The sequence below is a fragment of the Diuraphis noxia genome, unplaced genomic scaffold, assembly GCF_037042655.1.
Source record: "Diuraphis noxia isolate RWA-SAM2 unplaced genomic scaffold, SU_Dnox_SAM2 contig0003, whole genome shotgun sequence".
Classification (NCBI taxonomy): domain Eukaryota; kingdom Metazoa; phylum Arthropoda; class Insecta; order Hemiptera; family Aphididae; genus Diuraphis; species Diuraphis noxia.
The window spans coordinates 24,741,154-24,862,266 of NW_028301713.1; the positions used below are offsets into that span (position 1 = coordinate 24,741,154).

At 28.1% G+C, this 121,113-nt stretch overlaps 10 protein-coding genes and 1 long non-coding RNA gene across 20 annotated transcripts; 7 read left to right on the forward strand and 4 right to left on the reverse strand.

The window, feature by feature from the left end:
- Positions 1-1,949: 1,949 nt before the first annotated feature.
- On the forward strand, positions 1,950-41,092 carry Pgant2 (polypeptide N-acetylgalactosaminyltransferase 2). The gene is made up of 12 exons (XM_015518489.2): positions 1,950-2,595; positions 33,343-33,635; positions 35,370-35,468; positions 35,599-35,666; positions 35,800-35,865; positions 36,446-36,567; positions 36,680-36,855; positions 37,373-37,476; positions 37,696-37,915; positions 38,013-38,223; positions 38,350-38,466; positions 39,878-41,092. Exons 1-12 carry the CDS (start codon positions 2,488-2,490, stop codon positions 40,043-40,045), a joined length of 1,752 nt encoding a protein of 583 aa, XP_015373975.2. The 5' UTR covers positions 1,950-2,487; the 3' UTR covers positions 40,046-41,092.
- A 2,857-nt stretch (positions 41,093-43,949) lies between these two features.
- On the forward strand, positions 43,950-52,836 carry LOC107168929 (ATP-binding cassette sub-family C member 10). The gene is made up of 21 exons (XM_015518487.2): positions 43,950-44,322; positions 44,418-45,051; positions 45,405-45,924; positions 46,068-46,194; positions 46,260-46,353; positions 46,414-46,525; positions 46,609-46,734; positions 46,794-46,942; positions 47,016-47,135; positions 47,206-47,473; positions 47,554-47,647; positions 47,849-47,987; positions 49,110-49,550; positions 49,907-49,973; positions 50,215-50,393; positions 50,483-50,826; positions 50,917-51,086; positions 51,194-51,419; positions 51,479-51,670; positions 51,773-52,153; positions 52,232-52,836. Exons 1-21 carry the CDS (start codon positions 44,318-44,320, stop codon positions 52,338-52,340), a joined length of 4,497 nt encoding a protein of 1,498 aa, XP_015373973.2. The 5' UTR covers positions 43,950-44,317; the 3' UTR covers positions 52,341-52,836.
- A 1,376-nt stretch (positions 52,837-54,212) lies between these two features.
- LOC107168922 (putative ATP-dependent RNA helicase DDX43) lies at positions 54,213-56,664 on the forward strand. Its single transcript, XM_015518478.2, has 2 exons — positions 54,213-55,330; positions 55,406-56,664. Exons 1-2 carry the CDS (start codon positions 54,455-54,457, stop codon positions 56,396-56,398), a joined length of 1,869 nt encoding a protein of 622 aa, XP_015373964.1. The 5' UTR covers positions 54,213-54,454; the 3' UTR covers positions 56,399-56,664.
- Positions 56,665-57,754: 1,090 nt separating this feature from the next.
- On the reverse strand, positions 57,755-60,007 carry LOC107168923 (BTB/POZ domain-containing adapter for CUL3-mediated RhoA degradation protein 3). Of its 2 annotated transcripts, XM_015518480.2 has the most exons (6): positions 59,601-60,007; positions 59,360-59,542; positions 59,025-59,284; positions 58,914-58,966; positions 58,654-58,852; positions 57,755-58,030 (listed from the first exon to the last, which is right to left on the reverse strand). In XM_015518480.2, exons 2-6 carry the CDS (start codon positions 59,505-59,507, stop codon positions 57,839-57,841), a joined length of 852 nt encoding a protein of 283 aa, XP_015373966.2. In that variant the 5' UTR covers positions 59,508-59,542; positions 59,601-60,007; the 3' UTR covers positions 57,755-57,838. The 2 variants fall into 2 exon arrangements, with proteins under 2 accessions (XP_015373966.2, XP_089081198.1); XM_089225072.1 differs by having other exon boundaries at positions 59,360-60,007.
- A 228-nt stretch (positions 60,008-60,235) lies between these two features.
- On the forward strand, positions 60,236-69,816 carry LOC107168919 (transcription termination factor 2-like). Of its 2 annotated transcripts, none has more exons than XM_089225071.1 (16): positions 60,236-60,828; positions 63,488-63,653; positions 63,716-63,943; positions 64,003-64,596; positions 64,655-64,796; positions 64,875-64,991; positions 65,084-65,284; positions 65,363-65,488; positions 65,554-65,762; positions 65,826-66,032; positions 66,275-66,480; positions 66,539-66,633; positions 66,705-66,853; positions 66,931-67,092; positions 67,237-67,446; positions 69,251-69,816. In XM_089225071.1, exons 1-16 carry the CDS (start codon positions 60,569-60,571, stop codon positions 69,575-69,577), a joined length of 3,399 nt encoding a protein of 1,132 aa, XP_089081197.1. In that variant the 5' UTR covers positions 60,236-60,568; the 3' UTR covers positions 69,578-69,816. The 2 variants fall into 2 exon arrangements, with proteins under 2 accessions (XP_089081197.1, XP_089081196.1); XM_089225070.1 differs by having other exon boundaries at positions 60,237-60,828; positions 63,485-63,653.
- Positions 69,817-70,005: 189 nt separating this feature from the next.
- On the reverse strand, positions 70,006-73,196 carry amx (TM2 domain-containing protein 3 almondex). Its single transcript, XM_089225073.1, has 6 exons — positions 72,607-73,196; positions 72,405-72,493; positions 71,945-72,094; positions 71,765-71,883; positions 70,279-70,422; positions 70,006-70,205 (listed from the first exon to the last, which is right to left on the reverse strand). Exons 1-6 carry the CDS (start codon positions 72,680-72,682, stop codon positions 70,070-70,072), a joined length of 714 nt encoding a protein of 237 aa, XP_089081199.1. The 5' UTR covers positions 72,683-73,196; the 3' UTR covers positions 70,006-70,069.
- A 5,235-nt stretch (positions 73,197-78,431) lies between these two features.
- Positions 78,432-80,590, forward strand: ClpP (Caseinolytic protease proteolytic subunit). Its single transcript, XM_015518492.2, has 6 exons — positions 78,432-78,610; positions 78,897-79,055; positions 79,121-79,212; positions 79,288-79,480; positions 79,663-79,768; positions 80,231-80,590. The coding sequence occupies exons 1-6, from the start codon at positions 78,578-78,580 to the stop codon at positions 80,320-80,322; spliced, it is 675 nt and encodes a 224-aa protein (XP_015373978.1). The 5' UTR covers positions 78,432-78,577; the 3' UTR covers positions 80,323-80,590.
- LOC149057113 (uncharacterized) lies at positions 79,656-85,215 on the reverse strand. Its single transcript, XR_016191235.1, has 5 exons — positions 85,031-85,215; positions 82,977-83,466; positions 82,570-82,786; positions 80,581-82,437; positions 79,656-79,786 (listed from the first exon to the last, which is right to left on the reverse strand). It is a non-coding gene; the product is annotated as an uncharacterized LOC149057113 (long non-coding RNA).
- Positions 80,743-88,707, forward strand: Ca-Ma2d (Ca[2+] channel Muscle-specific alpha2/delta subunit). Of its 5 annotated transcripts, XM_089224835.1 has the most exons (29): positions 80,743-80,858; positions 80,951-80,990; positions 81,069-81,150; positions 81,250-81,363; positions 81,603-81,894; positions 81,951-82,082; positions 82,280-82,536; positions 82,611-82,730; positions 82,990-83,209; positions 83,332-83,468; positions 83,566-83,706; positions 83,977-84,069; positions 84,224-84,307; positions 85,054-85,128; positions 85,209-85,319; positions 85,386-85,460; positions 85,541-85,691; positions 85,766-85,817; positions 85,895-86,055; positions 86,122-86,163; positions 86,235-86,325; positions 86,406-86,507; positions 86,593-86,705; positions 86,770-86,918; positions 86,983-87,234; positions 87,662-87,761; positions 87,826-87,979; positions 88,159-88,369; positions 88,474-88,707. In XM_089224835.1, exons 1-29 carry the CDS (start codon positions 80,843-80,845, stop codon positions 88,564-88,566), a joined length of 3,660 nt encoding a protein of 1,219 aa, XP_089080961.1. In that variant the 5' UTR covers positions 80,743-80,842; the 3' UTR covers positions 88,567-88,707. The 5 variants fall into 5 exon arrangements, with proteins under 5 accessions (XP_089080961.1, XP_089080963.1, XP_015373977.2 ...); XM_015518491.2 differs by having other exon boundaries at positions 80,855-80,990; XM_089224836.1 differs by lacking the exon at positions 83,566-83,706 and having other exon boundaries at positions 80,855-80,990.
- LOC107168917 (E3 ubiquitin-protein ligase trul-1-like) lies at positions 87,306-93,581 on the reverse strand. Of its 3 annotated transcripts, XM_089224841.1 has the most exons (11): positions 93,308-93,581; positions 93,093-93,247; positions 91,817-91,873; positions 91,628-91,751; positions 91,079-91,294; positions 90,852-91,010; positions 90,671-90,781; positions 90,475-90,609; positions 89,404-89,584; positions 89,113-89,229; positions 87,306-89,026 (listed from the first exon to the last, which is right to left on the reverse strand). In XM_089224841.1, exons 4-11 carry the CDS (start codon positions 91,744-91,746, stop codon positions 88,736-88,738), a joined length of 1,329 nt encoding a protein of 442 aa, XP_089080967.1. In that variant the 5' UTR covers positions 91,747-91,751; positions 91,817-91,873; positions 93,093-93,247; positions 93,308-93,581; the 3' UTR covers positions 87,306-88,735. The 3 variants fall into 3 exon arrangements, with proteins under 3 accessions (XP_089080967.1, XP_089080966.1, XP_089080965.1); XM_089224840.1 differs by lacking the exon at positions 91,817-91,873 and having other exon boundaries at positions 93,308-93,580; XM_089224839.1 differs by lacking the exons at positions 91,817-91,873; positions 93,093-93,247.
- Positions 93,582-97,606: 4,025 nt separating this feature from the next.
- On the forward strand, positions 97,607-102,380 carry Pabp2 (poly(A) binding protein nuclear 1). Of its 2 annotated transcripts, none has more exons than XM_089224842.1 (7): positions 97,607-98,036; positions 98,747-98,909; positions 98,984-99,116; positions 100,943-101,010; positions 101,088-101,282; positions 101,344-101,495; positions 101,558-102,380. In XM_089224842.1, the coding sequence occupies exons 2-7, from the start codon at positions 98,757-98,759 to the stop codon at positions 101,595-101,597; spliced, it is 741 nt and encodes a 246-aa protein (XP_089080968.1). In that variant the 5' UTR covers positions 97,607-98,036; positions 98,747-98,756; the 3' UTR covers positions 101,598-102,380. The 2 variants fall into 2 exon arrangements, with proteins under 2 accessions (XP_089080968.1, XP_089080969.1); XM_089224843.1 differs by lacking the exon at positions 97,607-98,036 and adding an exon at positions 98,169-98,503.
- The last annotated feature ends 18,733 nt before the right edge of the window (positions 102,381-121,113 follow it).

The window sequence follows — 121,113 nt, forward strand, 5'->3', positions numbered from 1 at the left end:
GTATGATATTGATTATTTAAACACATTTTTTTGCATTTTTTGACGATTTTAATGCGTTTTCTTAGTTTAAGGTACAATTAATAAATTATATAGTACGACAAATTATCGTCGATATTATTATTTTATTTTATTTTGTTTTTTAATATTGACAATTTTATTATATTCCGTGATATTTTTGATTTATATTATTTAATTTTCGTAAGCTGCAGTAGATTTACCTATTTACATTTATACAATTATATTTATATATTAATTCAATCATTTTTCGTTTTTACATTTATTTATTTGCATTGTATATTATTATTGTCTACTTATTTTTTTTTGTTTGGGGGAAAATTGTCCTGTTCGGGGGGGACGTCCATTGTATCGGGGGGAAAAGGCACGGGGGTAAACGTCCTAGATACAAATTATATACATATTATATTTATTAAATAGTAAATAAATTGAGCGTCTTCAAAATCGTTCTAATTCATTAAAAATATAAACGCCGTTCTCGTTCACGTTCTATTTTTTTTAAATGAGCGACGTTCGCGTATCGTTCACTGATTATGAACGTGAACGTGTGAACATGCGTACATGAACGACGTTATTTCCAAACACTGATGTGTATTGCGGGACAAAAATGAAGAAAAAACCTTCTGTAGTTCTGTACCTAATATGGTTTCAAGATAACTTGTGAATGCTTGTGTACTATTTTCGTTGTTTAAATCGTCATCAATTTGCAATATATTGAATAAGTACTAAATAAAGTAGGTACCTATATGATGAGAAATATTTTCCAATAACATTTATGAAAAATATTTTTCTGTATTTAATTGTTACTGACTCAAATTTTCTCGAAAATTAATAGCTACTTATTTAATAAGCATTTACCGATTTCTATAGGGCAACTTTATCTCTGGTCGTGTCTCGGCGAACGGCGAAATAAATCGGAGCTCTAGACTAGAGTAAACCCCTTCGCAATCCACTGGCCGGACCACTGTAACCATGGTTAAAGATATACTAGGTAACCAACTGGCAACTCAGGTTACCCTCAGTACTCAATTCCAGAGAAAAAAGGGGATGCAAAAGTGTAAAAAAAATTTCAATACTTGGAACCTGGGTACTTATAACCTAGTTATAGTCTCCCCTGAGTGTATAGGTATAATAGGCCTGATACGAAAAATGACAAAAATAATCCCCTGATCGTATAATTATCCTCTTCATTGCGATGAAGTGTAGTTGTCACTGCATGCATGCAGTGGCACCGATTTGAATTAATTTATCTCTGACATGTGACATATGGACGAATAGTAGGTTTTTAAGATGAGGAGCCATGGGGGGTGAGGCACTGCAAGGATCCCGCTGTAGATCCTGAGACCTGAATTCAAGTTGAAATGTAAAAATAATTGATTAAACATTTCATTACATAGGATGACTTTGATTTGCATCTGATCGGAAAAACGGGGGTCGTTGGGGGGGAGGGGGAGCTTGATTTACGATATCATAGTATAGTGTTTTTAACACTTCGGCGCCACTGGACACCGCGGTTAAGGTATGTAAATAATATTCGTCACGGTCGGATGGCGAACAAAATAAACTCGTCGCGTTCGCCGTTCAGTCGAGTACACACACAAACACGTACCTATACATATTATTATATTATTATTATTCGATCGTTAAAACGGCTGCCGACCACAGTCTGGAGCCGTGATGGAGAACATTATTTATCGCGGCGGCATTGCTGGTGGGTACCTAATTCTATGCTAATACCCAAGTTATAACAGTAATATTATATAATATATTAAATAATATGCTTATTGCTTATGTTTACGCACGTATTCTGCAGCTCAACTCCGCTCGCGCGATCAGCTGCTGCTCAGTAGACGACCGCGGCGCGGCATGGCGGCGGGGCTCCCGGTAATAATAATATTATGATATTGCAATAGCTGCTGCCGCTGCAGTCCGGGCGTCCGGCAGTCGGCATTCGATCGCGGTCGGTTATCGTCGTCGTCTCCGCCAGTCCGCCCGGCACTACGGCACGGTGTCGTTCTCATCCGTGCTCCCGTTCCATGATAATAATATTATTATAGTTGAATTAAAATATTATTAGACAGACCGACGCACTTCGGAGAAAGAAATAAAAAAATTTCAAGAGCTTTCTGAAAGACAATTTTTTTTTTGTACTGCGCAGCGGATATTGTGTCGTCTTAAACGTTTCACCGTTGAAAATATTGTTATTATTACACGTTTTATGTTATAAATATCTCACCCGATCGTGCAGTGCGACTCGAGGAGACAATTTATTATAATTTAATATACGTAAAGTCTGAAAATAATACCTACTCTCAGATACGATCTGGCGATGATCTTGTAGCACGGTCGCCACCTTCGTCGACACGCGTGTGATCAACCACATTTACTTACGACATAATCATAAATTGTTTGATGGTGTGTTAGACGCGCGCGATTACGCGTTTCATACCGGTAAAAGGCCGCCCTCGCGCGATGGGGGCCGGAAAAATGCGTAGGAAAGGCAAGCTGCTATTGATTTTCCTGGCTTCGTGGATGTTTGTGGTCGTGTATTTGATACAGTCCGGTTCAAGGGACACAAAGGTACGTCGAACAGTCTTTATTACAATCAACAACCGAATAAACTATAGCTATTTAATAGAAATTAAGACAGTATAATATTATTATTAATTATAATTATTGTAATTATGTTATACGGACTTAATAAAATATAAAGCCACAGAGAGGCACGGTTATAGATAAATCCGAAGTGGCCGTATGTTTATTATATACATCGGTGTAGTTAAAAAAAAAAATATGAAAACTATATTTTTGTGTAAAGTTAACCAAAATTATATTTGTCCAATTATACCTTTACGTTGTAAACATGCTAGATATAATATAGTATTATAGTCAGCATAAGCGTGCGCACGGGGGAGGCAGGGGAGGCGGTTGCCTCCCCTGCGAGATTTTCCTCTACACCAAAATATAATATTATACCTACCAATTGGAGAAAATCGGGTGGGGGGATTGGAGTCTGGACCTCCTTAGCTAAAGTATTGCCTCCCCTGCCAAGAATACCTACGCACGCTTATGATAGTCAGTATAATAATAGCCAATAGGTATTGTAATTATTTCATTAAATACCTATTTATTCAAATATTCAATTATTGTTTATAACGTTTACATAGGAACAAATAGAGGGGATTTAGGGGCTAAGCCCCACCGAACATTTCCTAAATGTTGGGTTTAGTCCCCCCTCCAAAATCAATATTTGCGACCATGAACATTTACCTATTTTGCTTTTTTAATTTATATCTATTTTCCAATATTTGTATGAAAAAATAGTTAAGTAAGTATAATATATAATTCCGAATGAAATTCTTATTAATCGGCAGTTTGTAAATTTGTAATGTATATGTAAGCAACTTATATAAGTTGCTTCACACATTTCGGCGATGTTTACAATATTTAAAGTGTATTTATATGTGATGCATATAAAAATTAAATTAAATTTTTCAAAGTCCACATCATATTTGTACATATAATTGCAATTGGTTAAAATTACTTAACTTTAAAATGTGATTGTATTATCAAGTTCGGTACTACTGTGTTCTAGCACTCAGCTACCTCCAATAACATTATAACAATTATTATTTTAACGTGAATATACTTATGAACATAATAGAGTCTAAATTAGAAGAACTTCCCCTTAAAAAAAACTCCAATTTTTCCTTACTTACCTAATCTCGGAAGTATAATGAAAATTATGTGTTAAGTGTAACATATATATGGTTTACACGTGTTAATTGCTATTTCTTACCCCATTCTCACAAAAAAAAAAAAAAAATTTATAGTATTATTGACCGTTTATTGATTTAATTGAAGGTGTATTCATATACTGATAATATTAAAACTATTTTGATATTTGTATATTGTATAATAATATTGTTTTATAATTTTATTATAATCAGTCCCCTTCATTGGACGTAACATTAAATTACATTATTTATTTTCTATTTCAGCGTGAGTGATGTTTAAGAATATATAATATATAGATTACATAGTTAGTAATAGGAACATTGATCGAAATTAATATAGTATAGAGAATATAAAGTAAAATTAAATAACATTGTACGAATAATAATATAGTTTTTGTTTTGTGTTGATATAATACGTGTGTGTCGAGTTACTTTAGGTTCAGTGGTGGTCAAACAGGGGTTGATAGATTTCCCTTGTGACTTTTTCTAATATTTCAAATTACTTCAATATGGGTATAAAACGCTAATTATATTTTTAATGTTCTAAATAATATTGACTTTGGGTCCCAAATATACATTGCTGTTGCTCAGGGATTTTCTTTTTATAGCAATCGGCGTACTATTATTATGCCTTATGAGATAACTAAAAGGATAAAAGATAGTATATTTGCGCATGCGTAATAATATATTCCGCATATTATTATTAGGTATATAATTTGTACCACGTGAATTTGGTATAATGCCAAAAGTTTGCTTTATTCGCGTTACAATGGTACGAATAAATATTTAACCAAAATAGGGACCTACTAATTTGTCCACAAATTACACAAAACTTGTATTGGACGTGACCTCTTCATGTGTTGTCTCCGTCTTATAAGTGTGTAACATAGCAAACTTTACGATCAATAGATCACATTTAGCTCCGTTAGTTTAAAAATTGGAATGAATTGACCTTTTATAAAATTTAAAGGTAAGAATATTATTTATTTTAAGATGTGTAAAAAATATACAATTTTAAAATACTTATAACTCGCTTTAAAATTAAAATATAGTAAAAATCCCATGAGGACAACTAAATAATATTTTTACCTTAAAATTTTATACAAGGTTAATTCACTCTAATTTTTAAACTAACGGAGCTAAACGTGATCTGCTCAGCGCAAAACTTGCTATGTTGCACACTTGTAAGACGGAGACAACAGCATCCTCTTAATGAAATCGACGGAATTTTGAGGTTATAATTTGTTTGTTGGTAATTAGTATTTTAAGTATACAGATACTGAGATTTGGTGTTAAGTTTAAACAATTGCGTATTAAAAAAAAATTAGAGACAAGTTTATTGTAAATAACAAATAATATCTCACGTTTTTGGATAAGAAATATTCTTATATTATCAATATCTTTCAATTAATTAAAATTCAATTTATTAAAAGAAACAATCTATTTAGTTTAAAATTATATTCTTCTTGATTAGTTAGTAATTTCGTAGTCATAACATTCATAATTTCCAAAAATGTATCGATATATCTTTGACGTTTTAACTGGTTATATAATAATTAAATTTTTAGTTAACATTAGTTAACTAACGCGGGATATAATGTATATTTTATGTAAAACATTAATGTGCAGTGTACCTATAACATTTTTTCACTAATATCCCTGTAATCGTTACTTCATTGAAACTGATTTGTTAATACGTATTAATTTTAATATTATTGCAAGTAAGAAAGAAAAATGTAATTTATTTAAGTATATACCTACCTAGTTTCTACAAGGTATCTATTTGAGTGAGTGTGCCTTGGTATTAATTTATTGTTTTCGTATTTAATAAACTCAACAGGTTGAATGTAAATAAATAGTTTAAAATAAATAATAAATATTAAGGTACGAATTCCCTGCAGTGTCAAACGGTGGAACAGCATGGCCACCCGGGAGGGCGGTGGTAAACTCTACCGATTGTATGGTAAACTCTCCCGATTTTTAAAACTAGTAAACTCTCCCGGGTAAATATTATGTTTACCTGAAAGAAATGTGTAAACTCTCCCGATTTATTTTAAATGTTATTGCTACCCTATGAATTGGCTACACTGCAGAGATTGTGATTATAATTTTTATTATGAATTATATTACCGTATTTAATCTGTATTTATCTTGTGTTAACCTGTATTTTTCATTTAAATATTTAATTAATGTTAAAGTATTTTTAATTTAAATATTTAAAACGATATCGACTATAATGGATCAACCAATTCTAACTGTGTAAAACGAATAATACCCCATGCTCCCCAGCTAGCTTAGTAGTACTGAAGTAGACCCGGGAGAGTTTACATCTTCCTGTCAGGTAGTATTGGAGTAAACAGGTATTCAATATTTAAACAACCTTACGTAAAACAAAAAAAACTTTTTCAAATGATTTTTCCATTTTTTGTGTTTTTGATCTGGGGGTACTAAGTTAAAGGCTGGGGGTACTTCAGCACCCCCAAGCACCCCCCTAGTTGCGCCTATGATGTAAACGTAGACTAACCTAACGTTTGATTAAACTGAACTAATACGTATTATATAATAATTTTATTTTTCCGATATCGGAGCTACAAAAAAGTTATTCAAGTTTTTAAACACAAAAATAATGGATTTTGAAACAATAAGAAATTTTTTCGTGTAAGGGATGTAAAAAAATGTAAATGAAAAGAATCCGACGACTGGATTTTGATAGCTGCCGTCTGACGTCTGGGTTTTTTAAATACATAGAGTTAGTTCGTGGTAAACATACAGCGACGTTATTTGTCCAGTTCATCGGCTCTAAAATTTATATTGTGTTAAGAAGAACACGGTGACCGGTCAGCGAAATCCGATCATCTGATTGCACCCTTAAATTAGTGTCGAGTAAGCAATGGTTTGGGGTGCACTCCCGTGACGCTTTTTGATCGCAACGGCTAAGCCCATGATAATCCGTTACCGTTACGTTATCGTGTCTAAAGAAGTTTCATTTCAAAAAACCGAATTCCAGACCTGAGACCTCACATATAAATTAGGACAGTTGGGTATAAGTCAAAATTAGATAAAAAGCCACTTCATTGCCTAGACCCATACTTTTGTAATTCATATTATCCATGTCTGAAAATGTGTATGAACACAAATATTTCACACACTCATTGCATAATTTATTGATGAGAAAAATATTTTAGTTTAAATATTATCGGTGAAAAACTACTATTAATATATTAATGTTATATATTTAAATTTTATGATTTAGTTGGAGGTGTTCAATTTAACTTTTTTGGTTCGATATGAACCTTTTTTGACGCTTTTTCCCCCCCAGATATGAGCATCTACAATATCCCAGTCAATACATATTATAGTTCTATTAAATACTTCCACAACTAAGTTCAGAGAATTTAAAGTATTGTCCCATTGAACCTGAATTAAATGTATTACTATTTTAGTATTTTATAACTATATATCTCACGAAAGTTTTTATTAAAGTTTTAAATTACTAGTTTTACTGATAACATCATTGATACACATATATTAGCACTATTTATGTATTTTTCTAAATATTCCAATATAACTTTTCTCCAATTTGAATTGTACATCTGACCCAATACAGAATTCAAATTCTTAATAATTTAGATGTTGGATCATATACGTATTAAATAATTTGAGAACGAATTTATTAGGATATTACACATTTTATATACTATATTATACAAACATTATAATTTATTTTTCATTTTTCAACCTTTCTAATCATTTAAATGATAAATAATGAAATATTCATGAGTTCAAAAACTACTAACCATGAAAATGAAATCAGAAGTTTATACGATTTTAATATGTATACAATGATTTATTGGTAGTCTTTCAAAATGTATTTTTAGACTTCTGTAAATAAATATTAGAAAAAAATGAATTGATAATTATTCAACGATTTAAATAAATATTAAAAATACTTAAATGTTATATAGTAATATACTTTGCATGAATTACATGTTCATTGATAATTAATGTGGTATAGAATGTAAAACGTATTACCATTGAAGTAATTGTTACATTTCTTTGTATTATTAAGACTTAAGAGTAATGTCAATAGATGTAATTTCTGGAGGTCACGTCTGCATGTCACCCACCTCTGTTTCAAAATCGCATAGGTATGCTCTGTGTTTATATAATATTATCTTATATACATTGGGTTTGACGATTGATAATATTTGTTGAAGATATTTCATAGGAAATAATTTCAGAAATCTAGAATTTAAGATTTTATTATTTTTAGTTCGTATTACTAATTCACTTTTTCTACATTTTATAGAAGAGCGAATATAAAATTTAACTTATTGTACTTTAAATAAAAAATATTTTTTTGTGAAATCAATAATTTTTAGAACATTTAATCTGTTTTAATCATTTACTATTTGATGGTGATTTTTGCTCCCTAATTAATTTTGGTATAGATTGATCTAGTTTTTTATTTAAACAGCAAAAAACGGAAAGTTTTATGCAACACCAGTTTTCAATAAAATAATTTTCTTGACTGTCATTGTAATTCAGAAAGAAGTATTGGGTGTTGAGACTTAAAATGTTCATCAACTATTTAGATTTAAATTTCTTTATTTGATATATTAATTATTAATACAACTATGAACTAGGAAACAAGGTTTCTTGTAAGTTTTATATTTGGTTACTGTTTGCTTATACAAATTACAGTAAACGAGTACATTAGAATCAGTAGTCACTGTATAAGTAATCAGAGCGTGTCCTCATTCTTGAATGTTGTATTGCTGTAGTATAGTGTTTGCCAGAAATTAGACGTTTGAATAAAAGAAAAATCAATTTTGTCTACTGTGATATATTAATGTATAATTTGATGGTTTAGATATTATTATGTTATTAGTATGTAGTGGACGTTTGGCGGGCGGAACAATAACGCACATTTCGATAAAATAATCTATTATATTTTTGAAAATCGTAAAGATAAAATAGAGAAACTATTGGTCAGCATATGTATTTATTATTATTACTATTATTATTATTCATTATTTTTTTTCGACGGAAATTCAATGTAACGTAACACGTACACCAGTATGTGCGAAAGGGTGAAAGTGAATTGGACGTTAACTTGTTTTTATGTAGAAAAAAAATAGTTAAAAAATAACCCGTCTACCTTGTGCCCCCGCCTACAACGATAATTTCTCACGCAAACCATTACCATATCCGATTATACTCATGACCACCAGCTGCAGATTAAATATCGTAGGAGTGAAATTTGATTGAAAACTATCAAACAGACAGTAAATAATTGATTGATGATCGTTATTCAATTATTTATACCTAATATGTTATTTCTAACAAATTAATATATGATGATAGAGTGGTTTGTATAAAAATGATTTTGAAAAATCAATTAGGAGCGTATTATACAATACTTGTGCATCAGTGATAGATATTATTTATATTAATTATAAAATATATAACGCATTAAGAATCAATAAATCTCAAAACGTGAGAACGATTAAAAATTATGATATGAAGATGTTGATTGAAGATTATAATTAATAATTACCGATATCAGAAACTTAATATTATAGTTGATACAGAACTTATTACTTGGGTACAAAATATAAACTATACGTAAAAGGTAATATAAATGCAAATATGCAGTTTTGATTTAAAAAAAAAAAAACATTTATCTGTTTCTCACCAATGCTATTCATTTAACATTAGTCTGTAATAACTGTCGAAACTCTATACTTCAGTGGTATTCAATCGTCCAGCGTGTCATGTATTACTCACATCGATGTGTGTCGTTAAAAATAAGTATTTATACTGTTCAAAGACTCAAAAGTACAAAATATAAGTAAATGAAATTAATATGACATTATGGCGTGATATATACTATGGTATACATATGTGTATTTCCGAAGTTGTAGAATTTGCATCAGTTATCTCTTATATTATATCCTTTAAATTTACTCTAGACAGAGTGAAAAGTTCGCTTTATACAACGCATTAAAAACGAAATATAATTTATATATTTCATTGACTATTAGTTCAATATTTTTTTAATTTTAGATTCTTTGCAGTGAGCGGATCCACTCAAGCGATGACTGTATTTACTTTACAATGTGTGTTTTTTTTAAATTAATTTTTGTCTTAGTGATCATCTTTTGAAGTAATAATATGGTTCAATTATCAACCTCAATTAGTTTTCTGGTTGGAAAAGTGAACTGAGTACTTTTCTTAATGAAAAACAAAAACATAAAATAACGGTAATTTCTATGGTAAACCGGCAGTTTTTTATAAAGCCGATTTTCTTATTCTATTGAATAATTCAATAACGAATAATAGGTAACTGCATAAATTTGAAATTTTTACTATATTAGATTTACGTTACACTAGCTAGTACAGCGTTTCCCAACCTTTTTGCAATGGCGACCCATACATTTAATTTTTATTAGGTACGCGACCCCCCCTTAAAAAAAAATATGCCTTAAATAAATAAGATTTTTACTATAATCCATTTTATCATTGAGTTTTTTTATAAAATACAATACGAATACAATATACTGAATAATAACTTAATTAATAAATAAATAAAATAAATAATAAAAAAATACAAAAAATTAGTATAATAGAAAATTTAGTGTGAATATCGACTAGTCACTATTCATTAGCACATTTACCGATAAGATAAAAAAAATTCCATAATCATAATAACTTTACGTCATTTATTCTACAATACTAGTTATTTATACTATTCATCAATTTACGACTAAAATAACTGTAATCGTAACCGCGAGTCGCGACCCATCAAAAAAGTTTCGCGACCCATGGTTTGGGAAACGCGACACTAGTTATACTAATTATTATATTACACAGTGGCTATGTGATATATTGTACTTATATATATTATAATATTCCATAAACTAATATCCTAATATATTCTGATCCGTCTAATCCGTCTAATCCTTCGTTAAAATCGTTTTTCGTATGCAGTGATTTATTTTTAAATCAAATTATATGGAATTCTGTCAAGGAACAGTATAATCTTCTCATACACGAAGCATTAATAATTTGTTTTAAAACATTTCTCTCATAACGTACTAACATATATTTTATTGTTTGTAATTTAATTTTTAATTTTTTTATAACAAAAAATAAAAATTCAAACTTAACATCCTTTACGATGAACTATTACCCAGTAGTTATGAGTTACACAAATTTTTCATTAAAGACCTATATAGCAGAGGCGAGTTTACTGTTTTTTTTTTTTTTTTTAATTATTTCTAAATTATCATTGTTTTAAATTTATAATCAAACACCACTGTCCGCTGTAGTTGGCAAAGGTAGATGATAATAATAATTAATAAACTACACTCGTATTGTAGTATTCAATTTTTTTTTTTTAAACTTTGATGTAATGGTAGAACAAATAAAATATTTTAAGAATTTCATTCATAGTAAATGATAATAACATATTAGAGAAAAGTGTTTATGCGTGCGTTATTATATTTAGATAATAGATATATACACCTATATTTTGTAATCTGTTAATTAATAATACACAAGAAATATATTATATATTATACTCGCGTATAATATGTTAAGATATATTATTAGGTTCTCGTATTATTATATCAGAGATCAGTCATTACTCATTTTTTACTCATAAGTCATAAACTCATTTGTGTGTTCTTTCTTACAATGGCCAGTGGACGATTTATTATAGCACATTCGGGCACGGAAGTATCGGGTTTTCTTAATTATTATAGTGATTTAAACTATTGTTAATGGTCTACTTATTGCGTTAAATTAACTACGTGAACATATATAATATATATATCCCGATACACATATTAGAGACTGTGGCGACGATGTACATTCGAATCATATAACGCAGCTATATAGGTGTAATGTATTATATATATATAGCAGATGAAATAGTTTGAAATAAAATGACTTATAACAATGAAATAAAATAAAACTGTTTTTATTGCAAGGAAATTGTCACCGACCCAACCCCGTTATTCTATTCAATTATAATAATATTCATTAACACTTTAAAACGTGTATACGCCCCGGCAATCAAATTGTAATAATCCTTGCGTCCGCGTGTGCTCGCTCGTTCCATTGTACACAATAACTATAGGAACAAATCGATGGGTGTCACTTGAACCTCAAATGACCGAACGGTTTATTTTGATTTGTTTTTACAGGATATTTTATTTTTTTTTACTCATTCCCGACACGTATACACTACACAGGAACTGCGTTCATTATAACAACAGCTATTTTGTCTGACAGTTTTTTGTTTTTTTTTTGGAACGAATCCATATCGCCACCGGTTGTACGGTAAAAAAAAGTTGTCTGTATCCCAACTTTATTTACGTTCCCACTACATATAGTCACGTAGGTAACCTAACCTTTATTCTGCGTACGAAGTATATTTTAACTTTTCTATGGTAGTAATATACGATCTGGAAAAATTTTTAGATTCTGAACGAAGTGATGAATGTATTGATTTTACAATGATGTGTGTTTTTTTTTTTTTTGTGTCTGTGTACAGCATAACTAGTCGAAATAATAGTTCGATTTCAAACTTTGGGGGTGGTTTCCGATGTAAAAGTGAATATCCTTGGTGCATTATAAAGGTCAAAAGTAAACATTTTCCAATAGTTTTCAAAAAAGTCGAGAAAAACAAAAAAAAAAAATGACAGAAAAACGGGAATTTTTACGCAAAACCAGTTTTCGACCAAATCGATTTTTTTATGTGGTTGTAATTCAAAAATTAATCACTGTAAATACTTGAAATTTTCACCAAATGTTTATGTTAGTGATATCTATATACAGTTTAATTTTCAAAAATGTTTGACTTTTTTTGAGTTATTTATAGATCACTGAAATTTTCAATTTTTTTGGGAATTTTTTTTTTAAGTGCCGGCAAAAAAATGTTGGACGACCAAAAAAACTTGAAAATTTAATAAAAGGTTCTTTATGAATTGTTCTTATAGTATCTAAAAAAAATTAAAAATCGTTAGTCACAATTTTTTTATATGTATAAGCGTTTATAGTTAAAATTTTTACGAAATCTGTCGAAAACGAGAAAATTTGCAAGTAATTTTGAAGTTTAAAATTCATAAAATTTTTTGCGTTTATAACTAAGGATTAAAAATACAAAACTAAGTTTTCAATAAGTTTTCCTTCAAGTAGCTATAGAGAAAACTCGAAGCATCATTATAGGAAAAATTTTAAGTGCGTTTGAATTTTAAATTTTTCCGAAATATCGTAACGATAACGATTTATCCTCAAACGATTTTAAACATTTGTTAATATTAAAAAAGTGTAAGTCGTATATACTTGAAAATTTTACCAGTTATTTAGATTGGCATTTTATTTACATGATTTAATTTTCAAAATATTTTGACTTTTTTTGTGGTATTTATAGACAACTGAAATTTTCAATTTTTCTGAAAACTTTTTTTTGAAGTGTCGATAAAATTTTTATGGCCCTATCAAAATACTTTAAAATTTAATACAAAGTTCCTCATAAGTTATTCTTATAGTGATTAAAAAATTATAAAAATACATAGGCACGATTTTTTTTTTATTAGCATTTGAAGTTCAAATATTGACTTAATACGTAAAAATTACGGAATTTTTCAAATTATCTTAGATCGAAATTCATAGAAATTTTTCTTTTTAATTCTAAGATTTGAGAATTTAATACAAGGCTCCTAACACATTGTAACAATAGCAGTTGAAAAATATTAAAAATACATAGGTACGTTTTTTTTTTATAAGCATTTAAAATTCGAACTTTAACTAAATACGTAAAAATTACAGCAATGCTCAAATTATCTTAGATATAAATTCATAAAAATTATTCTTTTTAAATCTAAGATTTTAAAATTTATTACAAGGCTCCTATCATATTTTTACAATAGCAGTTGAAAAATAAAAGAAATATATAGTCACAAATTTTTTTTATAAGGATTTACAGTTCAAATTTTGATTAAATACATAAAAATTACGGCAATGTTCAAATTATCTTAGATCGAAATTCATAAAAGTTTTTGTTTTCATACCTAAGATTTGAAAATTTAATACAAGATTCCTTACAAATTTGTCAATCTTTATCACAAAAAAAATGTCCACCGGAAATTCAAATTAAATTTTTATTAGCATTTGAATTTCAAATATTGACAAAAATTCGTCAAAACCATGAATATTTGCAAATTATTTTGTAGTTCAAAATTCATAATATTGTTTGTATTTATATCTAAGGTTATAAAATTTAACACCAAGTTTTCCATAAGTTTTGCTTCAAATAGCTATAGAGAAAATTTGAAGCGTCATTATAGGAAAAATGTTTTGAGCGTTTGAGTTTTAAATTTTTATGAAATCGCGTAATGATAACGATAACCTGATAACCAGGTATTCGTATATCTATGATAATATAAGGTATTATGAATTATAATAACTACATGATAACTACACTAATTGATTAACCATGCCTTATGCAAAATGCGTCTTAATTGAAAAATACAATATTTGTTTCAAAATAGAATATATGACAATATTTAAATATAATATATCCTAGACTGACAAATCATCTCCGTTCAGAATCGTTTTTCGTATACAATGATACCTATCATTGCATTCAAATTGAATCCCATCTATTACAGTAACCTAGCTACTGTACAGCAGAGCGACATTTACGACTTACCCGCTTTTTTTTTCTTGCTTAGATACGTGGTTTTTACTCAGAAAAGTTAAAATATATTTCGTACGCAGAATAAAGGTTAGGTTAAAACCACGTATCTAAGCAAAAAAAAAAAAAAATGTTCCAGATCGTATATTATTACTATTATAGATTATAGTACTATATATTATTACATATTATTAACCCGTTTATTTTTTCAAACCATATAAACTTTATGAGTGTAAACTATAGATTTATGACTTTAGCTCGGGTTTATGAGTTAGGTTCCGATAAGTATTTAAAATCCATAATAGCAATAAGTACGCCCTGCAGTTAACTAAATATATACATATAAAGCCATATAGATTATTGGTACAATATACATATAGTATGATGGTATCTATTACTTAAATATAATAATTATATATATATATATTTTAAAACGTTTCAGCACATCCGGTGCTATAATTACAGTCTTAATATACGTATAAGTTTGAATTACCTATACAATAAAAGGAAATATTGTGGTTACAATGGACATTTCACATATAGATTTTTAAATATTATTCATCATTTAGAAAAACGGAGTGCAACAGGATAAACCCAATATAATGTATCGGTACAATAACATACGATAGGTTCTCAGTTCAATTGGTTCTTAGAATATGACATTAAAAATACGAGTCATTATTAAAAAAAAAAATAAAAACCAAAAGAAATAATACCAATAAAAAGAAATAGCACATACCTAAAAATCAGGAATTTTTACAAGCAACTCTCGTATCTATATTGCAATTTTAGGCACAATTTCGAGTTATTTAGACACCAGACAGTATTAACTAATAAATGTGGATATGTTAATAAGCGGATCCATAAGAGCTGCAATGAAGGCACCGCTTGTATAATTCAATTAATTACGTATATGGTATACCGCATATTAACTATTAGGTATCAAACTGTTAAAAATATACTAAAAACTTAATTTTTTTATATCAGTTTCGGAAGAAAAAGTTTCATTCAAAATATAGGTACTACAATCATAAAAATATGGCCATGGTATAATAGATAGCCATTCTCAATGTTATTATTACAAATTCTAATCTTCTGTTATAAGTAAATGTTATATATGTGTGAAAATTATGTACCTAATATATAGTTATGTGTTCTTGTTGTGTCAAAAATTGTGTCTATTGTATTTAACGCTCATGACGAGTATTTTGTTTTGATCGTTATTGTATTGTAATTTATATTATGTACTCGTATACATTCTCGTCACTCATGTGAGATTATAATATGCATTAATACGATACTATTTGGAATTCATTAAAAACTAAAAACACTGATATAAATAATGATGTTAAAGCATTGATAATTTTAACTATTATAATAGATAGTACCTACATAGATTATACATGATACATGCAATGAATTAACCAATTACAGATTTGTATCGTATTACATTTTTTTAGATAGTGTTTTGTTTGAAGTTTATATAGAGTTTTGATATATTATATACGTTTGTTGACCAACAAACAAGATCCACGAGAACTCTGCAGTGATAATGTTCTATAATTTTAGTTCCTCCAAAATTTAGGTATTTACTTTAATTTATTGCGCCAATGTTTAGAACCGAATAATTTTTGTACTTTAATTTCCTCTCAAGGTTAGGTTAGGTTAGTTTATTAACTACTTACAGGGTAAATAGTATATAGTTATAATAGTTATATAGTACTATGGTGTTAGTTAGGCATTATGTAATTGTAATCGACTATTATTATAATGGATGCTGAAAAAATTTAGGGACAAAACAAATTAATAGACACTAGTACCTAATACTAATACTAATACAATACTAGCTTGGTAAACAAAATTATTAAAAAAGACATGAAGAGGTTTTTCAATTCTTTTTTATCTTCCTTTGTATTCATTAAGCTGATACACATACAATTTGAATAACTACTGTGTAATGTGTAATATAATATTCATTGATATATGTATATTACATCAGAGTCGGTCATCAAACGGTGTCGAAGCGGTATATCCGATATATTACATTACTATTTTTCAATATTTATAATAATATTATATGTTATTGATTTTTTTTATACAGAAAATAATGTGAATAATATTTTTTTAACCATCTGATAATATATGAATATTAATTCACAATCTTTGATAAAACATTTCTTTATTTTCTGATTTAGAAACCGGATATAATTCTGGTGGAGGCAAATACATGATGCTTATAAAATAAGAAGATGAAATAATTTTATTTCTTCTCAACTTTTATTTGAAATATATAATCTATTAACTTTTTTACAATAATTATATTTGATGTGGTTTTTTCTTTTATAAATTACTTTTTACCACACTATATTTACTTATTGTACGTACATGTATAATGTACAGATTGTAAATTTTCAATAAACGCTATTAAAAAAAAAAGTTATTTACTTAAATGTGATAACATGAATGATATAACAAAAGCAGTGGCGCGTAGACAGGTTAGACTTAACAAGTAATGCTATATAGTATGCAACTGCATTTGTTCTCGAAGGGGAAGAGACGTATGTATTATAACTGCAGGTATCACAGGGAAGCTTATACATTTATAACATAAGCTATAATCTATGATAATTAATTTCCTTGAACTGCAGTGATAAATAAATAAAAACATAAAAAATTGGGTGCACTGCACTGAGATGACTCTGGAATAGCATAATAATTATATAGGTAGCTACACAATTTATAAATAATGAAGTTTTAAATTAACATTGTTATAATATTTTTGATTTAACTACCTACCTATAAAAATAATATCACTTCAGGTAGATACCTAATTCCTTTTGTCCAGTGGCACACAGAGGTATTTTAAGAGCACATGCAGTTTAATAAATTGGCCACCGTTTGGCTATTATATCGTTGTTCATGGTGTTGTAAATATATTCTTTCTCATGACAAAATTATTGACTTCCACGAATGCCACTGATACATGTTTAACAGTAAAAAAATTATGTATATTGTATAGAGAAGCCAGAGAAGGTACCTTTAAGTATTTAACTAATAAATAATTATATTTATTTTTATCGATAGGTATTATGTATAGGTAAAACATGCTTAAAATCGTGTCATGGTTAAACTATAGCTCAATAAATTTATTCATAATATGTTAAAACACCCATATTATATTAGCTATATATTATTGACTATAAAGCATAATGTTATGTTTTTTATTTTAATAATATGTATGTTTAATAAAAATTGCTGTCCCGTATAATCTCATTTCCCAATATATCATGTTTATTATTGCAGATGGTTATCTAATGAAGATTCCTCTTAATCTTAAACAAACTCGATACGCAACTATAACCCGTTTACTATATTACGTGATCAAAATGTCCAGACGGCAATACGCTCTGACCTGAAAGGTCGCGAACGCGTTGCGACTTTAAAAGATAGCAGTAATTTCTAAGTCAAAATCCGTGTTGAGCCTACTCTTCTCTAGATTGACCTCAGACCTTTCTTATTCTAGTTAAGTATACCTACTATAATTCAATTGCACTCCAGTGTCTGCAGGCGTCGACGTTCCGCCATTCTCTGTCCCTAGGACATTTTCGATGGCGTTTGAGTATGATTGTGTATACTGCAGTGTATACTAGCTGTATATATAGTATGATGTTTATATATTATTATCATTCACCGATTATAATATCTTTGGGAAAAATGCACGCACAGGGTGATTTAGAAAGTCGACACAATATTAATGACACGGTCTGCATGCGCTCTTGACGTACGTGTATAGAAATCGCCATTAAAATATATATTGGCGCCAACAACGTAACGTCGTATTACATACAAAACTCATTTGTTTTGGTGCAAAACGTTTTTGCCTACTTTTTAAACGTCCCACCAATCATACTTTTATTACATATTTATATACCTACTACTCAATCGAAATTACATTAGACGTACACGCATAAATTGGCTACCAAGAATTCCTCAAATTGTTGGTGTTGAGGCTATTTTTCGTCAGTAGGTACGGTGAATTGTATAAGCTATACGCGCCTATATACAAATATAATATTATAATAACATGTATAGTTCTTATTTAACCATTAATAGAGTAAAAACAAGTCTTGAATCGCCAATTTCGGTGGGGCGCGTGAGATATTAGGTATAACTTTGATTTGAATAATTGAATCAATATTTCACAATGTTGTAATTTAAACTCTTTGCTCATTTAAGTTGATATACTTCGATATAAATTAATGTTTTATAATTATAATCATTTTCTTTCAACTTAAACGCACTGTACCAATATAAAATCTGTATAGTAAACAGTAGGACAGTAGATAGTGAATATCGAATCAATAATCGTTATTAAGCAATTTTATACTTGATATATTATTAAAAAAATAACAATTAATGATATTATGTTAATTTATTACTGGATGCTATTACAGAAAAATTAAACAAAAGGAAGTAGAATGATAATTTTGTATTTCTTTATTTTACCATAGATATAGATAAGAAAGATTATTTCAGTACAATTATATGCGTAAAAAAGACGAGAATGAATGCCTTTCCCTCGATAATAATAACCGGATCCAGACGCATAAATATATATATAATGCTGTATCCGATTGGTAGTGGATATTGCAGGTGAAAACGTTGTAATTATATTGATGTTGCTCGTAGAACTGTAACAATCCGCTACTTTTTTAATACTCTACAGATGATCAAACTTAAAATATTCATTTAAAATCGGAAAAAAATTGTTTCATTATGCTTATTAATTATTGATTTATTGTATAAACTGTATTAGATTTAAATTACAAAATTACGAGTAGTTGGTACTAAAATATTACATAACAATAGAGTTTTACAAAATTACGAATATAGTATTAAATATTATAGGTAATATCTACTTACAATTTACAATCCAACGATAAATTTATAAACTTGATCGTTGTTACAAGTACCTACCTAGATATCAAATATTATATTAATAAATCCTAAATATTCGATTTCAATTGATTATTATATTGTTAAGATTGCTACTTACAACATTTATAATATTACAACATACAATCTTTATACGTATTGAATAATTTAAGTTATAATTTATTCATGTATAATACTGCAGTGTGTTATATGCATGTAATTTTTTTTACAAGTTTATTTGAGGTTGATTTAATATTTACAACATCTTAATGATATGAGCAACACCTGGTTTAAAACTTAATACCTAATGATTATTATTATTATTGTTATTTTATTTCAATTATTTAGGTCATTCCAAAAAAAAAAAAAAAGAGTGTACACTGTCTCAGTGCAGATGTCGTGGTGACTGACGAATGACGAATAGTTGAAAAGTAATATACAACAATATAATAATACATAGGTTACAAGGTATTCGCATGTAATTTTTCAATAAAGTCAATAACATCTCATTACTTTAATAGGTTCAGTAAAATTATGATAGTCATCACAGTTCTCGTATTTTAAAATAATAAAGCACATAATGTATAAAATAATGAATTGAAATAAATGTATGTAGTATCTCTTGGTTTGATTAATTATACTATGTACCGGTCCTACCTACAATATTATGGTTAATATTAAGTAGGTAGATATTAAAATGATTAATTGATTATGGTTTTTATATCAGAAAATATAACCAGAAATAATACACATTTTAATAGTAAAATTATATAGGTAATATGTAAAACGATATTCTTCATATTGTTTAATTGCAGAGTTTGTGATCTAAATTTATATCTAAAAATTTTTCTGTAAATATATTGTCACTATAAAGAATTTCGACTATAAAATAAATACGTTGGACGTTACTACAGTAGTGTCTTTATTAAGTATCTTCCAACGCAATATTATTTAAGTGTTTCGGTTTGAATGGTGATTTATAATATTTTTTTTTTGTTTTATATTACAGATGTGCATATTATATATTATTATTTAATAGGTTAGGTAGGCACTATAATATGTTAAGGTCGTGTTAATGCCACGCCACTATTATTAAAACATTTTATTTATCCGCTGGAAAAATATGGGTGCATACATAACCTATAATTGCACTTACACATATTATTCTGAATAAATACCTATTATACAACTAATATAAGTTATATTTAAAAAAGTAGCTAAATATTTCGAGATATTAAAATGTAAAATATAGTTTTTGTCATCGAATAAGTATCGAATTTTAAGGTCCTTAAAAAATAATGATTTCAAATTAATTTTAGAACAATAATAACTATTTAATTTGTACTAATTACATATTATTAACATTCCTAACATAATATTATTTAGTACACAGTATAGGTAGGAGGTTACATTATGTTTACGTTCCATAATTTATGTGCAAGTGTACGAAATATTTGGATAAAATGTAAAGTAAAAAGAAAAAACTTAACAAATAATAGATCGTTTGAAAATGCCAAGTGAAAGTGTAGCAAACTTCAGTAACACGATTTGAATTTTTTAACGGTAATCGACAATCACCCTAGTATGAATAGAAATTAACGTTGTTATTTATGTGACAAGACTCATGTGTTACTATTTTAAACAAACAGTCTCACTCAGGAATATTCTTGAAAAGACAATTTAATATCAACAATTTTTTTTTCCCAAATGTACTTTCCGTATTTTAGAATTGTAGGTACTTAGTACTTACGTAAGTACCATTGTTAATTGGTAGTAATAAATGGTCGACGATGTGATAACAAATAAGATGTGTTATTTTCTTAATTTTTAGAATTTCTACAATTATTTTAGTAATTTCTTCTTGTTATTGTCTGTGAACAATTTATACAAAAAACTTTTTTATATTTAATTGTTATTTTCTTATCGCCCTAGTACCCATATATTCCAAACCAATTACCATACACCTATTATTTTTGTAAGGCAAAAGTAAATATATCATAAGCTAATACTAGTTTTAATTTTGATTTCGACACATAAAAATGCTCAGTAAAATTATAGCTACGCTAAGTAATTTACAGTAGAAAAGAAGTTTCTGTTTTGAAAAACAAAATTATACATCTCAACAGCAAAGTCCTTTAGTAGTACAAAAAAACTTAAAAATTGAAATTATGGATTGTAAATATATTAAAAGCTCTAAAAACAGAATTTGATAAACTTCATTATTAAAGAAAAAAGGGTGTGAATCACACCGTGTTATTTAACAAAGCAACTTTATTGTAGTTTTTATTTTCGTATGAATACGTTTGGTATAAAATATCTTTGTTATTTTTATAGTCAGCCGTATTTTTGACTAAATAATTTACGCTGATTAACTCAAACAACATTTTAAAACATTTCACTCATAATTGTTAATTACTATGGACTGAGATAGGTAGCTATATTATATCTACCTAATTTTGGGTAACATTCAGAGAACCGTGGCCCGTGTGAATTATTCTTGAAAGCGAAAACAAAATGTATTATAGTCATATAATGGGTTTTTGAACAAATTACATTATTTTCTCTTACGCAAAAGTAATTAATTTAAGTTTTTCAAAATAATTTCCACTTCCTTTACAAAAACTACCTAATTAATTTCAATGATTATGTTCAAATATTATATTATATTCCCATAATATTTGTTATATAATTTGTAAGATATAAATTTAACAGGTATACTCGTATAAATCAAATATTAATATAATTATAGATATAGTATACCTATTCAATAAATGGTTATAACTAGTGTTTGGATTTGAAGGCAATATAGATAATCAATAAAAAAATCATTTAAAATGTAGAAAAAGGCATTTAATTTATATAAAAAGCAATTCATAAATAATAACTACAAAATAAAATAGTGAAAAATTTTTAAACACTTTCAAATGCACACATTTTGAGAAAAATACAAATTAAAAATGAGCATGAATACTAAACTACATTAAGTTTATGCTAGACCTCTTTTAACTAAAAATAAGTACTCCACTCTAAATACCAAACTTACAATCTACAAAGCGCTTCTTAAACCAATCTGGACGTATGGACTACAACTATGGGGTTCAGCAAAAATATCTAACACTAATAGAATTCAAACGTTCCAAAATATATCACTTCGACGATTATCCAATGCTCCACCCTATATTTCTAACTATACTCTGCATAACGATCTCCATGTGAGAACAATAGTTGAGGAAGCACGCATTTTTTACACTCGTTTCCACAAACGACTCCATTCACACCCCAACCTTCTCATAAACGATCTTTCTATCCTTACATTACCTGGAAATCCAAACCGCAGACTAAAAAGAAAGTGGTGCCGCGACCTATTACAAAACTTTAATGTCTAACGTCTGTCAAAAAAAAAAAAAATATATATATATATATAAATAATTTAATTATAGTAAAAATTAATTAAAATAATTAATCAATTAGTCAAGAGTCACTAATGGGTGGCTGCTTAAATCACGCCTGTCACGTATCATGTACTATTATCATATAAGCTTATTGTGCAAACTGTACAGATTGTTTATTTCAAATAAAAAAAAAAAAAAAAAAAGTTTATGCTATTTTGTATAAATAGATTACCTTTTTTAAACCAGGTTTGTCCCAAGAATTAGTTAAAAACAATTTTAAAAATTAACTTACTTGAGTTATACCAGTTAATTTAATGCAAAATAAACTAGTCGGTATTAAAAAAAATTATTGGCTACCATTTATTTTGATAAGCTATCTTCAGAAAAACGGTGACGGTTTGGGCTCAAAATATTTTTATACATTGAAAATGATCCTTCTACGTCCACCGAAGTTATCAGGGTGTATTTCATACATAAATAATTATCTAAATATTAAGATTGCTACTTGATAAATCGAAGAATAAAACCCATTTGTAGCGATAATACGTAAGCTGTGTATAAAATTATAAAATCATCAACTGAAAATTAAACACAAAAAAGACATTTATAAGTACCTACAAAAAGCAGAAAAAAGGCAAAAAGGCAAAAAAATGCGTTCATCGTTTAAGAAATTAAATGAAACACATTTTTGTATAAAAATTATTTTTCTATTATGATTAATAAAAGAAAGGCATTTGCCTTCAAATCCGAACCTGAGTTATAACAAATAAATTAAATAACCAATGGACAATAAAAATGAAAAGTTTGGTATTTTACACATGTTTTGATAATTGATAGTTATGATGTATTATCTATTCTATGCAACCTAATATTAAACTCAAGTCTGCAATGGTATTGTCATATAGAACAGTATTATACTTTATACATACCTAAATATACTTATAATCGGTTTTGATCTCCTACCAAGTACCAGTTGTCATCTTAGATACTCATCTTTACTGTCCCATATAACAATAATTTTAATTATCATTTTAGATATTATGAATGTACAATGTTATATTTTTTTTTAAACTTAATATTTATTCTGTATTACTATCCTCGACATTAGCATTGGTTTCAAAAGATAAATCATAAAATTATTTATAAACTCAATTTGTAAATGTTTTTATTTGATAAACAAAAAAAAAAACTAAATGTCGGTTAAAATAAAATATTTAACAAATATTTACCTATATATAGGTAATCTAGCCCTAAAATTTTGTCATGTTGGGTTATAAATTATAATAGTAGGTAATAACTAATTAGCAAATAAAATAAATTAAAGAAATTCTAATTGTATAATTAAATTATTTAAGCAAAGCGAAATAAAAAAAATAAATTCAAACATAGAATTCAAATACCTTTTTTTCGTATTATTATTGCTATTTTTTTATTAGATTATTATTATCTCCTTTATATAGTGTGCCTGCAGCATAAGACATGTGTCTTATTAGTTATTAACATTAAACAAATCGGCTAATCTAAAAACGCTCACACATTTTAAATTATGGTCGTATTAACCAAAATATTAGAAAATAAAGTGTATGTATTACTTTACCCCATGATATATTAATGTAGGTAGGTAATTGCCAATTGGACAGACTAGTGGTTCGTCGTGCGTTTTTTAATTTGGTTCTGCAGGAGCTAATTTAATGGATTTAAATAATAATATAACTTCATTCGCTATTTTAAAGGTCAATAGTTATTTAATTAATTGTAATTTAAATATGTATCATCACGATTAATCAATTTTAAGTCTTTTAGAAAACAGGTTTGAATTAGTACAACACTAGCTGTCGCCGTTATCCGTAGAAACCGTGTGGTATGATATTATACCTACCTAATACCAAATAGTTGAAAATATTCATCTACTTCATCGTGTACGGTGAACCGTGTGGTTAGGTGGTTATTAAATGTGGTTTTAATGACTAGTGAAATCGCTTTAACAATATTATTTAATTCGGTGAACAATATGAAAATTATTAACCCAGACCACACGCACGTTCCCTATACGGTGCACGTTGTATAAGTACATACACGGTGATAATGTTATATACCTATTGCGCATCTCCTGAAAATTGTCAAAAGTATCAACCTATATTTTATCCAATTTTCAATTGTTTTTTAATAATTGTTTAAAAAGTATATTCAATTTTACATTTATCATACTTATATATAATGGCTGAAAATAAACATTAAAAAAAAAACTGCAATGATCCAAAAAGATGTTCAATTTGGTCGATTCAGTTAATCATATACAATTTTTGTTTTAAAATCACTAAACATTTTTTTAGGATCAAAATTTAAAAGTAATAATTTACTGTTCACTAATTATCTATAATTTTTGGTAGACAAATATTTTTAATGTATGATATTTATAAAAATTAAAATATTAAATCATTATTTGAATATGTAAATAATAAAAGGCAATCAAATAGTGGTTTTGTTTTTTAGTATTATTTATTGACGGTATAGTCTAGTATGCATTCCTAACTTTTAGGTAAGTCTTAATCTTATATAAATTTAATAATAGGTACTTATTAATTAGTAACAGTTGGCCGATAGGTCATTCAGTAATCAAGTGTTATTTAATTTTAATTTGATTTGTAGGTAAAGTTTAAATAGATATTTAAAATATATGCAATATATTATGTAATAATAATATAATATACATATACTTAAGTACATAACCTAATTTTCATGTTTTGTTCTAGTGTAACATTATAGTTAAAAACATCAGATCATCATAAAAATAAAAATGTTAAATTATTAACAATTATACAACGAAAAAATAAAATAAAAACATATTTTAAAATGTCGTTGTGTCGTTTCTTGTAAGATATATTAGTGCAATATGGTTACCAAAGTGGTGTGCGTCGCGGTGCCAGCTGGGGAGATATGAGATGTTTTTAGACGGGATTGTTGTGTAACACTATATCTGGTCCAATAATGAAAGAATTTAAAAGTGAAACCTCAAAAGACGGGAGTGACTTTTTCAAGCTTTAACTTTTAGATATGGGAGTCTTAGTAAAATCTTTGTTCAAAAACGGCGTAGCGTATAAAAAGCCTTTGAGAACCACTGAATTCAAGTATAAATAATTTACTTATATAATATATAGTAGCTAGGATCCGCATTAAAATGTAATAAATGTGTTAGCTATAGGAGAAATAATAAAATACATCAAGTATAATACCTAATAATTCAGTGGCGTAAATTGGGCTGAATTGTTAGGGTTGCAATCAGTTTCCCGGTTAGACAGACTTTTGGGGGGGCTAAGCCCCTCATACCCCCCTACAAAGTTTTATATTGTTCTAAATATAATATTATAAGTAAAAAGTACACAATCTCGACAAAATTATTTTAACCTTAAACATATATAGTATTTATTGGTGACTGGTATGTATTATGAATATACAATATATGTAAATAGGGTATAATTAATTACCGTCAATAGAATATGTATAATTTTCTTAAACAATATATGAATACATAAAATACTACAGTTCTTTAAATCTAGACTCTAATAAAAAACTGTATCAAACTTGTTCAATAATCATATTATATCACCTGCTATAAATTAATTTACAGATCAAATGTAAATTGTGTTTTATTTGTCAAAATTGTAGTTTTTATATAATGTAAATCAGTAATATAGTTTAACCACTACTTTAAACTTAATGCATACAAATCAAAAGTTATATATGAATTTATAGTAAAAATAGATGCTTACTTTCGACTTCAATATTTTTACAAGAAATTTGTCTATTTTAGCAAGCTGTTGAAATACTTTTAATTTTGCATCGTTCGCGGAATAAGAAATTAATACAAGTGTCAAAAAATAAATGAATATGTAAAACAAATAATAATAATTTTAATCTATAAACATAAAATAGTGAAACACGTTTTCACTATTAATATTCAGCTACCATTGAGATTCGACTCTGCCGATCACAATAAATATATATTGGTAGGTATATTAATAGAAAATGTGGAAAGTATATAATATAATAATAATTCCAGTGATTCAAAACAAAATAAAAAATTTGTTCTCAAAATATAAATTAGTCAATTAATTAAATAATTATTGATATTTTAATTGTTTGAAAACTGAAATTGTGATTTTCGGGGACACTCTTGCAACTCTATAATATTTTCAGAGGTCGCAAATGCAACCCCGTGCGACCCCCAGTTTACGCCACTGCCTAATATAATTATTGTTCTGTAATATAAGATTCAATAAAGCGACCAAACGACATCAACAACATTTTATTAAACAGTCCACATGACCACATACCTAATTCAGTAATTCATATTAGTTGTGCACAAGTTATCAAAATAAATACTGTGTTATATAATACATAAATATTGTTAAAATGTTAACAAATAATGTTTTTAAAATATGACCATGGAATGATCATTTTATATAACTCGAAAAAAAGAAAAATGTACTAGTCATCTCCTACATAATAGTTTTTGTGTCATACATATTTATTTCGTTATATAGGTACATTTGATATAAACAACTAGGTGCCTACTACTACCTGCAGTACACCTATACCTACTACACTCTTGTCGTCAGTTCACTTTGCTCTCTTCTTGCATATTTCTTTCACGCAGACATAGTTTGATTTACACCATACTATATGTACATTAAATTTGTATCGTCTTAGTATGGCCGGTATTGGAGGGGATTGGAGTCACGCGTATTGAACGAAAGAAAGTCTGTTTGCAGTTTATCTTTCAGATATTCTCTTTAAACGTGTTAACTTTGGGTCACGATACTCGGCCTTGTTACAAATATTATGAAATAACGACGATAAATAACGTTGTTTTTTATAAGGTCACGAAGATTTATCAGCGAGCAAGAAGTAAAAATGTACGACTGAAGCTATACATAATATGATAATACGCCGTGGTGTACTCGACCTTTACAATCTCAAGTCAAAGTTTAGAAATATTAGAGAGCATTTTGGAATTAGAATTAGTTGAGCCACAGCTCATAATGAAACGCAAAAAGTCGTCTATAATTTAAATTCACTGGTATTTTGTTTTATTTTTAGTTTTTATATTTGTATTTTAGACTCTGGGCGAAGCGATAGTTTTATATACAATAATTTCGTTTTTTATATTTTGTTCTGCATGGACACACTTTTTATAACAAAAATAATGTTTTGATTTGTATTTTATATTGAAATGGCTTGTATTAGCGAATTAGATCTAGTTTGTACATTAGAATGGGACAAAAGTAAAAATTATTTGTTGGTTCTCGAAACAATCGGAATAAAAAACAAAAATAAATTACTCAAAAACAAAAATATTTACGCAACACTATACTTACTCCAACAAAGTATTGCTTTTTTGTTGTAATTTAAAATATATATAACAAACTAGAAACTTGACATTTTTACTCTCATACTATGTACAATAAATAAGTTTCAATTTAAACTTAGTCGACCAATTTACTGATATTTTAATAGTTTCCGAATTTTTAAAATTTTTTTTCAATTTGTTAATTATTTCTGAAACCATGAACATAAAAATTTTATTAAAAACTTCTTATAAGTTAACTTAAGATATAATAACAAAAAAAATACAGTCACAATCCTTTATCAACGTTTAAGTTCTAATTTTGATGATGAAATTCATAAAAATCGCGAAATCATATTGTAATTCAAAATTTATAAAAAAAAAAATTAATTATTTTATTCCTTAAATACATTCATTTGTATATTTCAATATAAGTAATTTAATGTACTCATTAATAATTTGTAATAATATTATTATTGTTCAAGCTAATAAAGTAATAACCTTTTAGTTGTTGATGCTGCAATAACAAATAAAAATTGTTTAAATGACTAATAAAAGGCTTAAAAAATGTTTTCACTGGAATTTTTTTAGGATGTATTTAGATACAGTTTAAAATTATTGCACTTATTCAAATAATTTATTGATATATTTAATGATATACGTTTTATTATAGGATATAGTCCTTATTGTCGTAGTTGGAAATTTAAATGTGGTAATGTATTATAAATTATAATAATGTTATTAATAGTGATACTTATATACAACTTTAAAACGATTAAAAAATTGAAAAGTTTTTGGGCATGGGCCAATTGCGAATAAAACAAAATTTGTATTTTAGGATCAATTTCGCCTCTTATATTTTATTATGGTTTGTGTACCTATTGCCCTCTTTATATTTTACGGTCATTATACCAATTGCGCTTGTATTCAAATTGGGATGTAGATTTCATTTATCACAAGCTTGGTGGAGGAATATTCAAAGTTGTGGACTACAAATAGAGTATAAACCCTAATTCTGAAGTAGCAAAATGGCTGCATTTAATTTTTGGTTTATCACTTTTTCCACAAGTAGAAGTGGAGGAGTTGTTTGTAGAAGAAATAATGACGATTCAACCAATTAATTCAAATCTAACCAAATTCACTAATTATATCGTTGAAAACTAATCTATCTAATTCATCTAATTCTACATTTCCTCCGATTTGTGGGCGTCTAATTCAATAAAAAAACTTTTATTCTCTCCACCCAAATATTTTTGTCTTTTTAAAAGTAATTATTGAAACGTAAACCAGCACATATATTGCAATAAATAGTACTGAAAAAGATAAATATATTTCAAATAGAGCATATTTAATAAAAAAATTAACAATCAATTCTTATATCGAGGAATACAAATCTGGCGAAATTAGCAGAAAAGAATTTTTTTAAATTGTGTGTTATTATTATCGTAAAAATGTTTAAATGTGAATTATAATATTATTATGCAGGTACCTATTATACTCTCTGAAAATTATTTATGTGTTTATATATATTTTTATTATACATTTATAATTACAATTTAATTTTGAATAATTGACGATCAAACTTGTGACCTGTTAGTGTACCTAATAATTTATTTGTATTATATTATTTTTATAATCAGCATATTATTTTATTTTAGTTTTCATTAACTAAACTGTATAAAGTCAATAAGTTTCACCGACTTGGCCTTAGGGTCAACAAGCGGCTTGTAGATCACGATTCACGAGTTAAGTGCTCCACTTGATTCACGAGTAGTAAGTAGTGCAAAGGTAAATGCTAGAAATCTCACAATACATATTATGAATTGATATTCGCAAAAAAATCGTTTAGTTACTAACTAATAAGTTTTCCTTGGGTAATGAAATATATAATATATAGAGCACAATTGGTCTATTGACTTTAAAGCGTAATTGGTAAACTCCAAAATTCTTTTATAATTTTTCAGAAAACTGTAGCTTGCAGGGAATAATATATGTACCTATTTAAAATTTTATCGTAATTATAATTTTAACTATATAATTGCATTGCTTTTAAACGTATGTACCTAGGTTTCATGATAATATTTAAGTATAAGTTGACATTTCATTTAAAACGTCGCTTATTTCAATAACCTAACCTAACCTAAGTACTATTACATATTTTCTAATTATGGTTATGGTCCTTTGTGTGGAATATTATAAAAGTGTATTTTACAGAAAAGAGAAAGTAGGTTGTACGAGAATTAGGATTATGATTGATTAATGATTAACAATCTTTTGTTTTAAAGTACATGGTATAATTTGACATAATCAGAAAAATACATTAACAATATTGTTGTTACTTAAATGTTACATAAAGCATGGTACCAGTCATTCGCAATGACTAATCTACTGCGATAAAGTAATACAAGTTTGAGATGTTATTATTTTTATAGTTTTCTATAAACATAATAATATATATTAATACATGCACATATTTTACTTTACACATTTATATTTCATATCAATAGAATACTATTATTATGAATTTAGTTATTTATGAACAGACATTCGCAAAAGGAAATCTGTAAGTTGGAACTAAAAAATGTTATAACTGTAATTTTATCATCTTGCACTTAGGTACTTATGCACCACTTTAGCTTAGATAAAATCAATCTTTACCTATCTCAATTAAGAAGATGTAAGCGTAAAATCTGTTATATTTGTCGAATTTCTCCAAACCATAAACAAGCGCTCATCGCATATCTCAATTTGTAACAATTTATTCAAATTCAAAGTGGCTAATCTAACCTTAACAATAAAAACAGTAGGTATCTCAATATATAAGAAAGTTTACAAAGCGAAAACCCTGTATTAAATATTAATAATCTATAGGTCTTTCAACATTGTAGGCTTCTTGATGTAACACATCATAATATAAATATTATATTTTATAATTTATTGTCCAAGATTTTTTAAATGTTATCACTGTATAAATGGTTTTAATGGTTTAAAAAAATAAAAAAATAATAGGCAGTTGACAATAAACACCTAATTAGATATTTAATCACATACTCAATTGTTTCTTAAATAATTTTAATGTTAAAATAAGCCATAATTATATGTAGTGCATTATAAATTAACATTTCTTTAGGTAATGTTTACTTAATTCGCGTGGTTTAGTACTTTAGTACCAAAATAGTAATATGATAAATTAGAAGTGCGGTTTGCTATATGGATATAATTAACAATAGAACGATACGTATAATGAATACGGTATATATACACACAATTTATGCTGACAATTGGCATCCATAAAAAATAGTCAATGGTGAAACCACTTTACCACTAGATAATAATATGTTGGTTCTGTACAATATATTATGTTATAGTTAGAATACGTCCTAATTCAACTTGCCTTTCTATTTTTAATTATCTTAATTCGAGTAATTTAATTTATCTCCTTATGATCACTGATATGAACTTTGTCGTATAATAAATAATAATATAATAACTTCTGACTCCTAAATAATTATAGGTATTTCTTTTTATGTCTTTGTGTTCGTGTATGTATATTTCTTGGTATTTCGAATTTAATTATTTTTCATAATATATACGATTAAATGTAATGTATAAACAATATAAAAATATAAGTCATTGCCAGTAAGTAGCCGAAATCTCATTAAAAATAGTTCCAACAATAGGTACCTACTTAATAGTTCAAAACTTTCAGTATCCGGTAAACACAGTTTTTCGCTGTGTTTGTCTTCGTTCGTCAACTGTATATTGTTTTATTTGTTTTTATAATATATTACATTTTTTCACTAACCTCTTGTAGGCTTGTCAAAACTTTTATGCTTGAGATAATTATTTTAACGGTGCACAAATATATAATTTAATAACACAATTTAATAGGTACCTATACTTACTTATATTGTATATTTATATACTCGGGTGGCTGAGTGGCTCCATCTAAATTGTCAATCTTAAACTTTTATAAGTACTTTTAACACGAAAACAGAAAATAATATCCTTTATCTTGAATATTTATATTGAGCAGTTATTTTATTTTGTTAGATGTAGAGGTTGAATGTATATAAAATGAGTCCTCTGGAGGTATTGTGTTGAAATATTTCGACTAAGATGTTTGGATGCGATTAATATTTGAGGATTTGAATCTGAGACCCCATAAGATACACATCGTAATTTATTACCAATTGTTTATTCAATTTATTTATATTGGTCTGAAACATTTATGCCGGGTCACAAAAACAATTGTTACACTTAATGATTCGTAAAATTTTAGCGGTTGTTATGTGTATACAACTTATTTTACTATAGTGTCCGTAAGCTGAGATTAATCTAAAAAAGTGTTAAAAAACGTATGAACTTTCTTGCAGGATTCACTCAAAATGTAATTAATATTTAGATTTATGTACGGTCAACGGGCTGAATGTAAAAAAACTCGGGCTTATTGTTATAGTTGCGCGTCTTGCACAGTACCTATAACAATTAATATTATAAATATATATAATATATATAACCGCGCATATTGCAATAGGTATATATATATATATATTGCAGTCATACAGAAAGACCTGACAAGAAAAAACATTAATGCTAATTAAACGTATGACAAAAATTGTTAATATTATATGATAAGAAAATACTCGTATCAGCAAATCCTCACAAATCATATTTAAAAAAAAAAAATTATTGCGTTTGTGTTAATTTAACAAAAAAAAAAATATTTATATATTTACTGAATTTTTAAATATATAACAATAATAACTGCTTGACTTAAATAAATCTTTTTGGTATAAAAATTGTTCTTTTAATCAAATTCACATATAGGTTATTTTGAATTTATCCAAAAAAAAACTTAATTAAATTTAAATATTTATATTTTCAGTACTTAAAATAAACAAAAAAATTAATTATACATGTAGCGCTAGGGTCTCTTAATGAAATAAAATATATATTAATTTGAACAAAAATTATTCCAAAAGTCAGTTCTGTCTGTTACACCTTATATATAATTATTATATAAATAGATACTACAATTAATGATAATCTATAATATAATATTATATTTATGACTTAATTGACTTATGTATTATGTTCTAACGAACTAATACAAATCATATATACGCACTATTTATTGATAATAATTTGTATTTTTCCTTTTAACATGGTCGTTTCTTTAATTGTTTTGTTCTCGGTTACGAGCAGCCAGAAGAGAATAGAGCGTTACGGCTGAAAAGCGACCGATACGGTTTAATGTCTGTCGACGATCCGTCAACGAACAGCAGGCACGTAGATACCTCGCCAAGTTCTCTGACCGATGGCCAGGCAGAACTCTTTACGCCTTTTTCGACATTAAGCAGTTACCTGGACGAGGTTGCGTACGTGGCCGCTGGTGGTCTCAGACACGGCGACGATGCGTATTCGCGTAACAAATTCAATCAATTGGCGAGCGATAGCCTGCGTAGCAATCGGCCAGTGCCCGACACCAGAAACGCAAAGTGAGATCGACTTTCAATCTTCCTAAAACCTAATGCATAACATAATTGCTATTTAAAATTCTAAGAATGCTTATATTATGTTATATTATATATGTTTTTTTTTTTTTTTTTAACGAGAGAATTGTACAATCTGTAATTTAAGATTTACAATAAGCACAATAAGTGATAATAGAATAGAATAATATAGAAAAGACGAAATAATAAGATAATAAGACAACGACGGGTTGATGATTACAATTATTTACAACAATTCAGACAGGGGGCATGAGAGAAGAGACCATCCATTGATGGGACAGTCCTGAGTCCTGACATATTATACAAAAATGTGTAATCTCCATTATATAGGTATTACCGTACGTGTGTTCACCAATTTAGGGAACACTGAATTTCTCGGCCTGATTATGTTGGAGTAAATCGAATTTTTTTATAAGCAAGCGTGGTATATAAATATACATTTTCAGACAAATTTAAAATTTTTAACCCTCTCGATACGCACATGCGCAATGCAACTTATTATTTTTTTAATAGCAACCGGTATTTTTGATACCAAATTTGGATAGACTGAATTTTTTTAAGTCATTTTAACCATCAGTTAACCATGGATCTAAAATCAAAATCGACCGAATTATTTATTATTGGTTACTTTTTGAATATTTTTACGTATACAGTTCTAATCAATTTTAATTAAATAATTTTATATCCATATTATGTTAATATTATATTTATAACAGGTATAAAAAAAAATACGTAAAAATATTCAAAAATTAACCGATAATAAATAATTGTAAATGGTTTTATGCATTTCATAATAAAATGTAAAAATGTATTATTTATTAAAATTTGAATGGCTCTCATTCAGTAAATTTTGTTTTTAGATCCATGGTTAACTGGTTAAAATGATAAATAATAATAAATAAACAATTGTAGGTACCTGTGGTGTCCTGCGTGTATGAATGTATGATATATTTCTGTTTCAAATTTCTAGCGAGTAATTTTTCAGTGCTTAAAAGTATATACATAGGTACTAAAAATTATTTCATATAAATATAAAGTAGAGGTAGAAAACGGGGATTCTCGTTTGATATACAGAAATTCGTATTTTCACAGGAGTAGAGAACACTCATCAAATAGTAAAAATATCATTATACATTTTAAAGTATAATGGTATTTAAGTATATTTAAAAATTTGAAAAATCTGATTTTGAATAGTTGCATCATTGAAAAAGGGAAATGGGGATGAGTATAATATATATATATACTTAATTTCATTTATTACGTACTACGTATACCTACTAAATTGTATGCAACAGGTGGAAACGTTAAATATGCAATAGTGCAGCGTCAATCAGAAATTAAAATTGAATAATTTTAAATATTCAAGTTAACCTGTATCATGATAATTTCATTAAATAATTAATAATATCCAAGAAAACACTATATTTGTGTAAAAATGATTTCCATTCATATACGAAATTTGTGACGCCATATTAAAGCGAAGACAAGCAATTATATATTTGAGTTTATTATAATATATATTGTTAGCAATTAAAAGTTTTGTTAATATATTCATTTTGTATAGTTGCAAAGCATTAAGGAAGTTAATATATTTTATACTATATTCTATTATATTGTTTTCACTAAATTTTCTAGGTGGATAAAAATAATTTTATTTATTTATGTTAAATTCAAATTTACATTAAAATGATTATTTATTTGTTTTTTTTTTTTATCAAGATGTTTAACTAAGAAATATCGCAGTGATCTGCCTCAGACAAGTGTCATCATCACCTTTCATAACGAAGCCAGGTCTACTCTTTTGAGAACAGTTGTCAGGTATTATTTGAAAATATGTTTTTTTTTCATACCATATCACTATATCAGTAATCAGTTGTATATAATGTCTTGTACTTTCAGTCCATTATAACTCACTGAATAATTATTTTATTGCTATCTTAAATTTTAGCGTTTTAAATAGAAGTCCTGAACATTTAATCAAAGAAATAATTCTAGTGGATGATTTCAGCGATGACAGTAAGTATTTTATGAGAAATATTAAATCTTAGTTTTATATTAAAAACAAATATCATAATAGCCATAAATCGATCTCATATTCTCATCTTAATTAATAAATTATATACTAATAGATTTTTGTTTTTACTTTAAGTTACTGATGGACAAGAATTATCAAAAATACAAAAAGTGAAGCTTATTAGAAATGAACAAAGAGAAGGTATACATATTAATGTTATGTAATAATTGAGTTTAATTCGTTAATTTAAATTAATATTTTTGAAATATATTCCTATTTTCTTTTAATTCAATTAATTAAATTTAATAAATTTCATCTTTCTAAAAATCTAATGTTTAACATTTTCACGTAATATTTTCCAACCGGTTTTATCTATTTATTACGTATTTATGTAAACGACCACGAAGGCTCAGGTATGATAATATTACAATCTTAAGTTTAATAGAAAACAAAATAGACGTATTAAAGATTACCAGATATCTATAATAAATAATCATTAAACTATAAAGCTAATAAAATAGATTAATTTAATAAAAGTTTATTAAAATATAAACTAATTTATACTGTATATATTTTGAATTTTTTGTATTGTAAGTGTTGTATATGTAATTGTTAATTGTTAATTATATTTGTTGAATTTGTTCTATGAATCATGTGGCTATATAGGTGCTATTTGAATTTTATACGCATATATGGATCCAAAATAAAATAATAAGAGCGTAATAGTTATACTAACTATTTTATAGTAATATTTTAAAACAAAATAATATATTTCCTATAGGGCTAATGAGATCTAGAGTTCGTGGCTCAGAAATTGCGACAGCACCCGTGCTTACATTTTTGGACAGTCATGTAGAGTGTAACGTGAATTGGCTTGAACCACTTTTAGATCGTGTAGCAGAAGTATGTAATTTTGTTGTAATTATTATTGTCTATAACTCGTGTCTTACCAAAATATAACATTATAAGTATTCAATGTCAAGAGAAGACTTAATTGGTAATTTTATTTTTATAGGACCCGACTAGGGTGGTGTGCCCAATTATCGACGTCATCAATATGGATAACTTCCAGTACATAGGAGCTTCGTCAGAACTCAGAGGTGGATTTGATTGGAATTTAGTGTTTAAATGGGAGTATTTATCAAAAGAAGTCAGATTGGAACGTCAAAAAGATCCAACTTTACCAATCAGGTAAATTACTTTCAAATTTTAAATGGCCACTCTACAACAGTAAAAAAAATAATCATTAACGGTTACTATATATATTGTTTACCACTTACGCCATTTAAGATGTTCAGCGAATACAATGTTGCAACAAATAATAATTGTAGGTATGACATACATTTGTCACCCTTTAACTCGAGTGATGGTATACTCGTGAACCCAACTGTAACGTATAGGTTGTGGAACAACTACTGTGGACCTTACTAGTTGAAGTTATTAATAGGATTTAATTTACATAACCTATCTATTCAATTATAATACCAATGAAAAGTTTGTATTTCATAAAATAAATACCTATAATAAATAAAAATTGCGGTATTTATTCAATATAAATATTCACACTGCAGATTATAGTGATTGTATCAGTTTGGAATAATATATGCAAATTTAAAACAAATATTAAAATATATATGTCAATATAGATAGTCGCATACCTATACATCATGCATGTATAATATAAATAATGTTTTGTTTAATTTCACAGAACACCTATGATTGCTGGTGGTTTATTCGTGATGAACAAAGATTATTTCGTAAAACTTGGAACATATGACAAGGAAATGAACATTTGGGGTGGTGAAAATTTAGGTAAAGAGTGATTTCAAAACTACTATTTATATAATTATTAATTATATGCGTTAAACTCTATGTATTTAATAAACTTTTGAACTATATCTAAAAATAAAATGTAATATAATGCACAAAAAAACAAAAAATGTCAATCGTTTCCATCATCGAGCGCATATTTGAAGACATCGCGGTTGTATATTTTATTATTATACTTACGTTTTTTTTTTCCATTTACAGAAATATCGTTTAGGGTGTGGCAATGTGGTGGTAGCTTAGAAATCATCCCTTGTTCGAGAGTGGGGCATGTGTTCCGAAAGAGACATCCTTATACGTTTCCGGGTGGCAGTGGCAATGTTTTCGCCCACAACACTCGTCGAGCAGCTGAAGTATGGATGGACCAGTATAAACGATACTATTACAATGCCGTGCCATTATCTAGAATCGTCCCATTTGGAAAGTATGCTATTCGCCATTGTATAAAAGTGTTCTATACATAGGAAGTAGAAAAAAAGCGATGACGATTTCAATGTGATGTACTGTTGTTGTTATTTCAGCATAGCAGATCGATTGGAATTGAAAAAAAATCTCGGCTGTAAACCGTTTAAATGGTATTTGGAGAACGTTTATCCGGAACTTAAATTACCAGCGAATGTAGACGAGTTCGTGGGTAGTTTTAGACAGGGTTACATGTGCTTGGATACATTAGAAAACCAAGTAGGAAAAACGGCGGGCATCTTTCCTTGTCACGATTACGGTGGCAATCAGGTATGTATATTCTAATATTACAGTTTAAAAAAAAATACTTTTGAGATAACCGTATAGAGTAATATAATATTTAAAATTATTATAAACATAATAATAATAATAATAATAATAATATTTTTTTTTAAGGAGTGGACATTTACAGTTGGTGGATCGATTAAACACGACACAATGTGTTTATCTCCAACAGATTATTCATCCATGAGTTTAATTATTATGAAACCCTGTGACTCTACAACCGACGAAGTTAGTATATTATACAAATTATTAATTCGCACTGACAGCATCGTGGGTTCTGTGGGGCTGTTCGAATTGAAATATTAAAACATTATTATCTGTGATTTTCGGAGTTTCTAGTTATATTTCATGTTATGAGTGAATTAATATAGAATGTAATAATTATTTGTACTTACCAATTACCAACATATTTTAAATATATTTTAAAATATATACCCACCTCCAAAGCTACTCCTAATTTAAAGATTTTAAATTAATACATAATATTGACTCATACGACTCCTACATCACAGAGAACAAAATCCTATGATAAACAGATTAATGATTAGATAGTAAACCGTTTTTTAAGACAAGAATCAGTAGTATAATTTTAAGAGGACGTTATACAATTATAACATTGCACATTTTATGCTCAGCAGAACACGTGTAGCTCTGTTAGTTTAAAATTTAGTTTAAAATTTGACCTTCTGTAAGAATAAAAGATAACATTATTATCGAGGGCTTTTACGCTTTTCATTATATTTTGATTTTAAAGCAAATTATGAGCATTTTAAAATTGTGAATTTGTGAAATATCTTAAAATACTCATAACTCGCTAATCGCTTTAAAATTAAAATGTAATAAAAAACGTATGAAAAGCCCTCGATAATAATGTTATTTCAAATTTTTACATGAGGATAATTCACTCTAAATTTTAAGCTAACAGAGCTACAAGTGTTCTGCTGAGCGTAAAAATTGCAATGTAACGCACTTGTATGCCAGAGACAACACATGCAGGTATAACGTCCTCTTAACATTTTTCTAGAAAATTACGAGGGTAAAACACTTAGTAATTAGTATGGATTAATAATAATTTATTAAACATTTATGCATTTATGTCAGGACTTTGCACTCGAATTAGTCGAATTAGCCCGATATCTGATAATATTAAAGTACTTATCTAAACTAATGACAATGCCCGATATCTTGCAATAAACCGAAAATAAGTAGATATCGAGATTAAAGATAGTAGTTAAAAATCTAATACAAAATATTATTTACGCAATTGTGTAAAATTGTATTATTAATTATTATTTTAATAAAACTATGAACAATATGTTACTATATTTATCTCAGGTATATCTATTAACATTTAATTAATATATTAATATTACATTGTTCATAATATTATAATATGTGTTCATATCGATATTTGGTGCAAAAATGTTAGACAGATAGAAAAAAAAGTGTTAAAGATATTTTAAATATTACTTAGAAAACAGTAAAACTATTAAATTTAATAATATAATTTGGTGTATTGAAAGCACCTCTGGGGATTCATTATTTCAGGATTTATATTTAATAGTTAAGTATTTGTGTAACTTACTCAACACCTAATACATGCCCTACTTACTCGATAACGTATATTAATATGTTTTAGTGGAAATACGACGAAAACACTAAACAGTTAAGGCTTAAAGCCGTTAACCTATGTTTGGACACGCTTGGAGTACACGACATGATAAGTATAAATGTGTGCGATAGTCTAAATTCAAATCAGAAATGGAAATACTTGGTTGCAGCAGGAATCGATGATAATAATGTTTAAATCCTACAAAATGGTAATCAATAGACAAAAATACAGAATAATATAATAATATTTGTTTATTGATATCCGAAATCAAAAACAAAAACTACTTAGATGAGAATCCATAGATCAACTTTTTATATTGTTTTATTATATACATTACACAGGGAATACATCAAATAAATACCTAAAATGATGTTTAAAATATTATAATGTATCTACACAGCACAATTGCTATTATATATTGTACTGTGATACATTTTAAAACAAACAGCTTTGAGTAGTCTTATTAACTATAACTAAGATTATTTACTTATAGCTGTATAATATAATTATATAGGTACAATTAGCATACGTATATATGTGTATATAGCCGATATTTTTAGTTATAAAATAATTTTACATTTACGAAAACCTTAGTATTATTACTTTAATATATTATAATAAAACTTAAAGTAGGTGTATACTTATACAATATTACAATCCTTTATATTTATGAACATTTGCTATCATTATTATGAATATTATGTGTAATTTATTCTTAATTTTAACATAGACAACGTCTAAGATAAAAATAGTTTTATTTGAAATGTAAATATATAATACATACTATGGTTATTTTTATTTTTTGACATTTTTATACAATTTTGTTGGTGTTATTTTATTTTTAAGTATTGTCATTATTATTTTATATGTATCCTTGTAAAATACTTTATAATTGATAAGGCTGTGATTTAAATCTTACCATGATTATTAAATGATATGTGTACTTATACATACACTATTGTAAATATCTATATTATTTTTATTTTTTCATTCAATATCCTATTTTGAGTGTCAACTGTCAAGTCCATAATATAATAGGTATATCTTATTATTATTGTATACATTAGCTAATTGTAAGTATATATAGGTTAATAGCATATACGTAGGTATAATCAAAGACTGCGGTTAACTCAGAACGTAAACAATTTTATAAAATGTACACGAATGTTATTTTTATTTTTTATTTATGATTAAACATTTTAAGTTGATAAATGATGTAATATTATACAAGAGTACATATAATGTGGCATTGCAATTTTTACTTACGATGATATAATAGCATCGAACCTAACCCTTTAAGTTCCTCGCCGATGTCAATAATATGAGCTATTGGCGTAATTCCATTAAATTTCAGCAGGTGCAAAATGTTTATCGGTCCAATAATCGTAATGACAAATTAAGTCATATTACTCATATTTAAAGCTAATTGCATGACTTAAGTGTGCTATAGGTATCTTTTTTTATATTTGATAAAATGATAACAATATAACATAAACTGCAAATATCAAAATCTGTAAGTACCTATATTTTAAATACTATATGTACCTGCTACATAGTACCAGGGGGTGCAAGTACACCGTCGTGCATCACCGTAATTACGCCACTGACATGAGCAATTTATTTTGCAAAGATTAAGATGTATATTAAGTATATTTAAAGTATATGCATCAAATATTATTATACCAAACAAATGATGATGTGAACGAATCGTCTGTATAATTTGTGTGATGCAAAACCAATTATTATATAGGTATTAGGCAATGGCGTACTTATTGAGGTGAGTTTTATGTGTGTTTTTATGACAACGTTATAGGTCTTCAGTGAATTAACTATTAAAGATTAAAGTCAGATCGTCAGAAGTCTCATTGCACTTATCATAATTCATAGCCAATGTGATTCTAACAAGGCCCTGCACATCAAATTATCAAATCCGTTCTCCTGTTTCGAAGATCAGCGTTGCTAAAGAACTAAAAGAGACTTTTTTTTAACAGCGTTAAAAAGTTAATATTTTTTTTTTAATTCTAAAATTTCACAATTTGTAACTATTTGATTGATATTGACAAGCTCTTTGTTATGATATGTTAACCAACTTTCAACAAGTGTAAGGGAAAATAGTTAAAAAATATATTAGTTTTCAGGGCTGAACATGTCGACGATTTTTGCAATTCAAATCATTAAACCTCTTGTGCATGATCTCAAATCTATCTAATTTTATAATATATTTTATTAGAGCTAACACAATTACTCGCCTAATCACTCATTATTACTGAATTACATGTTTGTTATTTTCCTATTTATACCACAATAAACTCTTGAACTTCGAACTAGGTACATACTAGTAATTTTTATTCCAATAACCATACTTATTTGACTAAAAATTAAGAAATTAGAAAGCAATAACAAAATAAATAAAACGATAGGTATCCGGAAATTCGTAGGTCCAGACCGGTGTTAAATTATCCCACAATGTCCCGCATTGGGAATTAGCATAGCGTCAGTAAGGAGCAAAATGTAATTATCTCAGTAATTTTTTTTACCCACCTGTTTGAACAAGCGAAATTCTAGTATTACGCAACTATAACTACGGTATTTGTGTACATTATTACTTATAACCTATACTTATTCTCAAACATAACTAATTACTAAATACCTAAATTATAGTATTTAACTAAATTGATTATAATATAGAAACGTAGAAACCAATCAATTTTCATAATTATTAATTATTAACTAATCGTATTGGGTTTAATACTTATATAGGCAGAGGTTAAAGTGGGGAAAAATTCCAGAGGGGACTAATGTCTCCATAAAGTTTTAAGCGTTCCATATATAATTTTAGGTATAATGTCTGATGTATAAAATCCTAATTTGTAAAAGGAGACGCTTTTTAACCGCCGTCAGAGGTAAGGGGGACTGAGTCCTCCTGCGCCCCCCCCCCACTTTAACCCCTATTTATAGGATTTAATTAATAATAGGGATAATGAATTTAAAAAAAAAAAACAACAAATTTGTAGAATTGTTATAGAATTGTTCACTAACCTATTCACTAACCTGTTCACTAACATCATGAATTTTAAAATGGTATAATTTATATCAAATTCACTTCTATTAATCGTCCTTGTAAAGACTATTAATATTTTACTTTATCCTCTCATGTTTTTCACCAACAAACTATGCAACTGACCATGGTACTATTATGGTAGCCGTTAATCTGTTAATCAGAATAATATTAGTATTATATGTATTTTTATGCAGTAAATATTACTGTAAAATAGCCCGTCAGTTGTTGCTACGTCGTCTGTCATGTTCAAGAGTTGAGATCTATTCTGCCCACGATTTAACTAGTGAATGATTCAACACATAATTACAACGGCCATGACGAAATAGGCACATTTATTTCGTTATGAAAACGGCCAAACAGAACCTACGATAAGTCACACGCCTCACGTGTACCTACACGGCTACACGAGTACACGACACGACAGACTGTTTAACATAATATTATTAACCAATAACCATGGATATCCACGGTAGTTGATATTAACCATGTTATTAACTTAACTGTGTCACTCACCACCGAACCACAATACCACATAGATGTTAAAGATCTTTAACATCTACCAAGGGCGTATTTATGGGGGTGGTTGAGAGTGCTTCAGCCCCCCCCCCCTCCCGAAATCCAGGAATTGTTTATGAAGTCTGCTTATTATGTCCTATCAGATGTAAATTTTCTAACTCATATAGGCTGAATTGGGAATTTCAGTTGGAGAAAATACCACAGCCCCCCTCCCCCAAAAAAAAATCAAAAAAAATCTAAATACGCCCCTGACATTTACAATAATACATTCGCCAGACCACTGACTGGCACAAAATATTTTTAATAGGTCCGTAAGACCGTGATGTACGAACGCGTAGTTGGTGTTGAGTGATCGTTACGATATCTGATAACAACCATGATAAACAGAAAACAGTGATAAAATACAATATGTTATCATCACAGATTATATAAATAATATTATAATAAATATTATATTATATAAATTATATAATCTGTGTTATTATGCGATTTTCGAAAACCCAATCCTTATCAGTTTTCTTTGATAGCGTAAAGCAACTATCTTTTACTTGAGTAGCTGAATTTCTGTATCTAACTCTTAATTTTCAATTTGCATTTGAAGTTTGAACCGTTATTTCTACCCACGATGGTTTCGTGTTATACTTTACTTCGAACTTTCACAGTCCGCAATACTGTGTAAATAATAAATACTAAATAGTAGTTGCGATGACTTTACGAGTTACGTGAAGTCTGCTGTCCGATTTGTTAAAAGTATGAACGTAATGTAGGTAGTGCCTAGGTATTTTACGTAAATGGTTTCCTGTTAATATGTCGACTGTTACACGCCTATTGCACTATTGACATCTGAATAATGATCATTTGATAATATTGACTGTACCCACTAAATTATTATGGTGTATGTTAAAAGATTCAAACTATAATAATATCTGTTGTGTATGTACGCACACATCAAGTATTTGATATTAAAACATTTTTATTTTTTTTTTTTAGTTTTAACATGAAAGTTACTTGGAACTGGACCGAACTCTGTGGTCCCGACGATTTTGTTCCAATATTTCGGCCAGGATATGTGTTGAGTATTTGTGGAGAAATGGCAGTCATTCGCCTGCCCATTCTGTTTATATTCTTGTTGACATCAACATATTACTGTGCTCATCTGTCTGATTGGATAATACGCACAAGACGCGAAACCAATATTCTTCGTTGCCGTATAATTATTGCTAGTATGCTGTCAATGTTACCAGCAGTTCAACTTATTTTAGAAGTGTACGAATTTACTGAAAGTCAACTATATCCTATCGAAAATTTAGTCCTAGTAATCCAATGTTTTACGTGGTTGGTACATGCATTATACATTGTATGTATACGCCATCATTTGGGAACAAGTTTAAGAGGTTCAAAAGTTGTGATAGTTGCTTGGTTTTTATGTTTTTTATCGTCTATTATATCTTTACGCAGTACTTTCGTAGTATTTATTGAAAGTGCTTATGTACCAATTTTACAAGCGAGATTATGGTTCACATTATTCAATTGGATGCTTCAGGCATTTTATTTCATTACTATGATCTTCAAAGAAGACTCTATAAGAATAAGACATGTAGACAGACTTCGTTTTCTTGCCCAGGTAAAACTTTTGTGATCACATAAATTTAATAAATTATTGTATTAGGTATATGTTTATATTTTATTTGCTTAAAATCATTTTTATTTTTAAAATGTGCTTACATTTTTATTATTATTAATTTCTAATTTCTTACAAATATCACTATTTTAAACTATAAAAAATTATTTTGAGATCTAAACATCTGAATTTATTTATTTTAAAAATAAAACAATATTGATTTCAAACATTCAGACACACAGTTCAAGTTATCTTAACTTTACACTAATAATCTATTTTTATGAAAATATTTAGGTATGTTTATGAAGTAAATAATTGGATGTATCTAATCTGTATATTAATGTTTATAATTTTAGCAATCACTTGAAAGACGTTCTTTAATGACATCATCATACAGTCGTTTCAATGATGAATTTGATCCATACTATTTGGGTATGGCGTGTGATAATGAACACTATGGTTTTATGTCCTGGCTTACATTTGGTTGGGTTGGTAGTTTAATTACCAAAGGAGACAACAAAAGATTGCATCATACAAATGATTTGTTTGATTTACCCGAATGGCTGACCCCGGTAAATGTATCAGCTAAGGTGGAAGAAGTATTTAGACATCAGCCCTCTGTGACAGCTTCATCACCAATTCATTTGCCAGCTGACCATCAACCTAGAGTACAAAAAATATCGTTACTACAAGCTCTACACAAATGTTATGGAAAACAATTTTATGGGATTGGTTTACTAAAATTATTTGCAGACATTTTTGGATTTGCAGCCCCTATTTTTTTAAGTAAACTGATTAAATTTGTATCGCATCATGAAGAACCGATAAGTCATGGATATATATACATGGCAGGGCTTGTTTTAATGTCACTTATAAGTAAGAATATACTTGAAATTATTTTAATTTTATCTTTAAATTCAATTTTCAGTGACTAAATGATATTACACTTACAAATTGTATTAGAGAATTGAAGCACCTCCCGAGAATTTGAACTATTTCTTACAGTGTTTTATTTTTAGCTACATTATTTGGTGTACATTATGACTATCAAATACACATGATGGGAATAAAAATCAGAGGTGCCTTAGTGACAATGATTTATAAAAAGACATTAGAATTAAATACTGTAATGCTGAACAACTTTAGGTGATTAAAATAGTGTCATTTTTTTTTTTTAATATGTTATTCATTTAATCATTTTTTTATTTTAGTATTGGAGAAATAGTTAATTTTATTAGTACTGATACAACTAATTTAGTAAATGCTTGCAATAGTTTCCATTCAATGTGGAGTGTTCCTTTTCAAGTAAAATTATATATTATATGTATTTTAACTGTACTTGCTTATTTTACTTTCATGTTTTAGTTAGTTGTTGTTTTATACTTACTTTATCAACAATTGGGAATCGCTTTCCTGTCCGGAGTTTTAGTATCCATTTTACTGATACCGGTAAACAAGATTATTACTTCAAATATTGGTATGCGTTATGCATGTGTATTTAAATATAATGGATACTATTAAAAATAAAATTTGATTTTTATTTAATTACTTTTTTTGCAGGTAAATTAACTGGAAGACTGATGACTGAAAAAGATAAACGTGTTAAATTAATGTCTGAAATTATAAAAGGCATTCGAGTAATTAAATTTCATGTTTGGGAAAAATATTTTATTGATAAAGTTAGCGGTATGTTATGTTATTTTTTACTATTTTAATGTATTCTAGTTAAAATTTATAATTTATAGATTACCGAAAACTTGAAGTATTAAACCTGAAAAAAAGGAAATATTTGGATGCTTTGTGTGTGTATTTTTGGGCTACAACTCCAGTTACAATATCAATGTTGACTTTCTCAACTTATATTTTTTTGGGAGGTCAATTAACAGCATCAAAAGTAAGTGTATATCAGATTCTAACCATTAGTATTAATGTATAATATCAAAAACTACATTTTTAAATATGTTAAGGTTTTTACCAGTATGGCTCTACTTCATATGTTAATAACACCATTGAATGCTTTTCCTTGGATACTGAATGGTGTCACTGAAGCTTGGGTGTCTCTTAAAAGAATTCAACGTTTAATTGAAGTAATTGATTAATATTTTTACATTAAAAACTATTAATCATATTTATGTTTATGATAAATTTATTCTTCAGGTAGATGACCTACAAACACAATCTTATTATAGTCTAATGCCAGTCCAGTATGGAAAAACATTTGATAATGCTGTGTCGTTGACAAAGTGTTCTTTTAACTGGGGCCTTAGATCATTCCAACTTACTAACATAAATTTTTCTGTTGCTAAAGGATCTTTTGTTGGTATTGTTGGACCTGTAGGCAGTGGAAAATCTACTCTATTGGCTGGAATTTTAGCTGAAGTTTATAAAGACGATGGAATGATTGCATCATCAAATATGAGAGATGGTTAAATCTAAATGTTATTTTAAATTATGTTTTTAATTTTCTTTGTATACTAAAATATATGTATTAACTTATTTTTATAGGATTTGCTTTTGTTGCACAGACACCATGGATTCAAAAAGGAACAATTAAAGATAATATTTTATTTGGTCAGAATTTCAGTTTAGAAAAATACAAGTAATATTTGATTATTCTTGATTAGAAACACACCTTTATAGATTTTCTATAATTTTTTGAAAATTAGCATGAAATATGAAAAAAAATGAACAACCCAAATTTAATAAATTTTTAATGCTCAATTTATTTTATACTTATGTACAAGTTCTTTGACATTATTTGTGTATTATTAGTTATTGAAATGTTTTATTTTGTTTGTAGAACAGTCATAAAAAGTTGTTGTTTGGTTAAGGATTTCCAAGAATTTCCTAGAGGAGATTTAACTCTTATTGGTGAAGCTGGAGTAACCTTAAGTGGTGGTCAAAAAGCTCGTTTAGCTCTTGCCCGTGCTGTATATCAGGTATTAATTAATAAAATTTGACTAACGACTAATAAGTATACATTAAAATTAATTTACTATTTTTATACCTGTAAATTTTAATTTAATTGTTTGGAAATCATAAAATGTGAAGAATACTGTTCAATAATTGTTTTGATTGAAATGTATTAACTTACTCGGTAAATTTTAAATTACTACTATGTGATATATATTACTCTCAATTTTATAATTGCTAAAGTGTTTGTTATTTAGTTAATATACTCTGTTTTTTGAGAAAAGTTACACATTTTGTACATTAGAGTTATACTGGTAATAGCATGGAGCATCTAAATTGCTCTTATTTCTTAACACCCAACAGCTAGTGAATCATTGCCAATTAACTGCCAATTTGTGACCGAACAGGTGAAAGTGATGGGAGATACGTATCAACCAACACAAAATTGTGTACTTTTATCTTGAAACAGAGTATAGTATAATAATTTTATAAGATAATTATATCTTTACTGGTCTAAGGTTTTAAGTAACCAGTATTTAAATTTGGGTGAACACTGTAAAAAACAGACTTTCTTGCTTGAATCGATTTTCTCTCAACATTGAAACTCCTTAATAAAGGAATATCCCCATAGGGTATACTATATAATATACACCGTAGCTTTTCCTAAAATATCATGGTTATGCTACATTTACTCTCAAACAAACCATGAAAAAGAAAAAATACATGATTTTTAGCTTATTTTTGACTATATATTCTAAATTTTAAAAATACCAATGTTAAATAAAGTTTATCTTAATGCACTTATAATAGTATAGTTGGTTTTTACTAGACCATTGATCAATGCCCAATAACAAGTCACAGATAGTGAGCAACACTTATACAGTCTTACTACCAACACTCGATAGAAATGTAAAAATAATAAATATTACACAAAATTGAATCTCGCAACAATGTAGTCGTCGCCTCATCAGTCTTTTATTTTTCTACTTACTCTCCAATACTTTTATCATAAAAAAATTAAATACCAATGTTTTGGGGGTTCTGCAACATAGTATACTCCCATAAAAAATGATGGTAACATATATATCTAATAACATTTAAAAATTAATAATTACTTCAATATATTATATTGTACTGATTTTTTTCAGAACAAATTTATGTATTTAATGGATGACATTTTTGCTTCAGTAGATGCTAATGTTGCTCAACATCTATATACTCATTGTATTAATGGTTTACTTAAAGATAAAACACGTATTATTTGTACCCACAATAGTCAATTTTTACTCTCTGCTGATTGGGTAATAGTAATGAACAATGGTACAATTGTAAATCAAGGTCGACCTTTTGAAGTACTTAATGATTATGATGTAAAAGCTTTGGATGTTAAGTTTGATGAAGCCAATAGTAACTCATCTTTGACTATGGATGATTGGACACCAACTAAGGAATCCGAAATTAAAAATGATTTAAATGACATAGAAAACCAAGAAGAAGGAATGGTTGATTTATCTGTTTATAAACAATATTGGAAATCTGTTGGAAATTTTATTATATTGACACTACTTTTTGCTATTATTATAATGCAGGTACTTATAAATAGTGTTCTTGTCAAATTTTAAATAATACATGATTGCGTTTTATATTTTACATTAAATATACTTTGTTCAACAGAGAGCACATTGCTACTGAGCTCACACCAGTACCATAATATCCCCCTCCCAGGTTGTACTATGTTGGTCAACCCGATAATGTTAAATCCCCTCTCCGCGATATACTCACATAGTGTTAGGTGGGATAAGGAACACGCAGCTTTTACTGCTGAGTGCTGACCAGTTTTGGTCAAAGTGATGTGTGCTATCTTGTTGAACACAGTTTAGTCTTATAGGTACACACTTAAAAGTAATTGTTTTGTCATAGTTGTACTAACTTTTATATGTTCTAGGGTTCACGAAATATATCAGATTTATGGTTATCTCACTGGGTAAATGAAATAACAAATAAACATAGTGGTTAGTAAAAAAACAATTTAATTTTTGATTCATTGCTTTATTTATAATATACAAACACTTAATTGTTAATTTAAATACATATTTTATATTTATACAATCAAAATGTATCATATTAAAAATTGAATTTATAATATTCAACGTTATTATTTTAATAATTTCATAAAAATTTATTTTAGTACTCAGAATAATCAGAATTGAATCAAACTAACTATCATTAATTTTTTATTTTATTTTGTTTCAGATAATGTTGTTAATGATTTCAAAAGTTTACAAGATGAAAACAATGAATATTTGTATACTTATACATTAATTGGTATAGTAAACTCTGTAGCTACATTTTTTAGAGCCTTTATATTTGCTTATGGTGGAATTAAGGCTTGTAAAAAGATTCATGACTGCTTGTTAACATCTATTATGAATGTGTGTATTTGTTAATGTTTAATTTTTATAAACTTATACCTACTTTTTAATTTTCATGTATTAATAATATATTTTTATTTTTTATACAGGTAAAAACTACATTTTTTGATGTAAACCCACTTGGTAGAATATTAAATCGATTTTCATCAGATACAAATGTCATTGATGATTCATTACCATTTATTTTAAATATTTTTCTAGCCCAATTTTTTCATGCAATTGGTACTCTTTGCTCCATTATATTTGGTGTTCCTTGGGCTATAATTGTGACTGTGATACTTACTCCTATATATTATAAATTGCAAAAACGATACAGAAATTCATCTCGTGAACTTAGACGTATATCAACTGTTGCACTATCACCACTTTATAACCATATAAATGAATCATTACAAGGGTTAGCAACAATACGTGCTTTTAGAGCTGTTTCCAGGTACATGTTAACCATAGTAAAATTAGTTTTTTACTATGAAACATAGTTAGTTGCTTAATTTTAATTTGATGGTGTTTTTTAAATGTTTAGATTTGAACGGGAAAATGAAGACAAACTAGAAAACTATTTGAAAGCTGAATTTTCTTCTCACTTAGCATCTTTATGGTTTAATTTCAGATTAAGAATCATTGGATTAACTATATTATTGTTTATTAGCTTAATTTCTGTATTTATTCATCAATGGAATCTCACAAATGCAGGTTTGTATTGATTTGCAAATGATATAGATTAATAAAGTGTTAAAAATCAAAATATTAATAGATATGGCTTTTGCATAAAAGGTATAACTTAAAATTATTATTAATAGGATATCTTGGGTTGTCTTTGACCTACGCATTAACATTGACAAATATACTTGGAGGATTAGTGAGTGCCATCGCAGCAACAGAATGTGATATGATTAGTTTAGAACGTGTTCTTGGCTATGCTGAAAATATAGAAAACGAGACTGATGTTGAAGACTCTGTTTCACCACCATTTGCATGGCCAACGAATGGAATCATACAATTTTCCAATGTTTTTCTTAAATATAAGTAAATTATTAAAATTTAAATATGCTTTGGAATATATTTTTATATATTCTGATTTTTAGGCATGATGGTCCCATGTCTTTGAATGGAGTTTCATTTGAAACTACTTCTTCAGAAAAGATTGGTGTCATTGGTCGAACAGGAGCTGGAAAAAGTTCATTATTAGCTGCTTTGTGTAAAATGTGTGACATTAGCAGTGGTGCTATTTTTATAGATGCTGTAAACCTTTCTAAAATTTCTTCACGACAAATAAGGTATACTTACCTTAATATTAAATACTAGTGTTTTATCCTGGTTTGAAATATTATAATATCTCAACTTTTAAACTAACACAGTGTGCTCTCCTCATTTTTCAGAAACCGTTTATGTGTAATACCTCAAGATCCGTTTTTGTTCAATGGCACTATTCGTGAAAACATTGACCCGTTTAAAGAGTATATGGATTCAAATATTTGGTCTGCACTACAACGCTGTCATTTAGTAGCAACCGTTAAACGTTTAGGCGGTTTGGGGTGTTATTTAGGAGACAATATTAACTTATCTGTGGGTGAAAAACAGTTGTTATGCTTAGTGAGAGCAATACTGAAGAACGCAAAAGTAGTATGTGTGGATGAAGCGACTGCAAATGTAGATGAAATTACTGATCGCAAAATACAAGAAACAATAAAAACTGCATTCAAACATAGTACTGTTATCACCATTGCTCATAGAATTTGCACTGTTATGGATAGTGATCGGTATGTCTATAATTTATTAAATTAAAAAAAACTATTTAACATCTATTTCATCATATGTGCATATTATATTTTTTGTAGAATATTAGTGATGGACAATGGAAAGGTAGTAGAATTTGAGGCTCCCAATCTGCTCTTGGAGGATAAAAATTCTTATTTTTATAATTTGGTTCAACAAGAGTTCAAGTAACAACTTATGATCTCAGTTTCACAATGGTGCGAGTTGAAATAAATAATTTAAGTATTTTTAATTACATATTTGTCAATATATTATCAAATTAATTATTTACTCTGTATATTTGTTATGAACTATATTTTATAACATATAACTATTCGTTTAATAAGATACTAAGACAACAATATTAGTGAATTTTTAAATGTATTTAACATTTTCTGTGTGGACATCTGTATTAATATATAAAATGTAATATCATTATCATTATGTATATATACTATATATTTGTTTATTAACTAATCAACTTGTCGTTTGACAAAATTAAATGTATTAAATTGTTATTGTAGATAAATTTTACTATATGTTACCTATAGGTTTAAAAATTATTTTTGTTACAAAAATCCATTTATTTTTAACTATGAAAACTATTATTTTTTTTTTTTAATATCATCACCAAATGTCTAAATTGTATTCAAAAAATTATAAATAAATTGTGGATCAATTAATCCTATGTATTGAAATTAAACTTTTTAGACCTCAAGTACCTTGAAATCCGTATGATGAGGATTCCATGTCAATAGATGGTGAACAAAAATCGCGCGACGACAATACTGATAGTGTCATAAGTAGGTTTCTGGACTTCTTGCATTTGCATGTTTTTTGGTAGCGGTCGTAGTCTATTCTAAGTGAGTTATAAATTTATTTTATGAAATGACGAAATTAAATACTAAGTTTGAATTTGCATATTTCGTCATATTTTAAGAAATGCGTATATTTGGGAATATTTCACATTTTTATAGTTCTATAAACGTAAAATTGTCGGAAAAAATGGATGGTCGTAGTCTGTCATTTCCAACACGTACGTCTGTTTATCGATTAATAATCAACCTTTTTATCGGCAATTATTTCAATTAATTCAAAATCTCCCTAGTAATGCAGTAATTAGCCGGGTATGAATATTGTACCGTACAATAGGTACAACGTGTACGATGAAATGAAAAGCAGTACGTATCATCACGCTTACATCATTTCTGACGACACGAACATGAAGACGATAGGGATGAGTTAAAATTATTTTTATTATATCAAGTAGGTACCTACCTAATTTTTAGATTTTTATTTTTATAATAGTAATTAATAAATAATAATATAATTCATGTGTTTTTTAAAAACAAAATAAAAAACTAGCTGCATATTTTGACGATTTTTACTGCATATTTCGATAATGTTAAGTGCAAAAAGTCCCGAACCCTAGTCATAAGATACACATTGTATGATATAATATTATTGATGTGCAACAGGTCAGGCGCGGATTCAGGGGGGGGGCTATGCGTTCTCGGGCACCCCCTGTCATCTAGCCACCAACAAAATAAATTTATATTATACAATTATATAATTTGTTATTTTTCAATATAATAATAATATCGGAGTTTTTTCTGTTTTCGTTATCGCCGTCACATATGAGTATACGACAATAATAAATAATAACTATTGTTAATTGTTTTCGAAGTATACGCGTATGTAACGACACGCGGAAACCACCGATAACAATTATTATAAAAAAAGTTAGCACTAGCCACTAATAAATCAAAAAGAAAATGGTGATATTTAAATAAATAGTAGGGTGTAACAATTTTATTTTTTTGGGCACCATGTGTTAAATTATTCTGGATCCGCGCCAGCAAGGCAGCAACGGATTGACTGATTGAATACAATCGGCTACTCGATCTGCCGAGATGCGAATTTAAATTTTGTTCGAATACCTACGATTTATTTTGTTTTGCGGTACAACCGAAGATTTCTGAAATTCACGAATAGGTTGCTAGCACTGTCCGAGCCACAAGTGACTTATTTCCAGTATTACGGAGTGTTACGTAATTATAATACTGACTATTGTTCTGTGCTATATTTAAATAGTGCCGGCGTGCGTACGGCATTGGCGTTATCTGGTTATCATAACAGACAATAGAACTCCACAGGGTAGTTGTTGTTCATGAGTGCCGAGTGGTCAGTCCGTTATCGTTACGTTTGAATTGTGGAATTTCTGTGTATTTTCAATTCGCGATTAGCGGCGAGCCGCATATTATTCTTACCACGTGCTTTTTTCTTTTCCGTAAACCGTTTTCAAAATGGATCAAGACGAGGACTGGGATTCGCCTAACGACATCCAATATCAACCCCAGAAACAGTACGTGCCCAAACAACAGTACAATAAGATGACGGCCCACAATCCCGACGATTTGCTCATGGACATCAATTCCCAGTTCGCGGGCTTGGTCATCGGAAAAGGCGGCGCGATAATCAAAGGCTTGAGGAAGGACAGCGGTGCGTTCATCTCGGTCTTGGACAGCGACACCTACGGGTTGAAGACTGTGAAGATATCGGGAAATCAGAAAGCCAAAGAACACGCTCAAAAGCTCATCAGCGACATCATCGATGCGAACGACCCGGATAAAATAAAACAAAGGTTACTTAAAGAATCAGAACAGAGTGCACCGGTTCAATCTACTTTCAATTGGGACGAGTTGATGAAAGAAGAAGCGGAAAACCTTAAAAAAAGATTAGCGGCCTTGCCTCCGATTATTAAGGATTTCTACAAGGAACACCCCGAAGTGACCGCGATGACCGATCAGGAAGTTGAAGAATTCAGAATGTCCAAGAACAACATTATGATCAAATATATCGATGAAAATAACATGAAACCAATTCCTAAGCCAGTGTTGAAATTTTCACATGCATTTGGAGATTATCCGGAAATATTGGAAGAGATACAAAAGCAAAAATTTGAAACCCCGTCCCCCGTACAGTGTCAGGCGTGGCCTGTCATCATGAGTGGCCACGACTTGATAGCTATTGCACAGACCGGCACAGGCAAGACGTTGGCCTTTCTGCTCCCTGCTTTTATTCATATTGATTTTCAACAGACTCCACGTAGTGAACGAAAAGGACCATCTATATTGGTATTGGCGCCAACTAGGGAATTGGTGTTACAAATTGAAAGCGAAGTATGATTATAATATTAATTTTCTATGTGTGTACAAGTCTGATCATAATGATTTTAATGTTTTTCTCTTGTTTAGGTTAAAAAATATAGTTACAAAGGCATTAAAGCCATGAGTATTTATGGTGGTGCAAGTTCTGGAAAGCAAAAAGAAGTTCTGCGGCAAGGAGTGGAAATCGTCATTGCTACTCCTGGTCGACTAAATGATTTTGTTGGTAGCGGTGCTATCGACTTATCTGATGTGACATTTTTGATACTTGATGAAGCTGATCGTATGTTAGATTTGGGTTTTGAACCTCAAATACGTGTTTCATTACTTAGGGTTAGGCCGGATAGACAAACCATAATGACAAGTGCAACCTGGCCACCTGGAGTTAAACGACTTGCTAAAAGCTATACGACTAACCCTATTCAAGTTATGGTCGGATCATTAGACTTGACAACGGTAAATACTGTAAAACAAGATATTCTAATAATGGATGAAGAAGAAAAAGAATCATGGCTCGACGATTTTCTTAAAAGCTGTAGTGCCGATGATAAAATCATAATATTTGTGAACAGAAAAGTGACTGTGGATCAGCTTTCGTCAGATTTATGTATGAAGGGATTAATTGTTGAATCCATTCATGGTGGTCGTGAACAAAGTGATCGTGAAATGGCTTTGGAAAGCTTACGTAATGGTGAAGTTAATATTTTGATAGCTACAGATGTGGCATCTCGTGGTATTGATATCAATGATATTACAGTGGTAATAAATTACGATTTTACTAAGGATATTGAAGAGTATGTGCATAGGGTAGGACGAACAGGGCGAGCTGGTAAAACTGGTCTGGCAATAACTTTAATGACTAGAAAGGATTGGGGCAAGGCCAAAGAATTAGTAGAAGTGATGGAAAAATCTGGACAAGATGTACCTCCAGAGTTGCAAGAAATGGCATCGAGGTTTGAAGCAAAGAAAGAACGAGATAGAGCTGAAGGAGGTGACAGGCCATTTAGGGGTGGTAGAGGAGGTGGAAGAGGGTTTTCGAGAGGTGATGGAGGGTTTTCAGGAAATAGAAGAAATAATTATTAAGTTTGAATAATTTTTGTAATGTTTTTCAAAGTTTATATTTCTTATTATTTGTTATCTAAATTTCAAAAATGTTCAAGTACAAGATGTATATTGTTTTTTATTTAATTTTTATATTCATCTATACTATGTAATACTATATAACGTTAAATCATATTATTCTTTATGAATGATTTAACGAGAATGTTTAATATAATTTATATGTATGTAAAAAATTTGTTTTACTTTAATAGTAAAATATGTATATACGTACATAATTCATTGAGAAATTGTCTTTAAAATGTAAATATTCATTAGTGTTTAAGCTAAATGAGTACGCCGTTGACCATTATCCTGATAGATCATTCACACTTGTACTTGTGTTACCAATAGTCATATTACAATATTATTGGTCTAAATCTACTAAAAAATGTTATGTTCTTAAAGCGTACATGAAAACGGCTATTTAAATGTGTAATGTACATGAATTATTAAGTTATAGCTAAATACTTGAATGATTTTAACTAGTCAAATTTATTAAGAGATGATTTATATTCATTGATACACAAAATATTTTGGTATAATTTTTGAAATTTAAAGCAAAGTAGTAAATAATAAACAAGTACTTTTTATTTTACCGATCAATTTCATGGTTTGTTTGATAACACATTATTTTTCCACCGCAAGTGTTTATAATTATTTATGGCGAATAGGTATTAAAAAGTATTAAGGTGTAAAAACTATTCCTTAAGTATTATCAACTTGATCATATTAGTTACTATGTACAGTTTTATAGGTGACTACTGAAACTTGTGTTTTTATATAAGCCTAGTCAGTTATTTTTCTTATAACTATTTACATATCGTACAAATGTATAAGTTGTAAACAAATTTTATTGTTGCAAATTGCAATTCAAAATAGTATATCATGACATATAAATTGTTATTTTTGTTTTACTATATTAAGTATTATGCTATTTAAAATATATTCATATCATACATTAATTACAACAATTATGTTTTTGTTTATTTATTAATTTGTAGCATATAGAAATATTTTAATCAAATAAAACCAAAGTGTTATAAAATGTACAACTAATCATTATTAATACACAAAGATAACAATTAAATAGTCATTAGATTACTCAATATGATGACAGGTGACAAAAATAATTCAATTTATAGTTTTGTGTTACATTTCCTGCTCAGAATGCATTATAAATGATTAAATTGATAATGATGATAATAAAATATGAACATATAATTGTAACGTTAAAATTTTTAAGGAATAAATTGTTAACTTCGTGTCTAACATAAGTCTTCTATGACTCAACCTCCCACAATAGCAATAACAAATACAGCTTCAAAAAAAAGCAATGTGTAAGGGCAATACAAATATAGCTTAAGTATATTAATTACCGTTACATGTTATTTAAAACTTTTTCAAAAAGCTGGTTATGGCTCACTATACCATTCTTATCCTAAGCCCTAAACGAGTTCGTTCTTCTTCATCATCGCTTCCATAAGCTGATGACATACCTGATACAGCACCACGCCAAGATGTAGCTTGCATAAGCTCTTGATCAGGTTCAGTGCGATTTTCATAGAGCATTAGATTAAGGCATTCTTCATAAATTCTTGCTTCTGGAAAATCAACCTAAATAAAAATATGTAAAATTAGGTTTGTTAATAATTTTATCCTTCTAGTTTACCTGAATAAGTATTGTACAATCGAAAGTTTTCAAGGACTAATATTATAAATTAAAAAATAAACACGATATTTTAAGAGGATGTCAGCGCACCATTTGTTTTATCTCTGACCCTCGTGGCCACACTCAACATTGAACAGAAACAAAACACATTTACGCAGAATCATTTATGACTGTGATTTCAACTTTCAAGTAATCTTAGAGTAAAATCATCCATTACACAAAAACATAGAGAATAAAATTTTTGAGGGAATGACATATCAATTTGTCAAAATATTGTCTCAAAACAATTTCAACAACATCATTTCAATTAATTTACAACATTTTTTTGTTTATTTTGAAATTTGAATACAAAATCAAAATAAAATATAATATAATATCAATATGCCATTCTCCACTTTTTTTTTGTAATGGATGGTTTTACTCTAAGATTATTTAAAAACATAGAAAAAACGATTCTACGTAAATGCATTTTGTCTATGTTACTCGTGGGCCAGAGAGAGAAAGAAAACAAATAGTGCGCTGACATCCTCTTAAAACCAAATATAGCAATAACAAAAAATATTAATACTTTTGTATGTTTCTTATCCGTAGCATATACAATAGATGTACAACAAACTTCAGCAACTTTAGTTGCCAATCCAAAATAACTCCAGCAACATATTTCACTCGAACCACTAACATCTTTGATAAACAGAAATCTTGAACCAAAACGCAATGAAAGTTTATCAAATAATTCAACATTTTTTAGTAAATTATCATCTGAAGCACTGAAAATAAAAATGTATTGACAATTTATTACATGGGATAAATAATTATAAATGTCTTTACCTTGTATATGAATACTTGTTATTATGTCTATTTATAAGAAGCTTAACAGTTGGCTAAAATAAAAGACAAACAAATTAAAAAAATATTTTATAAAATGTGATATTTACTTACTTTTGTACTCATTGTAATAAGTTGACTTAAGTCTGCACTAGAAGACGTAAGAGGTATACGACATTGTGGTTCGATTTTACACTGTCTTGACCGTAAAGCTTGTTGACAAGATTCAACAAGTGGTGATATTAAATAGAATTTGGCTTCAGCTAACAGCTCAGCGATTTCATGGGTCTTATCTGGAAGAGCTACATGTTCATCGCGCAAAAAGTTCAACACAGAATTAAAGTGCTTGCCACAACGATCAATTAGGACCCAACCTGAAGATTTTTTTAATGTGATAAGACTTTATTAACACATGACTTAGGTACGATATAAAATATGTCATACAGTACCTTCAGTATCAGTAAGTACTTTCATCCGACCACTAAACATGGCTTTTAGCATTGTATCATGCTTGGTCAAGGTACCAATTGTAGTATAAAATAATGAACCACCTACGTTTAATTTTGCATATTTAGGTTGAATTTCTTGAGGCTGCATTTTAGTATGATTACATTTGTTGTGATCAGCAGAATCTAAATGATTTTACCTTATTTATTAGTTATTGAACTGTTATATACATTAAACAATTACTTTTTATATAACTCCACCAAATATTTAAGACATGTCATTAATTTTTTATTATAAAAACTAAACATTATACTCTTGTTTAAGATAAATTCTACAAAAAGAAAAATGGATACGATGTTTATAAATAAAATGTTGAGATTACTCCCATTAGTTTATGTTCATTTAGCAAACAATTACGATTTAAGTATTGAAAATTGAACTATACAACTGAAGTTAACAAAAATTGAATAATTTATATTTAACGATGTGCCCAGTCCTAACTCAGTAACTAGGACTAACTCCTAGTCCTAAGTTAACTTTATAAACTTAGACCATAGAACAATAATACAAATAAATAATAATATAGTTAAGACCCAAAGACCCAAGACTCAAATTCCTAAGTCCTAACAGCCTAACACGGTTTTAAAGGTAATTTAATGATAATAAACTAGATTGTATAATGTGTAGTGTGATAATGTGATAACAGTGATATAATTTTTCGGGATGAGTACAGTTCTGCCCAGTGATAAAGAGTTCGGCTCCGCAGACGGAGCCATTTTCCGATATCTAGAAGCGTAAGTTGTTCACCAGGTAGCGGTGGTCGATTTATAAAATTGTTTTATCGTTGATTGGTCAAATTTAAAATTATGCGACAACGGCCAACCGTAAACTTCGAACAGTCAAACAATCATAAGAAATTATACCGAGTTTAGCACGGCTAATCATAGCAAAACATTGAGTTCTTCAGTCGTGCTTAGTGCTTACTATATAGTTTCTTACATCGTGGTCTTTCGGTTCCTTGTTGGAAAAGAGTTGTGAGCCGTGTTCCTGACAAGGCAAATGGATACTCACAGTGGGAAATATCACTCGTCATTGGGATTTCACATACGTATGTCGGTTAGCGGATCGTTCTGAATCTGTGCCAAAACATACCATATCATAACGTGAACAAATTATTACCGTTTTTTTACCATTTGATGTTTTAAATAAATATGAAATCTTCACGTTCCACATCTTCTAAAATCACCAGCAGATTTGCTAGAAGGTTAATGTCCGATTCGTCGGACGATAGCGATGATGCAGATTCATCAAATGCCCAGATGGATAGTGCTCGGGCGGAGAAAGCGTTTTCTCGCCGCCGACGACAGACACCTACTTCAAACAGTTCGAATGTTACTGATGATTCTGTTAGTATTAAACCTGACAGAACATTATTCAGATTGTCCGATACTGATTCAGAAGTGTCATGTGGGTAAGTTTTTTTATTCAATTTCTAATCGAACTTGAAATATTAAACATGCTATTACCTGTTTTGCTCTCATACAATAAATTAATGTTTTGACATTTTAACAATGCGGACCTTTCCATACCTAATTCCGCATATCAAAAAATAAATAACAAATTCCCGATGGTCTTGTGGTGTACTGGGGTCTGACCCTTTTGAAATTAAAAAAGTCTCAAATTAAATTTTTGGTAGGTAGTTGCGATTGTTATATTTCTTTGTGTACCTATTTAAATAAAATTTGAGTCTCAATAACTCAATATTTTTCTTGTGCCTTTAAGTGTTTTTAAATTATATTTGGAGTACATAACTCAAATTTATTTTATTATCTTTGAGCTCATCTTTGAATTTCAAGTTGTCGATACTCAACTGTACAAATAAATATTTGATTGATTCTTATTTTTATTTAAATTATATAAGTATGTAAATATATTGTTTTATAATAAATACATTTTTTTAAAGACAGGTAGTTAGTAAGTAAAAATAAGATAACTAAGAACTGTCTTATTTGTGATTAAAAGCTACACAGGAGTTAGATCTCACACGTCTTAAATCTGTTATTTCTGCTGGACCCATGTGCAACTAATCAAGAATTAATATAAAAATTAACAATTTATCAAAGATGAACTATTCTATAATTTAAGCATCTATATTGCCTAATATTTTGTATATAATATGTAAACACTAAGTTCCAAATTAAATCAAATTCCACCATACAAATGGTGGGAATCAATATGATGTTTTTACACAATCTCTACTATTTATGTCTCAGAATATTTCATAAAAATATACAAACATCAGAATTTTGAATAGCATAACTGGTATATTATACTAGTATTTACTTTATGTGTCCTATAAAACCATCAATAGGAAAAACCGAAAAATGTTATAGGTACCTATTGCATTTGAAACTTATACATTAATATGTAGTTCGTATTTTAAGACATTTAAAGATCTATATATATCTACGGGGAGTCCCACGAGGATTTACCCATTGTGATATCTCACAAAATAATGGAGATATCAAAATTCTGACTTTGTAATAAGACTCACAGGGATAAGAACTACAATTATTTCATTTTTTAATTTATTTTAATGTTTTGGAAAAAATTTAAAAAATATATTTTTTATTTAATTGTTTCCTAAACAAAAAAAAAATAAATAAAAAATATTAATTAAATAGCCATTTTGTTAAAATTTATTTTTCTAAAAATATTGACTTTTCAACAGTTTATTTTCATTAATTTCCTGATTTTTAATATATTTTATAGTTTTGAAGAAATTAAATATTATTATACCTAGACATACTGAAATGTTTGGCCAGATGTACGAGAACGCGCAGGGCCCGGCGTTTTTCACGTATTTAAATGTAAATTGTCCTACCTTTATAATGCAGAATTTCTTCTTTGGTAATATTGGTAATAAACCGCGTATACTTAAAAAATGTTCGCACATCTCTTCATTTTGAATTATGTGTCGATATAAATAACTCATAGTTGACAAACTCATAATAATAATAATTAAATAATATTTATTAATAAATAAATCGCAGTAAAACCACGTACTCACAAACACACACTAAACAGGTATAATATACCTAAAAGTATACCTACTAACCTACCTAACTTACTAAGGTATAAAATATAATTAAATATAATATGATTTGGGGTTTTATTAAAAGATTAATCTTAAATCGTGATTGCAAAATGATAAAATATGTATAATATATTAATATACAGCATACGGGCATACGGTAGATATCATAGGTAAACTATAGTAACTATAGTAAAATTACTGCAGTGGATAAAATATTTACTGTAGATAGCATATTGAACTAGTACCACATCAATATTTTCAGATAAATAAACTCTACAAAATGGCTATAGTGAATTTTTTTGGAAATTATTAAATATAAAAATATATTTTTTAACTTTTTTACCAAAACATTAAAATAAATTAAAATATGAAATAATTGTAGTTTCTATCCCTGTGAGTCTTATAACAGAACCAGAATTTTGATATACCTATATATTTAAATAAATGATAATGAATAATTAATATAAATAAAATTCTAACATTGCTTTTGTGTATAATTAATAATATTTAAAGGACTTAAACTTTGTTAATTTTGTTCTATCTTTTGCTAAATACTAAATTTATTGCTACAGTCAGCTGAGATAAGTAAAATAATAATAAATAAAATATCTAAAAAAAATTGATATGTATCATTAAATGTTGGTACTTACACATCTTATTTTCTTGAATTTGCATTATTATGATATTAATACAATCAGAATTCTATCTCTAAAATCGAGTATATTTTCATATTTTACATTATCTTGTTTATAATACAATATTTCATTTTATATTTAATAACTTGTATTTTTTTTTTTGTTCACCGTGTATGGTTTTAATTTTTCTGTTATTTTATAATTTATTAAAATGCCTGATGTGGTTCTTGTTTTTTAAAAGCATCATTGTATTTTGTTGTTTTGTATATTTTAATTTGGATTTCTTTACGTTCTGCAATATGTTACATACATTTTAAACACCTATAAAAAGTTCAATATTTATGTACAATTTTCTAATTTATTATTAGTAATTTAACTTTGTATTTTTGTTTTAGAAGTAATAGAATTGATAAAAAGAAATCTTATGAATACAATGATAAAACAACTTCTCCTAATAGCTCAGTAAATGAATCGATTTTCAAACCTACAAAAAGAGATTTGGCTAAGTATAGAAATATATTACAATCGAGCGATGACGAACAATCAAAATATAGTAGTTGTGATGTAAGTTTTTTTTCTTGTTTATTGTTATACTTGGATGTTTATATTATGTACTTATTATTTAGGAATCAGGTGATAACTCTTTGCCTAAAAAAAGTACATCTGTAATGGAGTCTGATGAAAGTGGTGAAGAATGTTTACTTGAAGAATATATGGATGATAAACCTGATAAAATAATAAATATTGTAGCTAATGAATCTTTTAAACCTCCTGGAAAGTATAAAACCAAACAAGCTTTAATTTTAAATTCTAGTAATGAAAGTCAAACTGTGACAAAGAGTGATATTTTTGATGTAAGATTTTTATTGTTTTAAATATTTTTGTAAAAGTTAATTTTTCAAAATATTTTTAGGCAACCAATTTGAATTTGGAATCAGATCCAGATATTATAAATTCTCCACAATACCAAAATTTCAAAATACCTGAAAAAAAAAATCAAGATGAATCTCTAATAGAAACAAAATTGGATGATTTATCTTTGATTGAACCTAGCGATTCTGATAATGATGTTTCTGTCCACCATAAATCAACTGTTACATCTTCTAAACAAATCCGGCCATTTATTGATGACTTGAAATTTTCAAACACTATCTATTCCTTAAATGATCCAATATCTCAAAGTAGTATTTTAGAATATCCAAATCCTGAAAATGTAACCTCAGAGCAATCATCAAAAATTAAGAAAAATGAGAAAATTATTGAAACAATTGATTTGGTTGGCGATAGCCCAAAAAAACCCTCTAAATTATGGTTACCAAAAGAACATAATCTAACAATTGATTTAACTGAAGAAAAATCAAATGAAAAATCTTCAGTATCTTCAAAAGATATTTCAACAGGTGATACAAAAAAACCAAATGATAGAGATTTTCAATCCCTAAAAATGGAAAAACTAAGATTAGAAGAAGTTCTAAGCCGATATACAAAAAATATTGCTAACATGAAAGTTAGTTTATGATAAATATATTTTTCTTAGATTTTACTGATTTTATTTTAACTTTTAGAACACTATGAAAATAACAAATTTAAACTTATTACCTGACGGAGGTTATAAATTAAAAAGAGCTATTTCAAAAGAAGAAAGTGCATCTATTGATACAAGAAAACAATTAAATAATGTACTTAGAAAAATGGAAGATTACCCAGGTTTAACTGTCTATACATACTAACTTAATTTAATTGATTTTAATGCTTTATTTATATTCATTATTTAAATATTTGCAGAAGAATTAAAAAAATCTCTAAAACCTCAGTCATATCAATTGCAAACATTAGATATTAATAATGCATTGACTAAAAAGGCAGCCGGTAATATTGACATTAATGCCATGGGAGACAAAGGTATTTTTAAATATATATTACTTAATGTAAAACAATTTATTTTTATTTATAAAATAAAACTTAAAACCATTTTATTGATTGATTTTTTTTAGCTTTAAGTACTTATCGCACACAGCAAACTATGACTTTAGATGTACTTAATAGCTTGCACAAATCATTAGGAACCTGCCCATCTTCAGATATTTTAGCTGATGACCCACAAAAACTTAAAGTGGAACTTATGCCCCACCAAAAACATGCTATTGCGTGGCTGATGTGGAGAGAGAGTCAAAAACCTCATGGGGGTATTTTAGGTATATAAATAACATATTATATTATGCAAACAGAACAATTTCTCAAACGCCAATATTATTTTATATTCAATTTTTCAGCTGATGATATGGGTTTAGGAAAGACTTTGTCAATGATTTCTCTAGTTCTTAAAGCTTATGAAGCTCAGAAAGACCAAGACGAAGATTCTGAAACAGATGATTCTTTTGAAGACTCAAATCTGAATTGTATACTTGAATAATTTACTCTAAACTAAGTATTAAATAATCTCATAATGCTTGATTTTTTTCAGATCATAAAGGTGGAACTCTTATTGTTTGTCCATCATCATTACTCGACCAATGGGATAATGAAGTCAGATCAAAAGTAAAGCCAAGAGTTTTAGATGTAGTTAAATATTATGGGCCAAATAGAGATTCTTCTGCTAGACGATTGGCCAAAAAACATATAGTTTTAACCACATATCATACGGTCATGTGGGACCAAAAAAATAAGAACTCGGTTCGTATAAATTCTATCAAAAAATGTAAAATCTGATGTTTTAATTAGTTCATTTTAAAATAGAGCCCCCTCTATAATATTAAATGGTGCAGAATAATTCTCGACGAAGCCCATACAATTAGAAATCACAAAAGTCAAACTTCTGTAGCAGTAAGTTCACTTTCTGGTGTTAATCGATGGGCATTAACTGGCACTCCAATCCATAATAAAGAAGCTGATTTTTTTTCATTGTTAAAATTCATTAAGTGTCGTCCCTTTGATGAATGGGCAGTAAGTATGAGTTATTTATTTTAAAATTTTTTTTTTAAGCATTTAAAGTTAAAATTTTAACTAAATTCATCAGATTAAAAGCTTGCAAATTATTTTGTAGTTAAAAATTGTTAAAATGTTCAATTATAATCAACAAACAATTTTCTCCAGTAACTTAATGTTTTAATAAAAATGCATTCAGATTAATTCTGTACTAAATGTCCTGTTACTCAGAATCTTTTTATATTATTAATTTTATATAGGTTTGGAAACGTTGGGTAGGTAATAATGATGATGCAGGTAAAAACAGACTTTCTTTATTAACTAAAGCACTAATGTTGAGACGAACAAAAGATCAGTTACAAAAAACTACAAAATTCAATTTACCCCATAAAACATTTCATACCATCAAAGTCGAATTATTTAAAGAAGAAAAAGAAGCATATGAAAAAGTGTTGCATTTCTCGAGGTTTGTTAGTCTCCTTTCAAGTATATTTCATTTAAACTTATTTTATTTGATGTCTTAGTTCACTGTTTGCAACATATCTCTATGAAAAAGCTGACAAAGAAAATGCTATTGATCGTGGTTTTCCAGTTAAACACAAGGCTAAATATTTAAGTCGTAAGCTACACTGAAAAGAAGTTTATCATTTAATATTAATAAATTGATACTATTTTTTAAATATTTTTTAGAAAATAGTGACAATATTTTTAAAGATCATCCTGAACTGGACAAATTATTCAAACAATTAGTGAATAACAAAAACATTCAAACTCATCATATCTTAGTTTTAATATTACGACTTAGACAACTATGTTGTCATCCTTGTTTATTGAAAAATGTATGTGTATTATTATTATTATTATTTGATTATTAGATAATTTATTTATGAAACAAAATATATTAATATTATTATAGATGTTGGAAGATGAATGTCTAAAGACTGATGGCATACAAGATAATAAAGATTTGGATATTGTAGACAAATTGAGTCGAATGTCTATTGGAATTCCAAATATTGAAAACGATACTGTTAAAAGCAATAATGTAATTTTTAATGAAAAATGGATTAGTTCAAAGGTATGAAAACGATTATGCTTTAAAATATTGTTTTGTTTCTTGGACTAAAACGATTGACAGTGATTCCATAACATTTTTCCAATTTTTAATACAAATTTCAGATCAGCCTTTATATTTTATTTTACTATGGTTTATTCATTTTAGATTAAAGCTGTCTGCGATATGGTGAATGAAAAAGTATTGCATACTGATGATAAGGCTGTAATTGTGTCTCAATGGCCAAGTGTGTTAAACCTTGTTAACAAACAATTATCTCAATATGGTGTTAAAACTGAGATATTCAGTGGAGCTGTTCCCGTTCCACAAAGAAACAAAATAATAAGTGAATTTGACCAACCCAAAGGTGGACCAAAAGTAAATAACAATTTTATATTATATTATGGCTATCTTCCTGTATGCGCTCTACCGGCAGCATTGCGACTGCAGAATGCGCTCTACCGTGTTTTTCCACCCTACAACTATATTTCATTTATAGACAATATATTCAAGTAATAAGTGGGATGATATAAAGTGGTTTTAATAACGAACAAAAATTGTTATGAATAAAGTAATAAAAATGATTATATTATAATATCAACGCACATCATCGTTTTGTCGCCGTCTCGTTATTTGTTTCAATAATAATTATAAATAATAAATATAAAATTAAATAAAAAAAAAAAAAATATTTTAAATAAATATTAAAATACTTGTGCCATGACCCTCAGAAAAGCGTTAAATGTGTCACTTTTATTAATTCCTCTCCACCACGTTTCAATGAGATACCTGTAATTATTATTATATTTATATTTACCTTTGTATTTTTATTATTATATGAAAGTATAAAACCGTGTATGAACTCAAGTATTGTCACCCAACGACAAAAAATATTATACAATATTATACAATCAAAAAATATGATATGATGTAGAAAAAGAGAGTTCTAATCTTTATTACCATTAATTTTAAGTCACGACAATAAAGATATAAATTTTATAGTAGAGCGCATACAACAATCGTCCAATAATCGCAGGTAGACTGCAATCTGGGGTAGAGCGCATACAGGAAGATAGCCATTCTTTTTAAATTCAATGTTTATATCATATATTATTTGTTTTGTTTAGCTTTAAACTTCTGAGTTATTAAGACTTCTTTATTTTTTAAGAATGTTTATACCCTTTATGCATGGTTTGATTATTGAGTGTTTCTTTTCCATTGAACACATATTATTTAAAAAAGTATAAAACATACATTTGAAAAAAGATTACTTTGTTTCTTATCTTAAAAATGTATTTTTTATCCTTAATATTTTTAAATTTTTTTAAATGACAACAGTTTTAATTTCATATTTCAATACAGAATATTTTTCTAACTATTTTGATACATAAAAATCTAGGTAATCGAGTTGTTATAAGATTTTTAACACGTTCATATAAAATATAGGTCTAAAATTATATGCAACCTTTCAAATTAAATGAGAGTTAAATTGATTGGAAGTTAAGATTTAAAGGCATAACATGGAATCTAGGGCAATTAAATAATTGTTGAGTGCCAAATTTTAGATAAAATTTAAGGCATCAATAATGGCATAGCACTCAGCTATGGAGGAGAGAGGGTATTGGTAAAGGAGACATGACGTAACTCTAGATTGTAAAAAGCATAGCCATTGAAAAGAAGAGAAACAGATCCATGTGTATAAATTACTGTGAAATTAAAAAAAAAAATTGAGAAAATTTGAAACAGCAACATTAGCCAAGACTTTAATTTTAAAATCCATTGAGGACAGATCTGAAAATTGATTATTAGGATGAACTTAAGGAGAAAAGAGATGTTCATGAAGAAAAAGTTAGGCTGAATTAATAATATTAAAATTTAACATTAAGTAATAAATATCAAACATTTTGTCATTTTTTGCTTTATGTTGGTGAAACAGTTTTTAAAATTAATAGATTATTCTAATAGCAACCATATGATAAACAAAAATATATTATTATTTATATAAAAAAAAATTAAAGAACCTACTTAATCAGACAACTTTTAGCCTATAGATTCTTACAATAGCATAGCTCTCTGGTGGTAAATATTTTAAAATCAGTTAGTAGTTCCAGCAATTACCCCAGGCAAACTAAAATTTTTTATTATTATGTTTATTGATATATTGTAATTAATTTTCTTTCAGATTTTATTATTGTCATTAACTGCTGGCGGTGTTGGTCTCAATTTAGTTGTTGCCAACCACTTGTTTCTAGTGGATATCCACTGGAATCCACAGCTTGAAGCTCAAGCGTGTGATCGCATTTATAGAGTAGGACAACAAAAACCAGTCAATGTGTACAAGTTTATTTGTGATAATACTATTGAAACATCAATTCAAAAAATTCAAACACAGAAACTTGAAATTGCTAGTACTGTTTTTGGTGGCTCTAGAAATGTAGAAGGTTCTAAGATAACTTTGGATGACCTCAAACAAATATTCAATATGAACCCTAATAAAGTTAATCCTTAAATTTGTTAAATTTGTTCATACTCTTATACTTTGTTCTATAATTACGACTTAAATTATTTTAAACTGTAAAAGTATTTCATAATTTATGATTTATTTTAATAATTATTACTTTGCTAAACAAATGTTCAAATATTTTGCAATATGTATTTAGTATTTATAAGTTTTTTTTTAATTAAAATGTTTAGAAATAAAAAAAAAATGCTAAAATAAAATATATAATTTTGTTAATTACTTATTAAGTTTTATGGCTCATTGTTTTTCTATGGAATTGATACTAGAGGTTTTTCAGTTCTAAAATGAAATCTTATTTTTTATACTTATTGTAGTAAATCAGTGACTTGTAAATAATTCAAATACCTATTTAAAATAAACACATAAACTACATAAAGACAGTATTAATGATTATAAATGTTCAATTTTAATGCAAATTTAAAACAACTAAAATTTAGTATTTTATTTGGAAATTTAAACAACAAATATTTTAAAATGTTTTTACAAATATAGAGAACCATCTGCTGGACCAAGGTATCTGATAGATATTAATAATACGTCAATAAGGGTCCAAACACCAAGGCCACCAAAACTGAATAGTTTGCCTATGCCTTCTTGCCAATGTCCCAAGTAAAACCTGATACAAAAAATATTATACATTTTAAATTGACATTTTAGTTAAATCACACTAAAGAATATGTTTGACATACCTATCTATACCGAATCCCCCTAGAGTAATACTTAAGATTAAAGCAGTAGACCATCGATGTCCACCAGTCCAATTGCAGCGCAATCTTTTTAAAAATGTTCTTCTTCCCAAACATAAAACATCTCTGTTCACTGTACAATTAGTGCTATAATAAACATTTATGATTAAAAATACATCATACAATTTCAGTTAATCGGACGACGCTACACAACCATTTGTTGTCTCCCTCTTATAAGTGCATAACATAACAAATTTATGTTGTCATATAATATAGACAGTCGTCATAATATTATTATTATATATAATAAATATATAAATATATATATATGATTTGAATTGTAAATTATTAACATAGGTCAGTGAAGCTAGACATCCAGAGGCGACATAAATATTTTCTATATAACGACGCCAGAAAAACAGGCGCGGGCTGTCCTGTTGTCGCTGAGTGAGTCCGCTATAATGTAGGTACAACGATTGTGCGTGTGAAATGGCAATCGTAATACGGGTTAGGCAATCTGGATTTGCTAAGTGTTTTAATTTAATAAAAGTGCTTCCAAACCGAGTTGAATATTATTATATCAAGACTCAAGTCTTTTTCGTTCATACCTTTATATTGGAACAGTGCACAGACCTATAGTCAATGAAGTTTATTTTAAACTGAATAACGTTACCGGACATGAGTCCTAATAGTAATTTCCGATTTTAGGAAACGAATGTAGAAAAGATAAATGCACACCATCGCGCCTAAATAAGTTACAAAAGCCTTTTTTGAATTTGTTCTAGAAAGAGTCACTAGCTTTAAGCGTACGAAGATGAGGCGTATATAGTTGGTTTATTATTAGATAATACGGGTGATACCACAATGCTCAGCAGGACGCATTTAGTTTTGTTAGTTTAAAAATTTGAGTAAGTCGACCCTATTATGAAACTTGATGTTAAGAGCACTATCTGTTATGTGGTTTTTTTACAATAGTTCAATTTTGTAGCAAGTTCGGCATATATAAAAAAGCATAAATAAAAAATGCTCATAATTCACTTAAAAACTAAGTTATCGTAAAAACCAACATACAAACACAGATAATGTCCTTACCATCAAGTTTCATAGTTGGTCAATTTACTCAAATTTTTAAACTAACAGAGTTAATTGTAATATGCTAAGTGTAAATTTGTTACGTTACGCACTTGTAAGACGGAGATATCAATTATGTGTGTAGTGTCCTCTTAAGAATGTTTAGAAAATTATTATTTCAAATTTATCTGCCATAGTTTCTATGTGTTATCTAAATCTAATTATAAACGACAATATTAGTTTAAATTTTAATTGCAAAATGTATATATAAAGTTAGTAACCATTTACATATTGTAAAAATCAAAAGAATTATTAATTTTATGAAAGTTTATTATTTTTATATTATCAAGTATTTAGTAACTAAAATAAATGAATAATTGTTAGTAGGTACAAAAGTATTTATCTATTCAATTATAACCGGTAATAAGTTGGTGGAGAAGCAGCAGAATTACAGATTTTTTTCACACATTCATATTCCCAGAACTCTGTCTGATAACAAAACCGACAAGTCAAGTTTTTAGCAAATGTATTTTCTCCCTAAAAAAAAAAATTATGCATCTTAATTAAATGAAAATAAAAATTTTAAATTACTACATACCAGACAATCTACATTTGATTTGCATATAGCAATTGTTTGATTTCCATACACACATGTCGAATTCATATGACAACTGATACTTGAATATGGCATACTTGAACAAGCCTTGTGTTCAGAGACTATGCGTTCCAAATCGTCTTCATGACGTATCTTTAATCAGAAAATAACTATTACAGAATATTTGTTGGTATTGAACTACAAACAATGAAGAGTTAATTCCTATTTTAAACTGCGGTGTCTCACAAATTAAATTTATAAGATAAACACAAAACATAAAGATATTACTAATAAATCAGTGTTGTTAACTGATCACATTTTTTTTTAAATATTCCTTTGATATAATATCTTATTAATTCGAAGAAAATGAAATATTTTGTTAATTATATAATAGTTAGATAATTTTTATAAAAACTACAGAACATTCATAAAGTCAGAACACTGCTGCCAATTAATAACCTACCATCCTGGGATGTGTCGAATTATTCATATTTGTAGTTTGAATTGATTTTTGTTTCTGTTTAGAGAGCGATAAATCAATATGGTCATCGTCTGTGAAAAAAATATGTTTAGTTTATTAACAATGATTGATCACAATCATAATTATGAATGATTTGATTTTATCAATAACAATTACTGTTAAAAATAAATAACTTTTAATTTACCGTTTTGAGATGCTATGCCGCTTACTGTGAGTTGAAATAAGAATATAATTGCACATTGATAATATTTAGACTTCATATCTCATTTCAATATTTCATAACAGTTATTACAATGAAATAATTGACTTAAATAGAATAAACAAATTTTGAATTTATAAAATAAGTTGTAGTCAAATTTTTCAATGAGTAAGTTTATTTTTATTATTTTGCCTTATTTTTAATGACGTATACACCAATTATAATATTACTTAATAATATTATTTAAGAGTTTTTACAGAGCACAAAGCAACAGACTTCTGCAAGTAACCACAGTTTATAAAAAAGGAAATGTTGAAAGTTGAAATAATTGAAATGATAAAAATGACGTTTCGTTTAACCCGTGATAAAATATTTGATCATGATTTAACCCGTGACAACACTACTCGTACTCACTGATCTCACTGAGTATAAGCAACTTATCTTTATCCTAAGCTGACGACATGTGACACCGGTTCAAGTTAAACGGATTATTAAACAAAAATTATGACTATACAGAACAAACCACAAAAGTTGTAATGGGTTCGTCCGAATGGGTTGTTGTCACAGAACAAAACATAACAAATAATAGTTCTGAGATAACGCCGACAACTGATAAGAATGGTGAGCAGCAAGTGGAAGTATAAATACATTATTAGCTATATAGCAGCAGCAACGTTGAGCAAAAATTTTCTCGAAGGTATCAGCAAATGCGTTTTCAAGATAATCGGAATAAGGTTCAGATAAATAAACTATAAACATTAAACCGTATAAATGTATAATTAAATTATAATATAATTTTTAATTAGTATTTTTAATTGAATATTTTCAAAATCTTTGCAATAAATTCAAATTTGAATATTAAAAATTCAACCAACTAAAAATATAAAAAAATATTACTTTAAGTTATAATATTAACATTCTCATAAATTCTAATGGATTTCAATTAAAAATATTATAAAAATAACTATATCAAAACATTAACATAATATTTTCAATTTAATATATAAACTTAATAACATTAAATTAATTAAACATTATTAAAATATTATTGTTAGGAATTTGCTGTCAGGGCAGTTTTTACCACAAAGACATTAAGTCGTTCATCACGGAAGACAATGAAAATATAATTCTTGATTAAACCACAGATTATATTTATTTAGATTTATATTATTTATTTTTATATAATCTGTGATTATAAGCTGGCTGTAGAACCTCGACTATGTCCGAGAAAAAAAATTAGCAAACATAAATTAATTTATCTCTATTTACTATTTAGGTGTATCTATGCAGTCTGCAGCCTTCGTGTACTTACCACAGTCAATGTACGTAAAATATTTCGAATAATGTTATGCACTATAGAAAAAAGATGAACCATAGTTGGTGGTTTTGTAAATCATTTTATTTTATATCGCTCATGCCAATTTTAGATTGTTATCTACTTTGTTCGTAATATATTAATTATTATATATTATATAATTAATAAATTAATATAACTCATAATAGTATAGTGTATACATTGTTAGCTAATTAATGTTAGCCTTTTAGGTAATACCCATCGTTTTTGAGTGTAAAATATTAAATTGTATTAATAAATTAAATCTTAACAAAACATAAATAATATTCAAATAGCTTTAAAAAGGTAAGTTTTGTTCACATTATTTATACTTAATATTGACGGTCATTAAAACAATATTATTATCATTATTTTTTTTTTGTTTTATTGTAGAATGTTCAGCAATAGCAGCAATAGAACATAGTATAACACTAATCGTATAAGCAATCGCTTTTTAATTTGATTATTTCCATTATTTTAAGTCAAGAAGAGTTAAGAACACACTGCACACTGCAGTAAAGTCACAGACCACAGTCAGCACAATCTTGACAAATTATCTTGTCAATATTTATCTCAATAAAAGAAATAATTTTGATAAACTTTTTACAAATAGATGGAATAATGCTCTGGGAATCTTGTTAAACTTTATATCCTATATTTTTATAGATTAGATTATTAGATTTTGTTATAATTTGTCCCGAATGAATGAATGAATTAACACCATTAATATAAAATAATTCACAAATGCTTTGTTATGAACTGTATAACAAGAATATAATTAATGCATGCAATATAAATATAAAATAATAAATGACTGTTAGTAATTTGAAAAAAAAACAACTGCAAATGCAATGAATAGAAATAATTCATATCTTCGTAAACATATTGAAAGTGTATGAACAATGTTGATTTATGTAATGCATGTCGGAAATGAATGGTAGTACAGTAATAAAATGTATTGTATACCTTGTTACTTATTGTTATACTTGTACACCAAGTAAACTAAAACACAGAAAATGTCTGATGTTGTTGCTGCCTTTGGAAACAAAATCGTTTTCCAAAACAATACGGCAGCAATGAATGTCGGTTTCATGAAGGAATTTTTAAAATGTCTCATGAAGAATGGTCCACTCCACGTCCACACAGGGGCGTATTTAGGTAGGGGCTATGGGTCCCGTTGTCCAGAGCGGCAAATTTTTAAAGATTTAGAGGGGCGGCAAATTTCTATTTCGTACTTCATAGTTTACACACTGATTTCAATTAATTAAAATTTTTTCAGTAAATATTTACACATCCCCCTCCCTGCTCCCATCACATTATTTTTATCTGATAATATCAGTACAACTTGCCTATTTTACAGTTTCACCATGGCGCGGGGTCACCGCCCACCGGTGACCAATTGATTCATAATAATATTGTATACGGCGATAAATATTAAAAATAGATGTTAATAATAATAACCCAATATGACATAATAGCATTATACCGATTAAAATAGACGTCTAGAGTTCTAGACCATGTAGGCATATCCGTATCTCACGCACACAACGATAGTTACTAACAGAGAACTTATTAATATCAAGCTACGCCCGCATAATATGTTGTCTTCGTCTTACAAGTGCGTAACATAGCAAATTTTATGCTAAGCAGATCACGTTTAGCTCCGTTAATTAAAAATTTAGAGTAAATTGACCTCTCACAAAAATTAAAGGTAACATTATTACCGAGGGCATGACGTAGGCTTTTTATTATTATATATTAATTTTAAAGTGTGTTATGTGTATTCTAAGATATACAAACAATTTAAAATTTTAAAATACAAATACGGAGCTAAACGTGATCTGCTGAGCATAAAATTTGCTATGTTACGCACTTGTAAGACGGAGACAACGTATGCGGGTGTAGCGTCCTCTTAATAGTGTTGTCTGTTACCGACACAACTGAGAGCTGTAAACAATAAACAGTATAAACCGGATTGCCTCGAATAGTCGAATCTCGGAGTGCCTTTGGTAGTTTGATACTTTGGTCTCATATAGATCGTATACGGTCTATTGCAGGCAATTTATTACCCACTAAAAATATTTCTTTGAAGTCATGAGTCCTATCCGATCAAGACTTAGCGGGTCAGGATATAAGAGGAAGGCCGCAGTAAAGGCTGAAAAGTATGCTTCTGTCATAAAAAAACAGCCAAAATAAATACATTTTTTTCGCAAAGTGCGCAATCCAACGCTATCACAGGTTACTAGGTTAGTACTTAGTAGTTAGTACTTACTATATACTTAGTATTTAGTACTTTATAACTAGAAACTAATATCTATAAATATTTTTAATAGCAAACAGGCTGCCAAATATTTTTAATTCATTTTTAATTTTGTTCTTCTAATATTCGTACATGCAACTATGCAAGTATTGAAGTATGTATAACACATTAATGTATTCATTTTAAAAAGATCCACTTAAAAAAAAAAAAAAAATGTTTTTAGTCTATTCAAACAGGTAAATGAATTATTAATTATCAAATATCAATACAAATTATTATTTAAACACATAATAATAAATTATACTTATTATTAGGACCCGGATTTAAATGCACTTAAAACCATACAAATAATATGCTCTAAAATATAGCCAAAAATGCCCAAAAAAAAATGCATTTTACCACAAAAATTACCTTAAAAATGCCATAGACTTTTTTTTAAACAAATTGTAATTTATAAATGAGATATCATTATTATTTATTTAAAAGAAAATTAAAAATTAAAATATTGACTAGGTACTATGATGTTGACACTCATATGTTTTGGCTGTTTTGGGGAAATATTATTCATCCTAAACATACCAAAATATATATTAAAATGTATGCAAAATATTAACATCAAAAAAATAATTTATCTTTAGATAATATTTTGAATTGGCAGAATTTTATATCTATATTGAACAAATATGCATTAAAAACCAACAAAATAACCCAATAATGCTAAAAATGAAAAAAACGTCGAAATATCCAAAAAATGCAAAATAAAATTTGTAGCTTTCAAACCCTCGTTACATGAAACGAATTATGTACTTATGATCAACAAAAAAAATATGCACTTTGCATTGCAATCCGGACCCTACTTATTATCTATATTTTATTGGTACACGAAATATTTTAGTTAAAATATTGCTAAATATTGCAAAATACCTATATTATATATTTATATATTAGCCACAGTGAAACCACTTCATTAGACTATGAAAAAATAATTAATGATTTTGCTACATCTGAATCAAGGAAGAAAATGTTTTGAATTTTATATTTATAATGTATACCTAGTAGTTAATAGATGTTTTAATAAATAATAATAGTTAGTAGCAATTTTTTTTATTTTTTGACTGTGGGGGGGGGCAAAATATGTGTTGCCCCTACCCTGGAATTCCTAAATACGCCACTGCGTCCACATGTTGTATTATACACATGTCAACGGTAAAGAACTTTTGGAAAAGACTAAATATAGGTATCCTATAATATGTCTAGAAACCGCATACGTATTGTTAACAATACATGCATTAGCATTTTAAAGTAATAAGGGTCAGAAACGTAAGAACATGTTGTCAGGTGAATAAAGTCAGCAAATAGAGCACCGAATAAATTATAATGACACTAATTATAAATACACAAGCAATGTCGCAAATCTAGGGGTGCGGATGGGAACTGCCCCCTTCATAAACATTCGACATTTAGCATTAAAATATTTTATACTTTTTCAATAATTAAATGAAAATATGACAATAGAAAATTCAATTTGATGGAAAATGAGATATCAGTTTCATTCATTATTACTCCTTTTTTGAAAATGCATTTAAGCATTTTAGATTGGGTAGTGATTCTTTAAAAAAAAATTTGGTGGATATTGTTATCTCACAAGTCACAATGTATCTCAAATTATATTTTCTATTTTTATTTGATACGTTGATTCATTAATTATTATAATTGATATTTACTATTCCAATTTAATATTTATATGTCTTTATTTTTAGAGTAAGGTTGATATTATAGCAAGTATATGTTATGTAATCACAGCGAACATTTTTTTTTTAAATAGGTGGCACGTTTTAAGATACTATCTTAAATCGTGATAGGTGGGTATTGAATACTTTTGTTTTTTTCAAGGGATAAATCTTCTATAAATGGATATTAATATTATAGAATTAAAAACTACTGGACTGTTTTCAATAAAAGTTATATAAATATAAATTCCTCGAGACTTCATGTATTCGAATTTGAGTTTTCAACCTCTGTAGGTCTACTAGGTGTCTAGGTCAGGTCTGCAGGACAGGACACAGGACAGGACACAGGACGTGGCACTAAGTAATTTTATATTCAGCTGTGCTGATACTTGATACTGTGATATCCATTATCACTTATCAGAGACAGCCGAGATAATCGAGATCAAAATAAACGGTTATCATGATATTACTACAAAATACTTAAAAAAAAAAAATTGGAATTTCGTGAGAACCGAGAACTGATCTAGTGATATTATATTATTATTGTCAATTTAAAATTATTTATTTCATTTAATCATTTTTGTTTTTCTGTCATTTAATATTTGAGTATATTTGACTTGATTGAAATTTAAAATGAGTTTGTCACACACTCGCAGTATATTGCAGGTAAACTATTATACGACATTATATTTTATAGTATTCACATTTCTATGAACACAACAGCTATTTTGATGAAAACACTAGGTTTTATTAAAGAAAATAAATAATTCATTCTTGGTCAAAGTGTAAATAAATAAATAACTTTATGTAAATGTTCATAATAATATTTGTACACCTATAAGAATAATTTGTTTACACAAGATTTTAAAATAAAAATAAATCTAATATTTTTAATTAATCACCTGAAAAATATTCAGTATATTGTTGTAATTTTAAATTATTTCATTTTCAGCACTCGAGCAAAATATTGCAATTCAGTAATAGTCAGATTTCTAATAGTATTCGTGGATTGACTATACCAATTGTAGTAGAACAAACTGGTCGTGGGGAACGTTCTTACGATATATTTTCTAGACTTCTTAAAGAACGTATAGTTTGTGTTATGGGAGAAGTAAGTAAATTAAGTTCCTAATAATCTATTTCATTTTACGTGAACAAATATTTTACATTTCTTAGATCAATGATCATGTTGCGTCATTGGTAATAGCTCAGTTATTGTTTTTACAATTTGAAAATCAAAAAGCCACAATCAATATGTATATTAACAGGTAAAATATTTATTATTTAATAGATTTTATGCATAATTATACAACATGAATAATAAATTTATGATTTTTGTTTAGCCCTGGTGGTAGTGTTACAGCAGGTTTAGGCATTTATGACACTATGATGTACATTAAGCCAGATGTATCAACTTGGTGCATAGGACAAGCTTGTAGTATGGGAAGTGTTTTATTAGCAGCAGGAACAAAAGGTAAAAGGCATGCGTTACCTCATTCAAGGATAATGATTCACCAGCCATCTGGTGGAATGCAGGTACTTATTACTGAATTATATTTCTATATAAATATAATTTCTTATGTATGAACAAAATATTTTTATGTACATTAAGTATATTTTTTATTTATTAGAAAAATATAAGTAAAACATTACATTATACAAATATTGATAAATGAAGAATAAAAATCAATATAATTAGTTTATTAAAAATATTGCAGGGAAAAGCATCAGATATGAAAATTGTAACTGATGAAATTCTAAGGCTTAAATCATCGTTAATTGACATTTATGGCAAACACACAGGAATGCCTGCAGATAAAATCGGTAAGCTCATTCCATTACCTATCACAAAAATATTTTATATTAGAAGTTAAGAAAATTAATTCAATATTTATTTTTTTCTTTTCTATAATTACCTGTTAACTTCTTAAATATTTTATAAATTTAAGTAGTTATAGTTATAGGTTTATATACTAAATAAATACTCAGTCAATACTGTCAAAAATGATTTAGAATGTTTTAATTGAAGCATTCAAGGAAGATTTGGACTTCAGATTGAACCAAATGTAGGGTGACTTAGTCACTATCAATAATATATCATAAATTCATATTTGTTAATTTCTCATTGTAATTAATTCCATGTAACATAATGTAGTGTGTCTTGTACCAAACTAATTAAAATAGTAAAACTAGGAAATCAACCTGTAAAATTACTTTTAAATTTTTTAATTTTAGTATCTAATATGAATTTAAAATAGTAGAAATAAAATTTATAATTTTTTTTAGATGCTAGTATGGAATCGGATCATTTCATGAGTGCAGACGAAGCTGTCACTTTTGGATTGATTGACAAAGTTGAACAACCGTCAATAAATTGATTTTATGTACTATTGTATTTTTCCTGTATATTTTATTCTTGTTAATATTGTATACCAATTTACTAAATTGAAATATTAATATTAAAATTTTGTGGTTGTCCTTTAAATTTGTTTGACTTTTCATATAAAAAATTTTTTGTAGATTATCAAGAAGTATCATAATTTATTGAGAGTAATTTTTCAAAAAGCTACTGGCTGTCTTAAATATTTGTATATATAATGTTAGAAATTATAAAGTAAACATCAAAATAAACTTACTTTTTTTCAATTATTAGTTTTATAGTTTTTGTGATTTTTTGTTTTAAGGTGAAGGTGCTTTACTTAAGGTTACAGAATAATTAAAATATCTAAACATCTAATTTTGTCTATAATATCTAAATTAATAAAAGTGGAGTTGATTCTGAAGTTAATTGGCTACCATCCAAGAGTGGGAATACATGTGTCTATATTTAGATTACAGATATGCTAAAGAGTGTATCCCTAAAGGTTATAAAATCTACTGAAACCAAAACTATTATGAATGTGTAGTTGCATTGGTTAGTGAAAAAAGTAAAAATTCTAAATATGAATATTTGTGTAAGTGTATGTACATTCCTTATAGCAGTTTTATTTTTTATATATGCTATAGAAGTTCAAGATGATAAAAAGAGTAGTCTGGAAGAACTTTTGTAAGTATTACTTACAGTTATTTTAATTCCTGCTTAATGCAAATATTTAAGGTTTATGCTTTTATAAATTTAATTTAGGGTGGAGAATTGGGCTGAGACATTTGGAAAAGAATTATGGTATCTGGGACAAAATATAACTAAATCTGATGAGATTAGATTGGTATATACTAGATTATACTATAATAGTATTAATCGTATTTTTTATGACATACATATAACATTTATAAATTATAGTCTAAATACTCTAAATTGTGTTTAGCGTTACAAAAAATTGAATGAGACACATGTGTTTAGAACAAATGCCAGTCAACTTCTACAAAACATTTCAACAGCAATGAATCGTATGATAAGATTGAAAATGACAGCTGTATCTGTAAATTAATCTAATTCTATGTGACTACAGTGCCGTAACTAGGCATTGGCAAGGTGGGCGGTGGCCAAGGGCGCAGTTTAAAATGATCGCACTAGGGGCGCAATTTTTATTTCATATAAATACTAAAAATGCATTATTAATTTATAACATTGGTTGCCAAGGGCGCACATAAAGCTAGTTACGGCACTGTGTGACTATGTTGCAACTGAACTATATTTAATGATAAAATAATTTTGTAGTGTCTTATGGATGCAGCCGAACGCTTATCTGAAGAATTTGAATGGAAATTCTATGGAGAAAATGGAATTTCGAACTATACTTATTTTAATGCAAAGTATTCACCAGTTGAGGGTATTGATGATAGTGATGATACAGACAGAACTTCTCCAAATATATCTTTGGATCTAGGAAAAACTATAGTTCAATTAGAATTTAAAACAATGAACCTGACAAAAAATGATCACTTTTATGGATTATCTGTTAATACTGATTACAGCGCAGTTTATTTACCCACAATATTATATGAAAAACGTAAGAGTACTTTCTATTTTTCTATGTTCTTTTATTTAAAGTAATAATATTTTCAGTTAATCATGTTCAAATACCTTTGCAATGGTCTGAAAAATTGGATGAAGTGTTTTTACAAAATTATCGCAGTGATCCATCACTTTCTTGGCAATATTTTGGAAGTACAGCAGGATTTATGCGTCATTATCCAGGTAAAATGATGATAAAGTTCTAATAATTACTATACCAATAAATCATACTGATACATAAGTATGAGAATTTATTATATTATTCTATAAAACCAATAGTTTGAGTCATATTCATTAAACGTGAGAACATTTTATCCACATGATCATCATACATCATATATTCACTGCTGAAACATTGATTAATATTATTTTATTTTTAGCAATAAGATGGTCAGCTAAACCTAGTGTATTTGACACCCGTTTGCGACCGTGGTACATACAAGCTGCAACTTGTTCAAAGGATGTAGTAATTTTATTAGATATTTCCGGTTCCATGAATGGCATGCATCAATCAATTTCTCAGCTTGTGATCAAATCTCTATTGAAAACATTCAATAATGATGATTCGATAAATATTATTTTTTTTAATACCGGTTTTACTTACTTAGTAACTTGCTTTAAAGAATTATTAGTTCAGGTAATAATAATTATAAATTATAATATACTCAACTTTAATCAGTTCTATGATGTTAAATAGTTTTTATATTGTAGGCTACTCCTGAAAATCTTTACACATTTCATAAAGCTATAATTGAAGATCCAAGATTATTACCATCCAGTACAGCCAACTACAGCAAGGCATTTATTGAAGCTTTTCAACTTTTGTCTAATGTAGGTAGTATTCAAACCACATTAATACCTATTAAATACTTAAAAGGCAATGCAAGCTGGAACACAGAAAATTATTTTTATTTTTTTTTAAACCGGGTATATAACAAAATGATACAACATTTTTAAAGTTCTAAGGACTAAAACATGAAATAGTATCAGATGTAAGGTGATATTGCTTTTTAAAAGGAATGTATTGGGATTTTATTGTTAACTTCTTTATCTAATATGTACAATTTTAGTAAGTACCCTTTTATTTTAGAACAGAAACAATCACAGGTGTTCTGAGGAAACTTGTAATCAAATGATTATGTTGATCACGGATGACGATCCCAATGAAGAACTTTTCGATGTTGTAAAAAAATACAATCGTGTTGATGATAATAAAATCATAAATATACCAGTCCGAATATTCACCTACATGATAGGTCGTGATATTACTACAACACCTGAACTTGAGCGACTTGCTTGTGAAAACAGAGGTTTTGTGTTAACATTATATTATTAACTTAATCTTAATTATACTTAATAATAGAGTAGTATTTATATAAAATGGATATAAATATATAATACTTGAACAATATTTATTATTTTATGTTTGTAGGTAGCTTCGCACACGTACATTCAAAAGATGAAGTACTTGAAAGTGTATTAAAATACATTGCTGTCTTAGCTAGGCCTTTAGTATTACAAGCTGAAAAACATCCTGTTACATGGTCCCATACATTTATGGACATATCTGTAAGTAAAAACATTTATGTATCTAGCATAAATTATTAACTGTATTACTTAAGTTCCAGTTCATAGCTATATAATAATGTTAAGAGCATTTTGTTAGGATCCATATGTTACAAGTGCATTAAAAAAATCAATGGATTTTGATAAGCAGATGAGTGATCTTGCTGCTAATTTGAATGAACAAAAACAATTCCCTAACCAACATAAAATGGATTCTAAGTATTTAAAATTGAACTCTGAGGTAACTCGTGTGTACCAGACCAGCGTCTATCCGACCCAAAATCCTAACTATTAGACCTGTTAGTTCCAATCCTCTAAAAGAAAACACAACAATAACTAATTATAACAACAACCTTTAATGTTGGTATATTATATATTTTGATATTTGTTATGTATATAAATACACTTTCAGAATTTGTACCTAGCGTGAAAACCCAAATTTAAACTACCTAATTATAATATTGACTTATATTTAAGTATTGAATAAAAATATTAGAACATTGTTGTATAGAGTTTAGATGAAAATGGAAATTATCAAGAATACAGGCCAATGACTGCTATTTCCATACCAATATTTAATAAAAAAAGGGATGAATATAATAAGGTAGGTTTCATTTATTTGTTTTGAGCTGTACTATAGTAATAACTACATTTTAATTTCCAACAGTCATATTAATAACTACTTCTTAAGTAGGTATTAATACTTATAATAAACTTGTTGTTTATTTTCAAAAAAAAAAAAATATTTTTTATTTAAGACTAAAGTTAAAGGAGATTTGCTCGGTGTTGCTGGAACTGATGTACCAATTGCTGAATTTGAAAAATTAACACTTCCTTACAAAGTAAGCATAATTGTATGAATTTTATAAATAAAATCTTGACTTTAGCTTTGTTAGTTTATTTACTGTCATACTGTTATATAGTTAATTTTATTTAGAATTGTAATATTATCATATTACATTATAACCCAGTGGCGTGGCGAGGTAAAAGTTACATGTGGGCGAAGTAGACTTAAAGAGGCCCTTTTAAAAAATTTTTTAACTTCTGTCATATTTCTCTATGGTTAATTATAAAGCTCTATGGAACGCGAGGCCCTTTGAGGTGTGAGGCCGTGGGCAATGGCCCACACCGCCCACGCCTAGCGCCGCCACTGTTATAACCTATCTTATACACTCTAGTAAATGCTGGTTGGCTTAATTCTGATTAATAAATTGAAAAATAAAAAGGATTAATAGAACACTCCTTTTAAAGCCACTCTAATTCAAAATAACTTTTAAGTAGTTCTACATTATTACCATTATTAGTACTTGTTAGTTGCAAAATTATAAAATAATAATACAGCAACAATAGATTGCGAGGTTTAGAACCAAAAATGCTGCAGATTACAGATTTATGGATAAAAAACATAATATTTGTCACAAAAAGAATTATTTTGACTATGCGGTAGCCTCTTATTTAATTAGTATTTTTTTAAACTTAATTGTTTGATGTTTTGGCATTTTTGGTCGTTTAGGCATTAATTCATATTTAATATCAAAGTAATTATAAATTGATGATAAATATACTCAATTTGTTTTTGAATTTTTAGATTGGTGTAAATGGCTATGCTTTTGTTGTTACAAATAATGGATATGTGCTTTTTCATCCAAAGTTGAGACCTGTTGTAAGTAAAAAATTCAATAAAATCATATATATATATATATACACTTTAAACTTAATTCTTCAACAAAATTTGATTTAAAGGAAGACGGCATTCTAAAAGACAATCACAATAGTATTGATCTAACTGAATTGGAAATGTTGGATGATAGTAGTGATGAAGAGCCAAGACAGCCACATCATGATATAGTTCTTGTATGAAGTAATATTTTTAATCATTTGAAAACATATAATATATTTTGAGTGTTGTTATTTAAGTAGTTACGGGAAGCAATTGTAAATCACAAGCGTGGATCAATGGAAAATTTAAGCATTAAATTTCACTATGACAATATGGTATAGTATTAATAATTAATAATTAACTATAAATATAGATTTTAGATGGTAAGTAAAAATTAGAGGACATATTTATTTAGAGAAGAGTTGGGTCTGAAGTTCGTAATTATCATTATACCGCATTAGACCCAAAAGTAGAAGGCCCTTTTACACTTGGTTTAGTGTTACCTGCCTCTTATGGTAACAATTGGATTAAAGCAGGCGATGAAATTAATAAATCAATAGAAAAAAGTAAGTATAATGTTTGAAAAATATACTTATATCGTTAGAAAGATCAAAGAATTTATAAGTATTTTATGTTTTAGATGAACTATTTGATAAATATTTTCAAGATAAATGGAAAATTCATCCAAACTGGTATATGAATTTAATACTTTATGTTGTTTTCAATTTTATTTAAATATTTATACAATTCAATTGAGTTAAAATTTCAGGGTGTATTGTGATTATTTTCATTCATCAGAGCGAAAATTTGAAAATCCTGAAGAAAAGCTGCTTCATTTTATGAAAAAAATATTTTCTCCAAATTGGGAATGGAGAGAACAATATCCAGATTCAAATTTTGAAAATATTTCAATGGATGATTTCAATAGATGTAAGGGCAACTATATTTTAAAACATAATAGCTCTAGTTGATTTAATTTTATTGAATGGTAAATAGGGGAGTGTAACAGGAAACCAATTGACATGGATGAGTTCTACTGTAAGTTAATCTAAAATTAACTCAGAATTTAATTAATTTTTCTGATTTTGATTTAAATTTCACTATTTCAGGTGATAAGGAATTAATGCAACTTTTATTTTTTGATGCAAAAATAACACATGCATTATACAATTCAACTTGGAACCCTACTACAGAATATGAGTAAGTTGTAAAAATATGTATTGTTTTAGTATTCTTAATTAATAATTCAATAATCTTAAATTAATAATTTTGAACCGCAGAAAACGTTATGTAAACCAATACAATGTTAGTGTCAGATTTTTGGCCACCCAAGGAGGGTTGAGTAGATGGCAACATATGCTTGATCTGGCTGAAGGTGAATTGTATGTACAATATACAGGATAAACATTATTGTTATTTACATTTGTAAAAAAAAAAAAAATATAGTCCATTTGTATTTATATTTAGAGAGTTTGGAGATGTTCATAACCGATCTGTTGAGGAAGTTTGGTATAAACGACCAGTACTATATCGTAATCTTAATCCACAAGCATTTGTATTTTCAGTGCCTTTTGATTCTGGTATTCATTTTTGTATGGGTATTTTGATAAAATTAATATTTCAACTTCTGAATTTATGAGTTAGGCTACAATGATAAATTAAAAATCACTGCCAGTCATGCAATATTTGTTGAGGATGAAAATAATGAAGCACCAGGATCAGTAGTTGGATATGAAATGTCACATAAGAAGTTTTATGATCGCTTTATGGAAATCACGCAAACCAATGAAAATGTTATTCATTTATATTTATTTATCTTTAATTGAATTGTTTTTATTAACTTTTCGTTATTTTTAGTGTCCAAGTTGTTTACCATGCAAATCTGATCACGTTGATTGTTATATAATTGATGAAAATGGATATGTCGTACTATCTGAAATTCCAGCAGATACTGGCAGATTTTTTGCCCAAACCGAATTAAAGAGTACTGGAGTTATTATGGAAACAATGATATCAAAAAAAATATTTAGGCGTATACCTATGTTTGACTACCAAGCTTTGTGTAAAGAAAGGATACCAGCATCAAGTGCATCATCCTTCTTGTTAACAGTAATTTAAATTAAATTATTAATTAGTTATATAAAGTTATTAATAAAAATTTTTTTAAAAAAAAACAAACAAACAAACAAACATATGTTAAAAATTATTTCTAGAAATATATTCAAAATGTAAATAATTTAAATTTTAAAACTACTATTAAAATAAATATTTAATTTTCTTAGTCATTTTAGCTATTTGGCTGCAATCTATCCATTGTTTAAGGGTTATGAAATGTATAAATATTATCAACATAGTATGTTATTATGAATATAGCTTAAAGCCTAGAAGATAATGTCTTCATAGTTCTCGTCCTGTTACAAATATCATTCATTGATAAACTTAAGCATCAAATTGAATTTAATACTTATAATTAATAAATTATTTAAAGATTTAATAATAAATTGATATTTAAATAATTTTAATATTATTTGTACAGCCATTTTATGTAGTGTATGCGAGTCTAAAAATGTTCTTAGTGAATTTACTGTGGTTATTAGTTGAAGGTAACTTCAACCATGTATGGTCAATTAATGAAGGTAACAATTAAACTTGCAGATAATGTAAAACATTTTAACTCATCTTATATTTATTATGTATTAGGGTATGGTGATGATGTGTTGCCCAATAAAAACTCAGAAAAATTTAAAACCATCAATAAACCTTGCGATAAGAAAGCCGATTTGTTTATGCTACAACATGAACACCTTAGTGCTGAAGGATTTGATGCTCCACCACCAGCTGGATCAACGATAAGGTTAGGTTCAAAAACTGCAATGTTTGTATTATATCATGAATGTATAGTAATATTAAAAGTTAAAACCAAACTGATTATGTGCTGTGACAATTCAGTTAAATATAGGAGCAAATAATGGGGGACGAGCCTAATATATATCTATTATACCTTAAATAAAAATATCCGAACATTTTTTTTAGGCCATTTTTTGTCAAACGTATAGCCCATTCCAACTTACTTCTTGTTGTTGTAAAAAATGCAGAAAGTAGTCAAAGTCATTTAAGTGTTAATCCAGTCAAAGTGGAGTATAAAAACACATCAGGTATAATCACAGATCATAGTTGCAATAAACTGAACCTCAATTCTTTTTATAGACGGAAACTGGGAGGATGTTATAATAGCCATCCAGAGGTAATATTTATTATTAATTAAATCTCAATATTATATTATTTAATTATTTATTCATGATACAAATATTTTTGCAATTCTTTTAACACTTGATTTTATTTTTATAGGAGCCAAACACCAAAGTGTGTTCAAAATGCAATATTATTAAATCAACAGTAATATTTGTATTGATAATGAGCAATTTATGTATACATATTTAAATTTAATTATGCTTTGTCAACAAACTGTAATTCATTGATTTAAAAAAGAGATACAAAAAAAATTATTATTGTACTTAAAGGTATTCTAATATTGTTAATTAAACATAATGTAATATTATCGAATAAATACAATTACTTTCATATACATTTTTTTATGAGAGATACATAATTAAAGAATTTCAGCAGATAAAAAACTATCCAAAGTTGTATTACCATTTGATGGTTGTGGTTTTTTTTTGAAATTAGAAACTAATTTTCGCTTTTTAGTTACTGGTTTCTGTCGACTAGGGAACACATCTGGTTTCGAACGACCACCAAGACCATCATACATTTCTTCATCTGAACTACTTGAAAAACCCAAAGATTTTGATACATAATTTGCACTTACCGATTTAGTAGTTAAAGGTGGTCTCATAAATCCAATTGGTCGTCGAGGACTTTTAGGCATAAATGTGTTGACCTTAACAAGAATATAATAATTAATAATCAAGAAGTACTTTTAAAAATATGTTTCGAATTCCATATTTAATAATTATATATATTTACACATTGTGATGATGATTGTTCTGTTTTGTAGTTTAAACTATGCGGCTTTAATTGTCCTTTTGGTTGTATCATAGAGGAAACTGAATTTTCTGGAGAGTATATAACAGTTTTTAAGCCCTAAAAATGTTATAAAATCACATATTTTATAAGTTTGACATACAATCGACTTAGTATCAATTTCATTAATCTAACCAAAACCACTAATTTTCTCATATAATTTTCTATTGAAAATTTAGATTTTAATATATTTTAGTATTGAGTTCACTTAATAATATATATCACATTGTATACTTTTTCTGAACTAGGAGTAATGGATAACTCAGGAGCTGGACTTTCGTGTATTATTCTTTTACGTAATTCAGTTCTTCTTGGAGTATTATCATTTGCTTGCACCAGAGATTCTAAATTTTCACATTTCTTTTGTAGTCTTACAACTTCTGCTTCAAGATCGGTAATTTCTGATTTCAATTTTCTGAAAAATTAATTTTTAGGTATTGTCGATGTATTTAAATTTAAAATGCATTCAAAAACTTATTGTGTATATTTGGCTAATTCTTAAGTAAGAATTATAATAACCAGGGATTGTGAGTCATGCATTTGCATATCAATCTTGCTTAAGTTGTATTTAATGCTAGGTGACATTGAAATCCAATTCAAGATACTGTGGTTAAGTATTTTAAGTTTTATTTTGCATATGCTAGGTGACATTGAAATCCAATTCAAGATACTGTGGTTAAGTATGTTAAGTTTTATTTTGCATATTTATGGGTTTTTCTATTTTACTGCCCATATTTAGAGTAAATTTAACAAAATGTTATGACAATGAAATGATCAATATTTTTGCAATGAATAAAATATATGAGAATTTTTGAAATGTTAAATAATTAAAAATAAAACGTACATAGCGTATAAAGTGCATACAAATGAACATATTATATGTATCCTACATTAATTTTTTAGTGGAAAATATGTTGTATGAAATATATAGTATACATATACTTAGTAGATTAATAATGGATATTTTTTCAATTAGTTTTTTTAATTAAATTATTATTGTAATTTAATTTGTAATTATTTAAACAAATTAAATAAAACTTTTACAAATATGAATGGAATTTTTTTTTTTAAATCTGCACATTTTGAAATTTTTAGTGCATATAAATGCTATTTCTAAACTTTTTATTTAATGTATATTCAATAGGTTTTAGTACAAGGGCATACTTATTTTGGTATTTTTAGGGCATGAACTCATGAGCCCTGATAATAACACATTTTGGCTACTTTTAAAATAATATATTAAAATTTGAAACTAACAATTTATTAAAACTTTATAAGATAAAAATACTTAAACAAATTACATACTCCATTACTCGGGTATTCATGGATTCTTTTGAATTTACATTGCACAAATGTCTTTTAAGTTCCATGTATTTAGAAACTCGTTGTGAAAACTTAGTTTCCAAATCTCTATTACTTTCTTTTAAAGTTTGAATTTCTCTAAAAAAAACAACGGCAGAGTTATTGTATAATACACAATTGTTTAAATAATATATCATACTTTTTAAAAGAAGTTATAAGTAAGCATAAAGTTTGAACATCAGTCTTTTTTTTTAACAAACTTACAGCTTCTTGAGAATCTGCAGCAGTTCCATATAATATACTGTTTATTCTGAAATTTAATTAGAATATTACACAAATTATTATTTTTTTTTTTTTTATCAAAGAAAAAGTTTCCTTACGATTGGTATTTTTCTAAATCTTTTTTTAATTCTTCAGCTTCAAGTTTGTAGCAAGTAGATTTTTTACATTCAGATTTAAGAAAACGGATATTTTCTTGTAAACTAGATACAACTGTCTGATGGCCTCGAATTTTGTCTTCCACATCTTTCACATGTTTCCTGTGAAGTGTTAATATAATGAATATATTATTTAAAAAAAGTATAAATTGAATATTTTTTTATTTTACTTTAGTGTATTCAGTTGTTCTTTTTCTTTTTTGGTTATAATTAACAAATTTTTTATTTCTTCATTCTTTAGAGTATTTTCATATGTAAGTGATTGCACCTGGTGAGTCAGTGAAGATATATCTTCTTTTATACTTAAATTTGAATTGTTGTGAAAATATAATTTGATAATTTGCTTTTCAGTTACTTTTGACCGACAGTGTGGACAAGTCTGCGCTCTAAAAATTATAGAAGTAAAGCAATAATTATAAAAATGTATGATTATAAATATAATTTAAAGGAGAAATATTAAACATACAACTAGGAATCGTAATTTTATATACTATTATAATATACTTTAGTTATTAGTTATTAACTATAAATCAATATCCTATGGTCATTGGCGCCCACAGAAATCTGACTCAAAGAGAAAGATAGTTTGCCAATATATTAAGCAATAAGCATAATATATTTTTTGTTAACTTGAATTAACAGGATATTTTATAATGATGACCTTTTTATACTTTGTATAACTAGAATGCACTTTCATCGAAATTAAACTTTAGTGATACCTTTTAATCCAAGTCATGAGACATTCATAGTGGAAAACATGACCACAAGGTGTTGAATGAACCGATTCAGGATGAATTCCTGTGAAACAATCGCCACATATTGAACAAGATGCTAACATTTTTGCTAGAAAAAAAATTAATCATTAAAACAATGTTGAAAAAAAATGAAAATACACAATATTTAAGTACCAAATGGATAAGTATTCGTAGAGACTAGTTTTGATATTATGCTCTTTGGCCAAAGAACTAAATAACAAGTCATAATTATTATTTGTCTTCAAAGGTATGAGTAATATAATTGAAATTATATAAAAAAATCTATATGTTGTTGAATTATTTTATTATTATGAATAGTAATTGATTAATTAAATTTATTAATAATTGTGTGACATGTGTGATTTTAAAAATTTGGTCTACCCACACCTAGTCTCTACAGGAATAATATGGGTGTGTTCCAAATTATATCTAATTAAGTAACAGGTTGTGGAAATTGGATGATTAGTTATGTAAAATATTATTATTATTATTATTATTATTTTTTAATTATAATACAAGCAAGACATTCCTAGCAATAGGAATATTTAGAAAAATGAACCGTAGTCTTGAAAGATTAACGTGAAGACCATAAATATTTACATAAGTACTATAAGATAAATTGATAATTTAAGTTCTACAGAACTACAGAAGTAACAAAAATGTTTATAATAATATACTAACATTTACAACAATTTAATAACTATAAGTATGACAGAGTGATTAATGTGAATGTAATATATTATAAAAATAGAAATAAATCAAAAATCTATTGTTGAATATTGCTAGTGATGGGTCAAACCTGATTTTTTGGTATCAAAGTACTGCGACCTCGAATTGAACCAAACTTATAATTATTCAAACAAACCCAAAGCGAACTATTGAATAATGTTTATCAATTACAATTTAAACTCAGAATTTTAATTTATTTTATCATACCTAATTGAAATAAAATTAAAATATTAGTTAATAGTTTAATACCTATAATAACTATATACATTATATTAATTATAAAGTACAGAAAATTAATTTTAGATATTGTTTGATAGGTAATTTTTTCATACAGAGTTGGAGTTTTGAACCAAACTTCACATCAAGGGTCGGGTTTGAGATTCAAATAGTTTGATCCATCACTAAATACTGCTCTATAATTTTTCAACTTAAATGAAGTATAAAATTGTATTTTTATATAATTCAGACTAATTAAAATTATTTTACTCGGGTTTATCCAGAAAATTGGTGCAGTTAAGTATTATAACTTGACCCTAACGGCCTAACAATCTATACTTGGAGAGACTGATGACAAAATCACAAAATAAATGATACATAATTAATATATCCAAATTGAAATGTCTGAAAAATACCTATGGCAAAATAAAAATACTTGCATTTTACATTAGGTGTACATCTATAGAATTAGTGATTGAATTACCTGTTGGTTTGTGAGTCAATAGTCTTGATGTCACATACTTTTACAGATTTATTGGTTCAAGTCCAAAATCAAGACTTAATCCTAATCGTCACAAGGGGTGGGTTATGAGTGCATATCACATTCCAGAAATAAGTTTAAGAGATGAATAGGCCATTCTAAAAGAAGTTATGAGACAGTCAGTGTAACAATTAGAAAAAAATAACAATTGCGTTTACTTAATATTCCAATTTCATTGAACGATTGAATGAGATTAAACATAGGTAAGTATTCAGTCGATGACTTATGTTCGTGGCTTGGGGGAAGAAAAAACCTAAAAATTATTATTAGATAAGAGTATAAGACGATGACATTAATTAGTGATCATTTACTTAACACCTAGACACCAAACCAAAATTGAAAATAATGAGTACTTAGCAATGATCAAAACAATAATAAATAATAATGTAAAAAAAAAAATTTGCTATTAATAATATTGTTTGGTTTTTAGATTGCGCTTCCGAGAGAATACGATAACCGGGAGACTGATAACTCGCACAGTGTGTCTCTAAAACCGAAAACGAACGAAAAGCGAGACAAAAGTTTGTCAAACACTGTCAAAGGTATCTCGTTTATGACATCACGAATTCACGAGTCACGACATGAGTTTTGGTTCGGCTTCCCCGCGAGTTCCCGCTTCTGCAATAATTACTAATTAGTATAATTTACAAAACGCCAAACGGTAAACGGTTATGGTGGTAAAATGGTATCACCAAGTTTATTTATGATATATTTGTATTGGTATTATAGTAATTTATTTTACATTTAAGAATACAATAATTCAAATTAATTTTTACCGAAAATATTAAATGTATTACAATACCTATTAATATTAAATTTGTATATAATTTATAAAAGTATATATATATAATATATTTATATGTTATTATTATTTTTTAAACTTGAATCGATATGAACAAGCCAAGGTATAAAATTATAATAAATTCATATTCATCAAGACAAGTATACAATTTATTTGTTTATTTTGAAAATGCCATTATCAAAGTTTGGATTTTATAGCATTTGCTGATTATTATTATAGTATACAGATAAAAATAGCAGAGAATAAATTTGTTTCATACACCAGGGATTCCAATTACGAAATTTTATTTAGCTATTTTTTCCATATTTGAAGTATATTAGATGTTTAGGACTATTTTGAAGTTTTTGTGATATTTTTTGTTAATATGCACAATATAAATATATAATAATTTATTTTGTAGTTTTTATAAATCTATTTTCTGAAAAATAGCATTTATAAATACATAAAACAGATACAAATAGTATTCATTTATGTTAATCCATAAGAGTCATATGTATTTCAACGTAAATCATCAGTAAATAGAAACGTTTAAAATTGTTAATATTTATGTATTTCCATTGGCATAAATCACATCGGTGCTAAGGGTGTTAGCACCTTCAACCTTGAATTTTAATGCTAGCACCCCGAGTCCCCGAATCTCGTGATAATCTTAAATGTAACTAAAAATCATGATTATGTACCTCTAGTCTCTACCATGGGTCAAGATAGTCTATTGGACATAACAATTATTTTCACAAGGAATGAGACATGGAAAGTTAGTGCTTACTGCTTAATAGATGTCCAGTATAATTATTACATATTCCTATAGTATAATTACTATAATTACAATGAAACTTCCATATTATAGCAAACTTCTAAAAAAAAAATTTAACAAAATATTTTTGAGGGTCAAGTGGTTTTTTTTTTTATTTTATTAAATACTCTATGGTAAATTTCTTATTCTTATTCTTAATATGAAAGTTTCATTAAACATATTATAAAACATAATTTGATTTGCATACATTATTATAATTTATAATTATGGCTAGTTTAATGCAGTGAAATACCTTAAAATATGTATTTAAAATCTTAATAAATGCACTAGTCATACATTCTGAATAATTAATTTGAAATATAAACGTATACAGATCTATCAAGATGTGTTAAGAAAAAAATTATAATTTTATTTATTTTTAACCTTTTATGAAAATGTATAAAACAAAAATTAACAAATACGAGTAAAAAGTTTTCAATAAATAGAATTTGTAAAAATATCAAGAAGTAATCGAGAATGAAAAATTGGCTAAAACGGAATACTTAAAAAACCTAAAATTCAAAAAAAAAAAGCGGGGAAGTGGATGTCGCTCTGCTGTACATTAGGTGGTGGAGTGGAACTCTGACTAGAGTAGGTTAGATTTAAATGCAATGATAGGTATCATTGTATATGAAAAACGATTCTGAACGGAGATGATTTGTTAGTCAAGGATATGTTATATTTAAATATTGTCATATATTCTATTTTGATTTTTGAAACATATATTTTATTTTTCAATTAGGACGCATTTTGAATAAGGCATGGTTAATAAATTTTTCCAAAAACATTGCATGTAGTTACTAGTTATCATAATTCATAATACCTTATATTATCATAGATATTCCTATACCTGATTTCATAAAAATTTAAAACTCAAACGCTCAAAACCTTTTTCCTATAATGACGCTTCAAGTTTTCTCTATAGCTATTTGAAGCAAAACTTATGTAAAACTTGGTGTTTCATTTTTTAACCTTAGATATAAATACAAGCAATTTTATGAATTTTGAACTACAAAATAATTTGCAAATATTCATGGTTTTGACGAATTTTTGTCAATATTTGAACTTCAAATGCTAATAAAAAAAAATTGTGCATATGTATTCTTATAATTTTTTAATCACTATAAGAATAACTTATGAGAAACTTTCTATTAAATTTTTAAGCATTTTGGAAGTGTCAAAAAAATTTTATCAACACTTCAAAAAAAATTTTTCAGAAAAATTGAAAATTTCAATTGTCTATAAAATATAAATATCTCAAAAAAAGTCAAAATACCAATCTTAATAACTGGCAAAATTTTCAAGTATCTACAACCTATACTTTTTGAATAATAACAAATATTTAAAATCGTTTGAGGATAAATCGTTATCGTTACGCTATTTCGTAAAAATTTAAAATTCAAACGCACTTAATATTTTTCCTATAATGATGCTTCGAGTTTTTTCCATAGCTACTTGAAGGAAAACTTATGGAAAACTTAATGTTGTATTTTTAATCCTTAGTTATAAACAAAAAAAATTTTATGATTTTTCAACTTCAAAATTACTTGCAAATTTTCGCGTTTTCTACAGATTTCGTAAAAATTTGAACTATAAACGTTTATAAAAAAAAATGGTGACTAACGATTTTTAATTTTTTTTAGCTACAATAATAACAACTCATAAGGAACCTTGTATCAAATTTTTAAGTTTTTTTGGTCGTCCAAAATTTTTTTACTGATACTTCAAAAAAAAAATTCTCATAACAATCGAAAATTTCAGTGGTCTATTAATAACTCAAAAAAAGTCAAAACATTTTGAAAATTAAACTTTATACGGATAACACTAACATAAACATTTGGCGAAAATTTCAAGTATTTACAGTGATTACTTTTTGAATTAGAACCATATAAAAAATCGATTTGGTCGAAAACTTGTTTTGCGTAAAAATTCCCGTTTTCCTGTAATGTTTTTTTTTGTTTTTCTTGATTTACTTTTGACCTCTATAATGCACCAAGGATATTCACTTTTACATCGGAAACCACCCCCAAAGTTTGAAATTTGAAATTAAAGCATTATATCGACTAGTTATGCTGACATGCTGTACACAGACACACACAAAAAAAAAACACACATCATTGTAAAAGAGATTGAGATTGAGGTTGAGGTTGTTTCGTTGTTTGTACTTAATTTAAACTCAGTGTTAAGAAAGTTATGTTGTACAATAATTTAAAAAGAACAGATTTTCCAACAAATGCACAGCCCTAGCCCTAGCCCCTATCTATATAAAATTCAATTAAATCTTCAATATATTTTATTTGCAGAATTACCTGCAAGGAGATCACTATAAGCCCGTCACGGCTTTGCTTCCTCTAAAATTACTTTAGCCCCCTTAATATTTTTTAGTGATTTGCACTTCTGTGTTTTTGACTACAACTTCCTTTAGTCACGACCTACAAAAAGTATACAGCAGCTGCAGCTGCATCGTTGTAATTGTCGATTGTCGTGGTAATATTTTAATAATAATATGGTCTATAATTGTTATGGGTATGGCACCATTGGCAGTGGTTCTAAACAATCTAAACCAATGTCCCGCGGCACACGGAATATATTCTGTTAGTGACGCTATATTATTATCATTATTATATTATTATAGTCACTAATCAGTAATTTATTTTCCATGCATTTTAAATATTTTCATGACAATATAGAAATTCTTTTTTTAGCGTAAGCTGTTGTAGCCGTGTAGCGACGTACTAGCCGTGCCCCACATCAAACATCCGAGTGGACTGCCCGCGAACGATAAAAGGTTGAGAACCACTACTCTACGGAACTGTATTAAATGGTATAGCGTAAAGCCGTAAACGTGCGCGCGCGTTCGTGTGTGTGTGTGCAACTTCTGTAGTTGCTGTTACCATATAGTTTGTATTTTGTAACGACTGTACTGTACGCGATATTTCGGTTTCGGTGTACACAACTGTTTTTTGCGTCTGGTGTCGCGGTTGATACTTTGATAGCGTTGTGGTTCGTAGCAGTTATTCTATCATTTCATATTCGCCGTGAACTCGTGACGTCGTCTCTCTCGTTACTATAATATTGTAGACAATAATACAATAATATATAGTCGTTACGTTACGATACGTTAGTGCCTACTACCTAGTGAATTCCCCCACCCTCTCCCGTACTGTTTTACCGGCAGACGACCGCCGCCGCCGCGTCCCGTAACGACTGCAGAGACTGCCGGCCATAGTGTTTCGCCCATTGACGTCCGCTCCAGAATTTTTCATCCGTTTCCATCCGGACCGGACGCTGCGTAAGTACTCGGCCCACCCCAATTACCAAGCACCCGTCCGACCGTCCACCGGTAAGGTGGCCGACTTTGGCGGTTCCCGCGATGACCGGTGACGGCGGCCATTTGCAGCTTTTGATCCGTCCGGTGGGACGCCGCGGTACGGTTCCGCGAACCTTTCCCCCGGCGCCCCACCCCCCGCACATTTCGCGACGACGGTTGAACTTGTTTTCGAAAGTCCCGTATTTTTGGCTTTTGGGCTCTCGCGATCCGTGGACCGCACACACCACACGATCTTCCGCCGTCGTTACGCCCCGTAGGTAGGTGTTAGCCCATCGGACGTCGTTCGGTCCTGGTATTGCCGTTTGATCGGACAAATTTTATTCCGAAGTTTGTGTGGTTTCATTTTTTCTTTCGTTTCCGATAAATGCGTCGAGACCATAACGACGACTTGATCAATATCGTGTGTTCGCCGCCGTTTGGTTAATTGGGTAATTCATGCACATTTATAAATGAAAACCAAGTTTACTGGTGTCAGTTGCTTACCCATTTGATAACTATTAATATTGTGTGTTAAAATTTAAGTTTTTCCTCGTCAGTAGGTACCTACCCAAGTTGGTTGTCTTTTAAAGTTTAAAACAATATTGTTGACGATTGCTTACTTGATTTTGTATTTTTTTTTCTTTTTTAACTTCTATCAAGCATAATACTTATCATTGTTCTTTTTTTTTTAGCCACTCAACCATGGCAGACTTAGATGACCAATTGTTGGAAGGCGGCATTGATTTATCGTCTGAAGAACATAACACACAAATTAGTATAGAAAATAGCATGTCTTTTGATCTAATCGAAAACGGTCAATCGAATAATGCTGATTCTCAAGCATCAGCAGATTCTGTAAGTTTTGATTTTGTTCATAATGCTTTTCATGCGTACTTGAACCGTATTCTAATATAAAATTGTATGTTTAGGACTTAGAAGTAATTAGAGCCCGGGTAAGAGAAATGGAAGAAGAAGCTGAAAAGTTAAAAAAATTGCAGTCGCAAGTAGATCAAGAAATGTCAAATACGCCAGTACTATCTTCTCCAAATTGCTCAAAAACTAGTATGTTTAATTTTAACTAGCCCCCTCCCCCCTTACAGAAAAGACAATTTTGTAGTAAAATAAGCAGTTTCTGTGGTTATTGTTTAATAACAAACAATTTTTCTACAATTTAAATATTAATCGGTCAATCAATAACTTTCTCTACTTGATTTCCTATAATATTGTATTTCACATTAAATCTTAAACTTTCTTTAGGTATTCAGACATGTAATAAATGTTAAATCTGACTGGTCGTTTATTAACTGTTATACCCAATTCTTTAATATTAGTGTAAACCTTTGTTATGTTTATATTACATTTCCTAAAATGTTATCCTCAAAAAGCTCTGCACTATTGCTTATTAGCTGTTTTGCTTTTTAATTTTGAGGTACAAAACTGAGCAGATCTCCACATGTGTTTACAAATAATACATTTTATTAGCACTTACTAAATCTGCACAACAACTAAGAAATATATAATAATACCTTTAGGTATATATATCAATTTATGACAAAGATTTTTATGTGTTTTAAAAGTTTCTATGTCTAAAGATTGTATAAATTTAGATACATTGTTTTTTTTTCATTTAATGACAAACATTTATATTTGTATTTAAAAATGCAGGTTATAAATTGTAATATATATAATTATATTAATTATTGATGATCAATTAATGATGAATTCTAGTCTCGTTCGTATGATAATTTATGATTACTACTAATACTCTGAACTTGATCTTATTTATACAAAATTGTTATAAATATAACCTTTGGATATTAATTAGTTTTGTGTAATGCCAACATGATGAATTAATGGTCTTGTTCCTATGATGTAATATGAATCAATGTACACTTACTGATTTTGGCCATGTAAGATAAAATTTTCAAAATAGTTAAATATGTTGTTAAATACTAACATGATGAATTAATGGTCTTGTTCCTATGATATAATATGAATCAATGTACACTTTCTGATTTATATTTCTAGTATCTTATTCTAAATATGCTTTTTACCAGAAATATGTTGAATAATCATGTTCTATATTTTGTGATATTAAAAAAAAAATAAATACTTTAAAACTTAACTAGAGGTAGATAATAATCCTTATTGTTGTATTTCAAGAATATTTTATTGTAGGTGCAAAGTTATATAATAAGTTAATTTAATAATTAACCTCAAAAGCTCTTTAAAGTAGTTATGTAGCTATTTTATTATAACTATTTTGAGGAAAATAAATTAAAGTAGATCTCCACATGTGTTGCAAGTTATCATTTCTAAGCAATTACTTACTAAGTCTACCCTACACCTAAAATGTCTAGAAACAAAAATTTAATAAATTAGAAATCGTGTCAATCAGCATTAATATTATTATCCTTTATTTACATTTCTATGTAAATTTTTGGCATAATTAAATTGTTTCACCTGTTCTTACTTAAATATAAATGTATTTAATTTTAATTTTAAATTATAAGTCTATGTATTAGATTAAAGGTTAAAGATATTTATTAACCTCTTAAGCTCTATAAAATAGTCATTTTGGCAGTTTTATTTTACATCTTTGAGGAACATGAATATAGTAGATCTCCACATGTGATACTAATAGTAATGTTAAAACTATCACTTACTAAATCTACATGACACAATTTAGAGTAAATGATTGTTAGAAATTAATGATACCTATTTTTTTTTTTTTTTTTTTGCATAGTGAATGATGGTAATATAATATTTTGATCTAAATAATTATTTATACTTAACATGATAATATCATAAGATTTAATTATAAAATAATATATATATATATATATCTTTTAAATTGGTTATATTTAAAGGTTAATTTTGTCTTTTAGGTGCGACTTATAATTTGTCTGAACAGGAAAAGGCTGAAGCTGATGCTAGATCTGTTTATGTTGGTAATGTAAGTATATCTTATATCCTTAATGTTACTATTGTTGAATGTCTTATACCAAAATGTATTTCTTTTTAAAATTGTAGGTAGACTATGCAGCAACAGCAGAAGAATTGGAAACTCACTTCCATGGCTGTGGCTCAATAAATCGGGTCACCATATTGTGTAACAAATTTGATGGTCATCCAAAAGGATTTGCATATATCGAATTTGCCGACATGGATTCTGTAAACACAGCCATGGCGATGGATGATTCTTTATTCAGAGGTCGTCAAATTAAAGTAAGATATACATAATTTAATTTAATGATATCATTTTCTTAAATGCTTAATCTTTTTATAGGTTAATCCAAAAAGAACTAATAAACCTGGGATAAGCACTACAAATCGTCCAGTAGCGTCTAGAGGTAGAGCTATGTTCCGAGGTCGCCCTATGTCACGTGGTGGTGCACAGTCATCATTTTATGGTGGTTACAGACCTACGCGTAGACCAAGGTATATATTTTAAAAATTCACATCCAAATATGAAATGTTATTTAATATAAATATGTTTACAGAGGTGGTTATTCCAGAAGAGCAATGTATTATCCTTACTGACGTTCACTATAAATCCATCGCTACAGTTCATCGGTGGGAGTAATCAATATTTAAAAAATTAGAAGTTAAAACAAAAGGCTTTTTAAAATGAAAAATTAATTCTTTTGTACATACATCTAAACATTAATTTCATAGGCCTTAATTTAATGGGCTATTGGTAATGTAATGTATTAGCTTATGTTTTTATCATTGATTAAAAAATTGGATTGATTTAATATTTTAATTATAGCCTGTAATAACTAATTGGAAATAAAAAAAAAATATTGTGTACTTCATATGACTGCAATGAATTGTGAAATTATTCATTTTATATTATTCTATTTAGATACATTGTATGTTTTAAATTGATATTTAATGTACTATTTTAGAGTAATATATCCATTACATTAGATCTTAAGGTTTGAAAGTTCATATGTGCCTAGCTATAAGTTTTATTATATCTAGATAATTTTAAATTATTTTAACTCACTATTTTTCTAAATTTGAAACAACTTGTGTTTTTATGTAAATATTGTACTACATATTTTTATGTAGGTTTATTTATAGCTTTAAACAATGTCAAATATGTATAAAAGATAATGTGAATCTGAAAAATACAATGTTTTATTCAAAATAAGAAAAAAATAACCAAAGAAAAGGTTCGTGCAATAAAAATGAAAATATATTTTAAAAATAAAACTATTAAAAAATTGAGCAATAAAAATTTGATTGACAAAAACAATTTAAACAAACAAAAAAGAAACACAAAATTAAAACAAATAAAACACATACCCAAATTAAAAACTGTGTTTTTTTATTTATTTCCTACCTTCCTTTACAGATTGTTGAAGTGAATTGTCTATTGTTGGTGTCAATGGTAAAAACAATTTCTGCTTCAAAATTGTTCTACAGTAAATTGAAAGAAGATATGTATTTAATGAAAGGAAAAAGAATTTATCATCGTTTTAAATAAATTATATAAAAACAAGTTCGGCGACCTAACATTTTATTAGTTTTGAAATAAAATATATATTATATTTGATTATAGTATAACTGATGCTATTTGGCAAGTATCTTAAAAATAATTACATTAATCTTTAACTACCATTGTGCATCAGCTATCGAGATGTAAACGGCTTAATTCTCAGATTAATGACAATATAGTTAAATATCATGTCAAATGGTGCATATAATTTCTCTTAGTTAAATTTGATCGTATACTAGAGCCAAATACTTGGTATGTGGGATGGTAGGAAAAGTTTTTTATACAGACAATAGTAAATAATTATGTAACAATTCAATAGCTAAGAAATACAAAATAAGTATTTAAAAAATAATGACAAAACAAAATATGTTAATAAATTTTAGGGAATAACATTAAAAAATAATATGTATTTAAATAAAAAAAAATAATGTAGAAATTATTATCGCTGTAACTTAATGTTTTGGGCTATAGCTTTTAAAAATTATTGAAGACAAAGTTGTATAAACTTTTTTTTCGTTCCTCGGTACCTATGTGATAACACGGTCTTTTTAATTATCCTCTAGAAAAGGTAACTACTACGGTATTCGGATATTTCTAACTGTTTTATGTGTAACATGAAAACTACACTTGACGTGTCCGACCCATGAATCTACCCAGGCACGCCCGCAGAGATGCAGCTCAGGGGGGGGGGGGGGCAAACAAAATTTTTTTTAAATAAAAACAAATTTAACTTTATATAAAATTACACTATTAGTTCTAATATTTATAAGAAAGAAAATACTTAATACATTTTAAACAAAAGGCAGACATTTCAGTACGGTCAGTTATGAAAAATGCTATCGAAAGGAAATGTGAACATATATTGGGAATTATAATTTGTAAGATATCGATATCGCAATCGCAGAAACCGCTAATCGGTTTTATTGGTTTTAATATTATATTATCTGTAATTCTGTCGTAAACGTCGTACATTATACGATATAATTTATAATCCCGTTTGCTTTATTGCTTTCCAAGTATTTTGATTTGATTATTATAATATTATGTTTTTCATACAAGATTTCGGCAATTACGCCTAACCAGCCAAAAGTATTGAAAATAATCGTAATGTCTTTTATTGCGATTAAATACCTCCTATATGACTTGTTGGATACAAGGATTGTCGAATAGTCGCTCAAGATCAACTTAATGTAAAAAAACTTCCAATTTCGTAAGTGACACGAAAAATCTCAGGGGGGCAATGGCCCCCACTGGCCCCTCCCTCCGGGCGTCCCTGGATCTTCCAGCTACGTATTTTTAACGCGAGGCTTTTCGGTTACCGTGTGAAGTTTTCCATAGGTTTAGCCGTTAGGCTTTTGCAATATTTACAGCTGTATTTATACAATTACTTCAAATTCGTAATGTTAGGACACTAGGTAAATATAGAGCCTTAGTAATGCCTCAATCAGTGGCGCCGAACTCAATTTAAAATGGGGGAGGGGGGGGGCAACTAGTGAAAAATAACCAAGTACCCACTCACCCAGAACCTATATGGGGCTATACCTCAACGCTATCATCAGACAGCAGTCATGTAAAATATTTTAGTATTTGTAAAATTATTTCAAATTTTTGCTATTGGATATTTACCCATCAGCATAACAGGACCTATCACCCACCCATTTAAAATGGATGGCGACCGCCACCCCTACAGTATAGGTTCGGCACCACTGGCCTCAAACAATAAGTTTGAACTCCCGTGGGTGTAGGTTCTTAGGCTGAAAGTTCGTGGTTGGTACGACTTATGCCTACAACCGTGGTAACCGGAAAGTCTGTGAGTCTGTCACAAAATAAGCACAATAATTCTCTATCGCGGAGACAATATTAAAGTTAAATGAGTGAATTCTTTGAAAGTGAAAAATAATATGGTACTATTGTACCTATTCTTCTATGGGAAGTTGTATCTTGGACCCAATTATAAACAAAAATTAAATCGATTGATCTGTGTTCAAGTTGATCAAGCTATAATGATCAAAATTAGTCTTGCTCTTGCGGTTTCGCGATTATTATATTAGTATATTTAGACTTAAATAGCTAATAATTTTCAACGGAAATAATTAGATATGATTTTCATAATTATTAAATTTGATCAGTATTCAAGGAAATAGCAAATTATTGGAAAAAAGATTAAAAATAATTGGACTTAATAATATAGTTGTTTGATAGGTATTAATATTTTATTTTCCAAAATAAATATGGACATTGAAAGTTGTCGTCTTGCTAATAATAGAATAATTTATGTCCACAGTACACCTCTACTTTGAATCGAATTCCAATATATTCGATTAAAGAATAAAGACTGATAATTGCTGGAACTTTGGAAGTCATTACGGATTACGATAGGTATCATTTTGATTGTAACTTGTAAGTATGTTTATATTTTCTTTCGTTGTTTGTATAATAGATAATAGATATTACCGCATATTGGATAGTCGGATAGTGTAGGTACTTACTACTTATAATACTTAACTTGTAGTCTGATCATAGAATAGATCAAATTAAATTTTATCTATTCTGTGATCTGATGGATATACGTCTTGTTGTTAATACGTATGCGGTATGCATCAGCTTCTTCTCTTACCTTTGCTTCACGAAAAATACATTATGAGGACACCTGCATAATATGTGTTGTCTCCGTATAACAAATGTACAACGTATCAAAAATTGTTTAGCGCAGGATAGAACCACTCAGGCTGTAATTATAGCTAAGACTCCAAATTGAAATACCTATACAATATAGATTAAAACATCTGTGAAATATCATTTTTAAAATTTAAAAAAATATTATTATAATTTATGACAAATATAATGATCAGTGGCGGCGCCAGAATTTTAATACCAGGTGGGCCAGGCTGGGGCGCAAATATTTTAGGGAGGGCCAAATTGTTGACTTGATATTTATATATATAATATAAACAATAGTGATGACAGGCAATTGCGCAGAGGAGGGTGGGGGGGTCAACTTCCAATTTTTCAATTTTTTTTACACTCCATCGTGTTAACTAAAACAATGATTTGTAAATATATATTAATAGTATTTATTTCCTAACAAAATATATATTCATGATGTAAAAGTATACAAAAATAGAATGCTTTCCCTTGTATTTTCTTTATCATAGGTAGTTGGTTAATAATCTAATCCCGTTGTTCATGGAATTTTCAATAAAATTATTAATAACCTTGATTAATATTTAATAATAACTAGTAAGTATAACTTATTATTTTTGTATTCAGCCGCTGGAAAATACACGTTATGTATGAGGCTTGAAAGCATATAGTGCATAGTTTTTAACTCATTCAAAATGTTGTTCACGCCATCTATTATGACTTTATATTTTCATATTTTGATTTATTCATGAGATATTTTTTAGTATTCTAGTAAGATTAAATTTAATTTTTGGGGTGGGCCACAGGGGGGGCGAGACTTTTTATGGTGGGCCCGGGCCCACCCGGGCCCACCCCTGGCACCGCCACTGATAATGATTATGCAATTTAATATTTAGACCATGACATTTTTTATTATTATTTATTAATTGTAAAAATGAACATTAGAAAACTAGGCAATTTTAAAAATCATAATTGCCAATAATAACCTACTGATGTTTATTATGAACATAATAAGACTTATATAAACTATCAGTTATTATGATGGAAAATTGATTCATACAATTTGAATACAAGTAGAATAATATCAATATAATTTACAAGTTCAGTTTTAAAGCGAGTAAAATAAAAACTAAATTGTTTGACTTGTTTTATGTTTATTTTTGAATTATTAATATTATATTACACATTGCAGAAATTAGGTTTAATCTCAGAGGTCGTAGCAAAAACCGCAAATACAGCTAAAACAGGACAGACAGATAGGTATTCATTTTTTTTTTTATGTACATTTTGTGGACATTAAAAAGGACTTTAAGACTAAAACTAATACCTACCTATAGAGTCCAAGACTGAATCTGCAAGATCAAGACCAAGATTTTGGGTTTCGGTCTAGGTCCTATTTTGATCATAACTAAAACCGAGTTTGAAGCGCCGGGCTGGCAACCACGATATTCCGTCGGAGGATAACACGGTAGCTGTTTAGGTTTTCCGTTGCCGTCAGCTGTTTTCCACTCGTCCGATTTTCGATCACCGTTTATTGGTTTTGCGATTATCGATTAAAAGGACGTTACACTCATATTTGTTGTCTCCGCCTGACAAGCATAGGCGTGCGCAGAGTTTCAAGTCAGGGGCAGCGAATATTTTTACCATACATGGGTATTAAGTTAACATTTTTAAGCTCAAAATCAAAATTTAACTTTTGACCTTTAAATAAAAATATTTTAAACGATAATCATTGGTTAATCATAGATTGTTTTTGCTCAACACCGGTATACCAAATCAAAATTAAAAATACATCAAATATCAATAACACATTATTCTTTATTATTATGTTATGTTATTATTATATAGTAATAGTTCGGCCCATACAAATATATTCAAACCGTCCAGGAGCAGCAAGAGCACACCTTGCTGCCCCTGTGCGCACGCCTATGCTGACAAGTGCGTACCTAACATAGCAAAATTACGTTTAGCAGATCACGTTTAATTCCGTTAATTTAAATATTAAAAGTTATGAGCAATTTTTAATTTACGCTTTTTATATACGCATAACTTGCTAAAAAATTGAAGTATCGTAAACAACCCATATACAAACACAGATAATGTTCTTAACATCAAGTTTCATATACGGTCGATTCTCTCTAATTTTTAAACTAACGAAGCTAATAACGTGATTAGCTGAGCTCAAATTTGAAATGTTATGCATTTGTAAGACGGAGAAAACAAATGACTGAGTACTGAGTAGTGTCTTCTTAATGTCTCAATGATTATTTGTCTCAACGATCAAATAAACCATGTTTGTTATTGTTTATATTTACATCTTGAATACTTTGCTATACGATACTTATGATGGTGAACAATAATTTAAAACATTTTATTAGGTAGGTAGGTATCTGGTTACTGGTTAGTATTACCTATGAATATGCGTTTTTGGTTATTTCGACAGTTTTTGGAACATGTTATATATTTTTACAATTTAACGTCGTTTTAAAAATTTTTTTCATCTTAATGAAATAATACTTATATTTTTTGGCCATAACTTTAGGTTTAGCTCACAAACTGGGAAACCTTTACATTTCAAAAAAAAAAAAAAAACAATAATAATGTCATATTTTATCGGTTGGACTTGGAACCCATTGAAGTTCGCATTTACGTGTTTCCGTCCAACAAACCGGGGCAGAGTATGGCGTTTTGCGGATAGAACGCTTCTGTTTACTTTGTTTGCCGCTTAGCGCTTCCGATATTGGCCATCAAGGAATTTATTTGGCAGTATATGCATCGGCGGCTGCTTTACTGGAGACTTTATATCGACTTTATATCGACTTTATATGGACTCGATTATTGGTAGGTATCTTCCAACGCGCATTTCACCATTTCACTAATATGGTTATTCTTCCTCCGTTGCATCACCATATTTTTTTTTCTAGAATATTTACAGCTGTAATGTAATAATGGCTTTAGCTTACAATCTATATGACATATATTCTAAAAATGGCAACTAAAAAAATGTATGGATGGGGCTGGGGCTTAAGAGGACGCTACACCCGCATACGTTGTCTCCGTCTTACAAGTGCGTAACATAGCAAATGTTATGCTCAGCAGATCACGTTTAGCTCCGTTAGTTTAAAATTTAGAGTAAATTGACCTCTTACAAAAATTAAAGGTAACATTATTATCGAGGGCATGACGTAAGCCTTTTTATTATATTTTAATTTTAAAGTGAGTTATGTGTATTTTAAGATATACAAACAATTTAAAATTTTAAAATACACATAACTCACTTTTAAATTAAAATATAATACAAAGGCCTACGTCATGCCCTCGATAATAATGTTCCCTTTAATTTTTGTAAGAGGTCAATTTACTCTAAATTTTAAACTAACGGAGCTAAACGTGATCTGCTGAGCATAAAATTTGCTATGTTACGCACTTGTAAGACGGAGACAACATATGCGGGTGTAGCGTCCTCTTAACGAAATTCCGGAGAGGCTATGGCCCCCTTACCCCCTCCCCCATTCTAGGCCTATGGGCTGTTCCCTTATAGCGCACAGTTTACAAGTAACAATAACTGGTTTATTCATGATGCGAATTATAAATTTTTTTGTCTATGGCTAGTGATACACAGTCCAGTTATATGATGAAGCAACTATTGCTGCGTATTCGTCTGCGTATGCGAGTAGAACAGACTACTCCTGATGGTATTCTGGTGCGGGTGAAATCGACGATCAATTGGATACAAGTACGAAACCTTGAAGCACTCTACAAGATGGTAGGTATTAAATTATTAATAATACGTTTCACATTATATAACCATTAATGATAGTTTTTCGGCACGAGAGGTATGACTTAAGTATTGCTACAAGGTATTTACTATTTAGGTACTGCTAGTCTTTGCGTAGTTTTGATGATCACCTGCCATGGCGCAGAGATGAATACATACATGACATCCAGGATGAGCACAGGGGCACCGTGTACGGTGGGATCGGGAGATGCAGTCCCCCATTAGCTTCATTAGGTGGAGCTTAGCCTCACTCCACGATTCTCAAATTGTAAAACGCCCTCAAAGTACTAATTTTATTCATAAAAATATAATTGAGAAAGATAAAAGTTTTTTTTCGATATTGATAACAGTGAGAAAGTGTAGATTTTGGTAGTGAGTCCTTCGTGACATCTTAAAATTTAAAAACATGGCACCTCTGAATGAGCATGATGTCTCCTCCAATGTTATCATCGAAGCGATAATTTCTTCTACGATTTTCTTCCCACAAACTATCGTCTAATCGTACTATTGCGCCTAAGGTTAAATTGCTGCATTCAAACTCATATTGATTGTCTACCATAACAGATATATTATGTTCTAATTTTGAACAAATATCAATACATATCTACTGGTTACCATTTGAATGATTGGTGGCGACCAATTTATTCCTAGGAGAGAGGGCAATGGCATACTTAATACAACACATTATACATACTACGTATAGGTATAGATTTCAATATATATAGTTAATTTTTAAACTAGATTTTATACAATCTATACTAAAAAAAATGTACAATAAGTATAATGAATGTTCGCTTTAAGTGAAGTGGCTTGAGTAGCTTGAGAGAAGAACCAACCAGCGAAGACACTTCTACGTGAATTAACAATTATTTAGATATTTATATGTTTGTTTATTTATAGTCTATAAAGTTACGGGGCTATTGTCGTTTGACTCTTCTGGGAGGGTTCACGGAGATGGAGATTGATGGCAAATTTTTGACATCGGAGTTAGCGTAATTTTGAAGGTGATTTCTAAATTTGGAGTTGTACAACTTGATTGTTTCAGTGACTTAAGATATGAGAAGTTCTGTGTGAAGAGTATGATTTGAGACATAAGGAGGAGCATTATTAGTTAATGAGTATGAGGATTTTTGATTGGAATACTTGAATTTTTTTTGTATTTGATATTTTGGCAGTGCCCCAGAGCTGTATACCGTACAGCTATATAGACTTTAGAATGAGATTATATATGTGATTTTAGTTATTTTGAGGGATAGTTTTAAAGGGTTTCCGAAAATGGGTTTAAGTAAGAAGACGTTGGGTTAATTTTAATTTTGTCGTATGAATGTGTTTAGCCCATGTAAGCGTTTGTTGAAGGTTAGTCCGAGATATTTGACTGTGTCGGAGTTCTTGTTGTTTAAATGTACTGAAGGAGGTTGACTGTGGTGGAGCATGAAGGTAGTGTGTAGAGATTTGTTTTCATTTATTTTGATGCGCCAGTTGGAGTGCCAGTGTGATAAGTCGTTCAAATGGCTTTGGAGATAAGTTGAAACTAAGTCAGGATCACTGTGGGTGGAGTAGCTTGTTTTGTTATCAGCATTTTCGGCTATTTGAGTATTTGGATTGGTGAGTTGGTCTGCTGAGTATACATTGTATAGGTTAACGATACAACTGCACCTTGAGGAACGCTGGTTAAGATTAGGGAGATACTGGAGTGTTCTGTTCCTGATCTGAAAAGGAAGTAGTGGTCGTTAAGGTAATATGAAGGCGGTATGAATGATTTTAATTTGAAAAGAAGCCCGAGGTGCCAGACCTTGTCAAAAGCCTGTGTGACGTCAAGGAATACTGCAGAGGTGTAATAAAGTTTCTTTTCAAGAGAACAGGCAATGGTATCGGCTAGACAGTGTATTTGGGAGTGGACAATCTAGAAAATCATGTATTAAAAGAAAGAAAAAATACATTAATATATTAATTATATTTTGGATCAGTAAATAAAAAAGTATCACAGGAGGACTAAAACCTACACCCTCTATTACGCCTCAGTATACAATATTATAATAGGTTTATCGATCTATGTAGCAATGTAGTATATTACACCTATTTGTTTATATTGTATTTAAGTTGAACGGAAATGAATATATTATAATTATTTACATTTTATATAAAAGTATTAGTTAATTTATATGCCTACCTAAATTTCTGGTACATATTAAACGTCGTGTAGGTTACACGTGTTTGTGAGACGAATATAATCAACTACAACCCGCTTAAATGCTTTTCAAATTTAAAGAGGCGTTTTGAGGGAACCATTCCACAATACCAATTAAGGTCACTGCCAACGTCCACATGGACGCCTACTGCATTGTTAACAAGTAGTGAAACACACAATATTATGCATATTATATAGCTTAGATGCTAGGTGTTTCTACATACCATAAAATACGATCCTGTGCAGTGTGCAAATTATTGTGTGATATATACCTAAATCAGGTACATTATAAAGTACCAACTATATAGGTAGGTATTTATATGGTACATATACATACAGGCTAATTCTTTTATGAGTAAATCGAACTCATTAAATTGAAAATTGTATTTTTAGTTGAACGGAAATGAAAATATTATAGTTATTTATATTTTATAAATAAATATTAGTTAATTTATATACCTACTCAAATTTCTGGTACATAATATTATACGTCGTAAATATTCAACAGTAGAATTTTTTTTTTCAGTATTCCGATTTAATAAATTGAATTTAGAGTGAACAATTATGTGAGCTTAAAATCATAAAAATATGCGATTATTTTTTAATTATAATACCTATATACCTATCACAAATTATTAATAAAAAATTTAAGTTATTTTAATATTTAATAATATTATTATAATTTGTCAATATTATATAATAAGCAAATTTGCTGGTTTTCTTCTTTGAATTTCATTTACCTAGTTAATACTCTATGTATTCATCTTATCGACTTTTCTTTAATACAAAACAAATATAATACGGAACAATATAATCATATTATATATGATAAACATTAAAAAATGATTTTTACCCGAGTTCTTTTGTATTAGAATTAAATACTGCAAAATCGTAGAGTGTAAGACATGAAATGAAAAACACAAAATATTTTCTCAATTTATCGATTTATTTTTCGATTTCAATTAAAACTTTCATCACTGTAAAAACTCGTGTTATTATTATCTAAGTTTTTTTTATATTTATGTGCAATAATGTGATCTTAGTAAATGTTTAATGAAGATAATCACGAAGTGTGTGTCAAAAAGTTGCTTACTATACAAAAGATTCATAACTGAGTAGCTAGGTTGAAGGACACCTGTAATTTTTTTATCATTTATAATTATAAGCAATGGAAACAATCACATACATTTTTGAGGAGCATAATCCTAGCCAACTTCTACGAGGTGTCTCTGTATCAGGCTGAAACGACTTAACTCGAAGAACTAAAAAATATTTGTTGAACTCAAATGATTCAATTCTGAAATTACAAAAGTTTTTGCAGAATTCAATTATCGGCAATCGGCGTTACCGCTAGGCGCTATAATCTCTATATTGAAGTATCTACTGAGTACTATTTTGAGGTAAGTACCCACACCGTGCCGACCCACCAATTTGTATAATTATATTTACGTGTCGAAATGTCGGATATGTTAATATGATAAGATATACATATAGACTATATATATATAAAATCATTATCCTTTATTAAAATATGACCATAAAATAACGTTTTATAATTCACTATTATAATCTATATATTACACTATATTAATTATTACTATTAAGATTTAAGATTTCATTAATCCGTTATCCGAACATTCCGAACACAGGCTAATCCAAAAGACGCGGTAATCCAAAAGGGCTTGAAAATTGTCACATCGCTATATATAATAACACACACATGTATGTATGTATATTATACATCATAATTTAATAATATTTCCGGGTAGTATAATTAATTGTCAATTATGTTCGTACATCGCACGTGTACGTCACTTAGGCATGATACCCTATCCAATGGGCTGGAGAAAACGTTAAAAATGCAAAGGACTAATGTTGTTTTAACGTTTACGGGACAAGGCATTTAATTTTCATATAGGAACTAGTGTTAAAAAAAAAAATCAACATTTTAAAAGAATAGACATATAATATGTAATATGCATATTAACAAACTGTGTATACATAGGTAATTATAATTTTGATACGAATTAATACAGTATGTATAGATAAAAGTAAATGTAAATTTCAAAATTTCAATTAATTTTTTCAAGTTATAGGTAATCAGATATACATACATTATGCTACTTATTATACACTGAATGCTGAAAGCCGTGAAAGGAATATTATATTATCTATATTTGTATAATGTATATTGGTATCTAAATTTACAAAATTTTTGGAAAATTGACGGTCGTGATTTTTATAGACGTTATTAAAACCAGGTGACAATAACACAAAATTCTAATTGTTCTTATTTTCTTATTGTTTTTTTTTCAGTCAGTATATAACATTGTAGACAAATAAAAACTTTTATATACTATAAACGTAGATATGAGTATCTAGTATCAGTATATAGGTAGTAGCAAAGGCTAAAATAATTAGGATATCCAACTGTACAAGTATATAGTTAAACGAATCTAGGAAAAAAACGACACGGAAAAAAACGTCAAGTAAAAAACGTCATGGAAAAAAACGCCAAAAATGTTTTTTTTTAATCTAAAAATCACAATTATTGTTTTTAAGTTTAATAATAAAATAATGAGACAATATTATTATAAATAATTTGGTGAAAAAGTCAAATAAATAATAGTTTTGAAAAAAAAACAAATTTAGAATATTATAATTATTAAGGTATAGTAGTTATATAAAAAAAAAAATATCAATATCGTATAGTATATATTATGCTAATACCTATAATCCGTTTTATTTTCTCATTATAAAAATGTTATTTACCACGTGTTTATCAACCATATGACTATGGACTTTTCCAATTTGAGGATGTCCAATCTCTAAGTCCGTGTACATTGTTCTGCTACATTTTAATAAACATCTCCACGTTATTCGTTTACGTCCTTGATGTTTTATTATATACGTATATCCACTCCAACAAATTTTATTTCCACCTTTATTTGACTTTATTACTTCCATATTTTACAAAAAACCACTATAATAAATATAACGTATCCACATCGAAATGTAACTGACATTTAGGATTGACACAACATGTATGAAAGTTTCAGTTTATATACATACTCCCATGGGCGCCGTGAGAGGGGTGAAAGGATATGCACTTGCACCCCCTTGGCTTGACAAAAAAAAAAAAAAAAAAAATTAAAAAATTGAATGGTATTAAAACTATTTTTATTTTGCATAATTATCTACATTATTTCTATTATTTATTATTATACATTTATACTTATTTTACATTATTGTTTATATATATTATTTATATTATATACTCGTATTATAATAATTATTTTTTAAATAATAATTGTAAACGCCTAGGTTTTTTTCCAAATTCTTCAATTGAATTTTCAATGAATTTGGTATCCTCTTCTAGTCTCTTTCTATGTACACTCATCATACACAATCCGGACAATCGGTCATCATCCATAGTGGCTCTGTTCCATGTCTTGACTCGTCTTAAAGTACTGAATGAACGTTCAATGCTGCAAGTTGTTGTTGGAAGAGTTACTCCGATCTTGATTGCGTCGGCTACAGCTGGATAAAAATCTTTTGACATTTCGATCAAATCTAAGTATTCAATAGAATCCAATGGTTTTGTACCATTTTTCCACATTTCATACTATGTTGTGGCTTCAGTTACAAAATATGATGACAAAATATTTCCATAGAGTTTTACAATATCATTTAATGTGCAAATAAACTGTTCTTTACTCATGTTTTTCATACCATATAGGGATGAAGATCCATTAGAGAAAACGATTGATTGTGAATTTTAGAAAAGCGATCTTTTAATGATGATATAACTGAATCTAGATAAGGAACGGAAGTTTAACCATTATAATTATTATTATTATTATTATGTATATATAAGCATTATTTAGAAATCAGCGTATACCTGCACGATGCACCCCCCTGATAAAATTCCTGGCGGCGCCTTATGCATACTCCTATCATTGACCATTATTGTTATCCAAAGTCATAAATTGTAAACCTTTATTATACCCAATAGTCAATATATTATAGGATTATACGTATATTTTTGTATAATATATATATATATATATATATATATATATATATATATATATATATATCCTATCTAGTATCTATACGACCGTTATTTGGAATGGGTTCGATAAGACACTTGGCCTTTAATTGTTGTTACCTATATAATTCTTAAAGTTTTGAACCAACGATGCCTTGGGAACTAGCTACAATACTTCCACGGCGCAATACTAGCTATAACACGAATACCTATAGGTATACTGTATACATAACTATACTAATGATATTATAGGTACTATATTATTATTAAAGAGCGGATTTTTAGGTTCTTAAAAGCTTAAAATATGATGCTAATATGCTCTAAAAAAACACTAAAATATTCTCTAAATATGCTTTAAACTTATAAATATGCAAATAATATGTTTTTTTTTTCGAAAATAGTTCAATAAAAACAATAAATAACTTATGTACCATTCCTTTGGTAACGTAAAATATTTAATTATAAAAAATACAAAATAGTTCATAGATATATGAATATAATGAAATAGGTATAAAAAAAACAAAACAAATTAATAAAAACTATATAGAACTTGCATGCCCTTTGGTAAAAGCTAAGTTATTTAAATATAAAAACATAAATTAATTCATACTTAGTTACCTCAATGAATATAATGAAATATATATAAAAAATCAGTTATCAAATACGATCTATTATATTATAATCTATGGTACGATAATGGATTGAGAATAACGGAATGACCAACATTACCAATTTTATTACAAACAAGTCGATAATTGAATGATTTTTAATTTTTATCATTTTTATAATATGAAATATTTTTTTTCCTAGAAAAAATTGTTGTTGGAAAAATTACAAATCGATAAATTAACAATATATATGATATTTTTATGAACAATAATAGAAAATATTCTAAAATATGAAAAATAGGCTAAATATTCTCTTATGTCCAAAATATGCTTTAATATGCAAAATAAATTTTTTCCTGCGAACTCTGTGATGGATAAATCGTCCACATTTTTCACTCTCGTAAAGCTGCATAAAGCCAATAAAAATATGTAAAATCCTAAAGATCCGCTCTCTAATTATTATACTATACGATGTTGATATATTTTTTTTTTTATATAACTACTACCTATATGTTAATAATTATAATATTCTATATTTGTTTTTTTTTTTCAAAACTATTATTTATTTGACGTTTTTCACCAAATTATCTATAATAATATTGTGTCATTATTTTATTATTAAACTTAAAAACAATAATTGTGATTTTTAGATTAAAAAAAAACATTTTTGGCGTTTTTTTCCATGACGTTTTTTACCCGTGTCGATTTTTACCGTGACGTTTTTTACCTGACGTTTTTTTCCGTGTCGTTTTTTCCCGTGTCATTTTTTACCGTTTACCTATTTAAACAAGTAAGCGACTACTAATTTAATAATTATTAATTTTGTGCTGTTTTTAACAATCGAAATGATAACATAGAATATGTCTGAAATTATAGTTTTAGTCATATTATTATGGTCGGAAAGTAGATCAAAAATGTTAACTTGTATGTAGATTGTAGGTATCTGTACTTAAACACGATTGAAATTTAATGATATATTTGTTTTAATTACACTGGAGCACGGCGATGTATTATAATAGTATGATGAAATTATGAAAACCATTCGTAAGTTTACTTTTTAGTAGACTTTCTCATAATATACAAAATACTACAGTCCGTTTGTATGGTAAATAATATATGTACAATAGTTAGCTAAATAGCGGATGTGATTTTAATATTTGTCTATATACGAGTCCTACGCGATTCAAACTTTCAATGTTGGCCTCCGGCAGCATGGCCACGTAAAATTATACAATAAAATTACTAATTTTAAAGTGTAACTCGTGTAGTTTCATATATAATATGTATATAATTAATACTTATTAGTTATTTAAATTCAGAGGTCTGTGTCTGTAATATATAATAAGATAAATAAGTAGGTACCGGTACCTACCATAATACCTACCAAATATTAAAAATAATGTATATATGTATAGAAATCAACATCGAGTACTTATTACTTATTAGTACCTACTTAAAATATTTTACTAGCATTAATAAATAGTTAATAGGATATTTTATTTTAATTTTAACTTCTGCATACACGAGAAGATTTATATTTTATATTCTTGTTAAAGCTGGCAACTATCTTGTGAAACACTGCTGTATATGCGTGTTCTCTCATTTATATATATATATTTTGATACAAATTTGAAAATAAAAAACAATACATTAAGTACTGGTAAAATATTATTGGCTATTGTATTTGTATTTATTTATTCTTGCTTATTATTTAGTGTAGGAATTTAGATTTAGACTATTTACTATTTAATATCTATAATATACATTATGATAATAATTTATAAATGTTATTTCATGTTACATTAATTAATACAATATTTTTATTTCACTGTGTGACGATGTTTATAATTATAATTTTTTATTCAGTATCCCTCCCAAAGTAAAATTCTGTATTCTCACTTGCTTCCAGATATTTAAAAATGTATCAGCGGTTAATTGTTATCGATATAGGTTTTCCTTACTGCACAATATGTCAATATGGTCAGCAAATTCCATATTAATACTTAAAAAATCCTAATTTAAAAATTTAAAATTGAATACCTTCTTATTTTGGAGTTCTTATTATATTCTAAAGGTATTTCCGACTTGGAGATGGTATAACTTTTTGAGCATTATTTTTATTCGAAAAAATGATCACATAAAAATATGCGTAAAATATATACTAAGATTCTAATAAGCCATTATTGTAAAAAACTTAACGATGCGGCTTTCATCGATTCTTTCAAAATTGAAAACAAATTCAAAAATATAACTACTTATGGTCTTATGGATGGTAATTTTATTCTAATTATTTTTGGGATATTTGTATATATTATATAGTGTTTATTTATACCACGGCGACGTGTTGATATATTGACATACACAAATACACAATAAGTATATAGGTACGTTCATTACATTTCCATTTATATTGGATCATACCAGGAGAGCTATATTTAACAAATAATATGGGTAAATATAATATTATGTCTTATACAAGAATATTCTCATCATTAAAAAGTGAAAAATGTCAAGGGTGGGGGGAGACCGGAGAACACCCAATCACATTATGTGTATTTACGCAACTATACGTTGATGGTTACAAAACTTCAATAATGACGTTCATTAAAGTTGTATATTATTGTTATACAATGTGTGGCGTGGCGATCTTATTTCACATTTACCTACCTACGACGGTGTGTTTGTTCCCATTATTGGATAATGTATTAATCTATCTATGTCATATACTCATATACAATAGTTATAAGAACATTATACACATTTTATCACACCTGAATTAGTGAAAATACTGATAGCTAATAATAAAAAAATTTGTTTTCCACTTAAGGTGATATTTTGTTAAATGTAAGTAAATGTACAATCATATTATATATGTACACAAGACATACATATACCATACCTAGATGTGTATGATAACCCGTTTTAAATATGATGGTTGCTTTGCATTCAATAATTAGAAGTATATTATATTTACGTATGGATCGTGTATCATACTATTATATTTATATAGGTATACATATTTTATTTTCTATACAATTTATATTTTTGTTTAGGAATAATTATAATGAATGGGTGACCTCGTGTCCCTATTAACATGGGTGTAAAATAATAATAATTGATATAATGATATGAATTACATTTACATATCTTCCATACTCAAATTCGTTTTACACATATTGATGGGTATTACATCTGCTGGTTTGGCGTCTCTTAACCGACTTAACCTATTTATTTTCTAAGCTACTTAAATTAACACATAATATAGATTTTTTTTAAAGAATCAATTAGGTACCAACATATTTTATATTTACAAAAAAAAAAGTTTAGCATTGGTTTTTTTTTATACTACCTACCCAGGCATATTCAATTAATTTACTGTTGTATTTATTAAATACCACATATATGTGTTTATAAACACATTTCATAAATGTGAAATACGTAATAGATAAAAAATAAACTCTTTTGGCTATGTGTTGTAAGCTTGTAGCGATAGAAGTGTTGACTATTCGATTAATAATGAATCAAAATTTATTTAAAAAAATATCATCTGTATATTAATTTATATATTGTTATTATTTGCAGACTGCTGTTGTAACAATTATAACACTGTGCAATATTTAAAAACCTTTTTGAGGTAAGAAACTTAATTTTCTTATACATTTTCCAATTATTATTTTTATTATGCCTGTAGGTATTAAGAATAATTTTAGAATTAGAAAGATCAAGTAAATGGTTCGATTTTTATTGAAAAATTAAACCAAAAAATAATTACTAGCTATAATAGGTACCTATATCTTTTTAATATATACTGATTTTATAATTTTTAGTTGGGAAAGTTGGGCGTTTGTTTATATTTAAATAATGTGGAAATATAGTTGACCGGATATAACTAACCGCACTAACATTTTCATGGCTATGTTTTGTTTTCACGGTTCATGTGAATTGAATGTCACGCAACAGTATCTATACGAATATATGACTAATACTACGTATATGCATAATGCATCCATGATCATTAATCATGTACCTACATTTAGAATAAACTATGTCTAGTGCATAAAATGTAAAATATATTATTTTGTTATTTATTTACCTATAAAGTCTGTTATTGCATGGATATGCCTGCACCATGCATTACGCACTACGCAGCCTATACATCCGATTTAGTTTACGATTTACATAATTCACAGTTTGTATATCCGGTTTTTGACAGTCATCAATTGTTCAAAATTAAGTCTTATATGTACCTATGTAAATAAGATTCATATAATAGGTGCTGATAATTGATATGCAGTTTATAGCGTACCTACCTACATATATTTTGTATGCATTTAATTATAATACAGATACAATATTACAATGCAATACCAAACAAATACAATTTAATATTTTATTATGGCCATTGGCCAGTGGAACATTAACACGTACAGTGCGCGTAGATACTTTCAAAAGTTTAAACTGTCAGACAACCAGTAAAATGAATATATTATTAGTAAACCCTTATTATTAAATTTCCTATTAAAAAATGATGCTCAGTTGCTAATTTTTTATAATTACTGACAGTAAAAACGATTTGAAAGTATATTAGTATAAATTAATTATAATTATGGTTATAACAATTAACAATTACCTCTATCGTAGTAAATTTTAATGATATTTTGATAAACATGGTTTTCATTTCAATTATAACACTGCTGTTAAATATATCTATCGAACGAAGATAAATGGAATTCCTACATACTCCATTTATACCAATATATTTAATGTTAATGATACTAACAATAATTTATTCCAAAAAAATTATACCTTTAAATTATGAATTGCAAAGATGTTCACATTCAAAAAATAATAATTAGGTCGTAGATAGGAATTCAAATAATTTATTCATCACGGGAAATGGATTTATACTATCTAGACTCATATACAGTGGCGTATCCAGGGGGTTAGGTTAAAAGATAGTTAAATTAAAAATTTCAATTGACTATAAATAGGTAGCTCGAATAGAATAGAAATATTTTGAAAATTAAACAACTACAAATTACCTAACCTACTAATTAAAACATTTTGTAAAATACATTAAGGATCTACGATAATATTTTTAATGCAATTTATTTTCTTAGCAGAAAAGATATTGAAGTTGGAAATATATACATTTTTTTTTACCGTAAAAAGTGTCTTCAGACACAAAAAACCCAAGAGATTGTAAAATCAATATATTTATCGCTTCGCGCTGTTATTTTGCTTAAGTTATTCTATGGTAGATATTTTATTATATATACCTACA

Coding starts and splice junctions, on each gene's coding strand:
- Pgant2 (XM_015518489.2), top strand. CDS start 2,488: ATGGGGGCCGGAAAAATGCGTAGGAAAGGCAAGCTGCTATTGATTTTC. Junction 36,856..37,372: donor GATCCAACTTTACCAATCAG/GTAAATTACTTT, acceptor TTAATTTCACAG/AACACCTATGATTGCTGGTG. Junction 38,467..39,877: donor GTGACTCTACAACCGACGAA/GTTAGTATATTA, acceptor AATATGTTTTAG/TGGAAATACGACGAAAACAC.
- ClpP (XM_015518492.2), top strand. CDS start 78,578: ATGAGTTTGTCACACACTCGCAGTATATTGCAG. Junction 79,213..79,287: donor ATCAATATGTATATTAACAG/GTAAAATATTTA, acceptor ATTTTTGTTTAG/CCCTGGTGGTAGTGTTACAG. Junction 79,481..79,662: donor AGCCATCTGGTGGAATGCAG/GTACTTATTACT, acceptor AAAATATTGCAG/GGAAAAGCATCAGATATGAA.
- LOC107168919 (XM_089225070.1), top strand. CDS start 60,569: ATGAAATCTTCACGTTCCACATCTTCTAAAATCACCAGCAGATTTGCT. Junction 66,634..66,704: donor CAAGGCTAAATATTTAAGTC/GTAAGCTACACT, acceptor AATATTTTTTAG/AAAATAGTGACAATATTTTT. Junction 67,447..69,250: donor AACCCAAAGGTGGACCAAAA/GTAAATAACAAT, acceptor ATTTTCTTTCAG/ATTTTATTATTGTCATTAAC.
- LOC107168929 (XM_015518487.2), top strand. Junction 47,474..47,553: donor ATCATCAAATATGAGAGATG/GTTAAATCTAAA, acceptor TTATTTTTATAG/GATTTGCTTTTGTTGCACAG. Junction 50,394..50,482: donor TGTTAACATCTATTATGAAT/GTGTGTATTTGT, acceptor TTTTTTATACAG/GTAAAAACTACATTTTTTGA.
- Pabp2 (XM_089224842.1), top strand. CDS start 98,757: ATGGCAGACTTAGATGACCAATTGTTGGAAGGCGGCATTGATTTATCG. Junction 99,117..100,942: donor TCCAAATTGCTCAAAAACTA/GTATGTTTAATT, acceptor TTTGTCTTTTAG/GTGCGACTTATAATTTGTCT. Junction 101,496..101,557: donor AGACCTACGCGTAGACCAAG/GTATATATTTTA, acceptor ATATGTTTACAG/AGGTGGTTATTCCAGAAGAG.
- Ca-Ma2d (XM_015518491.2), top strand. CDS start 80,887: ATGAATATTTGTGTAAGTGTATGTACATTCCTTATAGCAGTTTTATTT. Junction 81,151..81,249: donor AATCTGATGAGATTAGATTG/GTATATACTAGA, acceptor AATTGTGTTTAG/CGTTACAAAAAATTGAATGA. Junction 86,919..86,982: donor TCACGCAAACCAATGAAAAT/GTTATTCATTTA, acceptor CGTTATTTTTAG/TGTCCAAGTTGTTTACCATG.
- LOC107168917 (XM_089224839.1), bottom strand. CDS start 93,350: ATGTTTAATCTCATTCAATCGTTCAATGAAATTGGAATATTAA. Junction 90,610..90,670: donor CTTATAACTTCTTTTAAAAA/GTATGATATATT, acceptor TGTTTTTTTTAG/AGAAATTCAAACTTTAAAAG. Junction 89,027..89,112: donor AACAATCATCATCACAATGT/GTAAATATATAT, acceptor ATTCTTGTTAAG/GTCAACACATTTATGCCTAA.
- LOC107168922 (XM_015518478.2), top strand. CDS start 54,455: ATGGATCAAGACGAGGACTGGGATTCGCCTAACGACATCCAATATCAA. Junction 55,331..55,405: donor TGTTACAAATTGAAAGCGAA/GTATGATTATAA, acceptor TCTCTTGTTTAG/GTTAAAAAATATAGTTACAA.
- amx (XM_089225073.1), bottom strand. CDS start 72,682: ATGAAGTCTAAATATTATCAATGTGCAATTATATTCTTATTTCAACTC. Junction 72,494..72,606: donor CGGCATAGCATCTCAAAACG/GTAAATTAAAAG, acceptor TTTTTTTCACAG/ACGATGACCATATTGATTTA. Junction 70,206..70,278: donor GGGGGATTCGGTATAGATAG/GTATGTCAAACA, acceptor TTTTTGTATCAG/GTTTTACTTGGGACATTGGC.
- LOC107168923 (XM_015518480.2), bottom strand. CDS start 59,507: ATGCAGCCTCAAGAAATTCAACCTAAATATGCAAAATTAAACGTAGGT. Junction 59,285..59,359: donor AGTACTTACTGATACTGAAG/GTACTGTATGAC, acceptor AAAAATCTTCAG/GTTGGGTCCTAATTGATCGT. Junction 58,967..59,024: donor TTATTACAATGAGTACAAAA/GTAAGTAAATAT, acceptor CTTTTATTTTAG/CCAACTGTTAAGCTTCTTAT.